Consider the following 121,896-nt stretch of genomic DNA (forward strand, 5'->3'; position numbering starts at 1 on the left):
TATAACTCTCCCTAAGAAGGATTTTTTTTTTTTTTTGAGACAGGGTCTCACTCTGTTCTTCACAACACCCTTGGCTGGGTTCTAAGAGCCAGGGGGGAGAGAGAGAGAGACAGAGAGAGAGAAATGAGAGAGAGACACAGAAATGAGAGAGAGAGAGAATGAGAAAATGAGAGTGCACCAGCTGGAAGCCATATCGCCTGTTATGACCTAGCCTCTGAAGTCGTGCTGAATCATTTCTGCTGCTTTCTACTTGAAGCAAGCCCACATTCAAGGGTGAGGGAATTAGACTCCACCTTTTGATGGGTGAAATGTCGAAGACCTTGCAGGTATGTTTTAAAATCCCACAGCCTTAAAGAGAAATGTTGATCATAATGGAAAGTTTTCCTGATGGGCAGTAATGAGAGGAAAATCATACTGTACAATCTAGAGAAAGCTTCTCTAAAATCCTCATTACCCACTTTTCTCCCAAAGGACTTCAGGGCAGCCTAGGCACCCCACTCTCCTCTCTGCACCCTTTCTCCCTCACATTCCTTTCTGTTCTAGTTCGTGCCCTCCCAGGTTTATAAAGTGAAATTGAGACTCATAGGTTTTTTCTTTTCTCCATGGTCCATGTCCACTGATTCCCTCAAATGAACCAACAAGGCCTTTCCTCCTTAGGAAGCTGGGAGAAGGTAGGTTGCCATGCTAACGTTTTTCATGGTGTGTGTGTGTGTGTATGTGTGTGTACACACATAAACACATCTATGTATTTGAAAATAAACCCAATCATTTTAACTTAGTAATTATATTTGCAAATTAACCCCATAATTTGAATAGACTAGATATTTTTATATGCACATAACCCATGAATATAAAGACATGTGCCTAAATGTACAGGAAACACGGCACCCTTAAGAGAGACCTTAATGAGTCCATTTACAGAGGTGCAGGCAGAGTTAAGAGAAGTAGCAGGGATGTGGAGGTGGCCAGGGACTAGCAACAGCAGGAAGCCATCACCTTCCTTAAATCTGAAGGGGGGTGGATATGGCATACCCCAGGTGGTGGTAGCCAGACCCCAGGAGCCTGACCCCTGCTAGAAGCTGCGGTCAGAAAAGAAACCAAGAACAACCGAGAAGTTAAAAAGTTGTAGATTAAAGTTACTTTGACCTCTCTTTTCTCCTGCCTTTTTATCCCCTGCTGATTCTTCCCTTTGGTCAAACCCAACCAGAATCCAGAGGGCAGGTGGTGTTATTGTCCTCCAGGGCTCAGCCTCCAGCCCAGAGCACAGTGAGAAGAACAGACAATGGACGGGGAGGAAGAGGGGCAGATGGAGAGTACCCAGCACAACTCGTTTAAAAATGAATAAGATCATCTTTTGATGGAAACTCTTTCTTCTTTTTTTTTGAGACGGAGTTTCACTCTCGTCGGCCAGGCTGGAATGCAATGGTGTGATCTCAGCTCACTGCAACATCCACCTCCCAGGTTCAAATGATTCTCCTGTCTCAGCCTCCTGAGTAGCTGGGATTACAGGTGCCGGCCACCTCGCCCAGCTAATTTTTGTATTTTTAGTAGAGACGAGGTTTCGCCATGTTGGTCAGGCTGGTCTCAAACTCCTGACCTCAGGTGATCCACCCGCCTCAGCCTCCCAAAGTGCTGGGATTACAGGCGTGAACCCCTGCACCCAGCCAACTCTTTCAAACTGTTACATACACTGGGAGTAGAAGATGGTGGGGGGGCCACATGCCCAAACAATGAAGAAAAATAGTGACAGCAATTGGCATGACAGTCATTCTTAATTGCATGAGCTGATGAAGTGGAATTCCTGGCATGACTTACCCCAAAGTAATTTATATTTGGCTTGGAAAACAGAATGGTTTTTATAACAGATTTTTCTAATTATGTTTTGCTTATGTTAATATAAGGGTTTGACTCCCCAAGTAAATACCACCTGATCACAAAGTAGGATGGCTCAGAAGTACACTGAGCACCAGGTGGAAGCCAGGCTGGGATTTCACAATTTGCTGCAGATGATGCAAAAGTACCTGGAAGTTTTTGCTTTTGATGTGTGGGGGCTGCTGTCTCCAACTTATCTGTAAAAGAATTAAGGGCAGCTACTGTATCTCATGCTTCCTCTCGATTCCTCAAAGATAATAATACTCAAACTTTGCTATGCATAAAAATCACCTGGGGAACTTGTTAAAATGCAGATTCCTGGGCCCTGTCAGGATGATTGATTCTGTTGGTCTGGGTGATGCCTAGGAATCTGAATTTCAGCAAGCACTCCAGGTCCTTCTCATGCTGGTGTTCGGGCCATTACATTTGGAGAAACACCACTGAAAGCATTAGACACATGGATTCATACTCAAAGGAGGCAAAGTGCTGTAACAGATGAAGTGGGGGAATGATTAAGAGCCAGAGCTGGGTTCCAATCCCAATTTTGCCATGAATTCATTGAGGCAGCTTACCTTCTCCGATAATCATTTGCAAGAAGGGTAATACAGACTTTGGAGTCATTAGGAAAATTGGAGGTAGCAAATGAAAAATAAAAATCGGGTGAAAACAGTGGCTTTCACTATTTGTACCCAGAAGTTTCTTGGGTGAGCCCTTCTCAAGGTAACTGGGCTCTGAGAATCCTACCTTCGAAGACCCATGAGGATGGCAACTGTAAGATCAGCTGGTCTGGTACCATCTTAGCACTGTTTCCTTGCAGTCACTGAGTGCCATCCTGAGATACTGCATTTCATAGATTTCATGTTTTTCAGGCTCACTCTTTCCTTGTTTCCACTTGTGAAATTATTATTCATCCTGCAGCATATGGACAACAGGTTTTTTACCCATTCTCTCTTGCCGTTGGCATAATACCATTCAACAATATGGTGTTAACAAAAAATATTAAAACTAGCTGTCTTAAATTTTTGGTTCTGGTTCATAATGTTGCATAATGAAAAGGAAAATCTTTCCCACAGTCCCAGTGGTGCGGAAACACTTAGAAATGACTCTAAATATAGACTCTCAAATGACAGAGAGGTTGTTTTATGTCATTCTGCGATTTCTTTTTCACAGCATGTTCTGTGTGCTGGAATAAAAATTTTTAATGAAGTCAGAATGCTAAATTTAATGGAACCTTTGCTCTTTGTTCATTGCAAAATACATCATGTTTCCATTTAATTTGCTGTGCATCTTGGCATCAGGTCCCACACAACAAAACAAAACTCAGACCTCATAATTCAATAGTTTTGATTATGCCCAGATTCTAAAGACCACTGCATGTCTTTCCTAATTTTTTACTCACTTGGTTTTCAGTTAATAAATATAAAAAGAGTCTCTAATTGTTCCTCTTAAATCACCCTAATTGAACATAAGAGTGATAATGTATTACTGGAGGAATATTTCACATAATGTAAGTACTAATCCTAGGTGGCATATAATTAGCTTGCAATTTTTTTTTTTTTTTTGTCAATAAGTAGCATAAAAACACTGATTGAGGCTGTGGCTCACACCTGTAATCCCAGCAGTTTGGGAGGCCGAGGTGGGTGGATCACTTGAGGTCAGGAGTTTGAGATCAGCCTGGCCAACATGGTGAAACCCCGTCTCTACTAAAAATACAAAAATTAGCTCGGCATGGTTGCACATGCCTGAAGTCCCAGCTACTCAGGAGGCTGAGGAAGGAGAATTGCTTGAACCCAGGAGACGGAGGTTGCAGTGAGACAAGATGGCACCACTGCACTCCAGCCTGGGTGCCAGAGCGAGACTCCGTCCCAGAAAAAAAAAGAATACTGATTGTTACGGAGAATAAATTTTAACTGCAAGCTGTTCCAAGCAGGCTATTCAGAACATGTACTTATAACTTAGGGGTGTAAAATCTATAGTAACCTGTTAGTGACTGCAAAATCTAATCTAGTTACCAGACCTTTGCTTCTCAAACTTAGGTGTACATAAGAATTAGTGAGGAACCTGTTTTAAAAATCTAGGTCCTTGGCCAGGTGCAGTGATTCACGCCTGTAATTTAGAAGGCTGAGATGGGAGGATTGCTTGAGCCCAGGAGTTCAAGGCCAGCCTGGGCAACATAGTGGGACCCTGTCTCTATAAATAAAATTTTAAAAAGTGCATGTCTTGGGACCATTCATAAAGAATCTGATTCAGTAGCTGGGGGACAGACGAGCTAGGGGAGTTGCAAAACCTAGGAACATGCATTTTAAACACTCCCCCCGCAACCCCCCGCCCCAGGTCATGCTGATGTAGCTAATTGAGCACTGGCTAGCCCATTCTCCCTACAGAGGCTCTTTCTTCCTTATTTGTACCCATCCATTCTCTCACCTGTGAGCAGACACAGCTGTGCACCCAAGATTATGAAATTTTGTTGAGCTCTTGGACTTCACTTGGGCTAAGGCCACATGACAATCTACTCAGGAATAAGGTAAATCCACTCTAATCAAGCAAGTTACCTATCCCAGGAATTGCTAGTACTGGCTGAAGAGATGGATGCCTTTGGGTTAAGATAAAATGCACTATCTCATGGGTTCTCTACTTGATCCTCACTGCTCTGTAGGGTGGGGCCTATGTGTATTTTATAGAGGAAGAAACTGAGGTTCAGGGAGGTCAGGGCACTGGCAAAGGTCATATAAGAAAGGTAAAGGCCAGGCCTGGTGGCTCAAGCCTGTCATCCCAGCACTTTGGGAGGCTAAAGTAGGTGGATCACCCAAGGTCAGAAGTTCGAAACCAGCCTGGCCAACATGGTGAAACCCTGTCTCCACTAAAAATACAAAAGTTAGCCAGGCGTGGTGGTGTGTGCCTGTAGTCTCAGCTAGTCGGGAGGCTAAGGCAGGAGAATCGCTTGAACCCAGGAGGCAGAGGTCGCAGTGAGCCAAGATTGTGCAACTGCTGGGGGATAGAGAGAGACTCTGTCTCAAAAAAAAAAAAAAAGAAGAAAGAAAGAAAGAAAGGTAGGGAACCAAGTCCAAATTGTGTCTCCAATCTCTAAGCTTGTTCTTTTCAACTCTTTGTCAAGAGTTTGGTTGTATTGCCAGAATATGCAGAGACGGGTTAAGCATTTTACATTAAAAAAACAACAACACATTACCTCTTGGTATTAATTTTCTATACAAGAGGAGATGATCTCAGTGTTCGCAGAACAGCAGCTACACAGGCAATGGTTAAAATTCTAAGAAAAATCTCCCTCAGTCTGTCTTCAGACAATGCTTCCATCTTATGGTTAGGTATGAAAGTAGAAAAGTAATTTGGGGCCTGGTTCTCACACCCTCTGTCGCTGGCCTCCCTGGAGCTGGGTGGTGGCATTGCAAGGACTATTTACCAACAGGATTAGAAAAGTGATCTTCGCAAACCTCACTCTAGAATTTTCGAAACTGCTTTTTGTGCTTTTGGTAATGTATGAGTCTATTCAGCCTGCCACAACAAAAAGCCACAGAGTGGGTGGCTTAAAAAACAGAAATTTATTTCTCACATTTCTGGAGGCTGAAATCCAAGATCAAGGTACCAGCAAGTTCAGTTTCTGATAAGGCCTCCCTTCCAGGCTGATAAACGCCTGTCTTCTCACTGTGTCCTCACACGGCAGAGATAGCAGGAAAGAAATTTCTGCTTTCTCTTTCCTTTTCTTCCCCCCTTTTTTTTTTTTTGAGATGGAGTCTTGTTCCCATCACCCGAGCTGGAGTGCAATGGCACGATCTCGGCTCACTACAACCTCTGCCTCCTGGGTTCAAGTGATTCTCCTTCCTCAGCCTCCCGGGTAGCTGGGATTACAGACGTGTGCCACCACACCCGGCTAATTTTTGTATTTTTAGTAGTGTTGGGGTTTCGTCATGTTGGCCAGGCTGGTCTCGAACTCCTGACCTCAGGTAATCCACACACCTCGGCCTCCCAAAGTGCTAGGATTACAGGCGTGAGCCACCGTGCCCAGCCACCTTTCTTCCTCTTCTTATAAATCCACCCACCTTTATGGCTTCATTTAACCTTAATTATCTCCTAGAAGCCCGATCTCCAAATACCATCATAATGGGAGCTGGGGCTACAAAATATTAATTTGGTGGGGACCCAAAATTCAATCCATAGCAGATGAACCCACTTATTTTCCAGGAAAGCAGCTTTGGACAGAGGCAAATAGGCATCTTTTCTTAACTAAAGACAGAAAGTTCTATCTGAGAAGATGCCCTTCCAACCCTTTTCTCTTTTGTGGAGAAATGGATGCTTTATCAGGAAGTTAACATGTGTGATTACTAACCACAGGTGGGGGCCCAGGAGATACCACGCTGCTGAACCCGGTTCCACAGCGCTCAGGCAGAGTTGTGCCCAAGGTTGTATGTACGTGCACACTGCCTGGGGAGACACGCTGTAGCCACAATGGTTTCCCTGCTGTTTGGGGGACATGCCAGGCAAGCTCTGGCCTTAGGACTGACTTAGACTGGGTTCCCTGGAAGCAGAGCCTGAGCCTGGGGTTTTTGTGCAAAGATTCTCTTGGAAGAAGTCTAGTCCCAGCCTGATCCCAGGGGGAGGTCTGGAACATACATTACTCCTCCTAGAGATGGTCCCTCTCAGGGGAAAGGGGATTGGACACTTGTCCCTGCCCCCATCAGTCAGGCATTGGTCCCCTCCCAGGCATGTCCAGGACAGGAAGCAGGTCAGGTCAGCCAAGGGCTATCCTCTGAAGAGGGGGACAGGTGTGAGGCTTTAGCAGACAACACCCCCCTCAACAACAGAGGGAGGGGGCCAGCGCTGCTACAGAGGAGCTGGAGGGGCCCAGTTGCACCTACTATGGAGGAGCTGTTGCTCTAGCTGATCCCTCTGCCTGGGATGCTCTCCCCCAGATGACCTCATGGCCAAGTCCCTCACCTCAGAGCTTTGCTAAAATCTCACCTTCTTCCTTTTTTTTTAGACAGAGTCTCACTCTGTAACTCAGGTTGGTTGGAGTGCAGTGGCATGATCTCAACTCACTGCAACCTCCACCTCCCGGGTTCAAGTGATCCTCGTGCCTCAGTCTCCCGAGTAGCTGGGACTACAGGCACGTGCCACCACGCTCAGCTAAGTTTTGTATTTTTAGTAGAGACAGGGTTTCACCATGTTGGCCAGGCTGGTCTCAAACTCCTGACCTCAAGTGATCTGCCTGCCTTGACCTCCCAAAGTGCTGGGATTACAGGTGTGAGCCACCGCACCTGGCCTTAAAATCGCACCTTCTCAATGGGCCCATCTTGGCCACCTCGTTGATGCAGAAACTGCACTCCCACCCACTCCCTATTACCGTCACCCGGCTCTGCTTCTTTTTTCCATAGGACTCATCACCTTCTAATATAGACAATTTATTTCTTTCGTATTTTTTTTTGGGGGGGGGCATTGTTGTTGTTGTTTGTTTTGTTGAGACAGAGTCTCACTCTATCGCCAGGCTGGAGTGCAATAGTGCAATCTCGGCTCACTGCAACTTCCGCCTCCCAAGTTCAAGCGATTCTGTTGCCTCAGCCTCCTGAGTAGCTGGGATTACAGGCCCCCTCCACCACATCTGGCTAATTTTTGTATTTTTAGTAGAGATGGGGTTTCACCACGTTGGCCAGAATGGTATCATCTCTTGATCTCGTTATCTGCCTGCCTCAGCCTCCCAAAGTGCTGGGATTACAGGCATAAGCCACTGCAACTGGCCGGTGTTTTTTGTTTTTTTTTGTTTTTTTTTTTAATATCATCTGTTTCTTCCCCCTTACAATGAAAGCTCACTGAGGGCAGAGATACTGATATAGGCTTATCACCCAGAATAGTGCCTGAGATATCATAAGCACACCATGAATATTTGTTGAATTAAGTCTCAAAGGGGCCCTGACTCAAAGAAGGTAGTAGGTCAAGAGCTCAGAGAAATAGATTACATAAAAGGTTACTAGCCAAGCCATTAGGCATGACTTGGGGCCTGCAGGAGGGGCACCACTACCTCGAGGTATAATATAATTTTTGGACCAGTGAATGCAAGGGTGTCATTACACTGTGCTCGGTGTGGCTGTTCAGAAGCCGTCCTGCCCTGCACAGCTGCTCTACTTGAGGACTTACTAAGCTTTTCCTTGACCTTCTAAAATAATTCTGTCTTATTCTCCCACAGAAGTCTCAGCTTGGGCAAGTAGTGACCACCCACCCCTATGATAATACCTTAGTTAGCACAACTTTTCATCCAAAGACACGGAAATGCCAACATATGGAAACACTCAGATACCACAATGTTTCATAAGCACTAAGGGAGGAATTTTTATAACTTCCTATAAGAGGCTTCCTAACACTCAAAAGTTGAGTGACCCCATCCACACCTACCTCCTGTCTGCCTTACAAAGAATGTCTCTTAGACAAATCCTGAAAACTCGTACCAAAAATATTATATCTTGCTAGCTTTCCCCCCAAATAACTCACAGGTAATTTTTTATTCTTTGCCTATACAAAATGGGCAAAGTATTTAGACAGACATTACCCCAAGAGAAAAAAACAGAAAATAACAAATATGTGGGAAAATCCACAATTTTACCCATAAAATGCAAATTCAAACAACAGTCAGATACTATCACAATCTATGAAACCAACAAGAATTTCTTGTTGTTGTAATACCAAAACTGGTAAAGCTGTGGTTAGGGTGCACATTCTGCACTGTGGGTGGAAATGTGAAGTGGTAAACCTTTGTGGAAAGCTACAAGGCTAGATCCTTAGAGGCTTTTATATCTTCATCATCTTTGACCTTTCTTCTAGACTCCCTGCTAGGACCTTATCCTACCAAAAAATCTGAAATGCAGGGGGAAAAAGTCTTTGAACCCAGCCATAGAGATTTCACGCAGGACTCACATGGCAGGAAGAGGGAGAGGGAGAGGTTACTTAGGTAAGCTAGCAACAGATTCTCTCAAAGTTTTTCTTTGGTTTAACGTCTTTTTTTTTTTTTTTTGAGATGGAATTTTGCTCTTTTTGCTCTTGTTGCCCAGGCTGGAGTGCAATGGCGCGATCTAGGCTCACTGCAACCTCCACCTCCTGGGTTCAAGCAATTCTCCCGCCTCAGCCTCTCAAGTAGCTGGGATTACAGGCATGCGCCACCATGCCCAGCTAATTTTTGTATTTTCAGTAGAGACGGGGTTTCACCATGTTGGTCAGGCTGGTCTTGAACTCCTGACCTCATGTGATCCACCCGTCTCGGCCTCCCAAAGTGCTGGGTTTACAAGTGTGAGCCACAGCTCCTGGCCTGGTTTAACTTTTTCTCACAAGGATAACTCTTGTCACATACACTCTATGGCCCAACAAACAGAATACTGGCATTTAGTTTCATAATTGGAATTGCTGATTTGTTGTGTTTTGACAGTTGAATCATGTTTCTAAAACTCCTATTTTCATGTTCCAAAAACTTCCCCTGTGCCTGGGGTTGCAGGGTCATCATTACTCCTTGCTGGATTCTTTAGCTGTTAACATAAAGCCATAGTAACAGCTATCTTATCTCCCAAATTCAAAAACTCAACTTTCAAAACAATCGTTTTCAAAATTCTCTGAATTCTCTTGTTACTTTTCCTCCTTGAACTTCACTCACTAAAAATCAACACAAAGTACAGTGTTTTTTTCTATCTCAACTAGAGATATTTATGAATATTTTCATAAATTTTCATAAATTTTCATAAATATTCCATATTTATGAATATTTTTCAGGTAAGGTATTCACTCATTAAAAAAAAAAAAAAACTGGCCGAGTGCAGTGGCTCACGCGCTCATGCCTGTAATCCCAGCACTTTGAGAGGCCGAGGTGGGCAGATCACCTGAGGTCAGGAGTTCGAGACCAGCCTGACCAACATGGTGAAACCCCATCTCTACTAAAAATACACAAAAAAAATTAGCCAGGAGTGGTGGTGTGCGCCTGTAATCCCAGCTACTCGGAAGGCTGAGGCATGAGAATTGCCTGAACCCAGGAGGTGGGGTTTGCAGTGAGCCAAGATGGCACCACTGCATTCCAGCCTGGGCAACAGAGCGAGACTCTGTCTCATAAATAGATAAATAAATAAAAATTAAAAATTAAAAAAAAACTTCTACCAGTAAAACAAGGGCTAACCTCAAATGGGATTTAGGTTTTACCTCTTTAATTTTTAGCAGGAAAGCTGCTTAGAAGGTTGCTGGTAGCTTTCCGTTTCTGGAGGTGGCCTCTTTGGAACTGACTTTATTTACTCTGGGAAAGTTAACAGAAACGGGCTTTCTAGTTACCCAAAGGTAAAGCAAATTCCCACCCATCAACCTTGGAGAAGCTGTGAAATCACGTCCCATGGGGAGGCAAGATTGTTGGGAGGAATGGAGGAGATTCCATCCAGGCCTGGACGCAGGAGACCTGCCCTCTCAGCTGTGGCATGAGAGGCCACCGCCGGGGGTGGCAGAGAGGGTGGGCGGATCCCCCACACTGCAGTGTCATCCACCAGGGCCCGAGAAGGGCTCAGCAAGGCCACGCTCCTCCTGCTAGGGGCCCTTCTCCCACTCCCACCTAGGACTCGGGAGCAGCTCTTGGGCCTCTTCCCAGGACGCACAGGAGTTCATGTCCTCAGATCTTGGTAAAGGCAGCAGGAGAGGGTGGAAATGTCCTGCTTTTGCATCTTTGCCATAAAATGATGTCTAAGGGATCTTCCTGCTCTAAAATTCTAAATTTCCATTTCAGTCAAGGCTTTCTGCTTATGGGGAAGAGAAACTAGCTCAAAACGGAGACTACGTAACCTAACCCTAAGGAAAGCTCAGCCAGGCAGAGTGGCTCACGCTGTAATCCCAGCATTTTGAGAGGCTGAGGCGGGTGGATCACTTGAGGCCGGGAGTTCGAGAACAGCCTGGCCAACATGGTGAAACCCTGTCTCTACTAAAAATACAAAAATTAGCCAGGTGTGGTGGCACATGCCTGTAATCCCAGCTACTCAGGAGGCCAAGGCAGGAGAATCACTTGAACCTGGGAGGTGGAGGTTGCAGTGAGCCAAGATCGTGCCATTGCACTCCAGCCTGGGTGACAGAGCAAGACTGTCTCAAAAGAAAAAAAAAGGAGAGCTGATGAAGAGTCTAGCTAGCCAGGCCTCAGCCACATGGAGCCGGGAACAAGGTTGTCAGGCAGCGGGTGGCTCTTCTCTGGGCCCTGGTCCTCTCTGGACGTTTCCTTCTGCCAACCTGTTTCTTGCTCTGCCCAGTGTCCTCTGCCTATTCCTGGTTCTCCCTGGCTTTGTCTTGCCATGGTGCTGACTCAGCCCTTGACTGCTCCAGACCTGGAGGCCCGGCTCCTCACTCTCCCCTAAGAGAGGATTTGGGCCCAGTTAGGTGTCCATGGCTGGTTCAAAAAGCTCTTGGCCAGAAAGCTTCAGTCATAGGATAGAAACACAGCCACCCAGGCATATGACATGATTAGAGGGAAAGAGAAGTGGACCTGGGAAGAGTCAGGACCCCCAAAATGTCAACAGCAGTGTTGGTGGCAGCTCCTTTCATTCCCACTTTCTTCTATTACTTGGGTTCCATCCAAACCTCTCTGGTTCTCAAAGAAGTACGTTCTAGGGCAGGGTTAGACATGAGAGATTTATTGAAGGAGGTGCCTGTGCAGGAAGATGGGGAGATTACAGGAGGAGGCTGGGAGAGCTGTCAGGCCATGATGCAGGTCTGACCCTGGTGAAGGAGAGAGGGAAGGAAGGTGAGGTAGGAAGACTCTCAGCCTGCCGCACATTCTAACAAAGTTTGGGCAGGGTTGATAGGCATCTAAGTCAGTTCAGTCTACTATAATAAGATACCATATACTGGGTGGCTTATAAACAACAGAAATGTATTTCCCACAGTTCTGGAGGCTGGGAAGTCCAAGGTCAAGGTGCTGGCAGATCCAGTATCTGGTGAGAACCCTCTTCCTGGTTTGCAGACAGTAGACTTCTCACTGTGTCCTCACATGGTAGGAGGAGCAAGGCAGCTCTCTGGGGCCTCTTTTATAAGGTCCTGACCTCATGAATGGGTGCTGATCCCATACATGGGGCTCTTCCCTCGTGACCTAAGCACCTCCCAAAGGTCCCACTTCCAAATACCATCACACTGGGGATTATGGCTTCAAGATATGAATTTGGGGCAGGGGCACAAACCTTCTGTCCATAGCATCATCCTTGAGGCAAAGTTCATCAGAGGAGTCCCACGTGTCAGAGGAGTCATTCTGCCTTAGCAGCCCTGCTGTGCTTCGTCCACACGGGGACAAAGTGGTGTGGACTTCGTGTGGACTTGGTTGGGAGCAGTGGTAAGAAATGTGGACACAGCTTGAATGTGGTGGTGGATTCAGAGCACAGCATCAAGGGCTGTCAGGTGATTGTATTTCCCCCAGCAGGAGATCTGAGAGATACAAGTTCAAGGTCAACACACAGGCTCTTTTTTATGAAGCAGGAGAAGGAAGGCACAGATTGGTAAGCTTGCAGGCTATGGAGTCCACAGGCTGGGTTGGAATCTGCCTACCTCTTACCCATCATGTGCCCCTGGACGAGTTACTTGTCTCTCTGAGCCTCACTTTCTTCCTCTGAAATAATAATAATGGCCATACCTATAAAGCACTTACTGTGTGCAAGACACTGTTGTCAGTATTAATTCATTTAATACTGGGGCACACAGTTTAAGCAACTTGTCTAAGACATCAGAGGTGATAAGTGGGTTCAGAATTTGAACCCAGAACCCAGGCTACATTGTCCTTGTGAAGTAGAGCCAGCAATAGCACCAACACAATTATGCTTTGTGAAAACTGAGAAGAGAACAATTGTAAAGCATTTAGCCTCACACATTGTATACATCCAATAAATGTTACCTTCTGTTAAAGGCATTACTAATTATTATTATAGAAGGTACAGACTGAGTTTTTCTTTAGTGGTTTCGAAGATACACACTTTTCATCCCAATGGTCTCTTTTGACAATAACTAGTTTCCTTCACATGGTGGGAAAAATGGATCCCACGGTGACAATGTAAAGTGATCCCACCTGCAGACATTCACCCTTGCTTTGGCTCTACGCTCATCAGATGTCTTCTGAGGATAACGTGGTGTTCTGTGCACACTCCCAATAGGGTAAAGGGGACACACCATTGATCGCCTACCCAGCAGCCATTTCCTGCTTCTTCCTTCCTGAGAAAGACCCAGTTTCCTTCAGATATTATTCTAGTTATCTATTGTTGCATCACAAACCATCCCCAAAACTGAAAACAACAATTCATTATCCTGTCTCACAATTCCGTGGCTGACTGGGCTCAGCAGGATGGTTCTTGCTTGGGGTTTCTCATGTGGTTGCAGTCAGATGGCAGCTGGGGCTGGGGTCATTGGAAGCCTCCACTGAGCTGGACATCCCAGGTGGCCTCTTCATTCATGAGTCCAGAACAGTGGAAACTGGCTGAGTATCTCAATATCTCGGTATCTCTCTCTCTCCCCCTCCCCCCACTGTGTGTGTGTGTGTGCGCACGTGTGTGTCTTTCTCTCTCTTCTTGCTCTCTCTCTCTTTCACTCACTTGCTGGCTCTCCACACAGCCTCTCCACATGACTATCTTGGGCTTCTTCACAGCATGGTGGTCTCCCTGCAGTCGAGCTCTGTAGATGCTGGCTGGTTTATCACAGAGCAAGCATTCCAAGAGACTGAGAAGGAGCTTCAAGGCTTCTTATAACCCAGCCTTAAACCTTGTGCAAAGACGCTTCCTCCGCATTTTTTTAGTTACATAGGAGCAGCCCAGACTCAGTCCAGGGATCACTAGGAGGCATGGTGTGGCAGACTGGGAGTGAGGGGAGCTTTGGAGAGGAGCTACCATGGATACCCCTTTCCCACTGAGCCACAGGCCTCTAGGGCAGCCAGCCTCACCCTCCAGCCTGAGGATGAACAAGATGGGTCTAAAGGTGATGCCCCACCCCTTGCCAAGAATGAGCATGTGACCCTGTTTTGGTCAATGAGATATAAGGGGGATGTCTGCTGTGCTTCTGGGGAAAGTTTTCACATTCCTAAGAGAGAGTCTTCTTCCTCAGGTCATGCTCGGATTTGAATAAGTTTTCTGGAGCTGCCGCGGGCATTTTCCATCAGCCTGAGGATGACACCATCCCTAAGAAGGGCAGAGCAGACAGGTAGAAAGACCCAGGGCCCTGGATGGCACAGTGTAGCCCATCCACAGCCAACCCTGAAGCCCACCCTACTTTGGGACTCTCCGTTATCTGAAATAATAAGCCGAGACTATGTGTCTCTTTCTCTCTGTGTGTGTGTGTGTGTGTGTGTGTGTATACATATATACACATACATACATACATATATATGTATGTATATATATGAGTGATACATATGTGTGTGTATGTGTATATATATATATATATATGTATATATATATATATACACATCACTCAGGCTGGAGTGCAGTGGTGTTATCACAACTCACTGTAGCCTCAAGCTCCTGGGCTCAAATGATCCCACCTCAGCCACCCCTTAGCTCTCCTATGCACAGAGGGCTGTACAACAGATGGCTGTCTGAATTTGGCCTGCGGGCCATATTTTGCTGATCCCTGGTTTAAAATGTCAGGGAGTAAATACTGCTGACGCAAGAATGCTGACTTAAGGCTGCTTGTCCCTCTAATCCCCACTGTAAATTATCATAATTATCCACTGATGCTCAGGTTCGCAAATCTGCAGATTGTAACTTACTTTAATTCTTGCTTGAGTGAGAGGATGAGTTTACCTTAAGCTTAAAAGATGGTAACTTTTAAGATTAAGGTAATGGGTGTGAGGTGGGTGCTGGGCTTCTGTAAGAGAAGTCAAGACTTGCAAGGAGGAAAATAGTCTTACAGCTTAATAAGGCAAAGGAGAGTCACTAGCAAGAATCAAAGTGCTTATTGTCTTTCAGATACTTCCCCAGTACCCCACTTCCTGACCAAACCGTAAAGGTCACTTCCTCTTGCCTCCAATACACACACCCTTAACTGAGAAACCTTAATCGGGGTGGGGATCACGGACACCAAGGAGATGGGGCCTTGAAGGAAGAGAGATAAAAAGAAGTAAAGAAGGCTGGGCATGGTAGCTCACACCTGTAATCCCAGCACTTTGGGAGACGGAGGCAGGCAGATCACCTGAGGTCAGGAGTTCGAGACCAGCCTGACCAAAGTGGAGAAACCCTGTCTCTACTAAAAATACAAAATTAGCCGGGTGTGGTGGCGCATGCCTGTAATCCCAGCTACTTGGGAGGCTGAGTTAGGAGACTCACTTGAACCCAGGAGGCAGAGGTTGCAGTGAACTGAGATCATGCCATTGCACTCCAGCCTTGGCAACAAGAGCAAAATTCTGCCACAAAAAAAAAAAAAAAAAAAAGAAGTAAAGAAGGCTGGGCATGGTGGCTCACGCCTGTAATCCCAGCACTTTGGGAGGCCAAGGCAAGTAGATCACTTGAGGCCAGGAGTTCAAGACTACCCCGGTCAACATGGCGAAACCCTGTGTCTACTACAAATTAAAAAAAAAACATCCGGGCGTGGTGGCACACGCCTGTAATCCCAGCTACTCAGGAGGCTGAGGCATAAGAATTGCTTGAACCTGGAAGGTGGAGGTTGCAGTGAGCCAAGATCATGCCACTGCACTCCAGCCTGGGTGACAGAACGAAACTATCTCAAAAAAAAAGAAGAAAAGAAAATAAAACGTGGGGAGGGAGAGACTGTGTAAGGGAGAGCGTGTGGCCTACTCCACCCACCAGGGTATGATTAAGGAATGTACCTCCATGGTCTGGGCAGACCCAGGCCCTAGGGAAAGCTCAGGGGTAAGTTGAAAAGACCATGGAAGCCACTCCTGAATCTCCACCTCAGTGTGGACTCTGTAAGGGCTGGGCCAGATCTCTTAAGCCTGAAGCAAAGGACAACTGAACATTTTCCAAGGTCCTTCCTGTGCTTCACAGGCTAGACGGTTCTGCCCTGGACTGGACTGTCCCACACTTCCAGGAGAACGAGGAGAACCCCATGCGCTGGGGTTTCCCTGGTGTTTGGAGAAGCCATTTATCCACGCAGACTATTTGACAAAATGAAGGGAGATATGCAAGGATTTCTAAGGAAATTTTAGCTGTGGGGAAGCTTCATAAGAAACTGAGGTCCAGTGTGCACTTTGGGATGGAAGTATTTCCTTATTGAAAAGAAGAGGCTCGGAGACAAAAAGCTGGAGTGCGTGGGACGTCACACGCCATGCAGAGGGGCCAGTCCTGGAGCTCCATCTCTGCAGGAAGCTGTGTCCCTGGGCGACTCCTCCTGATTTGGGGATGAGTCTCTCAAAGGCAAAGTGCCTGGGCGTTCAGATTTGCAGAGCAAGTTAGAAAGTTAGATAAATCGCTGTTCCCATTTTTGGCCCTTATAAAGACAAAATGTCAACTTGATACTAAAGCAAAGACCCATATCTCATGGCATATGATATTTATTTATTGATTGAATCAAAATCAGATTCCACTGCTGCATACTGTCTGGTTCTGCTGTACGAGAATGCAGTAGTGGTTAGATATGCTGCAGAGCTATTCATATTTCGTGAGTCACCGGAACGGTGCGTTTTGAAATGGTGTCCCTTCACTTTCTGTTTAGGGGGAAAAGAGGAAATAGTTGTATGACAGCAGCAGTATTTTCTAATATTCTAGGTTTATTCTAATATTTCTTTTTTTTTTTTTGAGACAGTCTTGCTCTGTCACCCAGGTTGGAGTGCAGTAGTGCAATATTGGCTCACTGCAACCTCCGCCTCCTGGGTTCAAGCAATTCTCCTGCCTCAGCCTCCCAAGTAGCTGAGATTACAGGAGCCCGCCACTATGCCCGGCTAATTTTTGTATTTTTAGTAGAGACAGGGTTTCACCATATTGGCCAGGCTGATCTCGAACTCCTGACCTTGTGATCTGCCCACCTTGGCCTCCCAAAATGCTGGGATTACAAGCATGAGCCAGCATGCCCGGCCTATTCTAATATTTCTAACTGTAATTTTGGAGTTATGATTTTTTTGGGGGGTTATGATTTTTTGGGAGTTGTGATTTTTTTAATTCGAAATTTCTCCCACCTGCAGATACTATTATTTAGAGCAGAGCTTAACTTACTCAGAAGTTCATGAGATCTCAGATCCAGATCCAGAAACTTTTCCCAAGAAGCTTGGACATGGATTGCTGGTAAACACAAAAACCGCATGGAGGGCAGAGCAGTCGGTTGACTCCCCCTTGTCAATATCTTAAAGTGGAAAAGCTTGACTTAGTGACTGTCATTTTGTCTGCGCAGCCCTGGTCTTTTCTTGGGCTTTCCTGCCTGCATTAGTCTTGGGTGGCGAGTGAAGATAATAGCGCAGTGTAAACTAGCTTAAGTGACCTGCGGGACTGTGTTGGCTCAAGTCCTGGTGGGGAGAATAGGGCTGGGCTAGTTGCAGGAGTGGCTGGAACCAGGGACTCTAACTTCATCAGGGCTCCTGGCTTCTCATCTCTACTTCTCTCTGTAGGATTGCTCCATTGTTTTCAGATTGGCCTTTTCATGAGACAGGGGACACAGCCACTAGCAGATCTAGTTCTAGATCCTTAGACTTCACGACCAAAGAAGAAAATGGACCCTCTCCCCTGGATCCACTTTAAAAATTCCCGTGGAGGCTGCTGACTGAGAAGTGTTCCTATGCCTACCCCTGGGGCCAATTTGCTGCAGGAAAGGGTGGAGAAATACCATTAACTAGCAGGAGGGTAAAATTTGTTACCAAAAGAAAGGTGGAAGGCGAGGCCCGGCGGCTCATGCCTGTAATCCTAGCACTTTAGGAGGCCAAGGCAGGTGGGTCACTTTAGGTTAGGAGTTTGAAACCAGTCTGGCCAACATGGTGAAACCTTATCTCCACTAAAAATACCAAAATTAGCCAGTTTTGGTGGCACACATGCCTGTAATTCCAGCTACTCGGAAGGCTGAGGCACAAGAATCCCTTGAACCCAGGAGGTGGAGGCTGCAGTGAGCCAAGATCTCACCACTGCATTGGGCGACAGCCTGGGCAACAGAGTGAGACTCCGTCTCAAAAAAAAAAAGAAAGAAAGAGAGAGAAGGAAGGAAGGAAGGAGGGAGTGAGGGAGGGGGGAAGAAGGAGGGGGGAGGGAGAGGGAGAGTGAGAGAAAGAAAGAAGAAGAAAGAAAGAAAGAAAGAAAGAAAGAAAGAAAGAAAGAAAAGAGATAAAGAAAAGAAGAAAGGAAGGAAGGAAAAGAAAAAGGAAAGAAAGAAAGGAAAGAAAGAAAAGGAAAGAAAGAAAGGAAAGAAAGAAAGAAAGAAAGAAAGAGAGAGAAAGAGAAGAAGGAAGGAAGGAAAAGAAAGAAAGGAAAGAAAGAGAAAGAAAGAAAGAAAGAGAGAAAGAAAGAAAGAAAGAGCGAGCTAGCCAGGCCAAACAGAAGATGTGTTCTACCTGTCCCTTCTGGGAGCTGCCCCTTCCCCTCCATCCAAAGGAAGCCGTCCGGGAAGACTGGCCTGCCCCTTTGCCACAAGGATTATTAGATATGGGCACCTGCTGGTCCATCAGTGTCTTCTCCCAGGAATTGAGAACTGGAGCTCAGACGCGCCAGCTCTGTTTGGCTGCTTGTGTGTACTAAGGAGCTGTCAGAGGAGCTATTTCTTTACCTCGAGGATGGGAGAACCGCAAAACACAAATGGCTGGGCCACAAGAAGAGAGGAGAAGGAAGCAGCGACCTACAGAGAAGCGGATGCAAAGGGCTGAGCACGCTGGCTGATCTGCATCCTGGTTGCAGTGATTCCTGGGATCCAGCCACAGCTCTGCTGCCAGTCTCTGCAGCACCCTGAATCCAGACAATAACCCCCCTTTTTCCCTTAACGGTAGCTCATATTGCACTTCTATTACTTGCTATCAAAAACATTCTAACTGATACACAGTCTCAACCTAAAACAGACAGTCTCAGCCCTCATAGCCTGACACACAGCCAGTAGCATGGTGAAGCAGGTGAGTTCTGGCACCAGGCTTCCTTGACTGTATCTCAGTTCTGCTTCTTCCTAACTTGTGACACCAGGCAAGTTACCTTTTTTTTTTTAAACGGCGTTTCACTCTTGTCTCCCAGGCTAAAGTGCAATGACACAATCTTGACTCACTGCAAACTCTGCCTCCTGGGTTCAAGCGATTCTCCTGCCTCAGCCTCCCGAGTAGCTGGGATTACAGGAGTCTGCTATCACACACCGCTAATTTTTTTGTATTTTTAGTAGAGATGGGGTTTCACCATGTTGGCCAGGCTGGTCTTGAACTCCTGACCTCAGGTGATCCTCCTGCCTCACCCTCCCAAAATGCTGGGATTACAGGCATGAGCCACCATGCCTGGCCAAGTTATTTGAGTTCTATATGTCTATTTCTTCATCTCCAAAAGGAAATATTAATAGTGCCTACATTATCGTGTTGTGAGAATTAAATAAGTTGATTCACGTAACACAGTGCCTGACATGTAAAAATCACTCCATAACGTTAACTATTATTTGTAGTGGGAGATCGCAGTAGTGCCCAGGAGAAATTTTATCATCTCTTTAAAGATCAAAGAAACAAACCAAGGAAGATAGCCTCCCCACCTCCACCACAGATCACATTCCCAGCTTGCTGGAGGTGTCATGATGAATCCTCTGGCCAGCATTCCAGACACTGGCTGCCAATATGCAGAGGAGATAAAGATCTCCAAGAAAGTTGAAATGTTACTAAAATGCTTGTACTGTAGTATAATGATAATAACACTTCCTCAGACGTCATTTTAAAAGTATGAAATTTGGCCAGGCATGGTGGCTCACACCTGTAATCCCAGCACTTCGGGAGGCCGAGGCAGGTGGATCACTTGAGGCTAGGAGTTCTGGACCAGCCTGGCCAACATGGTCAAACCCCGTTTCTACTAAAAATATAAAAATTAGCCAGGCCTGGTGGCAGGCACCTGTAGTCCCAGCTACTCAGGAGGCTGAGGCAGGAGAATTGCTTGAACCTGGGAGGCAGAGGGTTGCAGTGAGCTGAGATCGAGTCACTGCACTCCAGTCTGGGCAACAGACTAAGACTCCATCTCAAAAAAAAAAAATAATAATAAATAAATAAATGAAATGAAATCTGCCAGGCAAGGTGGCTCATGCCTGTAATCCTAGCACTTTGGGAAGCTGTGGCAGGAGGATTACTTGAGCCCAGGAGTTTGAGGCCAGCCTCGGCAACTTAGTAAGATCCAGTCTCTACAAAAGAAAAAAAAACAGGCCGGGCGCGGTGGCTCACGTTTGTAATCCCAGCACTTTGGGAGGCCGAGGCGAGCAGACCACGAGGTCAGGAGATCGAGACCATGGTGAAAACCCCGTCTCTACTAAAAATACAAAAAATTAGCCGGGCGTGGTGGCAGGCACCTGTAGTCCCAGCTACTCGGAGAGGCTGAGGCAGGAGAATGGTATGAACCTGGGAGGCAGAGCTTGCAGTGAGCCGAGATCGCGCCACTGCACTCCAGCTTGGGTGACAGAGCGAGACTCCATCTCAAAAAAAAAAAAAAAAAAAATTGGGCTGAGGTGGGAGGATCGCTTAAGCCTGAGAGTTTGAGGCTGCAGTGAGCCGTGATCGCGCCACTGCACTCCAGCCTGGGTGATAGATCAAGACCCTGTCTCAAGAAATGAAATAAAACAACATGAAATCTGAGTGTCAACATATATATGGAGTGAAGGACATGACCTGCATGTGGTTTAATCTATGTACACAGAAATTCTTTATAATGAAAATTTCCTGCCGTGTGCATATATATATATATATATACACAAAAGCAACGACCCTAAAAAAAAAAACAAAGAAAAACAAGGGGCAAAAGAGCCAAGTAACATATGCCTGTAAGGGAGCATTGCTATTATCATATTAAGAAATGAGGTTTGGACCCGGCACAGTGGTTCATGCCTGTAATCCCAGCACTTTGGGAGGCCAAGATGGGCGGGTCACTTGAGGTCAGGAGTTTGAGACCAGCCTGGCCAACATAGTGAAACCCTGTCTCTACTGAAAATACAAAAAATTAGCTGGGCGTGGTGACAGATGCCTGTAATCCCGGCTACTTGGGAAGCTGAGGCAGGAGAATTGCTTGAACCCAGGAGACGAAGGTTGCAGTGAGCCGACATCATGCCACTGCACTCCAGCCTGGGTGACAGAGTGAGACCCTGTCTCAAAAAATAAAAATAAATAAATAAATAAGGTTTGGAAGGCTCAGCGCTGTGGCTGGAAACCTGTGTTACCTGGTTTCTTGACTATCCTTTGGTTTACTCTAGCAGCTGTCGGGTTTATACAATAGACAGTTAACACAGTAACACAGTTAACTTAGTTTATTTTCACTTTGAGTAATATAATTTTGGGAAGAGCTGAAAAGGAGTGGAAATGAAGAAAGACTAAGATAATTTTTTAAAAGAATAATACGAAATGAGATTTTTAAGAATAAAAGCTAGAGAAAAACCAACAGAAGAGAACTGAATCCCTTTGGTACTGCCATCAGGCCGGCTCTTTGTACTTTATATTCCTTGCATCCATAAATGACACATGTTCCAATCTCCCTTCCTAGAGTGAGCTCTTTGAAGTTAGGATGCCCATCCCTGTGCCCAACCCACACTGGAATTGCACTGTTTTTTTAACCTGCTGAGTGGAAGGTAAAGGAAATCAGGAAGACCCAAAGGGCAGAGAAAAGAGTAAATCGGACAGTAGTTTGAAGGTTGGCCCTTGAATTCCTCTGAATTGGAGCATAAGTAGAGGATTTCACAGATGAGATGTGTAGGCATCAATGATGGAGGTGAGAATCTCTTGGAAGTTTTTAGCAATGGAAATGCTGCCACAGAAGTGCTGTTATGTTGAAGCTGGTGGTACTTTGTTTCAGTGAAACTAGACTTTCCACAAAAAAAAGTCCTTTGATAAGTGATGCCTTTTCTACTTCCTGTGAGCAAATTCGTGAGGCTTAACATATTGCTACAAGAATCTTGGGATATTTTACATTTATCTTACATCCATTATAGGCAGTCAGACTCCATTTCACGGATGCTGCTTCCCAGCAAAGCATGCTGAATCCTTTGGACAATCACTATTTACCAGAACAAATATAAAAACTCTCAAGATCTGTTATTTGTCACCAGAGTATTCAGACAACCTATTTCCTCCTCCTTCCTATTACTCATCCCCTGTATTACGCACCCTCCATCCAGTCATTCCCCTCAGGGCCTGTGAACACACCTGAAGCCTCCCCATCACTGACTTTGCTTTTCATCAGGTTGCCCTCCCTATTGGCTAATTTAGGAGTGAGTCATATATTACTTAAAAATTATTCTGTTTCATGTATTCTAATCCAGTAGACTGCAGTGACAGCCAGAACAGAGACTGGATGATGGAGTGCAGTGGTTAAAGGCACAGATGCTAGAATTAAATTGCCTGTATTTGAAGCCAAGTCTTGCCACTTTACTAGCCAGGTGTCCTCACGCAAGTTACTTAACCTCCCTGTGCCTCAGATTCCTCGTCTGTAAATAAAGATGAAGATGCTACTGAGCAGGATTATTGTGAGGAGGAAATGAGTTATAATATGTGAACTACTACTCAGAAGAATGCACAGCCCATAGCACTGTAGAAGTGTTCCTGTTTATTCCTGATCTCCCAGAGTCTACCATGCTTTGAAATAAATGGTTTTATCAATAAATATGTGTTTATTTCTATAACTTTTTTTTTTTTGAGACAGAGTCTCACTCTGTCGCCCAGGCTGGAGTGCAATGGCACAATCTCGGCTCACTGCAACCTCCACCACCCGGGTTCAAGTGATTCTCCTGCCTCAGCCTCCCAAGTAGCTGAGATTACAGGCCCTGACACCACGTCCAGCTAATTTTTTGTATTTTTAGTGGAGATGGGGTTTTGCCATGTTAGGCAGGATGGTCATGAACTCCTGACCTCAGGTGATCCACCTGCCTCAGCCTCCCAAAGTGCTGGGATTACAGGTGTGAGCCACTCCCGCCCGGCCCAACTTTTTCATGCATACATAGTATATATATATATATGTCTACCAATTAGAAAATGCATATAAAATACACATACAAGAAAAAAACACCAGCAATACCACTGCCTACAGATAATACTATTATTAGTATTTTCACATATTCCATTTATTAATTAAATAACATTTACTGAGCACCTAATACATAAAGGGGCTTCATACTCTTGCTGGAGATATAATGATGTGCAAAAACAGACACAGCTCTTGTCTCATGGAGTTTACAGTCTACTGGGGGAGACAGACCTTAATCAAGTAATGATACAAATACATGTGAAGCTATAACTGGGATCAATGCTATAAAGGAGAGGTACACGTGTAACAGGGAGATAAGATCTGGTTGTGAAGGTCTCTTATCCTACTGTTGCAAGGAAGTGACTACTGCAATGAGAATGAACACACAGAAATTAATTTGGAGAAGTCAGAAGGGAAGGTGTGCCCAACAAAGTAAATCCAAAGGCCCTGCAGCAAGAGGGAGCACGGTAAGCAGAAGGAAGTAAGAGGCTTCAGTGTGGCTGCGGTTGTGTGCTAGATAAAGCTGGTGAGTTAGGAGGAGGGCAGGACTGGCAGGGTTTCATATCGTTTCTTTAGAAATTATTCTTCATGTGTTCAACAAATATTTATCTACAAGGAGCTAGGGACACACTCATTTTATATAAATTGATTTATGACATATACTGCTGTTACTATCAACAATTTCCAGCAATAAATGTACAGTAATTTAACCAATCTCTTATTGTTGGAAATGTAGATTTTTTTCTCCAACTTCTCACCATTATTATAAACTGCAATTAGTTTTACACCAACCTAAAAACAATGCTGCAACAGAGATTTTTGTATGTGGACATGTGTCCAAGTATTTCTTGGCATAAATTCCTGCAAGTGGAATTGCTGGTTAGGCAAACTGCAAATTTGTAAATATCTTTATATAGAGAGAGAGTGAGTCACGGTCTCGCTCTGTTGACCAGGCTGCTGGAACGCAGTGGTGCAATCACAGCTCACTGCAGCCTTGACCTCCTAGGCTCCAGCAATCCTCCCACCTCAGCCCCATCCCAGTAGCTAGGATTACAGGCACATGCCACCACACTCAACTAATTTTTTGTATTTTTGTAGAGACAGAATTGCATTATGTTGCCCAGGCTGGTCGGTCTCAAATTCCTGAGCTCAAGTGATCCTGTCACCTTGGCCTCCCAAAGTGCTGGGATTACAGGTGTGAGCCACCATGCCCAGCCTTGGAAACATATTTTAATCATAAATGTTGAAAATTAACATGCTCAACTGTCAAGATTTGGTGTAATGGTCTTTTAAGGGTGGTGCCACTGCTGCATTTGAAGGCATTCTCGGTCACTTTCAGAATTTTTTCATTTTCTTCAGTGCGTGAGGAAGTCACTTCTATTTCTGATCCCATTGGATCCTTCCAACGACTTCAAGTCCACTCAATACTGACTACCAGTGAAACATCTTTAACAACAGTGCTAGAAGCCTGACCTCCTCTCCTCAGCCTAAGTTCTTCTTATCTGTCTCTGAAGTACCTTCCTCTGGACTTGAGACACACTGGAAGAGAAGGTAGTTTCTGATATTCCTTTCCTCTCTTTTGGCCACCTACTTTGTCTAGTTCCATTTTCATGCAGTAAATTTACTAATTGTTAAAGGCAGATGGAGCTCCAGCAACTCTATTACAGAACTGGGTTTTCCATTCTACTGAGCTTGTTCACAGACACAACTTTCTCAGGAGCCAGTGTGTCTTCATCTCCCCCTTTCAACATCTACAGCCTTAGATTACCTTCTAAGGCTCCATTTATTGTCAGGCCACAATTTCTAGGATTCTAACGATGAAGACAAACTCTGATACATGATTCACATCTTTCTTAGCTCCTGTTTCCAGTCCTCTTCTCCACTGCAAACAAAAACAAAAAACCCAAACAAACCACAAAACCTGTTTCCAAGTTCAGTGGGACACTCTTGCCAAAGCACACTGACTTTGGGTATGTAAGAGTTAAGAAACAAGAAACATGAAAAGCAGCTTAACAAAGACAGGTTTATTTTGGAGAATACACCCGAGAGGGGCTTCTTGTCGATTTTTTTTTTTTGGTCAGGAGCGTTTTCTCTTACACACTAAGGGTGTTTAAGGGTTCACGAAGCGGTGAGCTTATTGCAGGTTCGTAATGTTTCTATATGAGGGAAAGTTTATTGTGGGGTTGGAAAGTCTCTGGTCAGAGGGGAGGCTATCTCCGGGTGGGCATGTTTCTGGTTGGAAGTGGGTTTATCTTAGAGTTGGAATGTTTCTGGTTATGCTGACAGCCATTAGGCTGATGTTTTGGGGTTGGATTTGGACGGTTTTTTAATCAAGGGGAACTTATAATGGTGGCAGTTGGCCAAGATGGCAATGCTCCTGCTGTCAGGTTAGGCCTTGGGAAGACACCAGGTGTCTTTGTAAACTTAGGTTTCCCCTGTACCAAGCACAGTGCTGACTGCATTACATAGGTTTTTCTTTTTACTATTCGTGACAACCTTCTGAGGTAGGTATCATTACTGTCCCCATTTTACAGATTAGACAACTGAGGCCTAGGGAGCTTGTCACTCATCCACAGCCACAGAGCTACTATGGAGAGAACCCCATTTGTTCCTAAACTGCGATTAAAAAAAAAAAAGTGGGGGGGACAGGCCAAGAAAGAAAACACGAAAAGGGTTGAAAAGCAGCCAAAGAAAAGTAAGCAGTCAGGCGGAAGAGGCCCCTTTCCTGCCTCCTTCCCGCCGCGAGCTGGGCCTTGCGCAGGGCCCGCACGCCCTCAAGCGGCCGCCTCTCTGCCGCTGACGCTTCCGGCTACAGGCTGGCGTCACTAGCGAGCGCCCTGCGTAGGCACCGGCCCCTGAGCCCATGCGGCGTAATACGCTGGGTGAGGGGGAGGGTCTTCCGGCCCTCTTGAAAACCATTTCCGGCAGGAGCCGGAAGACCGTCCCGGATGGCCTAGGGGACGGCCAGTGTGTGGAGGTGAGCTCCGGGGTTGCCGGCATTCCCGCGTCTGCTGGTTGCCTCATGCTGCAGGCTGCGGCCGCCAGCCCCCACTCTCATCGGTGGCGCTGAGGTGCCGGGGCAGCAAGCGACATGTCGTCGGGCCTCCGCGCCGCTGACTTCCCCCGCTGGAAGCGCCACATCTCGGAGCAACTGAGGCGCCGGGACCGGCTGCAGAGACAGGCGTTCGAAGAGATCATCTTGCAGTGTGAGCGGCGCCGGTGCGGGCTGGGAGCGGGGCGGGCGGGCCCCGTGGAGGCATGCGGGGCGCCAGCGGGAACCTGAGGCCGAGTCCCCAGCGCCGCCCGCACGCATGGCGGCCGCCCCGGGTGCCCCGCTCTTCGGACGCCGCACGCCTTTTAAATGTTTTTTCTAACCTGCGTTTTATCTTTGGAGGATTTTCCCTACTAAATTGTACGATCTTTGTGGGGAGGCACAGTTCGTGATTGTATTTGTAAATCCTAGCAGCTCATACAATGCTTATGCACTTAAATAAGTCCCAGAAACCTCCCGTCTATGGGGTCATGTTAATGAAACGGTCGTTGACTTTAAGTCGCCGAATTAACATTGCCTTCTCAGTGCACTGGAACGGGTGGCCTTTGATTCCTCAAACTTACTTCCCTTACTCCACCTTGGTGGGTTTTTTTGCGGGGAAAGGGGGATAGGGGGTCAGGGTCTCGCTGTGTCGCCGAGGCTGGAGTGCAGTGGCGGAGATCACGGCTCACTGCAGCCTCAAACTCCCAGGCTCAAGTGATCCTCCCATCTAAGCCTCCCCAGTAGCTGGGATTACAGACGCGCGCCCAGACGCTCGGCTAATTAAAAAAAAAAAAAAAGAAAATTTTGGAACGAGGTCTCACTGTTTCCCAGGCTGGTCTCCAACTCCTGGGCTCAAGCGATCTTCCCACCTCGGCCTCCCAAAGTGCTGGGATTATAGGCGTGAGCCACCGAGCCTGGCCCCACCTTGGTGTTAATATCTTAATATCTTTTAGGCGGGACAGAACCTTTACTGTTACTGAAATCTTCAGTGTGAAAGAGGTGGTTTTCTTTCCCCTTACTGCTTGCAGCTTAAGGGTACAAAAATGTCTGCACCTTTACCTAAATTGTAATGGTCCTAAGGTGGTTCCGGCTGCCCCTGAAAGTAAACCTGACAACTTTCTCAAGTTATGCTGATGATGAGATTCAAAATAATAATTGCTGCCTTTTATTGCATTCTGATTGTGCAAAATCAGTAGTTCTCAAACTTAGCTGCATATTAGAATCACCTATGGATTTTTTAAAAAATTACAAATCCCAAGCCACACCCCAGACCAACTAAATCACAATATATGAAGTTAGGACACAAGTATCAGTGTGTGTGTGTGTGTGTGTGTGTGTGATTAAGCCTAGAACTGCATGCCAAGTTATCAGTGTTTTTTGATGCTTCCCAAATGACTCTTCTGTGCAGACAAATTTTAGTACTGAGCTAAGTATTGTCATGTCTTATTTCATTTTATCTTTCCCAAAATTCTGTGTATGAAGCAGGAACTGTTATTGCCATTTTCACACATGGGACTGAGGCCAAGAGAGATTAGGTAACTTCTGAGGTTGCACAGCAGGTTAATGGTGGGACTGGGATTTTCTTTTTTTTTTTGGAGACAGAATCTTGCTCTGTCACCCAGGCTGTAGTGCAGTGGCATGATGTCAGCTCACTGCAGCCTCCACCTCCCAGGTTCAAGAGATCCTCCTGCCTCAGCCTCCCTAGTAGCTGGAACTATAGGCAAGCACCACCATGCCCGGCTAATTTTTGTATTTTTAGTAGAGACAGGGTTTCACCATGTTGGCCAGGCTGGTCTTTGAACTCCTGACCTCAGGTGATGTACCTGCCTCGGCCTCCCAAAGTGCTAGGATTATGGGCATGAGTCACCGTGCCCAGCCAGGACTGGGATTTGAACTCAGGGTTGTTGACTAACTTTTGCATTTGCTTTTCTCACTGGCTCCCCTAGCAAATGGTTCTTTGCTTTCACTGCACCCATTGTTTTAGCAAAACTAAGAAAGGGGATGCTTTGCTGTTCTAGGAGGCCTTGAAGAACAGTGCTGTTTCAGAAAGCCAGAAGCACGAGAAGTCCCTCTTACTCAAAACATGATTCCCTGACAGATGACATAAATCAGTTCATTAGGTGCTTATGCTTTAAAAGCTAATATCCTTTGAAAGTCAAATTGGGTTGGAGGCTTGACTCACCCCTCACTGAACCTTTTCACTTACTTTCTGAGTCTGTTTTGCCTCATCTATAAAATGGGGATGAAGCTTGCCCTGCCCACTTCATAAAAACAGTGCTGTGCATATAAGTGCTTTCAAAGCCATCTGTATAATAGCTTGTAATTGTAAAGCGTTATCTCTTTGACATAAATGGAATGTTTTCCTGCACTTTGAAAATGGCATCTTGATGGGGCAGGAGCACGTAGAACAGTCAGAATAAGAGGTCAGTTGTGGAGAGAAGATAGCTTTAAAGGGTGCTAGAGTAGCGAGTAATGCCTGCCTGAGGGACCAGGAGAGGAGACCGGAATGAGAAGCTAACAAGGGGCAGGAGAGTGAGACAGGCTTTGCACGTTAAGATCTTCTGTTTAGGTGGAGGGATTGACATTTAGGGAGATCATTTCTATTATAGTTTGTGAAAAACCTTCATTCCACTCATTCCAGCCTTCCCAGGCCAGTCAAGTTCTGATCCTCCACCAACCTGGAGTCTATTCCCTGTTCAGTCCGTGCATTGGAGTCTGAAGAGAAAGGCGAAAAGAAGCCGTAGGGGGAGGGGAAAGGCTTCCCTCCATCTCCAGCCTTCTCTTCGGGGAGGAACCTTTAGGGAGGACTCCTTTTGAATGCCTGTGTTTTTTTAAAGAACCTAAAATTATCACAGGGCACTAAGCTTTGGTTTAACATCTGAAGGTCTTACTAGAGCCCTTTGACACTGGTGGATTTTAAACCTTTCTCTTGATCATGATTTGCCAGGTTGAAACCAATGTCCAGTTTGGCTGAGCTAATTCGTTTGACTAATAATAGATGAGAGTGTTTCTACCCAGGAATTCTCTTTTCAGGTATCAAGAAGTGGGACTCAAAACTCTTTAAAAGGAGAAACAAGCTCTTTTAACGGGAATAGTCACTAGCATAAACCCTGCCTTGTTCTGCTTGGTACCTGCAGAACAGGTACCCACCTCTGATCTTAACTGGTGCCTGTGTGCCTATTACTCTTATTTTTCATTTCATTTCATTTATTTATTTATTTAGAGACAGAGTCTCGCTCTGTCGTCCAGGCTGGAGTGCAGTGGCGTGATCTCGGCTCACTGCAACCTCTGCCTCCCGGGTTCAAGCGATTCTTGTGCCTCAGTCTCCCTAGTAGCTGGGACTATGGGCAAGTGCCACCATGCCTGGCCAATGTTTGTATTTTTAGTAGTTTTGCCATGTTGGCCAGGCTGTTCTCGAACTCCTGACCTCAGGTAATTTGCCTTCCTCGGCCTTCCAAAGTGCTAGGATTACAGGCGTGAGCCACAGTAATAGGCCTGTGTGCCTATTACTTTTAACTACATATTCTTTCTTTTTTTTGTTGTTGTTTTTTTTTGTTTTTTTTTTTTTTTTTAAGACGGAGTCTCGCTCTGTCGCCCAGGCTGGAGTGCAGTGGCGCGATCTCGGCTCACTGCAAGCTCCGCCTCCCGGGTTCACGCCATTCTCCTGCCTCAGCCTCTCCGAGTAGCTGGGACTACAGGCGCCTGCCACCTCGCCCGGCTAATTTTTTTTTTTTTTTGTATTTTTAGTAGAGACGGGGTTTCACCGTGTTAGCCAGGATGGTCTCGATCTCCTGACCTCGTGATCCGCCCGCCTCGGCCTCCCAAAGTGCTGGGATTACAGGCGTGAGCCACCGCGCCCGGCAACTACATATTCTTTCTAATCCTGTCTTTTGAATTTCTGTACTCTGTCTCCTGTCAAATTTATTACGTTTGGAAAGAGAACTCATTTCCTGTCTGAGCTCTCCCCTCCTGTGTTCTCTCACACGTTAGCATCCTCCGCCCAGTTGCCTGAGCGAGGAGCCTCAGAATAATCTTTGACTTTTTACCAATACGAATCTGTTAGTGTAACGGCCTGCTTTTATAATCTCTTATTTCATCATTGCCAGTAAGAAGAAGTCTAAATTTCTGATCCTGCTTTTTCCTGTGTTGGCTTCAACCTTTATTTCCAGCCACTTACCAAAAGACTCTGTTATTCCTCCTGCATGGCCCATCATCTTTTTAAGACTTAACTCATGTATCACCACCTGTGACACCATTCATAAAAATGAGTACAGAGTGTATTCTCTGTACCTTTTTATACTTGACTGAATTAAATGTTAACTCCATGTTGGGGACTGTCATTTGTATTTCTAGTTCCCTGACCTAAAAAGTAATTAGATATATCAATTTATGGTAAAGTTCTCCTGTGTTACTTAAAGGTACATAGCATTTCACTTTGCCATTGTGTTTAGTGTGTTTCTTTTTCTTTTTTCCTCGTAAGGTAGAAACAAATAACTTCGGGGGTGGAAAGCATTTTCAGCTCCCTTTAATAGGGAAGACATTCTTGCAGGTGATTCTGTAGGTTACTATAGCTGAGAAATGTATGTTCCTGTATTTTATCCTTCAATACATGACAAGGTAGGTACCTAGCAAGTGTACATACGTTATAATAAATAACTTAATTTCTGACTTTTTTATTTTAATAGATAACAAATTGCTGGAAAAGTCAGATCTTCATTCAGTATTGGCCCAGAAACTACAGGCTGAAAAGCATGACGTACCAAACAGGCATGAGATAAGGTATTTTGAAACGAACTTGTATTATTTATGTCTCCTCTAATGAAATTTATCTGAGTTCAGTTGTCACTTCTCTAATTTAAAAGCAAATCAAGTACTATTTCTGTGTTCCGGTTTTTGTCAGCTCCTTTCAAATAAGAACTAAAACCATGTAATTAAAATTGTTTTTTAAAAGGTATGTATATACCTAGAAAGGTTATTATCAGTACAGTGCTCTCAGCTTGAGAAATTTCTTAAGGCAGGTTCATGTGGTAACCCTAGGTCAGTTTCTCATCTAACCTGCCAAGATTCATGTTTTTTTGTTTCTTTGTTTGTTTTTAAATAATCACAGACAAGTTAAGTATTTCTGAGCAGGTTTATGTAGATCCTGTTAATACAGGATTGATTGGCACATACACAAAAATTGCTTTTGTGCAGTGTGGATCTATTTGATCCTTTTTAGGTTGGTGTTTTTTTCAACATACAAATGGTCCCCAACTTGCAGTGGTTCGACTTATAATTTTTCTTTTTCCTTTTTTTTTTTCTTTTTTGAGACAGAGTCTTGCTCTGTCACCCAGGCCGGAGTGCAGTGGCATGATCTCAGCTCACTGCATCCTGCAACCTCCACCTCCCAGGTTCAAGCAGTTCTCCTGCCTTAGCCTCCCAAATAGCTGGGACTACAGGCATCCACCACCATACCTGGCTAATTTTTGTATTTTTAGTAGAGGCAGGGTTTCACCATGTTGCTGGTCTCGAACTCTTGACCTCAAATGATCCACCTACTTTGGCTTCCGAAAGTGTTGGGATTACAGGCATGACCGGCCAGCTTACAATTTTTAACCTTTATAATGGGGCAGAAGCGATACACTTTCAGTAGAACTGTACTTTGAGTATCCATCCAACCGTTCTGTTTTTCCCCTTCAGTTTAGTATTCAATAAATTGCATGAGATATTCAACAACTTATTGTAAAATAGGCTTTGTGTTAGATGATTTTGCCCAACTGTAGGCTAATGTAAGTGTAACCTATGATACTCAGTAGGTGAGATGTATTGAATGTATTTTCAACCTACTATATATTTTCAACTTCTGATGGGTTTAAAGAGACATAGCCTCAGTAAGTAGAGGAACATCAGTCTTAGTAGACTGTGAAATCAAATTAGCAGATTGCAATAAGCTCTTATTTTTCTTTAAGAACTAGATTAGAAAAATATCAATGTTTGCTGGGCACAGTGGCTCACGCCTGTAATCCCAGCACTTTGGGAGGCCGAGGCAGGTGGATCACGAGGTCAGGAGTTCAAGACCAGCCTAGCCGAGATGGTGAATCCCCATCTCTACTAAAAATACAAAAATTAGCCAGGCGTGGTGGTGGGCACCTGTAATCCCAGCTACCCGGGAGGCTGAGGCAGAGAATTACTTGAACCTAGGAGGCGGAGGTTGCAGTGAGCCAAGATTACACCACTGCACTCCAGCCTGGGCAACAGAGCAAGACTCTATCTAAAAAAAAAATATATATATATATATAGATATATAGATATCTATATATCTATATAGATATCTATATATCTCAATCAGAGTGTATTAATAGAATATTTCATGAAATACGTATGTGTTCATGGTACGGTATTTGTTCACTGGGTCATTTGCATTTATGTATATTTGAAGTCTTATTGTCCTCTTCCATAATATTCATTGTGTTTGCATGTTAAATTTTGTATGGGAACAGTAGCCATTATTGCTCTGAAATCTCCACACATTTATCAATTGTAAAAACAAGGTTGGTGATTTATGGTATCTAGAAATGGTAGCTGTAGCCTGATGTATTTACTCCTGGAGCTGTAGCTGCTCTCATGTCTCCTCATCTGGCAGGATGGTCTCCTGGTAGAGGATGGAGTGGGAAAGATACCAGAAAACAGATGGCTTGGCAGGGCCTAGCTTCCATCCTTGCTTTGTAACAGTTCAGGAGATCCTGCCTGGCTGTGGCCCTGGGAGGCCTTCTGTAGTACTTAAGATACTAGTTTTAGTATTTTGGTTAATTTTAGGTGTAGATAATGCTGTTTCACCATTTTCATCTAAATTCATCCAATTGAAAACTAAAAACATTTCTATGTGATTAAACCCTTGGTGACTATATTCTTGTATTCTTTATCTGTTAGCCAAACTTATGTGCTTGGAATATGCAGCTGTTCTTTTGGCTGAATTTCACTAGGATAGTCTTTTTTGAGGCAGGGTCTCTCTCTGTCGCCCAGGCTGGAGTGCAGTGGCATGATCATGGCTTACTGCGGCCTCAACTTCCAGGTCTCAAGCAATCCTCCTGCCTTAGCTTCTGAGTAGCTGGGAGACTACCGGTGTGCACCACCATGCCAGTCTAATTTTTTAATTTTTTGTAGAGATAGGGGTCTCACTGTGTTACCCAGCTGGTCTTTACTCCTGGGCTTAAGCGATCCTCCCTCCTCAACCTTCCATTAGTGTTGGGTTTACAGGCATGAGCCACAACACCCAGTGGGATGGTCATTTAGTTGGAGGTCTTGTTATAAACCAGGTTCGTTCAGCCCACACACAGCAAGTTAATCACTGAGATGATGGGTTTTGTGAGAGTTTATTCATAATGTGGCCAAGCAAGGAGGCAGGAGAACAGGTCTCAAATCCACCTCCTTGAAAATAGGGATTGGGGGTACTTATGTGATAGAAAGCAGGGTGGTCTAAAGTGTGGGAAGAGGTAGGTGATTGGTGGGTAGGAAAGATGAGATAATTGGGGCTTCCATGCAAGCATAATCTAGCTATGTGGTTCCTCACAGGACACATGCAGAAAATTGTGGCGTTAGCGCCATCTGAGGGAGGAGTGTTTTGGCCCTCTGATGTCAAAAGATCACCTCTTGGGCATTCACACAGGCCCAGTTGAAGGGTTGGGGGTCTCAACTGACTTTAATGAGCAAGAGCTGCCTCCTAGTTCCTGGAGAAAAACTTTAAGCACCAGTTATTGTAGTGAGCCACAGTCAGTTATTGTTGATAAGGAAGCTAGTGGGAGTTTAGTTATGTATTGTTTGGCAACTCGACTTGCTAGTGGGTGTTTGGAAGTAGACAAAAGTGATGAAAAGCAGGCAAGGCGGGTTGAACGGTGGGCTTCATCAGGTTACCCCTTGTTCAGTCTTTCCATTTCCACAAACATTATCCATAATAAGTCTGCCCTTCTGACTTCGTTTCCATTCACGGTATCGTTGTTTTCCACGAGTCATCCATGGTTCCTTCTTCCCTCTAGATCTTCCCCTCCCCATATTCCTTTATTCCTCATATTCTCCATATTCACCAAGCCCATTGGTTACCCACCCCCTAGCCTCTTGCATCCTTTGGTTTGCATTTACTTTGCCACCTCCTTTGTTTATTTATCTTCTTATTCCCAGACTGTGGTGAGAGCCTCATTCACTCAATAGACTCCTGTGACCGCAGTATGGGCTGGGCATTAGGGGTGTAGAGATGAGTGAGCCAGAGTCCCTGGTCTGAGGAGGAGTAGAGTCTAGTGGGGGAGACCAACTCAAAGGGACATATGCTAGAGAATGTAAAGGTGTTCACAGAAGCTGGGCACTTTGTTGGTTTCCTTTCTCCTCCTTCCTGTCCCTCCAAAGTTCCTGCCTATCTCATCCTAATTAACCGTAAAACACTGCACACTGTTTAAATAGTGATCTGCATCAGTTATCAGTCTTTCTCAAGTATTTTCATCACTTTGCCTACAGTTTAAAATAAAACTCTTCAGCCTTGAAATTGTTTATTCTAAGCATGGTTCCTGGACTAGTGACATCTTCTGGGAAATTGTTAGAAACGAAGATTCTTGGGCCCCACCTCAGACCTACACTATTAGAAACTCTGGGGGTGGGGCCTGATAATCTGTGTTTTCAGAAATGCTTTAGCTGATAGTAGTGACCTCTAAAGTTTGAGCACTACCACCTTTACTACTACTCAGACTTCCTGGAACCAGCAACATTCCCATCACCAGAGCGCAGAAAGTGAGAAATTGCTGGGCCTTGCTAGGAAACCAGGTCACCTGTTAGTGGGCTCTAGGAATCTGTGCTTGAAACATGCCCTCCAAGTGATTGTTTTTTCTACTTGCCGAAGCACCTTAGTGGGCTGATATTCATTGTAAGTAAAATAAGAAGTCCTTGGAGGCTTTCGGTCATGGAGAGAGCTGTATCCTGCTTGCCTTAGTCTCTCCTAGCATTTCTGTTGAGTTCTGTGTCTTGGTAGACTTTGAAGTTTAAGCATCTAATCCTGAGGTTCCTCTGCCTGATGATCTTGCCTCCATTTTACCCTTCCTAGGAGATTCCTACTTTAGTTCCTCTTTGGAAACCCCTCCCAAAATGAAACCATCCTTGTCTGGGGAAATCTTTGCCTCTGAACATGATTAACACTTTCTGTTGTCACTCTTTGATACACTTTTGTTTTTCTTTATGTTGTTTTTGTTTTGTTTTGTTTTGTTTTTTTGAGACGGAGTCTCGCTCTGTCGCCCAGGCTGGAGGGCAGTGGCGCAGTCTCAGCTTACTGCAACCTCCGCCTTCCGGGTTCACGCCATTCTCCTGCCTCAGCCTCCCGGGTAGCTGGGACTACAGGTGCCCGCCACCACGCCCCACTAATTTTTTGTATTTTTAGTAGAGATGGTGTTTCACCTTGTTAGCCAGGATGATCTCGATCTCCTGACCTCATGATCCGCCCACCTCGGCCTCCCAAAGTGCTGGGATTGCAGGCGTGAGCCACTGCGCCCGGCCAACTGAACTCCTTAGGCCTCCCCCAAAACCTGCTCCTCCCACAGTCTTGCCCATTTCGGTGGGTGACACCTACCTTCTACCAGTTGCTCAGGCCAAAAGCCTTGAGTCATCCTTGACTCCTATCTGTCTTCACACCCCATAGCCAATTCACAGTCAAGTCCTGTTAGCGCTATCTTTGGAATGGATCTAGAATCAGACCGTATCTCACCTCACTGCTCCCACCCTGGTCTGAGCTGCACTGTCCCATGTTTGCACTTCACAGTAGCCTGCTGGCTGGTCTTCCTATTTCGGCCCTTACCCCACTGCAATCTGCTCTCCTTTTAAAACCTAAGTCATTCAGCTGCTCAGAGCCCTACAGCAGCTTCCCTTCACGCCTAGTAAACCTCACAGCCCTCAGAGGGGCCCACGAGGCTCTGCATCATTTCCCCACCTTGTCCTTGACCACACTCCTCTGTCCCCCTGTGCTGGGGCTTCAGTCACCCTTCCTCCAAATACACCACCTGCTGTACGCCTTTCCAGGCCCTGCTGCTGCTGCTCCCTCTGCCCAGAGGGCCCTTCCCTCAAGGGTCCACATGGCTTATTCCTCACTTCCTTACAGTCTCTAGTCATGGGTCACGTTGGAGAAACCCTCCTCAATTACGTTAAAATAGGACGCCCTCCCTCTGTTCCCCTTCTTCTGCTTGAGTTTTCTGCAAGCACATGTGACTCCTGACCTCACACATGCTCTCAGTTGACTGTCAGCTGTGTGAAAGCAGAGCCCTGCAGTCACTGCTGCATCCTTGGCACTCAGGTCCTTGCTGAGCCAGTGGGCCTCGTTGGCACCTGTTACTGGGACTTCATTCAGGAACTTTCCACCCTTTATTCCTGACGTGCCTGGTGGTCACAGTTGCTTTGCTTTTTTCATGTGTTTCACGTCTCCTCCTTTCCACTCACAGTGCCTGTAACCGCAGTTGCAGGAGACACCCGAATGGTTTATTGGCTTTGTGAACATGTTTCTGGAGTTATGGTTTCATTGCCTAATTGGAAAGGTTTGGAGTCTCATTTTTCCCCCTCCCTTTTTTGCACATTCTCTTCATCTGCCTGGTTTGCCAATTTAGTCCCGGACATGATGGCACATGGAATGACAGTCAGCTACAAGAAATGGCCCAACTGAGGATTAAGCACCAAGAAGAACTGACTGAATTACACAAGAAACGTGGGGAGGTAAAGCTAGCCCTTTTCCTCATCTGTCTTCTGCCCTCTATGAGAGTCCTGTGGGGAGCGGGGGAGCTCAGTCACTTCTCACCAGAATTGGCAGCAGCCTTAGCCATATGTGGCATCAAAAGTCCCCTCTATAGGAATAAAAGGGTGAGGAAAACAGAATGAAAAGACCAGGCAGATTGAGGCCCATCGCCAGAAGGGCAGTCCTCTGAGAGTGCTGCCAGTTACCATGCTCCAAAATCAGCATGAGAGGCAAGAGTGGAGAGGCTTTGAAGAACAGAAAAGCCTGCTACCTTGCCCGCTGAAGGCCTCACTGATGGTTTCATAAAGCTTTTCAGTACAAACCCTGAAATTTCAGAGATGTTCATGAGAAAGAATCAAGTCCTAGGCTGTGTTCGCCTGGATGGTGGTCTTACAGCAAAGCTCCAGTTGGGAAAATACAGTTCACCATCAGTGCAGCTGAATTGATTATCTTTTCAGCAGAAATGAGTCTCCAAAAAGGTAGCTGAGGTTGAGGAGAAGACAGCTGTCCTCAGCAAGCCCCTGCAGGCACCTGGAACACTCTCATTCCAGCCAAGCTGTCCTTCAACAGGGAGTGGCAGGGACAGTTCCCCTTTGTGTCCCCATAGGCGCCTCGGCTCCTTGCTGTCACCCAGCTCATTTATTCTTTCTTAAAAATAAATCCCCACCCACTGTGTAGTTTCCAAATGAGGTCCTAAAATTTTTATTTATGAAAGTATTCTTCTTTATCTCCCAGTTAGCTCAATTGGTGATTGACCTGAATAACCAAATGCAGCGGAAGGACAGGGAGATGCAGATGAATGAAGCAAAGTGAGTAGAGATCCCGCCTCCTTGGAGCCTGGTCATTGGGTCCCATGTCCTTTGTTCTGCTGACCTCTTGTGAGCAGGGCCAGTGGCAGTGAGTGGCCACAGTGCACTTAGCAAGAGTTTGATTTTCAGTGCATGCACGCTCTGGGATCCTTTTCTACCAGCTCTGAGAAGGAAAAAGCAAGGACAGTGCCCGCAGGCTTCTAGCATCCTCCTAGGGAAGTCACCTTGGCTCTTGCAAGTGTCCCAGAGACACTAGCAGCTCTCCTGTGGCCGCTGTGTGTGGGAGCTAGTATGTTCCTGTGGTGGAGGTGGTAGGGCCAGGATAGCTGAGCGCATGGCCCTTGGGAAAAGGGGAATGAGTTTGTGAGCAAAACTGTTGCTGATCAGGGAGAAGCCTGGCAGACAAGATAAATGGGGACTCTGAATCCTGAGACCTTGGAGCTGGGGTGGCGGGTGCTTGGGTTTCCTTAATATGTGGAAAGGGGTCTAGAGGCTTGGAAAGGCGGGGCACTTGCTCAGGCTTTCTTGCTCGGGAAATGTCAGAGCTGGTGAAATATATAGGGTTTCCAGCCTCCTTTTAAATCCCCTTTACCAATCTAAGCATTGAAAGTTTCTCTTCCTTCACATCGTGTTTTTCCTAGTCATTAATAGGATGAATTTCACCTTAGGTGTTTCCTCTCCTAATAGATTATCCTGTAAACCATGGGGATGGGCCTGGCTAAAAGATGTAACAGACACAAAGTGTTAAGCACTCAGCCAGGTGCGTCTGGCTGTGGCACAGGGCTCTGGCACAGGGCTCTAGAGAGGTACTATTCGTCCTCTGATGTCATGCTTCCAGAATTGCAGAATGTTTGCAGACTATCTCTGACCTGGAGACGGAGTGCCTAGACCTGCGCACTAAGCTTTGTGACCTTGAAAGAGCCAACCAGACCCTGAAGGATGAATATGATGCCCTGCAGATCACCTTTACTGCCTTGGAGGGAAAACTGAGGAAAACTACGGAAGAGAACCAGGAGCTGGTCACCAGATGGATGGCTGAGAAAGCCCAGGAAGCCAATCGGCTTAACGCAGAGAATGAAAAAGACTCCAGGTGGGCTATCAATCCACAGTTAGTGGTTTCCATCCTTAGTAGAGTAGAACCTAGGTCTTTGAAAAGAAAGAGAGAAACCTGGCAGTTACTACAGGAGGTTTGCCATTCTTTCAGTGTTTCAAGGAGAAAAGCTAATTCTGGACAATATAAATCAAACCAGAGTTAGAAAAGGGAAATAAACCACAATTAGAATTTTTCCCCATAATTTTGTGAAGCTTTTTGTATCCATATAAAAATTCTGATCTTGCTAATGCACAAAAGACTATAATCCAACCTCATATGAATATAGATGTGAAATTCCTAAATCAGACTCATTGATAGATTTTTATTTATTTATTTTTTGAGACAGAGTCTCCCTCTGTTGCCCAGCCTGGAGTGCAGTGGCGTGATGTTGGCTCACTGCAACCTCCACCTCCCAGGTTCAAGTGATTCTCCTGCCTCAGCCTCTTGAGTAGCTGGGATTACAGGCATACACCACCACGCCTGGCTAATTTTTGTATTTTTAGTAGAGGTTGAGTTTCACCACGTTGGCCAGGCTGATATCAAACTCCTGACCTCAGGGGATCCACCCACCTCGGCCTCCCAAAGTGCTGGGATTACAGGTGTGAGCCCCCGCGCCTGGCCATTGATAGATTTTTAAAGAATTCCCTGCAATCCTACTAAGTCTATTTAAGATAAATCTGAAACCTACTGAGACATGGCAATTAAAAGATGGATTATCAAGAAATCAATTACATTAGGAATTCGAATCTCTGTTGTGGAAAATGTGTGTGTTTCAAAGCTGCCCCAGAGAGTCCAGTCATCCCCTGGTCAAGGTCCACTGATGAACCATCTGTATACACTCTTACTAAAACCTGCAAGAGAACAAGGAGAGGTTCACTCTCACAACTCATAGAGAACACCGATCTGGATGTTCTGGCCAACCAACCATTGAAAAGAAGGAGTGATCATCCACCTAGAAACCTAAGAAAATGAGCTGAAAAGCTGTTAATACAAGTTCAACAGATGCCAGGTGCAGTAAGTAACTCATGCCTGTAATCCCAGCACTTTGGGAGGCGGAGGTGGGAGGATTGCTTGAAACCAGGAGTTTCAAGAGCAGCCTGAGCAACATAGTGAGACTCCACCTGTACAAAAAAACAAAAAAACTGAGCATGGTGGCATGTGCTTGTGGCCTCAGCTACTCAGGAGGCTGATGCGGGAGAGTTGCTTGAGCCCAGTAGGTTAAAGCAACAGTGAGCCAAAGTTGTGCCACTGCATTCCAGCCTGAGTGACAGAGCGAGACCCCATCCAGAAACAAACAGAAAAACTCTACAGATTAGAACATACATATTTTTAAATCCCCATATCAGTAGTTTGGAGTTTGAAGTGATTATTCCAGTTAATTTAAAAGTGAATTAATGACAATAGGAAAGAGTCTTTTAAAGGGAATGAATGACGATAGGAAAGTCTTTTAAAGAGTGATGATGGAAAAACAAGTTGGCATATCAAAGAGATAATCTGCACTACCATCATGTGTGTGGCAGCACCATTCACAATAGCCAAGATACAGATCAATCTACATATTCATCATTGGCTTGATGGATAAAGAAAACGTGCTGTATGCACACACAATGGAATATTATTTGCTATAAAAATGAATTAAATCATGTCATTTGTAACCACTTGGATGGAACTGGAGGACAGTATATTAAGTGAAATAAGCCAGGTACAGGAAGGCAGATACTGCATGCTTCTACATGTGGGGCTAAAAGAAAAATGTTCTCTGAGAGATACAGAGTATAACTGTGGTTGCCAGAGCATGGGAAAAGTAGTGGGGAAGGAGGTTAAAGAGAGATTACTTAATGGATACAAAAATACTGTAAATGGATATAAAAATACTGTTAGAAGGTGTAAGATTGGCCTGGTGTGGTGGCTCACACTAATCCTAGCACGTTGGGAGGCCAAGGAAGGTGAATCACTTGAGGTTAGGAATTCGAGACCAGCCTGGCTAACATGGTGAAACCCCGTCTCTACTAAAAATACAAAAATTAGCCGGGCATGGTAGCGGGTGCCTGTAATCCCAGCTACTCAGGAGGCTGAGGCAGAATCGCTTGAACCCGGGAGGTGGAAGTTGCAGTGAGCCAATATCATGCCACTAGGCTCTAGCCTGGGCAACAGAGCAAGACTCTGCCTCAAAAGCAAAACAAAAAGAATACTTAGTGCTGTGGAAAATGCCTAAAATTAATATAACCGAAAATAGGACACAAAATGTTTTCATACAGATGATCCCAATTTTGTATACTTTAAAAAATGACTGGAAGGAATTATATGTACTGTTACCGGTGTTTATTTTTGGGGGTGGTGAGATTATGGTTTTTGATTTCTCATTTTATACTTACCTGTATTTTCTAATTTTCTGGTTTTTATTAAGAAAAAATAAGCTGCCCTTTTTGTATTGTTTCTGTCTCACATTTACTTTAAGCAGAATTCTTTGGCTTATGCCGTGGAGCTTGTCAGTAGTGTGAGGGTGTTGGGGGCCCCAGGTGAGCTGGATGCTGCTAGGTTGCATGTTCACGTCAGCTGAGAGGCTGCTGGAGGGCCAAGTTGGGGAAATGTGTGGTGATGCCAAGGACGAGCCCCTGAGCAGTGCAGTGGACGGGGGTAATGCACATTTCCTAGTGCAAATGCTGTCCTCATTCCCTAGCCCACCCTTTGAAGCCTCTTCCTAGGGATACACACTTGGAGGTATCATGTGATTGCAGATGTGGGGCCTGAGGAGTCTTCATTACTTTGCTTCATTACTTCTCCTCCTAGAAGCCTTCCTACCTCATTACCCACTTCCTGCCTCCCCAGCTTAGATGTCCCTCATCTTCCTGCTTCAGGCAGCTGTGGTTTACCTGGGCCATATGTACTACTGTTTTGAGATAGCTCTTCACACTCTGCCTCCTTCCCTTATGCTGCCACGTGTCCCTGCGGTCAGGCACAGTGGCTGCTTCATAAGATGCACTCAGGGCCGGGCACGGTGGCTGCCACCTGTAATCCCAGCACTTTGGGAGGCCGAGGTGGGTGGATCACCTGAGGTCAGGAGTTCAAGATCAGCCTGGCCAACATGGCAAAACCCCGTCTCTACTAAAAACACAAAAATTAGCTGGACGTAGTGGCGGGTGGCTGTAATCCCAGCTACTCAGGCTGAGACAGGAGAATCGCTTGAACACAGGAAGCAGAGATTGCAGTGAGCCAAGATGATGTCACTGCCCTCCAGCCTGGGTGACAGAGAGAGACTCTGTTTGAGCTATTAAAGACCTTTCCTTTCAGCTATAGTGATGAATCCCTAATAACAGGTGGTGTTTTCCTCTCCCTGTGACCCTAGGTCAGGTTTTTATCTCCATCTTGCAGAACTGGGACGTAAAGTTATAGAAAGTAGATTTCGGACAGTCAACAAGTGCTTTAATCATAGAGTAATGGTACTCACACACCTCATACTGAGATTCTGGTTTTTCCTCAAAGAGAGTTAGTTCACAGTTGTCTCTACCAGCTAAGACAATTGGGATAAATTGTATTTTTGGTAATTTGCCCTGTAAAACTTATTTTTCATCTTCCAGGTATAAAATCAAGAGTGTAATGCACTTTTTAAGCTATACCCACATCCCTTCCCAAGATTCTGCTATACTGCCTAGATGACTTTCCTTCATTTTGAGAATTATCACTATGGTAAAAGCTTAAGAGAAATTTCAGCAGAATTCTTGATTGCAGCTCATAGCATTGCTAGAGTTCTAAGTTAGGGGTCCTCCACCTAGCAGGTATAGCCATAGTTAGAAGTGAAATTTATCAAAGAAGAGAGAGTAAGGTCAGGGTTAGAAGTTAGGGAGTTTCTGAATTTAGAACTTGAATGAGAGACAAAAATGATTCTGAGAAGGGGAGTTAGTGGATGAGACTTTGACCATCTTAAAAATTTGTCACAGCCAAGACTTCTGTGTCAAGCTTTAGTAAATTAAAGTTACTAACGTTACGTAAACTTTGACAGTTGAAGAATCTCACTATACCTCAGTTTCCTCATTTATAAATGGCAATAATGATATTTACCTCAAAAGGTTGTTATAAGGCTTAAATGAGTTAAAGTCTGTAAAGTATTTAACAGTGTCAGGTACGAGGAAGTCCTAAGTAAATCTTCACTATTAGTAATCATGCTGTGGGTGTGTTAATGCAGGTTGAGCATCCCGTATCCCAAACTCCACAATGCTCCAGAATCTGAAACTTCTTGAGTGCCAACATGACACTCAAAGGAAGTACTCATTGGAGCATTTCAGATTTCCAATTTACCATCAATTCAACTGAATTTCATGTTTAGACCTGGATCCCGTCCTCAAGATTTATATCATGTTTATGCAAAACTTCAAAATCTGAGAAAATTCGAAATCTGAAACACTTGTAGTCCCAAACATTTCAAGTAATGGATGCTCAACCCGTGTAAGACTATTTGCTGCAGAAAACTTAAGTCACAGCCATGACTAACCCTCAGTGAGCCTGAGGCACGTGTCTATTCTAAGAGACCCTGGGTCCCAGAAGGCAGGCCTCCTCCTTTGCCAGTTCACTGCTTTCTCTAATAACGTGGCCTATCTCCCCTCTAGGCTTTACTCTGAAACCCTTTAAAAGGGGAGCCTTACTGATGTTATGAGTTTGGGCTTGTGACTTTGAGTATTTTGCTCAGTGTAGTTGTTATTTTACATGCACTGAATGTGTTATTAGAACTGGTAGCTTCTAGAGAGCCCAAACCCCATGCTTTCTTAAGCAGACATAAATGGTGGGCGTTTTTTTTTTGTTTTTTTTTTTAACAGGAGGCGGCAAGCCCGGCTGCAGAAAGAACTTGCAGAAGCAGCAAAGGAACCTCTACCAGTCGAACAGTAAGTAAAGATAAATGAATCAAAACTGTACTCCTGAGAATTTGGCTCTCTTGAAAGTTTTGTTTTGTTTTGTTTTGTTGTTTTGAGACAGGGTCTTGCTCTGTTGCCCATGCTAGAGTGCAGTGGTGTGATCATAGCTTCTAATGTTTTTATTTCTGTAAAATCATCTTACAGATTTTAGAAAGAAAAATGTTAAAGGAAGAAAATGAAAACATACAATTCTTCCACCACTCAGAACTAACATCCATATGTCATTTTAATTGTATTTTGCTGGCTTCTGATTTCTCACAAATAATGTACTGATATGGCCTTTGACCCTATTTCTGATTACTTACTTGAGATAGATTATTGAAAATAAAATTTGATGGGTCAAAGCTTTTGGAACATATCACCAAATAACCTTCCAAAACGTTTGTGTTCATCAGCTGTGAATGTGAATTCTAACTTCTTGCACTCAGTACACGTTACTGCCTCACTGTTTCCTGTTGACACTTTGAACGATCAGTTCTCTGGCTCTTAATTGTGCTTGCCATGTAATGCTGCGGTGGGGTTTTTGTTTTTGTTGTTGTTTTGTTTGTTTTTTCCCTCCTTGCTCCTTTGGTTTGTAACTTAAATTGGAAACATAAGTGAAAACTAAGATCTCTTGGAACAAAAGGAATCGAACTAGTTCTGGAGCTTTTCCTAATCTGCCTACAAGTTAAGGTGGGGGTATCTTCTCTGAGGTTTGAAGCTTTGATAGTGGCAGAAAAGAGTTTCCTTTGCTCTAGGATGTTTCTTTTCTATTGAAATGTGTTTTGGAATATAGTTTTAGAGTTTTGATCCACTGTTTTTTAAAATGTTGGTTGCTTCCTTATAAGTGGAGGGGTTTAAATTCAACTAGGAGTCATTCACCAACTAACGTCTTAATTTATAAAGAAACAAAGGTTCCCATATCATGCTTTTGCTTTAGATGTGTCTGCACTCTCAGATGTGGAAGATTAATCTCAGTTGTATTTTCCCAAGCCACAAAGTAAATAAATAGTTGACCTGGAAATGAGATTTGGTTTCTTCAAAATAACAGCTTATGAAAGTGTCATTTGCATAACCGGGTTGACTGTGATCATTTAGACAGGTTGAGCATCCTGCCCAAGATCATACAGGAAGGGGCTGAGGTAGGATGCAAACACAGGGCTGTAAAGGCCTGTTATTTTATTTTATATTTTATGTTATGTTATGTTATGTTATGTTATGTTATGTTATGTTATGTTATGTTATTTTGAGATGGAGTTTCACTCTTGTTGCCCAGGCTGGAGTGCAATGGTACGATCTCAGCTCACCGCAACCTCCGCCTCCCGGGTTTAAACGACTCTGCTGCCTCAGCCTCCCAAGTAGCTGGGATTACAGGCATGCGCCACCACGCCCAGCTAATTTTGTATTTTTAGTAGAGACAGGGTTTCTCCGTGTTGGTCAGGCTGTTCTCGAACTCCTGACTTCAGGTGATCCACCCGCCTTGGCCTCCCAAAGTGCTGAAATTACAGGCATGAGCCACTGCGCCCGGCCTAAGGCCTGTTCTTAAATTCTATGCTTCCCTAAGGAGTTTCTGGGTCAGAGGATATACATCTTTGAAAGGTTTTGATAACTTAGCAAATGCTAGTGTTTTCTTGTGGTCCCGGGCCTAAGCACAGTTGCAAGTACTCACAACCATAAAATTCTATTTTCATCAGGACATTGTCAAAGGCTCAGCTCATATTTGCAGTTCCTGTCTTTGCAGTTCTCCTCTCATCGTTGTGTGGGCGCAGGTGACTCTCACAAACCTAGATCTCCGGGAAAGCCAATCAAGAAAATAAAGCACAGCCTTGTCCTCTTTCTTTTGCCCTGCCTTTATTCCCTTCTACATCCTGGCCAAGAATGTGGTGCAATAATTACACATAGTCCTGGAAAAAATAGCTAAGGAAAATAAATTTACTTTGACCTGGTTTAACTTGCTTAGTAACAGGTTCTTAAGTATATATTTACCTAATCCAGATAATTATTTATTGAAAAGGAAAAATCTTTCTGTCAAGTTCTTATGAATCCAAACAGTAGGTAATGAAATCTTGGGTTATTATATTTAATTATCTTACTTCTCCATGAAGGTTGCATCTCAGTAGGAGGTCTTTAAGACCAAAATAATTACTTGCCCTCCTCCAAGTAGGAAAGACATGGCCCATAAAAATGAGGAAGGGGGATTCCAGAGGTACTTTGCATCCGCTGGGATAAACAGCAGCAAAGGGAGCATGTCCTATGACTTGATTATGTCATTTGAAGTGTGATGGGCTCTCCTAATGACAGAGACACTACTTATTTAAGCATAAAATGTACAGAGTCAAAAATGCATAGTGTTTAAATTTTGCTTTTCTATTTTTTAATTAAAGCAATATTTGAAACTGGGTTAAGTTAGCTGTTGAGTTCATGGCCTATTTAGCCATCCCTTCTTTCCCTGAATTCTCCCTACACTGTTGTTTTCTTATATTCCATAGCTGCTGCCCCTAACTACCTACCCTAGGTACCCCTCAGCCCTTGTGTCATGGGCACTGTGCTTGGTGAGTACTACAGCCCTTCAACAGTGATGCTGACTGCTGATGGAATCCCTACTTTGACACTGGTTATGTGGTTATAGACTCAACAGATCATATTTTATTGCTTCAAGTGGGAACTGTGTTTATACCTAAAAGGATCAAAAGCTCACTTTTAAATTTATTCTCAGTTGAAATTCTGGATTTGATTTGAACAGGTTAAATGTTTATTGTAGTGTTGTTCAGAACATGGCAGCTCTTCCTTTTTCTCCAAAGAATCTTTAACGCATTGCTGTCATAGCCAAGTGATTTAGGATCTAACTAGAAAATGACATTAGCATTTGCAGAACAGATTAATCACAGAGCTCCTGTTCAGGAGAATCAAAGAATCTCTTGCCTTTCTTTCCAGGGATGATGACATTGAGGTCATTGTGGATGAAACCTCTGATCACACAGAAGAGACCTCTCCTGTGCGAGCCATCAGCAGAGCAGCCACGTAAGTAGGCAGGTTTGGGCCAGGGAAAAGACAGCTTGAGGAGCAATATGAAGGCACATGTGTGGACAAGACAAAGAATGCAGTCAGATGCACCCAACCCCTTACCCCTTTTCTGGGACACCCAGCGTCGAACACACCACGGAGGTGTCCAGTCTTTCTCAGTTCACCTCTGCTTAATGGGAGGGAAGCAGAACATGGGTGGCTTCAAATGCTTCTAAATACAAAAAAATATAGTGGCTTACTAAAATATGGACAGTGAAACCTTATTAAGCAGAATGATTGTTTAGGTTTAGATCATCCTGTTTCATTCTTACTAGGGCTTCCCCCCGTCCCTACCGCCCTTCAAGAGTGGGGATTGGTTACTAACAGTCAGAAATTGTGAAGTTAGTTAGCCAGGAATTGTGAGGTTAGTTGTCTAATGCTTTATTTCCAGGGAAATTAATTTAATACTAGGGAACCTTGTTTCTTTTGAAACTTCTAGGCTGGGTTTTCCCTTTTCCTTCCCACTATTTTCTGGCAGTTTGGTACTGTGTTGGGTTTCTCTTGGCTGGGGTTTGGGAACTAAATGGGAAACATATTCCCAGGTACCTGTTTTTGTGGGCTGTTTATTGATTGATTATTTGGGCAAAATGTTTCTAAGGTTTAAACCTATCCTCCCCTCCTCTTTAGTAAGCGACTCTCGCAGCCTGCTGGAGGCCTTCTGGATTCTATCACTAATATCTTTGGGTAGGTTAGAAGACCTTTCCTTTTTAAAATGTGTATAAGTATACCTAAGTATATGTACATGACTTATTTTTATTTTTTAAATGTACACCAGGTTTCGGTGGTGCAGAGTATACATGTGCCTTAATATCAGCTTTCATTTAGCTTCTTCCTTTTTTCCTCAACTTCCTTTCCTCTTAATCTCGCTGCGTGCTGATCTCTGGCCTTTCCCTTTAGTCTGTCCGAGTCTCCCCTTTTGGGACATCATTCTTCTTCTGATGCTGCCAGGTGAAACTATTATCCTCTCTTAGTCCAGCATGTGAGTGTGGGTCCTTAACAATTATGCTGATCACCGCTTCACTGCCCTCAGTCATCAGATGTTCACGTGCTAACCAGGATGCTTTGCATGTTCCTAGGAATGCCGGGAGCCCTCAGAGCAGGGCTGCCAGGTTGAACACTTTGTACAGTACTCATGCTCTTGTTGCTTTCTTTTGGCATGCGTTAGACTCCACATTGATCACAAGTGATGAGGTTGATTCTAACTAGGCATAGGAATAAAATAGTTTTGCAAAAAAAATACCAAAGATACCTCTGAGCTAGCTGCTACATTAAGTTGAGAAAGTTTCCCAACAGCTTATTGACTGGGTAAGCAGTTGTTCAGGATTGCTTTTCATTGTTGGGTTTTGGAGTCCACAGGTTAGTGTGCAGGAGAGTAAGGCATGTATGTGCTGGCTCTCTTTCTCATTTGAGTGAGGGTGCTTTTGATTTTTTTGTGAATTGTTCTGTAGTTTGAAGAATCTAGAAGGGACAGACTGTCAACAGAGGCAGTCTGCTTAAGCAAGGTCATCTTGGAGTCCTTTCTAACAATTTGATGAGCAGTAAACCTCTGCAGTCCTGTCTAATATTTATCTTTATGTTATTTCTTAGGAGACGCTCTGTCTCTTCCTTCCCAGTCCCCCAGGACAATGTGGATACTCATGCTGGTTCTGGTAAAGAAGTGAGGGTACCAACTACTGCCTTGTGTGTCTTCGTAAGTATGCTTTAGCTCCACACCCCACCGCGCTTGATATGGTAACAGAGCCTGGCAATTAAAGGGTCCTTTCTATGCCTGCAGCTAAGCGTTCCATTGTTTTACTTATATCAAGCCTTTATACCTGTTGGCTCTGTCAGCTGTGAGAAATTGATATATTTTGCTTAGTTTCAGAGGACAGAATTTGTTACAACCATCCTCTGTAATGGCAGAGCTGACTGAGAAAGGATTGCTAGCATGAGGGATGGGGCAAAAGAAAAGTAATTAGGGATGGTGAAAAATGGGAGAGTGATTTATATAATTATTGTCACCAATTGGCTACAGTTTAGAGTTGCCAGTCAGTGGTCTATTATGGAAGTTCAGTAGGACAGCTGTTGGTTTCATGAATTATACCCCTATCTGTGTGACTCCCAACCATTAGGGGTCTATGATTGGAAACAGTCCTGGGCAGAAGCCACTGTGACGGATACCGGGGCTGTCACCCAGAGTTCAGAGCTGGGTCCTAGTACTAGCAGGTAGTTTGCGCCCCAGCTGGGGTAATTGAGCAGAAATGGAACCAGCCTGGGGAAACATTCAGTACCTGGCTCGAAACTGTCAAAGCATGAGGAGGGTAGGAAACAGAGCACAAAGAACAGAACCTGGAGAGTTGGACTGACTCCAATACTGGCGTAATAACTGGCAGCGGGTGAGTGAAAGGAGCCAGCTTTCAAAGCAGGGAAGATTTTGCCATAAAAATGGGATGGAATTTATATGGTGGGAGCTTTGGGTTCCAGGTATAAGGAGGGACTTTGCTAGTTACACAGTGGACTGGCTGAGTGATGAACTGCCTTGACTGTTGTAAAGAGAGTTCCGCTTTGGAGGAGGAGTTGGGATGGGGCGCATCAGCGCCCCTTCTCAGTCCCACTCCACTCCTGTGATTCCGTGATGCACCAGGCACCTGCAGAGGTCGATGATGATTGGTAAAAGGTCTGATTGCACTGAATGTCACAGTCCCTTTTTTGCCCTCAACTCCCAGCAGCCCATTTTTTCCCTCCCATCACATTTAAGTCATGTGTATGGGATCATGGAGCAGCTGATAATTTGGGATTCTGTCAGTGTGTGTTTCTGAGAGTGATCGGTTCACAACTGATGAGGATCCAACAAAACCAGTTATACAGGAGACTGACGAGTGGCAGTCATGGGTGTGATGGTGCATGATCTCAAGTTTTCAATCTGAGACCTCCTAAGGAGAAAGAAACCGTAAAAAAGAAAAGGAAATTTCATGGGGGTAAAAGGTTTGGTCACCTGTCATACTTTTCAGCCAGTGGGTCACAAGAGGGAGGCAAAGTGGAAAATGAAATTACCAAAGTGATGCCTGTTGCCCAGCCTGTTAATAGTCACTCTCTCCGTGATACTTCAAGCATCTTATTTTTTTAGTCCCAAGCAAATGTAAATATCACATATTCTCTTCCCCAAGTGACCTTTTAGACAAGTGATTATCTACTTAACAATCTCATATTGATAGTCTATGTTTTCTAGTCTTTCTTTTCCTTCTCTATTATAGAAATTTCCGAACATATGCAGTATCTCTCCCCCCCACACACACACTTATGCTGGAGCAATTTAAAGCCAATTCTAGACATTATATTTCATCCAAAAATATTTCACTGCCCATAATCTTCTTAAGAGAGTATAGTGAATTTTTCTATTATTCCCTTTTCCCATGCTAGAATGGGATGCTGAGTCTCACTCTGTTATCCAGGCTGGAGTACAGTAGCACAGTCTCAGCTCACTGCAGCCTCAACCTTGGGCTGAAGCAATCCTCCCACCTCAGCCTCTCGAGTAGCTGGAACAATAGTATGTGCTACCACACCTGGCTAATTTTTGTTTTTTAGTTTTTAAGAGACGAGGTTTCGCCACGTTGCCCAGGCTGATCTTGAACTCCTGAGCTCATGCAATCCGCCCACCTCGGTCTCCCGAAGTGCTGGGATCACAGATGTGTGCCACCGCACCCAGCCAGGATGCTTTTTTACTTGGTTTTCTTTCTCATCCTGAACATAAGTACCATCTTTTGCCGGTGTTTATGCCAGTATCAGAAATTTCCCTGTGAAGAATAAAAATTCTCCTAAAATAACGACTGTCATTTTTATCTAAGGCTTACTCATTAACAGGCACCATTCTGGGTTGCAAAAACCTTTCTGGAGCTGAGCAAACTGAGATTTCAGAAACTTGGCAGAGGTCACACTGCCAGTACACACTAGTCCCATAATGTTTCCAGAAAGAACTACATAGAATTCCATTATAACACAGATTGATGTTTTTGCCATCTACTTATATTAGGACTCGTTGTGAAAGCTGTATTATGAGAGGCCATGTGCTATACATTATTTAAATATGTAGTATTTAATATTATTAGTAAATCAGTAATTACTAGTAGATCAATAAGTAGTATTAACTCAGTCTGGACCAAAATTCTAGGTTTACTTTTAAACTATTAAGATAAATATAGGCCATTATTGTTAGAACAAATGAAATTAATGCAAGGACCAACTTAAAGCAGTCTACACAGATTTTGAGTACTTTTTGAGAAGGTTGCACTGTACGCTAATGCAAGTGTAACTAGAAGAATAAAATGATAATAGAATCTTAGTTGACCTGGGCTAGGAGTCCAGTTTAGTTTCTGATTGGCTCCACCTGTCTTTAAGGATGAGTGTTTCCCCATGAATTAGGCATTTGGAGTGTTCGTGCATGTTGAGCTCTTGGGATGAGAATGACTGGGTTTGACACAGGGTGCTTGTCTTGCAGGATGCACATGATGGGGAGGTCAACGCTGTGCAGTTCAGTCCAGGTTCCCGGTTACTGGCCACCGGAGGCATGGACCGCAGGGTGAAGCTTTGGGAAGTATTTGGAGGTGAGAGCCTGCTGCATGATCTCAGACTGAAAACTTGAGATGACGCACCCTGGCACCACAGAAAGAAGCCGTGTTGCTGGCATCTGGTTGGCCTTGCTTTCAGGCACTGTGAATTGTTCATCTTCTCAAAACATACATTTTATGTAAGGGATCATTTGACCAAGGCTTTGTTGTACATCTCAGTTATTCTTTACATCCGAGTGGATGTTTGCTCTCATTTTCTAAGTAGTGACCAGAAAATACTGTTAAGTTATGGATATGTTTATGTTAGTAAGGTTTCTGTAATTTTTCTCAAGTATATACCAATCAGAACATCTTGCAAAATAGTACCGTTTTTATGAGGAAAATAAGTCTTATGATCATGGATTCTACAATTAAACGATACATTAAGCTGTGGTTGATGCATTTAATGATAATGGCAGTAGCCTAGGGAAAAAATGACTGGAGTCATGTCTAAGCTTGAGAAAACAGAGGCGTATTGCCTAGAAAAGATGTATTTAACAGTGTATCAGACAAGGGCCCTTAGATCAAGACTCAGTCTCTTTGGACTTTTAGGATGCTCAGAGATGGATGGCATTAAAACAGAAAATGGAAGTTGATGAAACCATCTCTTAGAAATCTGAAACTGGGCATTTCCCAGTTTCGACATTTTCAAGATTCAGTTAAATCCGCTTGTGTTTTGACTAAAGTAAGGCCAAAGAAGAAGGCTTAAGGCTTTTAATAGGAACCACTTTGTCAAGTGTCCATAGTTGCAACACGTTCATTATCCCTGTCCAGCAATAAATAGCTCCAAAGTGGTTTTGTCTGTTAACAGCCCTGTGTGGTTAGAATGGTAGAGATTGTGCCATTTCACAGACAGAGGGAATAAAACTCAGACGCTACGTGATTTACATGGCTAGTGAATGATTTCTATGGTGAGGGAGTGGTGGAACTAGGACTAATGCAGGTCAGAAGACTTGAAATTCCATGCTCTTCTTACTGTAGCCTTCTCTAGCAACTGAAAAATCTTAGGGGTACTGCTTTTAAGGTTTATTAGAGCAGGAGCAACTTATTAGAATAGGTTATTAGTAAAGCACCCCTCCTATCTGCCCCGGCCTTTGATTTTCAGGAAAGGGACTCAGCAGTTACAGCCCATTGAAGCATACTAAAATTTGCTGTTTTGCCCAGAAACATTTAGCTTGTGAATGATAATGGCTGAAGCTATTAGAAAACAATAATAAAAACAAATTATAAGAAATTTTCACTTTGTGAGGCTGGGGCAAGAGGATTGCTTGAGGCCAGGAGTTAAAGACCAGCCTGGGCAACAAAGTGAGACCCTGTCTCTACAAAAAAAATATTAAAAAGTAGCTGGGTGCGGTGGCATGCACTTGCAGTCCCAGCTTCCTGGGAAGCTGAAGTGGGAAGATCAATTGAGCCCAGGAGTGAGAGGCTGCTGTGAGCTGTGATCACATCACTGTACCTCAAGCCTGGGCAGCAGAGCAAGACCCTGTGTCTTTTTTAAAAAGGAAATTTTAGGGAATTTGATTTGTAAAATCAAAGTAAACAGGCTGTTTTGATTATGCCATTGAGAATTAAATAAAAATAACACTAGAAATATTTTTGTTTTACTCCTTGGTCAGTAAAAACACCTATAAGAAAATTAGAGGTACCAACCTTTAATTCTAGTAACCTTTTTGCTGCTGAAAAGGAAACGAACATCAGTTGAAGTTAATACTGACATAGTATGTGCCAGCACATAATTTGTATTAATAAAATCAAGTTTCTACCTAATCTACAGAAATAGCAGAATGTGTGGCAGCATTTCTTACAGTTTTGTGTAGGGCCTTTCTTCTACAAACAGCTTTTTCAGTCTACAAGATTTTTCCTCTTGGCTAATATTTATTTACTGAATCTTGGAAGAGGCCAAGTTCAAGAGACCTTTTCTGAAATAGTTTGGGGGTCCTGTTTTTCATCCTTTTAGAATATCAGAAGAATCACACTTTCTACCCAGTGGGAACATCTGTTTTTGCTCATTCTCTCCAAAGCAGAAGTTCCACTGGGAATTATACAAATGCTGTTGACATAGCACCCCCCGCCCCCAACCCCGTACCTTGTAGATAATTAAGAGTTTTAATACGGTCTTTGTTCTTTTGAGATCAATCTCTCATATTGAATAGCATTAATTTTTTGGTCACTTCTTACATTTCGGCACTGTGTTAAGTGCCAAGCAAATAGACCAGTATTTTAAGTATAAGCCAAAGAGATATTTCTTAGAATTTGCAGTAATATTTTTATCTGAAGATTTCATCTAAAGGAAAATCTTAGCAAATATTAGCCTTTTTCAACCCTTTTGAAAATCTTAAGAAAGCTAGGATCCAGAAAAGGCCATCAAATATGCTATATTTTGCAAGTGAGTTCAGAGGAGAGGTTCATCAACCAGGTTAACAGTCTGTGGCCTGAATGTACATGACAGCTTCAAACCAGTATTCGTGTCACCTTGATATCTGGCTCCAATCATTATTTTTACTACTTAGAAGTACGGAATAAGATAAAAATGTGTTGAAATGTTTTCTGTTCTGTGTTCCTCTTTTACAAATATGATTACAATGGTTCCTTAATTCCTAGCTTATCTGTGTGGATCATCCTTAAGTTACCCTTTTAAAAGGAATTTAATCAAATCATTGAGATGTTTGCTTTTCCCAGTTTGGGATTGCCCGTTACTGAAATTTCCATGTGGGTGGCCAGGCTGTCTGGAAGCAGAGTAGATAAAGTGGACAGTGGCTCTGTTGGTGAGGGAGAGCTGTGTAGAGGGACGGGAGGTGCTGGCACTTAGTTCGCTTGCCAGGATCTTAGGTTCATGGAGATAAAGTATGAGGGCAAATTCCAGAAACTCCAAACTAGCTTGACTGGTATTCTAATGACTAGTCATTTAAATGTAACTAACACAATTTCTTTTCACACCTTAATGAAAATTGCCACACCATGGATCCGGAAATTGACTGCCAGTTTCTACAAAAGTGATAGTTAAGTTGGCACAAATACTGATCGACCCAAAGATTTATGTACATAAGTTTTTAAAATTTACTGAGAAATAATGGAACTGAATAAACCCAGTCTCTAGTTTGATTGACATGGTTTATAAATTCCTACACTTGGTTTTTCTAAAGAGAATGAATAACTACATTTCTTAAAGAACAGAACACACATGCAAGATACTGGGGTCAGTGTCCACTTAGACTTGCATTCCTCTTAGAAACTAGCAGTATCCTTTATCTCTCATATTCTGTTTGTCCTGCTATTTTGTTTGATTCTATAAAGATACAGGATAGCTATTGTTTCAGCAGTGTAATTGGCTTCCATTGTATTTCAGTGCCCTGTTGTAATGTATTTATTGGCTTTATTTAACTTCCTGTCATCCTAATTTTTTCTTTTTATACAGAAAAATGTGAGTTCAAGGGTTCCCTATCTGGCAGTAATGCAGGAATTACAAGCATTGAATTTGATAGCGCTGTAAGTATCGAATAGCTATGATTTTAGAGGTTTTTAGAAATAATTTAAGACATTTGATTCTTGAAATTATAAAATAACTTACCCGATTTCTCTGCCATTCTCTGTATCTTAAGTCAAATCTATGTTAAAGAAAGATGGAAGTAGATTATAGGGTGGGTTAATTGTTGTATCAACTCTGATAAACCCTTGGGTTGTGCTTCATGCATTAGGCTTGTGATGTTACTCAGTACTCTGTATAATTTCCTTTAATAGTTGTATTTTGAGTGTATAGATGCTGCACTCCAGGGGCCAGCGTGGTCTCTACCCTCAGAGATTGGCCATCTAAATGAGAGTGATGGGAAAGCATTCAACTGCAAAGCGTTGTGCTGAGGTTATCGTTGAGATGTGTGTGGATTAGAAAGGAAATACTGATGAGAGAGTAGCTCATTCTGGGGCAAGGGTTAGGGGCCATAGTAAGGCATTTAAAGCAGATCTAAAGATAATCAAAGGTCAGAGGCAAAAAGCCAGGGACAGACACCGCAGGCAGAGGGAGCAGAGGAGGTTGGGCTGGGCGGGTGCTGAAGCTTGGGTGGAGGTGATGACTGGGTGAGGCCAACGCAGCGTCCTCATCTACCAAGAGTCCTTATCTTAATTGTCATCTCTGGGGAGCCTTTTTCACATTCCTGGGTGGGCTGAGTGTCTGTGTTCCCAGCATCTTGTGCAAACCTATTCTATGGCATGGTGGTGATCTATATCTGCTTCTTTTACTAAGCTGAGAGCTGACTACCTGAGGACAAGTGTCTGGGCGTTAATCATCTTTGTACCCCCAGCACCTGGCACAGTGCCTATTAGGTTCTAAATAACTGCTCTTTGAATTTAATTGGGGAATGATAAGGAAATAAGGTTGGAAAATGAGGGTATGTTGTATTGAAAGGTTTAGACTTCTGTAAAGCCATGTGGAGACTTGAGAGATTTTTAGAAATGGGTGTGGTGTTAAATTGTGGTATAACTGTGACTGTGTTGAAGACTGGATTGGAGGAAGCAGGTCTCAGCAGCCCGTGCGTTCAGTGCTTCTGCAGAGATGCAGAAGGCCCAGGTGGGGTCTGAGGCAATAGGGGAGAGAGGAGAGGACCAGGCTCGACACATTGAAGATGAACAGTTCTCAGAGTGAGAGTTGGGAGATTAGGCAAGGAGAGAGTCAAGGGTGCCTCTGAGGTTTCTGACTTGTTAATATTTGCTGCTAGTGAAGGTTGCCAAGGGAAAAGTGAGTAGGGAAGGCTGAGTTCCATTTTGAGCTTGAGGTGTCTGCAATATTCAGGTGAAATTGAGCAAGCTCAAAAAAAAAAGGTCTGAACTCGAAGGAGACTGGCGAGTTGAAGCACACTCATGACAATAGCTGGTATTCAGACTGGGTGTATAGTTTGAAGCATCTAAACCTTCTTGCACTTGATTATTGGGGAATTTATATCGTGTGAACTTAATTCCTCTGATTTGGCTAAAAATTGGTTTTCCTCTTCTTTATTCCCACAGGGATCTTACCTCTTAGCAGCTTCAAATGATTTTGCAAGCCGAATCTGGACTGTGGATGATTATCGGTTACGGGTAAGACCCGTAAGAAAGTTAGTGAAATCTCCAAACTTCATGTGTTGTTATCAAGGCACAAACTGGCAGGTGCTTAATTAGGGGACTTTGTTTTCCCGAAAATCATGCTTGATTGACCCTGCCCTTCCTTTCCTCCTTGGGGAAATCTGTGTTTCCACTTTATACTCTTTGTCAAAGACTCAGTTTCAAAATGTTTGCAATAGGACCCTCACATTTGCATGAAAACCTTGGAATACTCTTCATAAGGACTAGATACTTTGGTAGATAGCAATTGTGGCTTAATGGCACAGAATTTAGCAACAGCATGTGAATTGTGATTCCTGTGGGCTCTAAAACCTAATTACCTCACAGAGTAAAGTGGGATATAGAAGTACAAATGGATGTATCATAGAGATAAGACAATTCTGAAACAAAAACTCCAAGCTGAGAAAGAGGGGACAGGTGTCAGAGTAGGGAGAAATGATTGGATGTTGAGGAAAGCTGCATCTGAACCAAAACTTGCTGAGAATTCTCTTGGCATCCGAGATAGAGACCAAAACTTGGTTGTATCATTTTTGATTGGGGCAGGGGGCGGAGGGTGAAGCATGTAACTTAATTTGCAGACATTTTTTTTCCCCGTAAGCCTGAAGGAATCATCACATAAGCTTATTAAATACAAGCTATTGAAAGATATAATGGAGGATGAATTTGGCATTAGTAGGCATTTTACTAAAAAAAAAAAAAATTAAAAAAAAAAGTTAACACAAGCCGTTTGTGTGTATCAACCCACACCAAAAACAGGAAGTAATGTTAAGATGAATTATTTATTTATTTATTTTTGTTTTGAGATGAAGTTTTGCTCTTGTGTGGGGTACAGTGGTGTGATCTCAGCTCACTGCAACCTCCGCCTTCTGGGTTCAAGCAATTCTCCTGCCTTAGCCTCCTGAGTAGCTAGGATTACAGGCATGGCTAATTTTTATATTTTTAGTAGAGATGGGGTTTTACCATGTTGGCCAGGCTGGTCTCAAACTTCTGACCTCAAGGGATCTGACCACCTCGGCCTCCCAAACTGCTGGGATTACAGGCATGAGCCACTGCGCCCAGCAGGATACATTTCTTTTTTTTTTTTGAGGCAGAGTCTTGCTCTGTCATCCAGGCTAGAGTGCAGTGGCGCAATCTTGGCTCACTGCAAACTCTGCCTCCTGGGTTCAAGCAATTCTCCTGCCTCAGCCTCCCAAGTAGCTGGGATCACAGGCGCCCGCCACCACGCCCAGCTAATTTTTGTATTTTTTTAGTAGAGATGGGGTTTCACCATCTTGGCCAGGCTGGTCTTGAACTCCTGACCTCATGATCCACCCACCTCGGCCTCCCAAAGTGCTAGGATTACAGGCATGAGCCCGGCCTAAATTTCTTTTTTTTTTTTTCTGAGATGGAGCCTGTCACCCAGGCTGGAGTGCAATGACGTGATCTCGGCTCAGTGCAACCTCTGCCTCCCAGGTTCAAGTGATTCCCCTTCCTCAGCCTCCCAAGCAGCTGGGATTACATGCATCCTCCACCACGCCCGGCTAATTTTGTTTTGTTTTTTTAATTTATTTATTATTTTGAGATGGAGTCTCACTCTGTCGTCCAGGCTAGAGGGCAGTGACGTGATCTCGGTTCACTGCAAGCTCCACCTGCCAGGTTCACGGCAGTCTCCTGCCTCAGCCTCCTCAGTAGCTGGGACTACAGGCACATGCCACCACACCTGGCTAATTTTTTTGTATTTTTAGTGGAGATGGGGTTTCACCATGTTAGCCAGGATGGTCTCGATATCCTGACCTCGTGATCCACCCTCCTTGGCCTCCCAAAGTGCTGGGGTTGCAGGCGTGAGCCACTGCGCCTGGCCTAACTTTTGTATTTTTTTTTAGTAGAGGCAGGGTTTCCCCATGTTGGCCAGGCTGGTCTCGAACTCCTGACCTCAAGTGATCCATCTGCCTCGGCCTCCCAAAGTGCTGGGATTTCAGGCGTGCACCACCACGCCTGGCCCAGGTGAATTTCTTAAATCTACAAGGGAGGTGAAGGAGCTGTAGTAGAATGGTATATTAGGTGGGTTTCTGGTGATTTTCTTGAGAGGGTTGTATAGATTATTAGTATTAGATGCTAGCCAATACCTCAGGGTTAGTCATTCTTAATTCGCAATTGAAAGAAGATCCAGGTCCAAACATTCAAAATAACGAGCCCTGACGATGACAAGGACGTGTTGTGAGAGCTGAGGAGCCTATGTTCTTGTCTTAAGGACGGACTAGGGAAGTGCGCTGCTAGAGAGCCTGCCACGGGGCACATCGATTCAGATGCTTGAACAGGTTCAGTTGAAGCCCTGTAGTTCTGTACTGTGCACATGGAAAAGATGGCCTAGCCAGTACTCATGGCTATGTTCTAATCCATCCTGTGGTGTACTGTGATTTATCTAATCCTTGATCTTTTATTCTAGACTGAGATACAGTAAAACTGACCAATTATTCAAGAGAGGCCTACAGCCTTGTTTTATGATAGTCCCTTAGAGGAGAGGAGGAAGAAGTTGAGTCAACCAGTCGTGTAGGATGATATTTTTTAACTGGTAAAAGAGGAGTCCTATACAGGTGGGCATCAGCCTTTGGGTCAGAAATAACAAGAAGGGGACCTAGAGCAGGAGCTAGCCTGACAGACGAAGGTCATAATATTGAGCTGGCACACGTCTCACTGGGGAAATGCTCTCAGCGTGCTGGAGCCCGGCGCAGGCTGCTGGGCTGCTGCTTCCCATGATGCCGTGCTGGGGCGGGAGCCTCCTGTGCTGGACTAGTTGGCTTTTGAGTTTCTGGCCTGCTCATAACCTTGTCCTGTTCCTTGGTAAATGTGTGAAGATTGGGAGGCATTTTTCAGCAGATTCCCTGTACCCAGAGAACTCTCCTGAAAACCTTACCAGGTTCCAGAAAGTAAAATAGCCTCCTTATTCTAGGGAGTGCTGGCTTTTTTTAAGACCCCAGTTAAACAGATGGTACTGGAGGACAGGAATCCATTCATCTATGTTGTGAAACTCACAGACATCCATGCCCTGTTCAGTATCTCCTTTGCTTTTACGACAAGGGAATGATGTTGGGAGAGACTGGCAAACAAGAAGCAGCTGGTTGAGTGCTTGCTTTAACATCCTTTTTGTAAACGCACCCTAGAAACAACCTGACATTGAAAGGAGTCCTCTGTGATGGCTCCGTTAAAAATCTAAAGTCTACAAAACTGCCCGGCTGCTCGGTAAGGTTTGACTTGAGGAACTTGCTTGAGAACCGCCCTGCCCACTTCTCTCGTGGTGTGGTGAAGTGGCCACAGTGAGGATTGGCTATGGCTGCTAGGTGATGATTTCTGTTTGGAATGTTCCTCTTTGAGTTCTGCATTCTTCTGGAATCAGTTGTCTTTGGTTGGTGTTATGTTAGCTGCATGATTAAGTTGTTACCTGAATGAGCAATTTTGTGTTTAGAAATAGGGGTTGGCACTTGTTATCTGCCATGAGGCACAGAGAGAGTCTGTGCAGAGCCCAGTGGAGCAGAGAAATCTTGAAGCCTCCCCACTTTGAGGCTCCGGCCTTGACGACATCTAAACCCGCTGCCCCTCTATTGTTAATCCCTGTTTAAAAGTAGAAGATGAAACCTAAAAGTGGTGTTAATCATAAAAATAAATTTCAGAAACACCTAACGGATATACGAATTTTAAATCTGATCCATTTCAAAGGACTCTATAAATGATAGAGGTGAATGAATGCCTGTAGGAGGCCCAGCTCTATACCACTGGAAGCACCGAGACAGTGAGTCAGCTTCAGGCAGCTCCAGCTTATTCTCACTGAGAATAAGGTGAGCAGAAGCCCAAACATTGTAAAGAGCAAGCTGACAATACGTACGAGGAGCCAAGAAACAAAACGTCCCTTTCCCTTATTCCATTAGTTCAGCAGTTTCATTCCTGGAAATAAGTCAAGAGAAGAAAGCTCTGTGCTCATAGATGTTCACTGCAACAGCATTCGTGACAGACTCTTAAAGAAAGGGAGGTGCAACAAGGAAGAGATTTGATCCCATTCATCTTGTTGAGTCCATACTAAGATAGCACAAGGATGTTTCCCATTCACAGATGTTACAGAGACCCAGGGTGTTCAAATCAGTGGAACCCCAAAGCCCATGAATTTTCAGCTATCATATGAAAAAATGCTTATGCTATAAGCTTAAAAGAGCAATAGATAAATTTTTAGGAAGAGTATAATTGTGTAAAGATTAACATGTTCCTGTAAAGTATGTAAAAATGAATATACAGATGGTCCCCAACGTAGGGTATTTCCATCTTACAATGTGTTTGTCAGGACTGGCCCCATCATAAGTTGAGGATCGTCTGTACTTGCCATATCCCACTTATGAACAATGTCCTTTTCTTCCCTGTTTGTGAAATGTGATTTTACTCTTAACATTAAGAAAGAAACAGATAGTGAATATAAATACAAATTTGAATTTTTGATAAAATAGTTATTAAGAATTTAATGTAAGGCCGGGCACGGTGGCTCATGCCTGTAATCCTAGCACTTTGGGAGGCTGAGGCAGGCGGATCACTTGAGGTCAGGAGTTCAAGACCAGCCTGGCCAACATGGTAAACCCCGTCTCTACTAAAAATACAAAAATTAGCTGGGCATGGTGGCGCACGCCTACAGTCCCAGCTACTCAGGAGGCTGAGGCAGGAGAATCACTTTAAACCTGGGAGGCGGAGGTTGCAGTGAACTGAGATCACGCCACTGCACTCCAGCTTGGGTGACAAGAGCGAAACTCCATCTCGAAAAAGAAAAAGAATTTAAGAAGTAGCCTACCCAAGTTTTGTCTCTCCCCATGCTTTGTGCAGAGTGGATGTTTTCTATTGAATGCAATCATTATTCATGGACTGTATCTAGTGTAGGCTTTGTTACTGGAGCTTTCTTGATCTTATGGAAGGATCAGTGGGAGGTTTTCACACAACTGCAGCACAGCCGGCACCCGACTGGCAGCAGTTGTAAGATGCTGTCCCAGTTTCAGAGGTTTGAATGTGGGATAAGGCAGTCTGAGAACTCATGCAAGCTTCCCTCATTGAAGAGGAGAGGGGAGTATATGTGTGGCCCTAAGTTTTTTGTTTCTGTGCTAAATTGGAGTTAACCCCACTGAAAATAGAGGAAAGATTGGTTTCAAAAATGTTAACACAAAAAATCTAACCCTGAACCATGAGGTCTTGTCTTTGGGAGCTAAGGTTGGGAGTGCAGTGGCATGATCTGGGCTCCCTGCAGCCTCGACCTTCTGGGCTCAAGCAGTCCTCTCACCTCAGCCTCCCCTGTAGCTGAGACTATAAGTACATACCACCACACCCAGCTAATTTGAATTTTTTTCTAGAGATGAGAGTCTCACTATTTTGCCCAGGCTGGTTTTGAACTCCTGGGCTCAACCAATCCTCCCACCTTGGCCTCCCAAAGTGCTAGGATTACCAGTATGAGCCACTTTGCCCACCCTTGCATTTTCTAATTGGAAAGAAAACATCAGTGAATACCTTCTGAACCTCTAGTGTTTTACACATAGAAAAATGTTGATCATGCACTGCATAGAGGTCAATGATGAATGGTAAAAGGTCTGAGTCCTCAGATCCCCTCCCAACATCCCAGTTATCCCCAGCTGCCTCTCCTCCATTGTGCTTCAGAAGTGCTGTGATGGGCAGGAGGGCAGCTTACACTCCGTGATGTCCCTCATTCTGTGTTCCTCCGTGAGCTCAGGGAAGACACTGGTTGGCATCCAACAGCTTAGTCACAAAGGGATTTGATTGTTGGGAGTGCTGATATCTGTGTCTGTGATCTGACTTGTTCAAGCTGAGACCTCTGATTGAAAATCCCCCAGGGGTTTTAATTGTTCACATAAGGAGTCCTGATGTTTCCTTTTGTAAATTACGCCTGTGGTGACCTTGTCTAGTCTGACTTTAAATATGGACTGACTTTCAGCAGCATGGGGCAAAATCGAGGCTTTAAACATTTTTTAATTTGATATAATTCAGACATAGAAAAATTATAAAAACAGTACAGCAGGTATCTGTGGTACAGCTGAATTTGACATCAGCTATGTCAAATTCAAGATTGAGGATGGGGAGCACGTGAAGCTTGGCCCTAGTGATGTTGAATTTTTGTTTTTAATGTTATTTTTAGTGGGAGTTTTAACCTTTTGGTCTTGATACCTCACCTTTGGCCAACACTCAAAGATAGGCCTCCTATGAAATACACGGCCTCCGGATAAGACTCAGTGAATGAAATTGTTGCTTCGTATCCTGTTTGGGGTGTGTGTGTGTGTGTGTTTGTCAGGATCTTGCTGTCACTCAGGTGGAGTACAGTGGCACTATCATAGTTCACTGCAACCTCAACCTCCCAGGCTCAAGCAATCCTCTTGCCTCAGCTTCCCAAGTAGCTGGGACCCCAGGCGCATGTCACCACTCCCTGCGAATTTTTAAAAAAATTTTTGTAGAGATGGGGGTTTCACTGTGTTGCCCAGGCTGGTCTTGAACTCCTGGGCTCAAGCAGTCCTCACACCTTGTTCTCCCAGTGTGCTGGGATTGCAGGCGTGAGTCACTGTGCCTGACCTGTTTCTTTTTCCTTTGCTATCTTATCGCTTTGAGTGTTTCTGGCCGGATCTCAGGGTGGTCTGACACTCTGACTCTGGAGGTAAGGATGCTGTGGATACTTTGCCAGCATAGGCAGGGCCTGGCGCCCTGAGGCTCACCCTGGCTGTGTTCTCTCTCCTAGCACACACTCACGGGACACAGTGGGAAAGTGCTGTCTGCTAAGTTCCTGCTGGACAATGCGCGGATTGTCTCAGGAAGTCATGACCGGACTCTCAAACTCTGGGATCTACGCAGCAAAGTCTGTGAGGAAATTCAATCTCTCTGTCTGTGTATATGCTTAGATGTTAGCGTGGAGGTGTGTGTTTGCACGTCAGAGACTGCACTTATGTAATATAGTTTGAATTTCAGGTCTGGCTTCATGTTTAGAGGGGCACTGAGGGGAGTGATAGTTTTTCTTGTTTAAAGCTTCATTTAAGTGAGTAACTCTGACAAGTCAGTGGTTAGAGGGTAGCAGCATTATGTAAACAGCCACGTTGGTGCCTCTGCTTGATTAATGATGTTTGCATTTCTTTCAGGCATAAAGACAGTGTTTGCAGGATCCAGTTGCAATGATATTGTCTGCACAGAGCAATGTGTAATGAGTGGACATTTTGACAAGAAAATTCGTTTCTGGGACATTCGGTATGATACCCAAGCACCTGACAGGAGCCACATAAGAGTCTCCACAGTGATGGTTCTGTACATGGGTTGTGCTTTTAAGATCTCAGGACATGGCAGAAATGAGCTTCGGTACATGTATAGTGTTAGCTTATCAACACTTGGCTATTCTTTCCCATAAAGTAGACTGTGGAGCTTAGCAGTCATTTATTGAGCGTGCAGTGAGTGCTAGGCCCTTCACCAGCTGGCGGGTAAGAAAAGGCAAACAGGATACTCTTTCTACCTTTAGGTAATTTAAACTGTAGTAGGGAAGGCAGACACAAAAGTCAGTGACTAGTGTGTTGAAGTAGAGGCAGGTACCTTTGTCCAAGTGTGTTAAAGAATGCCTCTCCAGATTTCTCCAGAGACGTGAGTAGGATTCACACGGCAGGAAAGCCACTCAAACTTTTGAGTGTGTGTCTGGTGGCTGATACATGACAAGTGAGCAGGAAACAGGGCAGAAGCCAGTGAGGTGGCTATGATGGGTTGAAATCAGGTTGCCACAGGCTTGATAAGCCATTTTTAAATCACTTGATCTTGTAAGTCGTTGGGTGTTTAGCAAGGAAATGGTTGCTTTGCAGGAATTTAGTAGATGACTTTGGTGGCATTTTGAGAGCGCATATTGGGGAACAGGAAACCAATAGAGTTGATAAGGACCTAAGTTCAAGTCAGCAGAGGAACATGTGGAGGAGGGAATCTGTTTGAAGGAGAATTTGGACAGGGCTTATTGACAGGTTGGAGGAAGGGGAAGACAGGATGGAGAGTAAATGAGGACAGCTTCCCAGCAGGGTTGTAGAGAGGGCGGGGGTACCGGGCCCATGGTGATAGATGATGCTTTGAAACACAGCATGGCACCAGAAAGTCCTGACAATGCTCATGGTTCCTGGACACCACTTCACATTTTATTCATAATCTTTAGTTTGCTTTTAAAACCTGAAATTGGAACTTGAAACATGGAATTTGAGAGTTAAGTTGGATGTTCGCAGTCTCTTAGTCCATCCCGTAATTTGACAGGTGAAGACCCTGAGTCCCAAGGAAGTGGAGTAGCTTGCTTCAAGCTACATATTTAGCAACAATAAGATAAATTCTTGCTTAGTTAAGGTGGGAGGTAGAAAAAGGTTTCATTGAAAGCCTACCACAAAATCATCACAGAACAGGTCAGCACCCCCTTTGGCTATGAATGTCACCAATAGGGCCCTGCCTGGGGTGGCTGTTAGCCGACCTGGACATGGGCCAGAGCATGGAGAAGAAGAGGGAGGTGCGTAGGGCCGTGGCTCTGCCCTGGCTTTCCTGGCCCCATATCTAGAGGTGGAGGGCCACAGAGCCACACTGAATAGGGCAGGAAACCTCAAGAGGCTAGAGTTACACTTACAAGGTAGCCCAGGCCCACTAATGCAGGTTTCTTTGCCAACTTTATCCAAAAGTTGAAATCACATCACTGAAAATAATGCTAATTGGGTAGTAGCCCTAGTTAGCTCATGCTGATCGGAAACTGATTGGCGATTGTTGTCGTTCCAAAAATGGATGAGGAAATTCTTACCAACTTCAGAGTTCTAGTCTGGGAACGACTCTCTTAGGGTCTATTGATGGGAAAGTAAGAAAAGCAGTCACAGGTTATTAGAAAACTGGGAACACATTGACTGCGCTGGCAGAGCGTTGCATGCTAGTTGAATTGCAGTGCCTTTTTTTTCCTCCACGGCATGATGTGTAATAGTTCTGGCCTATGTTACATTTCTCAAATCTGTTCTCCCTCTTAGATCAGAGAGCATAGTTCGAGAGATGGAGCTGTTGGGAAAGATTACTGCCCTGGACTTAAACCCAGAAAGGACTGAGCTCCTGAGCTGCTCCCGGGATGACTTGCTAAAAGTTATCGATCTCCGAACAAATGCTGTCAAGCAGACATTCAGGTAACTGAAGATGTGTTGGTTGCATGAAGACCAGAGGCCCAGCCCTGCTCTCTTACATGCTGCATGGCCTGAGCTCCCTCAGTGACAGTGCCCTGTTGTTTGTTTCAGTGCACCTGGGTTCAAGTGCGGCTCTGACTGGACCAGAGTTGTCTTCAGGTTAGTAGTGACCCACCCCCCGCCAATTTGGTTCATCACAAAGAGTCCTGCATGGGCATTTTCCCACTGGGGATAAGAGCTAAATTTTCTTCAGTGCCCAACCTATGTTTCCAGGAGTGTGCCTGTAAGTTCATAATTGCAGGCCACCATTATTGTCTCTTCCTTTCCAGTGTTCCTTTTGTGATTACATGAACCTAACGTGTTGTACCAAAAAATAACAGTTGGCTGGTTGCTTTGTTCTGGGTGAGCCCATTAGGTTCACTTCTCATCACTCATTCACGCAAGAGCTGTTGGAGAGCCTTTAGGAAAGGGCAGGAGTGGCTGTGGGCCTGGGGCGGGACTGAAAAGGCTTTTTGGAGATGGGTGTGCAGGTGGTCTGCAGTTTTCTGCTCCTTGTTCCCTTCTTCCATGTATCGTGCTTCTTCCAAATACCTTTCCAGGCTCAGTTGCTGAGATGCTTCTTTTCTTTCCTCCTCTCTTTGACGCATGTAACAAGGCAGTCCATGGGCTGAAACCCTTAGCTATGTGGAGTTTGGCTTTGATCTCCCTATATGTTGTTTTGTTGAAGTCTGTAGATGGTTAAGGACTTGGAGCCCCAAGAAGTAATGTGATGCCACTCTTCATTAGCCGGATGGGGCTGAAATACTGGGGAAAAGCAGATTTGGCTGGAAGGGCCATGACTAGCACACATTCTGAGATCTGGGTACACAAGAGTGGTCATCAGTGAAGAACAAACATTCCTTCTTGGGAAAAAGGCCACAGAGATGCTGAATTGGGGGTGGGGAATTGACAACCTTTCTTTTCTTACTGTCTTCTGTAGCCCTGATGGCAGTTACGTGGCGGCAGGCTCTGCTGAGGGCTCTCTCTATGTCTGGAGTGTGCTCACAGGGAAAGTGGAAAAGGTTCTTTCAAAGCAGCACAGGTAAGATGAACCCTGTCTCAGCCCCCTGTTGCGTTGTGAGCAAGGCCTTTGACTTCATCTCAGGGGTCATCCAGTTTAGACCTCAGTTGGCGCTGTGAGGGCACTGTCCACCCACCTGCTTAGCTGGCTGAGCTAGGTCAGTGGAGAGAAGCTGGGGCCACTCACAGCACAGCAGGCCACAGTCTACAGAGTACGCCAGGTAGAGCGGTTAGAGTGGCAGCCGCTGGAGAAAGGGTTATAGAAACACATCCCTGTCTCTTTGGTTATGTCCCACGTCCTCTGTGTCTCCTTCCCCTTCTCTACTCTCCTTCCTTTCTGCCTCCCTCTCTCCCTTGGAAGTCCCTGTTGTCAGTGCATTTCAGTGCATCGACGTGTCCTAAACACTGGTCTCCACACACCTTCTTTTATCTTCCACCTGATAGGCAGGCCCCAGACCCCCTTTTTTCCTAGCTTTGTTCTGCCCACACAAGCCCACCTGCTAGTTGGAACCCAGATACCATTTTCCTTCAGACCTTCTCCCCCTGCCCTTGGGCAGCAGCAACGGCTCCCAGACCTAACCAGTGCTGACCGCCACTGCCTGGCTCTTCAGAGGCATGTGTACTGTCTTTCCAGCCCACTCAGAGCTCCTCTCTTAGGGAGAGTGTGATAAGGCCTGACTGCCAAAGGGGCCAAACTCCCTTCATCCCAGCATGACTTAATGAAGTACACCACTGGATTTTTTCCGAGGTCTTTTGCATGTTAGTGAGCTCCTGCCTTGCCGCGGGCACAGTGCCAGAGAGTAAAATGGAAGTTGGAAAAATTAGGACTCCCTGAATGCACAGGCTTCTGGTGTTTGGTTTACTAAGATCTCATCCCAAATGTTCTGAAACTCGGTGCTTTTCTGATCTCTCCTTTGAAGCTCATCCATCAATGCGGTGGCGTGGTCGCCCGCTGGCTCGCACGTTGTTAGTGTGGACAAAGGATGCAAAGCTGTGCTGTGGGCACAGTATTGACGGGGCTCTCAGGGCTGGGAGGACCCCAGCGCCCTCCTCAGAAGAAGCATGTGGGCTCCTGCAGCCCTGTCCTGGCAGATGATGTGCTGGGTATAGCATGGACCTCCCAGAGAAGCTCAAGCTATGTGGCGCTGTAGCTTTGCCGTGAATGGGATTTCTGAAGATTTGACTGAGGCCTCTCTTGGCCTGGAAGAATAACACTGAAAAAGCCTGACGCTGCGGTCACTTAGCAGAGGCTCAGGTTCTTGCCTTGGGAAACACTACTAGCTCTGACCTTCCATACCTCACTTGGGGGAGCACAGGGCCCCGCTGGGCCTCCTCACCAACGGCAGTGCCAAAAACAGCCCCCACATCAAGGTGGTGTTCTCTGTGCTTTCTCTCGTCCTTCCAAAGTCGGTTCTGGCCTAATGCATGTCCCAAAACCTTGGGGTCGTTTGCCCGGTGAACTCACTTTAAGCATTGGATTAACGGAAACTCCGAGACTACAGACCCCTGCCTGGTGGGTTGCATGAATGTGTCTCATTACTGCTGAAATGTCCTCACATCTCTTCCACTGTTCTTCAGAGCTTTCTGGCTCTCTTTCCCCCACAAAATTCGACATATTTAAAAATCTCTGTGTGGCTTTAAAAAATGGTTTTTTGTTTTTTTGAGGTGGGAGAGGATGTGTGAAAATCTTTTCCAGGGAAATGGGTTTGCTGCAGAAGTAAGGATGTATTCTTGTATCAATCTGCAGACACCCAGAAGGTGGGTGCACACTGCATGCTTGGGGTTGCCAAGGGATTCGAGACCTCCAACGTATTTGTCTGAAGCTGGTGATTCTGGCCATGGCCCCTCTGCCAAGCCTGTGTGGGATGCCCTTGGTGCTTTAGTGCAAGAAGCCTAGGCTCAGAAGCACAGCAGCGCCGTCTTTCCGTTTCAGGGGTTGTGATGAAGGCCAAGGAAAAGCATTTATCTTTACCATTTTACCTGTGTATAAAGTTTTAGTTCATTGGGTGTGCGAAACACCCTTTATCACTTTTAAATTTGCACTTTATTTTTTTTCTTCCATGCTTGTTCTCTGGACATTTGGGGATGTGAGTGCTAGAGCCGGTGAGAGAGGAGTCAGGCGGCCTTCCCACCGATGGTCCTGGCCTCCACCTGCCCTCTCTTCCCTGCCTGATCACCGCTTTCCAATTTGCCCTTCAGAGAACTTAAGTCAAGGAGAGTTGAAATTCACAGGCCAGGGCACATCTTTTATTTATTTCATTATGTTGGCCAACAGAACTTGATTGTAAATAATAATAAAGAAATCTGTTATATACTTTTCAAACTCCATGCCTCTTGGTGATTATTTTATTCTCCCTTATCCTTAGAAAGGGGAAAGAAAGTGATTTCTTTGTTTACCTGGTAGTTATTTGTAAACAATGGCTAGTACTTTTTAACGGTCTTTTCTCGTTCATCATGTAAGCTCCATTCCACAAAGTTATCATTCTCTGTAAACACCAGTGTTCCAGTTTCATGTCGCGCAAATCTTAACAGACACTGGAAAGATGTTTCTTCAGAACATTACCGGCTGCAGTAGAAGAGCCCAGCACGGATTCCTCTTCGGCCTCCACACGGAGTCTTTCTTCAGTGAATCGCCGCACTGGAGAGGCATTCACTTGTGGTGGCTCAGATTTCTGACGCACAGCCTGAGCTGTAACAAATGATGACCACCCTTGTCAGGAAACTCAGCCAGTCGCCCACTTAGCCTAGCACCTGGAGTCAAGGTGCCATCAGGGTCTGAAGTCTGAGGCGGCCAACACTTGCACAAAAAGCTGGATGAAAGCGAGATGTGTTGGCTCACACCTGTAATCCCAACACTTTGGAAGGCTGAGGCAGAAGGATCACTTGAGGCCAGGAGTTGGAGGCTACAGTGATCTATGATGGCACTCCAGCCTGGGTGATAGAGTAAGACCCTGTCTCTTTAAAAAAAAAAAAAAAGTTGGACGAGCCCTTTGCAATCACCTTCAAGAAGGTGATTCTCCAAATAGGCCCCAAATAAGTGTTTGAATAGTCTCAAATCATTCTGTTTTTGCATTTGGAGGGAAGCATGGCTGTTCTCTGTGCTCAGCCTGAGCTCCATTCCAGTCCCTTGACTGCCAATGCTGAGCTAAAGGTAAGGGGGTCTCACAGCACCAGGAAATGTGACTTCTGTTTAACTCTCTGCCTAGCGCATGAACTAGGGCCTTTCCAGCTGCTAGTTTTGTTGGTCAGAGCAGGAGGCATGCATAGGTGTATGTATGTATGTATGTATGTATTTATTTGAGACAGGGTCTTGCTCTGCTGCCCAGGCTGGAGTACAGTGGTGTGATCACTGCTCACTGCAGCCTCGACCTCCCAGGCCCAATGATCTACTCCCTAAACCTGAGCACACCACCATGCCTGGTTAATTTTATTTTTAATAGAGATGGGATCTCAATATGTTGCAGGCCGGTCTCCAACAGCAGTGCCAAAAGCAGTCCTCCTGCCTCAGCCTCTCAAAGTGCGAGGAGTACAGGAGTGGAGCCACTTTTGTTTGGCCTTATTTTTTTCATTTTTTTATTTTTATTTTTTGAAACAAGGTCTCTGTCACCCAGGCTGGAGTGGAGTGGCACGGTCTTGGCTCACTGCAGCCTCTGCCTCCCAGGCACAAGTGATCCCCCGACCTCCGTCTCCCGAGTAGCTGGGACAATAGGTTCGTGCCACCACAGCCAGCTAATTTTTTATATTTTGTAGAGACGGTTTCACCATGTTGCCCAAAGCCTTATTGTTAAAGCACATACTGTTCATATGCTGCCTCTTATCATAGATGTCCCAAAGCCCCTCCTGCTTTCACAGCATGGCACAGGACGTTTTGTGTGGACACGCATAAATGGATGAAGAAGCTGCCCTTAGGCTCCAGGAGCAAGTTGGCTGGAAGTCCCAGGTTGCTGAGTGTACCAAATCCTGCAGAACTACCTGAGTGTCTGTAGCACAACAGCAATTTTAATTGATTAGAACTTTTTCTTCTTTTTTTTTGAGGCAGGGTCTCATTCCGGTTGCCCAAGTGGAGTGCAGTGGCGCAGTCTCAGTTCACTGCCACTTTGACCTCCTGGGCTTGGGTGATCCTCCCACCTCAGCCTCCTGAGTAACTGGGACTGCAGCCACGTGTCACCATGCTCGGCACATTTCTTTGTATTTTTAGTAGAGATGGGGTTTTGCCATATTGGCCAGGGTTGTCGCCAGCTCTGGACTCAAACAATCCACCCGCCTGCCTTCTCAAAGTGCTGGGATCATAGGCGTGAGCCACTGCACCTGGCCTGATGAGATGTTTTGAAACGTGGACTTTCCACTCATACCTATTTCCAGCACCAGGAGACAAGAATGACAGTGATAACACTGGCTTGTACCAAGCCTGGTTACTTTGATACAGAAACCACAAGCATTTTTGTTTTTATAAGATGGCTTGGGTAGTAATCAAATAAGTCTGTGGCTCTCAAATTCTGTAATCTGGATTGTACCCCATTTTGCAAATGGGGAAACGTTTAACAGCTCAGCAAGCAGTTCTCCTCATCCTAGAGTCCTGGGCCCACCTGCTTCAGCACTGCCTGCCACACCAGGCCCACAGGGGCAGGCATGATGCTAAGGTGTGCCTTCAGAAGTGAATGGGCTGTGCTCCTCCGCATGGCCTTTCCTCTTGTGTCCTGCTTTAGCAAGTCCCGCTTATGTTAGAAATTCCTATTTTTCATCCAAAAAACTTTGGAAATCCCAGCACTTTGGGAGGCTGAGGCGGGCGGATCACAAGGTCAGGAGATTGAGACCATCCTGGCTAACATGGTGAAACCCGATCTCTACTAAAAATACAAAAAATTAGCCAGGCGTGGTAGTGCACTCCTGTAGTCCCAGCTAGTCAGGAGGTTGAGGCAGGGGAATCACTTGAACCCGGGAGGCAGAGGTTGCAGTGAGCCGAGGTCGCGCCATTGCACTCCAGCCTGGGCAACAGAGCAAGACTGTCTCAAAAAAAAAAACCTTTGGAAATCTTGAGTAAAATGAGGTATGCCTGTATCTGCATAGATTCTGTAAAAGTGCATGAGGTATGTGGTGCCTGGCCTAGTGGGAACGGATGGTGGAGGTGGCTTTGTTCACACATCTGCTGGGGGTACAGCTGGCACAGCAAGCAAGCAAGCAAACATCCGTGTGTAAGCAAGCCCTTGTCACTCTGCTTGGGTCACTTTTTTTTTTTTTTTTTTTTTTTTGAGACGGAGTCTTGCTCTTTCGCCCAGGCTGGAGTGCAGTGGTGCCATCTCTGCTCACCGCAAGCTCCGCCTCCCAGGTTCACGCCATTCTCCTGCCTCAGCCTCCCGAGTAGCAGGGACTACAGGCGCCCGCCACCATGCCCGGCTAATTTTTTTGTATTTTTAGTAGAGACGGGGTTTCACCATGTTAGCCAGGATGGTCTCGATCTCCTGACCCCATGATCCACTCGCCTCAGCCTCCCAAAGTGCTGGGGTTACAGGCGTGAGCCACTGTGCCCGGCCTTGGGTCACCTTTTTAACGTTCCATCGTCTAACGTGGATGGCACAGGCAGCCCACTGCAGTGAGAGCACAGCAAGGGGAACGGGGCGGCCATCTGGGCAGCTGGCTGCAGCAGGGTCTACATGCTGTTCCCCCATCACCTGAGTATTTATTCTAGAACAGTAATTCTTACAGAGCTTTTTTTTGAATGCCCCACACTGGATGTGGCTGACTTCTCCGCAAGCATACATTTATGTCTCAAGTAGGGACATTAGTCTTGCACATGACTGTGGGCCCAGCCCCCACTGTGGATTGCTCTGACCCCAGGCACAGGAAGATGACGGCAGGCAAATTCTGGCTTTGGGCTTCATTTTTGTCAGAGAACTACAGTGAGGAGAGGATAGGTAGGCATGCTTGTGAGCCAGGCAGTAAGAGGGTCAACTGTAAACAGCCTGGCTTCTAGTTAGGAAGCCGTAAGTCCTGTTGCCCCCAGGAGTACACCCGGATGGTCATGAGAGACTAAGGAGATCTCAGGGCCATCATATGCTTTACACCCGATAGAGTGCTTAGCACATGGTGGGTCTATAGTAGTAGAATTAGTGGAAAACAAACCAAAACAGCCCCAAGATTGTCCCAAAGTATAACTAGCTGAAAGGAAGAGAGAATCGTTTAAAAATGTAATAGTAGGCCAGGCGTGGTGGCTCTCGCCTGTAATCCCAACACTTCGGGAGGCTGAGGTGGGCGGATCACTTGAGGCCAGGAGTTCGAGACATGCCTGGGTAACATGATGAAACCCTGTGTCTATTAAAAATGCAAAAATTAGCCGGGTGTGGTGGCACATGTAATCCCAGCTACTCAAGAGGCTGAGGCAGGAGGATCACCTGAGCCCCAAAGGTCAAGGCTGCAGTGAGCCGTGATGGTGCCACTGCCCTCCAGCCTGGGCAACAGAGCAAGACCGTGTCTCAAAAGAAAAAAAAAAAAAATTGAGATTCACATAACATAAACCATTTTAAAGTAAACAATTCAGTGGCATTTAATAAATTCACAGTGTTGTGCAACCACCCCTTCTAATTCCAACAAGAAAGAGGATCAGTGCTTTTCAGACTTTTTTGATCAGTAGCAGTGGATCTATCTGAAGAAAACTTGCAAGCCCTCTCCCCAGAAAAAGGCATATCTACATAATTCTGCATGCAACTTAGGTTCACAGATCCTGAAGCCCATCCAGGGATCCCAGGGTAAGCCCTCGGTTTGTGGTTGGCTCTCAACCCTTCTGTAGAAGCAACCTCATCGTCATCAGAACCCCCTTTAGTGTTGGGGCCCAGGTGGCATGACCAGAGGGTGAAGAAGCACACAAGATAGACGTCAGCCTCACTGCTGGAGAGGACAAGAGAAAATCTTGATCAGGATCCTCCTGCACAAGACTTGACCTTCTTAAGGCCATCTGCACATTCCATGAATCTTTCCACCTTGCAAGACAAGGCAGGCTGGGGGGGTCCCCCCTCAGACAGACGGATAAAGGAAATAGGCCAGGCTACTCCCTCAAGGTCACAATGGATTCAGCAGTAGGCCAAGAACCCAGGACTCCATCTGGGGCTGTTTGTACATCATGCTCCTATTACATGGGAACCTGCAACATTAAGTACCATTTTCAGCAGGATGCCTCCCAACAGACATTGGAAATCTGTCTAGGGGTGGGACCCCCAGGGTGGTGAGAGGGTTTCAGTGCCTACAAGGCTAATCATGGAAGGATTCACATGTGGAAGAGAGATTAACTTGGAGCAATGGAGAGAAGCAGAAGGGAAGCCAATTCCATCCTAACATAATCTTTCACTCTTTATACTAATAATTTAGTGTTAGTAAATCATAATTTACTAATTCTAATAATTAGTAAATAATACTAGTAAATAATAGTAAATACTAATAATTAGTAAATAATAGTTTTTTCACTCTTTATGCTATTTGAAAAAAAGATGGATATACAACAAAGTAGTGATTTCCCCATCCTTGGAAGCATTCAGTAACTTACTGGAGAACTTAACAGAGGAGATCAAAGTAAGGGATGGAATGGGAACAAAAGTGATTTTTTTTAAAGGTCTCTGATTACCTTGTGAACCCACAGGATTGCGTTTATGATTTCAGATATTATTAGCCAGCCCAACCCAAAACAGCCCTGTATTGTTTAAACTGATTAAGTCTAGGAGATACATGTTGGAAATAAGGTGACTTTTAAAAGCTCCGATTCCCTGGCATTCTATAGATACCTCAAACCGCCCAGGTGTTCTCTGCTTCAGTAAAACCATAGCAATGAAGACACAAGATTTTCATTTTGTAGCTGATGTTTAGCAGAGTGTACCCATTTTCCTCGTGCATGTGCCCCAGTAAACCCTTAAGACGACAACCCCACCCCAAAGCCCATAAGCCTCTTAGCTGGATGTCTCCACCCCACCCCCACCTCCCCTGCCCGGCAAGCCGGCTGCTATGTTTAGTGTTTGGAGATGAAACACAGGGTTCTAGTATTGTCTCACCGGAAGCCAACCCCAGAGAAACAAGCATGCTATAGCCACCGGTTCCCAGACTTTGAGAATTCATAGACCAGTAATTCTCAAAAAATAAATCTAGGGGAAGATTGCCAGCTTTTAATTTTTGCCAAGTAGGGACTTTTTTCTAAACTACCATATACTCTTGATTATTATTTCACAAAAAGAAAGGACATTTTTGTCCTTATGCTTAGGAGCTGCATTTTGAAATATGGGTGAAGTGTCATGATGTCTGCATGTATGTTCAGATGGTTAAAAAGGAAAAAAACAGAGATAGACATACAGGATTGCAGGCAGCAAAATGTTAAGTGTCAAGTCTTGAGGTTGACTGTGTGGGTGTCTATTGTATTGTTCTCACTTTTCTGTGCTTTAAAATTTCATAACAAAATTGTAGAAAATGCAGAGCTAATGACAGAAGGCAGATCTGTGATTGCCTGGGGCAGGAGGATGGATGGAGGAGTTGATGGAAATGGGTACAGGGAACTTTGGGGAGTGGTGGAATTGATCACAGTGATGGTTACACAATGTATATGACGACCAAAACTCATCAAGCTGTACACTCAAAATGGGTGAATTTTGTTGGTTATTAAATAGATATATTTTATCTCTCTATATGTATCTGCCTGCACTCATCTATGTCTATCTCTATTTCAAAATTCACCTGTTTCATATATATATCTCAATAAAGATAGAGGGCAAGAAGAAGAAGAATGACTTTTTTTTTTTTTTTGAGATAGAGTATCACTCTGTCACCCAGGCTGGAATGCAGTCTTGGCTCACTGCAACCTCCACCTCCCAGGTTCAAGTGATTCTTTGCCTCAGCCTCCCAAGTAGCTGGGATTACAGGCACCTACCACCACACCCGGCTAATTTTTGTATTTTTCATAGAGAAGGGGTTTCACCATGTTGGCCAGGCTGGTCTCGAACTCCTTACCTCAAGTGATCTGCCCGCCTCAGCCTCCCAAAGTGCTGGGATTACAGGCATGAGCCACCATGCCTGGCTGAAGAAGGATATTTTAATACCAAAAAATTAAAAAGCTCATAATCTCTAAAGGACAGTCCTTTATATTGAATAAGTTTGGCTCCCAGAAAAACTCACAAGAGTGTCCTTATTTTTCTCATTTCTCCACCAAGAAGAGAAAAAATCACAGACCAAGAGTTGGGAATAACATTTCCAAAAAGAGTGATATCTGTCATCCAGTCCACCCAGATTTCCCCACCTACATGGCATTGGCAGGGCAGTGACTAAGATCTGCCGATCTGTGCCTTCCAGCAGCCGGGAATGATGAAGCAGCAGGAGAATGGGGGAAATCTGGAAGCACTCACAGCTGCAAACTGGGCCTGGGTCCTGCAGCCTCAGCTCAGGGCAGCCCTCTGATGGGGACACTGAAAGGAGCACCCTAGTCATTTTTTCCCCTTTGTTTTTTTTTTTTGGTTTTTTTTTTTTTTTGAGATGGAGTCTGGCTCTGTTGCCTAGGCTGGAGTGCAGTGGTGCGATCTTGGCTCACTTCAACCTCCATCTCCTGGGTTCAAGTGATTCTTCTGCCTCAACCTTCCAAGTAGCTGGGATTACACACATCACCATGACCAGCTTTTTTTTTTTTTTTTTTTTTTTTGTATTTTTATTAGAGACAGGGTTTCACCATGTTGGCCTGGCCTCAAGCTCCTGACCTCAGGTGATCCGCCCACCTCGGCCTCCCAAAGTGCTGGAATTACAGGTGTGAGCCACTGTGCCTGGCCACAGCAAATTTTTTTTGAGACAGGGTCTCGTTCTGTTGCCCACACTGGAATACAGTGACATGCTCACAGTTCACTATAACCTCAACATCCCAGGCCCAAACAATCCTCTGGCATAAGCCTCCCAAGTAGCTGGGACCACAGGCACACACCACCAGACCTGGCTAATTTTGTTTACTTTTTATAGAGATAGGGTCTCACTATGTTGCCCAGGCTGTTCTCAAACTCCTGTGCTCAAGCGATCCACCTGCCTCGGCCTCTCAAAGTGCTCAGATTACAGGAGTGTGCTACTGTGCCTGGCCCTATTTATGGTTTTGTTTTGTTTTGTTTTGTTTTGTTTTTTTGAGACAAGGACTCGCTCTGTTGCCCAGGCTGGAATACAGTGGTGTGATCATGGCTCACTACAGCCTCAACCTCCCAGGCTCAAGCCATCCTCCAGCCTCGGCCTTCCAGAGTGCTGGGATTACAGGCGTGAGCCACCACACCTCACTTATAATATATAATACAGTTTTGTATTTTAACCTTTCTATTATAGCAGCAGTAAATGATCATAGGAGAAAATGTGAAAAATTACAGACAAGAAAATTGACACAAAGCCTACCATCTCCACTACACAGAGACTACCAGTGTTAGCTTAAGGTATATTCTTGCAAAGTATGTATAAGTATATCATGCATACGAACATGCATGTATGTGTGTAAATATGCTTGTGTGTATATGCCTGTGTGTGTAAATGTACATATATGTATGTATACACAAATACATAGTCTCTGTGTGTTTTCAAAACGTGGACATGCTATGCACACCATTCCACAGTCTTGTTGATTCTGTCACAATCTCTCACCTTTCTACTTCAGGCATTTTACCATAGTCAGATTTTCCCAATGAACCTAAAATGTCCTACACATCGTTTTTGACCAGTTGTGTATTCAGTCTGGAGCTGCACATGACATCTGGGTCTCAAGTGCCTTAGCGTCTTTTAATCTAGTAAACCCCATTTCTTTTCTTTTCTTTTTTTTTTTTTTTTTTTTTTTTGAGACGGAGTCTCGCTCTGTCACCTAGGCTAGAGTGCAGTGGCACGATCTTGGCTCACTGCAACCTCCCCTCCCAGGTTCAAGCAATTCTTCTGCCTCAGCCTCCCAAGTAGCTGGAACTACAGGTGCCCACCACCACACCTGGCTAATTTTTGTATTTTTAGTAGAGACGGAGTTTCACTATGTTGGCCAGGCTGGTCTCAAACTCCTACCTCGTGATCCATCCGCTTCAGCCTCCCAAAGTGCTAGGATTACAGGCGTGAGCCACTGCACCCAGCCTACCCATTTCTATGGCACTGTTTGTTGGATTTGTCTGGCAGCTCACTTGTGTCATGTAGCTCGTTCCTTGTATTTCCGATAAACTAGAAATGATGTCTGAAGGCTCCTGGATTCAAGTTAACCCAAGGGGACACATCCCATGTGGCTGACACCACCGGCAATGCTAAGATTGACCATGGCATCTGCCGTGCACCTTGGGATGACACCATGATCCATGTGGCATCGCTTCAGTCCTACAGTCATTTTCCCACCAACTCTTCACCTAATGGTTTTAGCACCAATGAATAATCTTTGTGTTTTAAAATAGGGGGTTTGCAGTTCAGGTATGGTGAGGCCAACCATAGAGTATGCTAAGGATAGGGTGACATTGAAGTAAAGACTCAAAGCAATTGAAGGAGTGAGCCATGTGGCTGGCTGTGGGAAGAGTGTTCCAGGAGAAGAAATAGCAAGTGGAAAGGCCTAGACAGAGGTTTAAAGAAAAGCAGGCCAGTGGTGGTGGCTCATGTCTGTAACCCCAACACTTTAGAAGGTTGAGATGAGAGGATCAGTTGAGGTCGGGAGTTCGAGACCAGCCTGAGCAACATAGCAAGACCCCATCTCTAGAAAAAAGTTAAAGAATTAGCTGGGTGCGGTGGCACGTGCCTGTAGTCCTAGCTACTCGGGAGGCTTAAGCAGGAGGAGCGCTTGAGCCCAGGAGTTCAAAGCTGTAGTAAGCTATGATGGCACCGCTGCACTCCAGCCTGGGTGACAGAGCCAGACCCTGTCTCTAAAAGAAAAGAAAACAGGCTCAGTACTCTGGAGCGAAGTGGGCAAGGGAGAGAGTGGTGAGAAATAAAGTCAGAGGTAAAGGGGGGCCAGAGCATGCCAGACCTGGCAAGCATTGTCCAGACTTAGATGGGAAGCCGTTGGAATGTTTGGGTGGATGCTGATACCCCAATCGTCAGAACAGGCTTTCTGCATATACTTGTTTCATTCCCAAGTCAATCCCCCATGTAAGTGTGTTAGTGGTCACAGAGTCCCCTCCATCCATTCCCTGAGTGTTCTTGGGAGCAGGCATTATTCTGGTGAAGGCACTGTGAAGACAAAAGTGAAGGAAATGAAATGGCCTAGGCCCTGCCTTCATGGAGCCTGGACTCCAGTGAGGGAAGAGAGACTGTAGAATAATTCCCAAGCAAGAGTGAAATGTGGCCAGGCACGGTAGCTCATGCCTATAATCCCAGCACTTCAGGAGGCCAGGAGTTCGAGACCAACCTGGCCAACATGACGAAACCCCATCTGTATTAAAAATACAAAAATTAGCTGGGCGTGCTGGTGCACAACTATAATCCCAGCTACTCGGGAGGCTGAGACAGGAGAATCGCTTGAACCCAGGAGGCGGAGGCTGCAGTGAGCCGAGATCACGCCACTGCACTCCAGCCCAGGCAACAGAGTGAGACTCTATCTCAAAAGGAAAAAAAAAAAGAGTAAAATGCAAGCGTGCCTCCAATCTGGTCCTGGAGGTTGGGGATAGCTCCCCTGAGGAAGTGACTCCTGGTCAAAAATTTGAAAGGCCAAGAAGAGTCAACAAAGTGGAGAGAGAAGAGGCTTGTTCCAGGCAGAAAGAATAGTGGGAAGGAGGAAGCGTGGCAGACGGCGTGGAAGGAAAAGCAGGTGGAGGTTCCAGAGGCTGCAAGCTTTTTGCCTGCATTCTAAGAGCAATGGGTGATTGTAAGAGAGGGGTGACAGGTCCAGGCTCAGAAGGTCTCTCTGCCTCTGTGTGGAAAAGGGCTTGGAGGGTAGAAATAAATGTAGTCGGCTGGGTGTGGTGACTCACGCCTGTAATCCCAGCACTTTGGGAGGCCGAGGCAGGTGGATCATCTGAGGTCAGGAGTTCGAGACCAGCCTGGCCAACATAGTGAAACCCTGTCTCTACTAAGAATACAAAATTAGCTGAGTGTGGTGGCAGGCGCCTGTATTCCCAGCTACTCTGGAGGCTGAGGCAGGAGAATCACTTGAACCTGGGAGGCAGAAGTTTCAGTGAGCTGAGACTGTACCACTGCACTCCAACCTGGGAGACAGAGCAAGACTCCATCTCAAAACAAAAAACAAAACAAAACAACAAAAAGAAAAGAAATAGATGTAGTCAGACAGTGGGGAATCACTCCGGTCCTGGGAAGTAAAGGCGGTGCTGGGGATGGGAGGACGCAGACAGGTTCCAGAGACATTGAGGGGATCAACAGGACTCCTGAAGCCATCAATCAGGACCGGGTGGAGGAGAGAGACAGATCCAGCTTGGCTTGCATAACGCCAGGTTCATCTTGAGGTTGACATTTCTCCTTGACCTTTTTGTTTAGTCCTCACCCCCAAGGTCGCATTAGATGCCTGCTGAGTTTAATCAAATCTCTTCCTGTCCTGGCAATGCCCGGGAATGAAGGGATAATCAGTCTATTTCCAGAATCCAAAGAGGTTTAGAAGAAAAAGTAGCTTTCATTTAGCTGTTGGCCCTCCCACCAACCTTCCCCAAGTCAGCCGGGTGACTCATACATCTGTGAAACCCTCCATATGGAGACCGGGCCGGGGGGTGTTGCTTAATGCTTAGAACTGCTGAAACTACCAGTTCACTGTCTCGGCACTAATCCAACTCTGCTCCTTAAGTGGGATTTGGCTTTTAGACATTGAGACCTGGATGCTGGGCATCCTCGATAGATCCCCTACAAATTCCCAACATACGTAGGCCAGGAGCCTCAGCGGTTCCTCTGCAGGCTCATCTGGTGAGACGGTACCAGCTTGCTCAGAACAGGGGCTGGCTATTCATCGTCTCAGAGCATAGAGACCCTCTCCTTGCCACCCGGCCCTTCCTACCTGGTTGGTGACGAATCACAAGGTATGTGACCACCACAGGCCAAAACCTTCTCAGAAACCTGGGGCAGGTGTGGGGAAGAGCAAGGATGGGCGTTTTCATGCGGACAGTATGTCCTGCCTTCACCTTTTCTGTGTGGTTTCCATAAGACTTGGTTGCTATTTAAGGAGACTTGGAGTGAGCAGGTGCAGTGGCTCATGCCTGTAGTCCCAGTGACTCAGGAGGCTGAGGCTGGAGGATCACTTGAAGCCAGGAATTCGAGACCAACTTGAGCAATACAGTCAGACCCAGTCTCTACATAAAAAAAACAAAAACAAAAATAAATTAGCTAGGCATGGTGTCACACACCTGTAGTCCTAGCTGCTCAGCAGGCTGAGGCAGGAGGATCATGAGCCCAGGAGTTCGAGGCTGTGGTGAGCTATGATTGTGGCACTGCCCTCCAGCCTGGGCAACAGAACGAGATCCTATATCCTAAAAAAAAAAAAAACCTCGAGTATGTTTAATTCCAGACCACTAATATGGCCTCTTAATTGTAAAACAGAGTGGCTATCTCTTAGTAGGAATTGCTGAATAGAACTTTTGGGATTTTAATATATTCTTTTTTAAAAAAAAAAAAGTGATAGGATCTTGCTATGTCGCCCAGGCCAGTCTCCAACTCCTGGCTTCAAATGATCCTCTCGCTTGAGCCTCCCAAAATGTTGAGATTACAGGTGTGAGCCACAGTACCTGGCCATTAGTATCTTCTTGAAAACAGTCTTTGTGAAGTGGTTATACTGTGTTTTTCAGGAACTTTTCTGATTTATTTGCCATTAGACACAGTCACGATAGAACTTTAAATTCAACCTGGCTAAGTGGGATAACACCAGAAAGTAAAACCTCGTTGGAAGCTAGCTAGACTCCCTGGTGAGGTGTACTGAGAAATGTTTGAAGCGTACCAAGAAAAATAAAATATTGAAAACACCCCAAAGCATGCCGCAGTAAAATACAAACTAAGCAAAGACTCATCGATGAAACTCGGACGTTGAAGCTGGTAGAAGGGCATGGTGAGGATGCACAGGATCTCATGAGTCGGTTTCATAACCAGGATGTTCTTGACTTGATATTTAGGATTGTCTTACCTTTCTCCAGCCCTCCAACACCTGACCAACACCCTGAGGTGGTAGAAGTTGCCAGGGACAGATAACATGGCAGCCAGCGGGAAGACCAGCAAGTCCGAACCGAACCATGTTATCTTCAAGAAGATCTCCCGGGACAAATCGGTGAGTGGTGCACAAGTGAGTGATTTGATAGAAATTATTGTTTTTAAAAAAATGGAGCTTTTTCAAGTATAGTGTAATCATGATCAACATCAAAACTCTTTGAGGGCCAGGGCGCGGTGGCTCATGCCTGTAATCCCAGCACTTTGGGAGGCTGAGGTGGGATAACTTGAGGCCAGGAGTTCGAGACTAGCCTGGCCAACATGGCAAAACCCATCTCTACTAAAAATACAAAAATTAGCTGGGTATGGTGGCAGGCACCTGTAATCCCAGACTTGGGAGGCTGAGGTACAAGAATCACTTGAACCCAGGAGGTACAGGTTGCAGTGAGCCCAGATCGTGCCACTGCACTCTAGCCTGGGTAACAGAGGGAGATTCTGTCTCAAATAAAAAACAAACAAACCCTGTGAGGGCCAGGGAAGCTTTGTGTCTGTTTTCGTCTCTGTCTAAGATGGATGATCACTGAGATATAAATGAGTGAATGAACTGCAGAAATAGAGCTTCTCTTCAATCTCATCAAGACTTTAGTCCTATGACCCTCAGTTTTCTCCCAATCTCTCAATCCCCATACTGTCACCCCCCACCTCTACTTTTCCTAGCCGGCCTTGAACCCTTGACTTACTATTTAAACACTGTTTTGTCAGTACTTGTGGTGCCCTTGGCCTTTTGTCTATCTATTGTGTCACCTGCCTGGGTAAAACCCAGACAATGATCAATGTGACTCCTTCTACTCCGTGCACCTACCCCACCCGGGGACTCTCAAGCCTCAGCTGGGCCTGCAGGGCCACTGGATAAGGGAACATGCCCCAGTCTGCCCCCTTTCCACCACTCTCCAGGGACACATTAGATGCTCCAGATGTGCCCATGAACTTCCTGGCATGGGAGAGGGTCCACTGTCCATCCTCTGTGGATAGCTCCACTCGGCAGCTTCTTATGGGCCAAAAATCTAGCTCAGCACCATCCAGTGCAAGCCACATATGTAATTCTAAATTTTCTAGTAGCCACATTTAAAAAGTAAGAAGAAACAGGTGAAATTCATTTTGATGCTATATTTTATTTTAGCCCATTATATCCAAAAAACTATCAGTTCAACTCATAAATAATAATAGAAGAATTATTGAAATCTGATGTGTATTTTGTGTTTACAGAACATGTCAATTTGGAATGGCCATATTTCAGGTGTCCGGGAGCCACCTTAAGCAGTGGCTACCCTACTGGACAGGGTAGCTCGCCATCGTTCTGGCTTTTTTTTTTTTTTTTTCGAGACAAAGTCTCACTCTGTCACCCAGGCTGGAGTGCAGTGGCGTGATCTCGGCTCACTGCAACCTCCGCCTCCCGGGTTCAAGCAATTCTGCCTCAGCCTCCCTAGTAGCTGGGACTACAGGCATGCGCCACCACGCCCAGCTAATTTTTGTATTTTTAGTAGAGACAGGGTTTCACCATGTTGGCCAGGCTGGTCTCGAACTCCTGACCTCAGGTGATCTGCCCATCTTGGCCTCCCCAAGTGCTGAGATTACAAGTGTGAGCCACCATGTCTGGCCCATTGTGGCTGACTTCTGAACCCCGTATGAGGTCCAAAGAACCTACCCATCCTTACCGTGCCACCCAGGAGGTCCGGCTTTGCCTGTGTGCTTTCTGCCTTCTCCTCTCCTAGTTAAGGAACTCGGTCATTTTAATCAAGTACCCTGATTCTTTCGTTCTCCAAGCTCTTTCCCAGGTTGTAACTTTCCAGTTCATTTTATCTCAACTTCTGGCTGAAGAGGAAACCACTCGTGTGGGTTTCCCACGTTGTTTTCCCCTCGCTCCTAGATAGACATCCTTTCCACCAAGAAATGTAGATGGTTTTTGCAGATAAGTCCTCACAGGGGGGAAAAGAGAATTCAATTCCTGTCTCATGTATTCAGATCATTTTGCCAGCGACGTCTGTGTGGCCCCAGGCATGGTGTGCCAGTGTTCTGAGCCCATTTCTCTGTGATTCTCCCGATTCTGCCCTCTTCTTTGACCTTCATCCTCCAGCAGGTGGCTAAATGACTGCCCCCGCTCCTGGCGTCTCACCCACACTTGACAACATCCAGAAGAAAGAGGCTGTGGTTTCCTGGGGTCTCTTGTAAGCGTCAGGAAATCTTTCCCAAGCCTCTTCTCTCATATCTCATTGGCCAAAACTGGGTCACATGCCCACTGTAAACCAATCCCAAGCCAGAAGAATTAGATGATCATAGTGAATCAGGCCAATCAAGAATCGTTCCCTAGGCCGGGCGCGGTGGCTCACGCTTGTAATCCCAGCACTTTGGGAGGCCGAGGCGGGCGGATCACGAGGTCAAGAGATCGAGACCACGGTGAAACCCCGTCTCTACTAGAAATACAAAAAATTAGCCGGGCGTGGTGGCCGGCGCCTGTAGTCCCAGCTACTCGGAGAGGCTGAGGCAGGAGAATGGCGTGAACCCGGGAGGCGGAGCTTGCAGTGAGCCGAGATTGCGCCACTGCACTCCAGCCTGGGTGACAGAGCGAGACTCCGTCTCAAAAAAAAAAAAAAAAAAAATCGTTCCCTGGAGCTGGCCTCCTCTGAGCACACAGCCTGGTGGAAGATGGTGGTCCCTGAACACAGTTGGCGGCTTTTATCCAGGAAGAAGTGGTGTGTGGCTGTTGGATGGGCCCCCGAAGGCTGGCTACAGTCTCACATCACCCACTTCTCTACCTGCCCCTGTCCTTCCTGTTGCAGTGGAAGGGGTAGTTTGCTCCCATCTGAGGTTCACCACCTCTTACCCTCTGGGTTTCATGGTTGGGCACCTCCTCAGGGGCCTCAGCCATTGGTCTGGCTGTGTCTGCAGCCTCTCCTCTCTGCTAGTACTTTGTCTGAGCATAAAAATAAGTACCAGCCGGGTGCGGTGGTTTATGCCTGTAATCCCAGCACTTTGGGAGGCCAAGGCAAGCGGATCACCTGAGGTCAAGAGTTCGAGACCAGCCTGGCCAACATGGAGAAACCCCATCTCTACTAAAAATACAAAAATTAGCCGGGTGTGGTGGCGCACGACTGTCATCCCAGCTTCTCAGGGGCTGAGGCAGGAGAATCGCTTGAACCTGGGAGGCGGAGGTTGCAGTGAGCTGAGATCGCGCCATTGCACTCCAGCCTGGGCAACAAGAGCGAAACTCTGTCTCAATAAATAAATAAATAAATAAGTACCGACCTCGTGCACCTTAAGAACAACCACCAGCTACCCTCGACCCTATATCCTTTCTAGTTCTTCTTCCCTTGCAGCCAAACCTTTTGGAAGAGAAGAAACATGCCCTCTCTTCACCTACCCTCATCTCTCCCATCCACTCTGCAGTCCCCCTCATCTGCACCACAGTCAGGCTGCCTAACTGGTTCTCCCCTTGCCGATCCATTCTCCACTTTGCTGCTGGTATGAGCTAAATCTCAGCGCTCCCTTCTATAAAATGGGCTCCATTCCCATCTCATTGAGTTACTGTGAGGATTAAGTGAAACCATGTGGTCAAAGTGCTTAGCTTGGCCCCTGATACATGATAAGCACTCTAAATGCTATTTAATTCTTCCAAAAGCTATTTCTCTATTTAGCTTTTCTAAATACTGTTTAATTCAAGTCTTTCATCCTGCTTAAAACGCTTCAACATCTTCTGAGGTTCTTTAGGGCCACGTCCTATGAGACCATTTCAGCAGCAGTAGCCTGCATCCCCATTCGGTGGCACGGTGAAGCCATTGGCAGTTCCGGAAGCGTTCTCGGGGCCCCGGGCTTTGTATACATTTTGCTTAGAGAGCATGCCCTCAACCATCCCCTGTCCCCTGGCTATGCCATTTGTCCACCAGGTAGAGCCTCCTCTGAAAGCAAGAGCCTTCCCTCTCTCCTTCCCTCCTCACTGCCCTTCCCTAGGGCTTCCTCCCCACCAGCCTTTGCCCTGGCATTTATTCCAGGGGCACAATTGCCAGTTCACTTGCTGGGCTCCCAACCAAAGAGCAGGAACCTTGGGGACCAAGGGGATGTCTTCTTCGGTTTTTATTTTCAGTAGCCAGCAGCTGCTGGGGCCTCCGTAACCATGTGTGGGATGGATGGAAGCAGTATTTGCCTAATTGACAGGCGAAGTCTAGCAAAGGAGACAGGCCCCTGCAAGAGCACCCAGAACACAGTGTGCTGCACGCTGAGGTGGGGTCGCGAGCCACATGCTCCCAGGGCACCAAAAGCCAGGGTGGCTGGGCAAAGGGAGAGACGGGGACCCTGAGGTGTCCCCTGAAGCGTGGGTAGGATTGCCCCCAGGTGAAAGTGCAGCAGAAGGGCCTTCCTTACCGTGGAAACAATAGGAACAGAGGCACAAATCTGTGGTGTTTGGGGGAACTGTGGCAGAGTCGCTGTGGCCAGAGCCCAGGGAAGAGCGGAGCTGTTAGAGAGGATGCTCTCAGGGTGGCCACGCACAAGGCACTGGAGTTTATTCCACAGAGAAGGAGTGAGCAGCCGGTAGACACTGAGCAGCAGAATAGCAATGTCATAGTTACCATTCCTGCAAGGCAGCCTCCAAATTGGTTGATTTGAGGAGAATTTTTTTTTTTTTTTTGAGACAGGGTCTTACTCTGGAGACCAGTGAAGATCTCTTTGCCCCCTTTGTGGGAGAGCAGGGTTGGAGTACAATGGCACGATCATAGCTCACTGCAGCCTCAACCTCCTAGGCTCAAGTGATCCTCCTTCCTCAGCCTCCCAAGTAGTTGGGACTACAAGCAGGCACCACCTTGCCAGGCTAATCTTTTTTTTTTTTTTTTTTGGAGAGATGGCAGGGAGTAGAGGAGGGGGTATCACTTTGTTGCCCAGGCTTGAACTCCTGACTTCAGGCGATCCTTCCCACCTTGGTCTTTCAGTGCTGGGATTACAGGCATAAGCCACTGTACCTGACCAGAGGAGAGTTTTTAAAGGGGGCTGTTTGCTAAGGTGTAGGCAGATGTGAAAGAAATCACAAGAAATAGCCAGGTACAGTGGTGGCTCATGCCTGTAATCCCAGCACTTTGGAAGGCTGAGGTGGGTGGATTGCTCGAGCCCAGGAGTTTGAGACCAGCCTGGGCAACATGGCAAGACCCTGTCTCTAAAAAAAATATAAAAAATTAGCTGGGCTTGGTGGTATGCATCTGTAGTCCCAGCTACCTGGGAGGCTGAGGTGAGAGGATCACTTGATCCTGGGAAGCAGAGGTTGCAGTGAGCTGAGATAGTGCTGCTGCACTCCAGCCTGAGACGCACTGCAGGAACCAGCAGGTAGCAGTGTGTTTCCCGGTCAGCCCGCTCCTCTCAGATGCCAGGCTTCCACGCCACCCAGGCTAGTGAGGCCTCCCAAACATGCTTAGTGCTCGAGTATAAGGTTTCCTACGGAATCTTCTCTGTAAACCAGGGTTCCAGCGGTATTCGCTTGAAGTCACTTCAGCATCATTTATGCGAGTAACCTAGAGGGCACAGGGCTATGCTTCAGGACATCTGATATGAGTGAAAGGGGAGCATATAGGAGAGGACTTAATGCCAACAAAAATGATTTAGGCCATTCCTGGAATTCAAAATATTTATTCGAAGAAGGGGGACAGCCAAGGGGGCCACGCTCAGTGAAAGAGTGTGCTCTCATTCATTGGTGCACTTGGCAAACACTGAATCCCTGTGTGTACTAGACTCTGCAGTAGATGCTTAAAGATGTGCAGAGACTCCGGGTTACTACCACCAAGGCACAGTCCTATGGGTTAAAGTGCTGAGGGCTGGGGAACCCAACCCTGCTCTCCCATAAGTGGATAGAGACTTTTGCTGCCAGGAAAGGACAGGGCCAGGGCCTGTGGGCCCAGATAGTGGCCATCCCCTCCCCACCCAGCTCCCTCAGGGCATGGCTTTAGGTCTACCTGTGCAGTAGTTCACCTGGTGGGATTTCAGGGGCTTCTCCAGAACTCCCACCTCTTTGTTCTGTCCAGAAATTCTTTTTTTTTTTTTTTTTTTGAGACAGAGTCTTGCTCTGTCACCCAGGCTGGAGTGCAGTGGCACGATTTCTGCTCACTGCAACCTCCACCTCCCAGGCTCAAGCAATTCTCCTACCTCAGTCTCTCTAGTAGCTGGGATTACAAGCATATACCATCATGCCTGGCTAATTTTTGTGTTTTTAGTAGAGACAGGGTTTCGTCATGTTGGCCAGGCTGGTCTCAAACTCCTGACCTCAGGTGATCCGCCCGCCTCAGCCTCCGAAACTGCTGGGATTACAGGGGTGAGCCACCACACTCGGCCTGTCCAGAAGTTCTTGTAACAAAGAGGGGCTACCTTTCATTCCACAGCTGAAAATAAAAGATTTAACATGCAAATGGATGGCAAAAGTCTCATTTACATAATTTTCTTTTTTTTTTTTCTTTTTTGAGATGGAGTCTCACTCTGTTGCCCAGGCTGGAGTGCAGTGGCATGCTCTTGGCTCACTGCAACCTCCACCTCCCAGGTTTAAGTGATTCTCCTGCCTCAGCCTCCTGAGTAGCTGGGACTACAGGCATGCGCCACCATGCCCAGCTAATTTTTGTATTTTTTTTTTAGTAGAGATGGGGTTTCACCATATTGGCCAGGCTCAAACCCCTGACCTCATGATCCGCCCGCCTTGGCCTCCCAAAGTGCTGAGATTACAGGCGTGAGCCACCGCGCCCAGGCTGCTGCTGGTTTTTATCATGGATGCCTTAGCTTAGCATTCTTTGGCCCTTAGACCCACACCTGTTCTTCTTGCAGGTGACCATCTACCTGGGGAAGAGAGACTACATAGACCATGTCAGCCAAGTCCAGCCTGTGGGTAAGTTGCTTGGAGAAAATTGTAATGCTGGTTTTCCTTTAAGTCGCAGATAACTGCTTACTTTGTATTTTTAAAAATCGGCCTTGCTAATAATCTAAATAAAGAAATGCAAATTAAAACATCAGTGAGGTGCCACTGGCTGATTGGAAACAATTTTATTTATTTTTATTTTTATTTTTTTGAGATGGAGTTCCGCCCTTGTTGCCCAGGCTGGAGTGCAGTGGCATAATCTCGGCTCACTGCAACCTCTGCCTCCCGGGTTCAAGTGATTCTCCTGCCTCAGCCTCCCAAGTAGCTGGGATTACAGGCATGCATCACCACACCCAGCTAATTTCGTATTTGTAGTAGAGACGGAGTTTCACCATGTTGGTCAGGCTGGTCTCAAACTCCTGACCTCAGGTGATCCACCCGCCTCGGCCTCCCAAAGTGCTGGGATTACAGGCATGAGCCACCGTGTCCAGCTGGAAAGAATTTTAAAGAGTGTGAGGAGACAAAGCACTCATGTCTGGAATGTATGAAGAACGCTCAGAACTCAGCAGTACAAAAAGCAAGATCCCATGAGAAAACGGGGGAAAGGCAGGAAGAGACATTTCATCAAAGAAGATACACGAAGACAAGCAAGCACGTGAAAACATCTTTGGTATCATTAGCCACTAGAGAAATACAGATTAAAGTTGCAGTGAGAGCTTATTATACACCTACCAAAATGGCTAAAATATTTTAGGTTGGTGCAAAAGTAATTGCAGTTTTTTGCCATTACTTTCAATATAGTGGCGAGATCTTGGCTCACTGCAACCTCCGCCTCCTGGGCTCAAGCGATCCTCCGACCTCAGCCTCCCTAGTAGCTGAGACTACAGGCATGTGCCACCACACCTGGCTAATTTTTGTATTTTTTGCAGAGATGGAGTTTTGCCATGTTACCCAGGCTGGTCTCGAACTCCTGAGCTCAAGTGATCTGCCTGCCTTACCCTCCCAAAGTGCTGAGATTACAGGCATGAGCCACTGTACCCAGCAGCAGCTTCTTAAAACATGAAACATATACTTACCATATGACCCAACAGTTGCATCCCGGGCACTTATCTCAGAGAAATGAAAACTTGTGTCCTTATAAAAACCTATACGTGATTGTTCACAGCAGCTTTATTTGTGGTAGCTCCAAACCGGAAAGAACCAAAATGTTTCTCAGAATGTCCCACGTCAGCTTCCTAGTTTTGATATTGTACTGTAATTATGGCAGATGGAACCATTGGGAGAAACTGGATGAAGGATACTAGGGACGTCTCTGTACTATCTTTGCAACTTCCTGTGAATCTATAATCATTTCAACACAAAACGTTTTTTAAAGAGTGTAGGAAAACTGGCAGTTTCAGACACTGGATATGCAAATGTGCCTTGGCAAAACACTTTCTGGAAGGTTATTTGGCAGCATGTTATCAAAAGCCAAATCCAATTTTATAATTTATTTTTAAAAAGTCATAGAGAGATATAAAGATGTATGTATAAGGATGTTCATCACAATATTACTGACAATGGGAAAAACTGGAAACAACCTAGATGCCTTAACAATAGGAAGTGATTAAATAATTTATGGTACATCCATTCAATGGAGTAATATGTAGCTATTAAAATGATTAGCGCATGTTTTCTCTATGTGTGTGTGTGTGTGTGTATATATATATATATATATATACGTGTGTGTATAGATGTATGCCTGTGAGTATAAACAGATGTTTGCAATGTATAATTGAGTGAGGAAAGCAGTTAGCTGAACAGTATATACAATAGGATCTTTTTTTTACTTAGTAAAAGCATTCATATAATTAAGTTATATATGTCTGGAAAAAAATTTTTTTTGGCGGGGGTGTGGGACAGTGTCTCTGTCACCCAGGCTGGAGTGCAGTGGCACAGTCACAGCTCACTGCAGCCTCAACCTCCCAGATTCAAGAAATCCCCCTACCTCAGCCTCTCACATAGCTGGGACCACAGGCATTCACCACCATACCTGGCCCATGCCCTGCTAACTTTTTTTCTTTTTTCTTTTTTGTATGTTTTGAGAAAAGGTCTGGCTCTATTGCCCAGGCTGGAGTGCAGTGGCATGATCATGGCTCACTGCAGCCTTGACTTCCCGGGCTCAAGGGATCCTCCTGCCTCAGCCTCCTGAGTAGTTGGGGCTACAGGCATGCACCACCACACCCAGCTAATTTTTTCTTGTTTTTTGTAGAGACAGGCTCTCATTTTGTTACCCAGGCTGCTGGCTAATTTTTTTAAAATCTTTTTGTAGAGACAAGGATCTCACTGTGTTGCTCAGGCTGCTCTCGAACTCCTAGACTCGAGCAGTCCTCCTGCCTTGGCCTCCCAAAGTGCTGGGATTACAGGCATGAGCCACCACACCTGGCCTGGAAAAATAAAATAAAAATCTGCACCAAGATCTTCACAATAGATATTCTCAGGCAGTAGGAATTTGGATGACTTTTTTCCCTTTGCTTAACTTTTCTTTCTTTCTTATAATAAACATGGATTACATGTGCAATTAAAAACATACATAGTTTTTTTAAGTAGGTGTCTGGTTTCTTTGATCTTCTCCACCCCCAATGCTCTCTCCCTCTTTTGCCTTAGATGGTGTCGTGTTGGTTGATCCTGATCTTGTGAAAGGAAAGAAAGGTGAGATGAAGCCCCTTGTCTCAGGCTGGTTTCTGGGCAGAGTGGACTGCTCTCTGGGCGGCTCTGGGAAGGGGCATTTACGTGGAAGGAGAGACGGGAAGGCAGAGGCAGCGCTCTTGCACATGGAACCAGTGCCAGGCCCACTGACCCTGTACCTAATTCATGTGACATAGGTCCTGTTGACACCAGAGCTCACTTGCTCAGCACAGTCGTTGTCCAGGGTGGCAGATAAGTAGACGGTAGATGGAGCCCAGGTCTGTGGCCTCCATCCCTGTGTGCTTGCCCCTGTATCATGTACTTCTGTGCTAGGGGCAAACTCAGGAGGGTGCCTGGGGTGCCTAGGACTCAGGAGGACACCAGACCTTGAATGAATGAGGGGCGAGTGAGTGGGCAGTGTTTCTTCTGAGTCAGTGGCGAAGGGCAGTTACCGTTGGGGCTGACGGGCAAAATTCTCAACCAACACCAAAAAGGGGGAAATGATGCCTGCTGGGAGGCAGGGGGAGTAAGACCCAGAATTTACTATGGTGCTTACTTCGATGGTTCTGAACCAGTGTCACGGTGCCCTTGAAGATTTCTGGCAGTTTTGATGTGTGTGGTAAGTAATTTGTTACTAATAACAGTTGCGTAAACCAAATTAGAACAGATTCCAGCTATCCTTGTGATAATGTCACTGACTCAGTTCCATTCTAAATATGCCTTTTTGAGTGTTGCTACTGGCAACATCAAGGAATTGTTCAGAACCCTGGATGTGCCACTGGAATATGTCAGCTGTGGCGCCATCAGCATCGAGAGGGGCATGGCTGAAATGGGGCCCCAAACGGCCCCCTCTGTCCTCTCCACGTTCCTTCTGGGTGCCCTGCTCCTCTCTGGACCAGGAGACATCTGGTTTGAGCCCCAAAAGCCCATGTCCTTGACCAGAGAAGGGTGCCTGTTCTCAGGGAAAGCCCCTGCACAGGACAGCTGTCAAACCACGTGGTCTCTGAGCACCTTCTTAGTCCTGACCTTGAGTGAGGGGCGAGTGAGTGGCCACTGTTTCTTCTGAGTCAGCAGCAAGGGGCAGTTACCTTTGGGGCTTACAGGCAAAATTCTCAACCAACAGCTACCACGCACTTGGAGGGGCCCCCTCTGATGTGCTTTATATTTGAGAAATAGGTGATTCGTGTCTTTTTTAGAAAGTGTAGTGAACTTCATACAATTCTTTTGGTCTACTGGGCGCGCACTTTAAGTCTGTTCAACAAGTGGAATTTTCAGAAGTGGGGGTTTGGAGAATGCTCAGTATGTTTCAGAGCAGCGTGAAAAGGAGGCTGGAACTTGAGCCTTCTCAAGTTGGATTTCACCTCCCCATGTGGCCTGTGAGCCTTCCGGCTCCTCGCTCAGCCCACGATTGACCCTGGCCCACATCTGCTTTGCTGCCCAGCGCTGTTTCCCTCTGCATCTTACCTTCTTCCTTCATTCGTCCAGACATCCTGCCCTCTAGAACCTGAGCAGCCAGCACTGTCTCAAAGCCTCTGAGGCCACAGAGCTAGGGAATGAAGGGGGCGGGCAGGATGGAGGGGACTGGGTCCTCTGTCTTCAGATTCTTACCATTCTGGCAACATGATACAATTGGGAGGAAGATGCCAGGATCTCCCTTTAGAGCGGTGAACCCTCATGAAGGGGCTGATTCTCCAGAGCGGTGTAGAGTAGCTGGGTGGCAGGGTTCTCTCCCTATCCCAGCCCCTATCCCCTCCAGATGCTAAAGGTTGAAAACCCATGTTCGCTGCCCACTCCATCAGTGGTGGTAGGCGCCAGGCCAAGGGCCAAGTCCGACCTTGCCTTCATCTCCTTTGCAGTGTATGTCACTCTGACCTGCGCCTTCCGCTATGGCCAAGAGGACATTGACGTGATTGGCTTGACCTTCCGCAGGGACCTGTACTTCTCCCGGGTCCAGGTGTATCCTCCTGTGGGGGCCGCGAGCACCCCCACAAAACTGCAAGAGAGCCTGCTCAAAAAGCTGGGGAGCAACACGTACCCCTTTCTCCTGACGGTGGGTGACTCCTCCGGCCAGCCCTGCTTCCTTCACCCGCAGCACCTTATCATGTGGATGGGGGCAAAAGAAAGGGGACAGAGGAAGAACTTCACATCTGCAGGCCTGGAAATTGCACCCTTGAAAGAAATTCTAGATTGCATGGTCTGTGATTGTCTTTTTTTAAGTCATTGAAAATAGCCTCTTAGCCTTTGAAGACACCCTTTCAACCTACCGTTTACATATTTCCCTTGACCCGACCCCCTAATTACATGAGCACGTGTTATTCCTTTGCTTGCTAAGCTCGAAAAAGAAAGCTCACAGAAGTGCCCCTTGGCCCTGGGGAGTTCTAAGCAGGAAGGGGTTCCCTACAGGACAGGAGAGCTTGGTGAAGTAAGATGTCACCTTTTCCTTGCCCACAGCTTGGGGGATCACAGGAGATATCTTCATCTCTCTAGGGGCCCGTCTGTCATCCATTGAGACCTGGCTACCAACAGTGCCAGCGTGCAAACTCTCTGAAGTCTTGGGCGTGAGCTCAACTGGGGGAAGCTACCATCTGCTTTACGAGCGTGTGTATTTGTCTTAAGAGCATATACACTTCCAAAGTTACATGGTTCAGCCTTAAAAAGGAATGAAATTATGTTCTGTGCTACGCCATGGATGAATCTTGAATACATTATACTAAATGAAAGGACCCAGACACAAAAAGACAAATACTACATGGTTTCACTTACAGGAGATACCTGGAGTAATCAGACTCATACAGACAGAGACAGAATAGAGTTTCCCACAGGCTGGGGGGTTGCAGGATGGGGAGTGGGGGTTTAATGGGAACAGAGCTTCAGACTGGGATGATGAAGAATGTTCTGGTGTTAGATAGTGGTGATGACTGCAGAATAGTGTGAATGTACTTCATGCCAATGAACCGTACAGTTAAAAGAGCTTAAATGGTAAATTTGATGTTATTCTATGTTTATCACAATTGTTTTACAAAATCACGTTTACAAAAAAGTTATAAGGTCCTGGGTGCTCCCATGTACCTGTGCTGGGAGTTTGAAGTGACATAACCTTTTAGAGACAATATGTCAACATGTATTGAAAGCCTTAAAAAATGTGCTTCTCCGAGGTCAGGAGATTGAGACCATCCTGGCTAACATGGTGAAACCCTGTCTCTACTAAAAATACAGAAAAAAAAAAAAAAAAAAGTTAGCCAGGCGTGGTGGTGGGCACCTGTAGTTCCAGCTACTCAGGAGGCTGAGGCAGGAGAATGGTGTGAACCCGGAAGGCAGAGCTTGCAGTGAGCCGAGATCGTGCCACTGCACTCCAGCCTGGGCGACAGAGCGAGAGTATCTCTCCGAAAAAAAAAAAAAAAAAAAAAAAGTGCTTTTTCTAGCAGTTCAGCTTATGGAATTAATTGGCTAAAACTGATTTATTACAGCATTGTTTATATTTATTACAGCATTGTTTATAAAAAAGAGTAAAGACCACTTCAGTAGCCAGCAAAGGGGACTGGCTACGTCAAATGTATATTATAGAGCCCTAAAAAGGAGGATTCAGAACTGTATTTTATGATGTGGGAAAATGGTCACAATGCTTTCTGAAAAGGGCTAGAATTAATGAAGTGAGTAAACAGACTACAGAACATGATCACTTTGTCCCATTTCTGTAAAACGTCTTCTCACATATACATTTTTAGGCGTGGCCAGGTGCAGTGGCTCACACCTATAATCCCAGCACTTTGAGAGGCCAAGGTGGGTGGATTACTTAAGATCAGGAGTTTGAGACCAGCCTGGGCAACATGGTGAAACCCCATCTCTAGCAAAAATACAAAAATTAGCTGGGCGTGGTGGTGTGTGCCTGTAATCCCAGCTACTCCACTGCACTCCAGCCTGGGCGACAGAGCAAGACTCCATCTCAAAACAAAACATACATATTTATGTGTACAGGCAGGAAATTTTGGGAAGGTTATGTTAGCAACATGTATTTGGGTGTCAGGAGTATAGGTGAATGTGTTTTTTCTTTTTTCTTGCTTATCGTCTTTATTTTCTAATTTTTACATGGTTATATATTACCTATGGAACAGCCCCTTCTGAAATAAATGAATTTTTATTTGTTTCTTTCCACAGTTTCCTGACTACTTGCCCTGTTCAGTGATGTTGCAGCCAGCTCCGCAAGATTCAGGGAAGGTTAGTTCAAGAAGGAATGCCATGGTTTTATGGATTTGTTCATTCCTTCAATAGACTTTTTTCTTTTTTGAAACGGTTTTACTCTGTCACTCATGCTGGGGTGCAGTGGCACGATCTTGGCTCACTGCAACCTCTGCTTTCTGCGCTCAAGCGATTCTCTAGCCTCAGCATCCTGAGTAGCTGGGACTACAGGTGTGTGCCACCATGCCCAGCTAATTTTTGTATTTTGTGTGGAGGCGGGGTTTCACCACGTTGTCCAGGCTGGTCTTAAACTCCTGAGCTCAAGTGATCTGCCTGCCTTGGCCTCCCAAAGCGCTGGGATTACAGGTGTGAGCCACCGCACTGGCTCCTTCAATAGACTTTTTTGTTTTGTTTTGTTTTTTTTAGATGGAGTTTCACTCTTGTTGCCCAGGCTGGAGTGCAATGGCACGATCTCGGCTCACCACAACTTCTGCCTCACGGGTTCAAGCGATTCTTCTGCCTCAGCCTCCCAAGTAGCTGGGATTACAAGCATGGGTCACCATGCCTGGCTAATTTTATATTTTTAGTAGAGACGGGTTTTCTCCATGTTGGTCAGGCTGGTCTCGAGCTCCCGACCTCAGGTGATCTGCCTGCTTTGGCCTCCCAAAGTCCTGGGATTACAGGCGTGAGCCACCGCGTCTGGCCCATTAGACTTTTAAAGATAGCTTTTTATCATGGAAAATTTCAAACATACCCAAAATTAGAGAGACCAGTATAAAGATCCTCCATGAACCCATCACTCATCTTCAGCAGTTATTAACCATGAACATCCTTGTGAACAAAATCACAGAGTCCCGACTCCCATGAGTCTCACACATTAACCAAGAGAACCAGGTAAACCCAAATAACAGGGAACTGCACGGCATGCCAGGTGGCCACAGATGCTGTGGAGGACAGGAGGCTTGTGAGAGACAAGGGGAGTATCTGGTGGGATGTGTGTTGAGGGTGTTTAAAGCCAGCCTCTAATGAGGCAAAGGAGAAAGCCACACTCTCCCAGGGGAGAGCCTTCCAGGTAGAGGGCGCACCTCACCTGGTGTGTTCCGGGGGCAGCGAGGAGGCTGCCTGCTGAGTGAGAGGAGCAAGGGATGAAAGGGAGGCCAAGTGCAGTGGCTCAGGCCTGTCATCCCAGCACTTTGGGAGGCTGAGGTGGGCGGATCAACCCAGGAGTTCAAGACTAGCCTGGGCAACGTGGCGAGACCCCATCTCTACAAAAAATACAAATATTAGCCAGGATTGGTGGCACATGCCTGTAGTCCCAGCTACTTGGGAGGCTGAGGTAGGAGGATCACTTAAGCCCTGGAAGCAGAGGCTGCAGTGAGCTGTGATCATGCCACTGCGCTGCGCTCTAGCCTGGGTGATAGAGTAAGACCCTGTCTCAAAAACAAACAAACAAAAGTGGGAAGCTGAGGTTAGAGTGGAAGGGTTGGTGTGGCCAGATAATGAAGGACCTTGTCGATGTTGTAGAGACTTGCGTTTTTGCCTGAATGAGATGGGAGCCATTGGCAGGCTGTGAATGACAGGCGCTGACTTTCCAAACGGTCACTATGGCCACAGAGTTGAGAACGGAGTTGAATTGGCCAAGCATGTGCTGTGGGGACTGAGGGTGTGTGAGAGAGGAGTGAGCCAGGTGGACGGGGCCCCAGCATGGAAGGAGGCGGTGGGGACAGGAGGAGAGGGAGGTGCCAGGACCCATGGGTTCAGGCCCCATAAGCCACTGGATCTGGGATTCACAGAGTGGCAGGTTCTGTAACTGGATTCTGGGATGGGCAGTGATAGGTGATGACAAGGGCAGTGTTTTTGTTGTGGGGCATCTGACCCGTTAGTGGTTTGTGAAATCAATGTAGTGGATCCAAAATGGCATTTTTAAAAAACAGAATGGAATGGAACGGAATGGAATAGAATAGAACAGGCTGGGCGTGGTGGCTTACACCTGTAATCCCAGCGCTTTGGGAGGCCGAGGCGGGCAGATCACCTGTGGTCAGGAGTTTGAGACCAGCCTGGCCAACATGGCGAAAACCCATCTCTACTAAAAATACAAAAATTAGCCAGGCATAGTGGCGGGTGCCTGTAATCCCAGACAATTGCTTGAACCTGGGAAGCAGAGGTTGCAGTGAGCCGAGATTGTGCCACTGCATTCCAGCCTGGGCATCAGAGCAAGGCTCTGTCTCAAAAAAAAAAAAAAAAAAAAAAATTAGCTAGGCATGGTGGTGCGCTACTCGGGAGGCTGAGGTGGGAGAATCACTCAAACTCGGGAGGCGGAGGTTGCAGTGAGCTGAGATTGCACCACTACACTCCAGCCTGAGCAACAGAGCAAGACTCCATCTAAAAAAAAAAAAAAAAAGAATAGAATAGAACAAAATGGAATGGATTGGAAAACCTCAGAGTATGTCACACATGGCGAAGCTGAATATGGTGTCAGGAGAGTTGTTGCACATGTTTGTGTCTGTTTACCGGGCTGTGTTACAAATCCAGTTTTCAGAACAACTCGAAGCTACTGGTCCAGGAAAACAGGGTAGGGTGTGCGCAGCCAAGATGGGGGAAGATGAGGTGATTACAGAAGAAGGGGGCACAGAACAATGGGGAATGTAATTGGTTGTGTTAGATCTTATAGTGCTCTATAAGAGAGACCCCAAATTCAGATTTTTAAGTGACCTTTCCTGATTTTTACAACACTGTACAGGCCCAACAAAGCACCACCTCTTTCCTGTTCTAGGAGGGGAGCAGGTCTTAGCACAGCTGCAGGGCTTCAGGAAAGGGGATGCACCCTGAGCCCAGGGAGCTTGAGAGAAGTGCCTGAATGCCTGGGGGCCTGGGGCCTTGACAGCTGAGGAGCCGAGGTGGGCGAGCAGAACAGGCGTTGGTGTGGCTGAACAATGGCCGGCTGATGGCAGGGAAGGATGCATGTTTATTTTCCACCTAGAGTTTAGTACTGCTGTGATTCCCTGGTTGCAGAACCGATAAATCCGTGCCTCATATGTCACCATGGACAGAGCTGGCTTCCTGTAATTTTTGCCAGCTCTACTTTCCCCTCCAGGCAGTGGTGGAGGGCAGGCCGGTGCCCTCCTCTGGCTCCCCAATGCCTGTGAACATGCAGAGATGAGGGAGATTACAAAGGGCTTGCACTGGGGGCCAGGGGCTTCACACACTGGGAATTGGGTGAAGGTCACTGGCAGATGCGTTCATTCAACCCACACAATGCTTGAAAGTCTTTTTATTTAATTTAAAAACTAGGAGATTTCACTCCAAATTCCATGTGGAGTTTCTTTTTTAAAAATCGAGCTGGCTGGGAGCGATGGCTCACGCCTATAATCCCAGCACTTTGGGAGGCCAAGGCAGGTGGATCACGAGGTCAGGAGTTTAAGACCAGCCTGGCCAACATAGTGAAACCCCAACTCTACTAAAAATACAAAAATCAGCCGGGTGTGGTGGTGCACGCCTCTAATCCCAGCTACTCAGGAGGCTGAGGCAAGAGAATCGCTTGAACCCGGGAGGCGGAAGTTGTGGTGAGCCAAGATCATGCCACTGCACTCCAGCCTGGGCAACGGAGTGAGACTCTGTCTCCAAAAAAAAAAAAAAAATCGAGCTGCCAGCACTGGGTGCCTTGCTGCCTGGCCACATGAGGCTGCCGCTGAACAGCAGGTGACCATGGGGGTCAGGGTTTCCATACCCTATCAGGGCATTCCTGGACCCCAGCACTGGTCCCGTGAGTGCCTGTACCTCTGGCCCCTGCTGTAGGCAGTGGAAGTCAGTAACATGCATGGGATCACAGTTGGGGACACATAAGTGTGCAAGGTGGTGGGAGGCAAGGACAGCCAGGATGCGAGTGACTCTCCACAGCAGCAGGAGGGCTCATGGGGCAGGCGGATCCCCTCCCTCTGGGGGCTTTGGGCCTATGGCACACTCCTCGCGCTACTGTCATTGTTTTACTGTTAGTATGCTTCCAAATCCCTAAATGGTGCAATCCCGAATAGGACATGGCCAAGACAAAAAGAGATAGTGCCACATCATGTGCCCTGTGTGAGGTGTGGCCCTCTGGCCTGGCACCCAGGGAGGGAGTCACTGATCGCTGCCTGTCTGCTCTCTCTCCCCAACAGTCCTGTGGGGTTGACTTTGAGGTCAAAGCATTCGCCACAGACAGCACTGATGCCGAAGAGGACAAAATCCCCAAGAAGTAAGAGTGTGGTTGCGGAATAGGTGAGGGGTCTGTGGTGTGGGTGGAGAGAAGAGACAGCCTCCACCTTGTCTCTGTGGGACAGACCTCTTCCCATAGGGCTGGCATGGCTGGGGTACCATCTGCATGTGGGATGGAGGTCAAAGGTTGATCATTTTTTGGGAAAAAAAAAAAAAAAAAAAACAAGAAAATGACAGGGCCGTTAGCAACCTCCAGGGCTCACATAAGCCCCGAAAAGCTCCCGGGTTTCCCCTTTGTTTAGGTTTTGTTGTTGTTGTTGTTTGTTTGTTTGTTTTTTGTGGTAAAATGTACACAACATGAAGTTTGCCATTTTAACCACTTTTTTTTCTTTTTTTCTTTTTTTTCTTTTTTTTTTTTTTGAGACGGGAGTCTTGCTCTGTCCCCCAGGCTGGAGTGCAGTGGCGCGATCTCGGCTCACTGCAACCTCCACCTCCCGGGTTCACGCCATTCTCCTGCCTCAGCCTCCCGAGTAGCTGGGACTACAGGCTCCCGCCAACTCACGCAGCTACTTTTTTTTTTTGTATTTTTAGTAGAGACGGGGTTTCACCGTGTTAGCCAGGATGGTCTCGATCTCCTGACCTCATGATCCACCCGCCTCGGCCTCCCAAAGTGCTGGGATTACAGGCTTGAGCCACCGCGCCCGGCCTTTTTTTCTTTTATTTTTTGAAGTGGAGCCTTGCTCTGTTGCCCAGGCTGGAGTGTAATGTGACCTCGGCTCACTGCAACCTCCGCCTCCCAGGTTCAAGCATTTCTCCTGCCTCAGCCTCCTGAGTAGCTGGGATTACAGGCATGTGCCACCATGCCTGGCTAATTTTTTTTGTATTTTTAGTAGAGACGGGGTTTCATCATGTTGTCCAGGCTGGTCTCGAACTCCTGACCTCAAGTGATCCGCCCGCCTTGGCCTCCCAAAGTGCTGGGATTACAGGCGTGAGCCACTGTGCCCGGCCCATTTTAACCACTTTCAAATGTACCATTCAATGGCTTAAGTACATTCTGAATGTTGTGTAGCCGTCACCGCTGTCTATACCCAAAACTTTCCCATTGCCTGAGCAGGAACTCTACAACCATTAGGCCTACTGCTCCATCCCTCCCATTCTCCCACCCCCTGTGCTGTTTTCTTTTTTTACCTAAACAAGATTCCCGCCTGGCCCGTCGCACTGTCTCCTGATGCCCCATGTACACATCCCTGGAGGCGCAGGATAGTGAGCTGCAGTGATGGAGCTAGCATGTATATGGCAGCTATTCCATGAGGCCCTTGATGCCCTCACACCTCAGCCTCGCTGAGAGGAGGCAGATCTGGGAATCCATGGAGCCTAAGGGGCTAAGCTTGGCCCTCGGGATATTGCCTGGCCCCGCAGCTTCCCCCACAGGGAAGGGACCAGAAACCAGACCCCCAGGCTCTTCCACTGTCAGGGCTACCTCAGGCTCTGACCAGTGTCCTTGCCCTCTTCCCATCCACCCTGTCTCCGTGGGGAGCGTTCCTGGAGAATCTCCGTGTGACGGTGGGGAGAGAACAGAGGCCCCCTTGAAGTGGCCTGGGTGCCAATCCCTGGCTTGTCTGTGGCTGTTCCCCGCAGGAGCTCTGTGCGATTACTGATCCGCAAAGTACAGCATGCGCCACTTGAGATGGGTCCCCAGCCCCGAGCTGAGGCGGCCTGGCAGTTCTTCATGTCTGACAAGCCCCTGCACCTTGCGGTCTCTCTCAACAAAGAGGTAACCACCTACCATCACTACTACCCACAGGGCAGCAGGCCTAGGGGCAGGCCCCACAGCCCTCTCTTCACCAGCCTTGCAAGGTGCCTTGCAAGGAAGCTTGTTTCTAGGATAAAGCACCAACATGCGTAAGTGACTGGCCTGTTTTCACAGCCTGGAGCTGGTCAGCATGGTCCTTAGAGGAGGATGGAACTGGCTTGCGTTCCACCCACTGGCTGTCCTGAGGGACTGGGGAAGGAAGGGGCGCTGCTTTTCACATACCTGCCCCCGAGCTGTCCTTGCCCTCTCCACCTCCATGGGCCTTGTTCACCCATGGAGCATCAATAGCTGGTATCCCAAATTCTTCACTTCCTGGGAAATTTAAGTTTCGCAGAAACCATGTGGGATGGCGGTGTCACCTGTGATGTCATCTCTTAGGGGTGTCATGGTGGGAAAAGGTGAGAGCTGCTGGCCGAGGCTGGCTCTGGTTCCTCTGGTCAGCAGTCAGCCGTGTGTGCACCGTGTGTGTGTACACGTGTGTGGGTGTGCCCAGGGGCTGGGCTACACAGGCTCTGCTGGGCGGGATGCCAGCACTTGGCTTTCCCAGTGGTTTCCTTTCACTTCACTCATCCTGCCCCCATAACCTCCTGACCCCCGGCCTCCTCCATTCCCCTCCCCAGCTTCCCACAGATGGGTGGAATGTGTTTCAGGCCCTTCCTTAGAAGAAACGTATTGCTATCACTTCATCTTCCTTAAATTCTGCTGCTTTTATTCCAGTGAAAGGGATTGAGATGAATCTAGAAAGCTGTGAGATTAAAGACACCACCACATCTGTTCTCTTCTTCTGACCTATCTGCTGACTTTTCTAGATCTATTTCCATGGGGAGCCCATCCCTGTGACCGTGACTGTCACCAATAACACAGAGAAGACCGTGAAGAAGATTAAAGCATTCGGTAGGACTTTCTTCTCAAAAGTAGAGGGCAGAGTCTTCTAGAATTTCTGATCCTGTTTCCTGAGGGGTCACTTCTCTGGTCTGATAAGGCCCTTCTGGGTCCTTGGAACTGGCTACTTGTCTGTGCTGTCATAGGCAGCAGGACTGTGGAGGGAGAAAGGCCTTACAGCTCATCTCATTCAACTTCCTGCCCACTTACGGCTGGCTTTTGTCTTGGAACAAAATTCCTGACAACTGATCTCTTTCCATGGTTATGCCTTCCTGGAGGGGCCCCACAGTGCTCATCGTTGTTGACAGGTGCAGCACATTGTCATGGGTGAGGCCTAGTTTGTGGACTCAGGCTGTGGGCTCTGTGATCCCAGCTGGCATCCGCAGCAGGGGCTCCTTGTCTACCTTCCCAGGCTTTGTGTGGCTCTAAGGAGAGGTCCCACGTGGAAGCACTTTGTAAATGGTGAAGTGTGACTGTCTCGGCTCAAATGGTCATCATGTCATGGCTGACCTTCCCATATCCTACAGGGGAGGCACCTTCTGCCTGCTGTTCCCACACATTAACTAAGCTCAAAGGGCATCAAAGCACAGGGGGTCTTATATGATGGTCTTATGTGGCACTTTCATGAGAAAGACATTATGGAATGACCTGTGAAGGTAACCTCTAAGTTCAGTTTTTAACTCAAACATTCGATGACCAAGACAAAGTTAGACTTATACATCTTGGGGTGACTGTCCCAGGGCCCAGGACTGCGGATGTGGAACTTCCAGTCCTAAAATGGGCTATTCTGGGCAAGCCAGGGTGAGCAGTGGCCCTAGGTGTCATATACCACTTTTCCCTGTGAGTCATCACAGATGAGGGTCAGGAATCCTGATGCATGCAGACTAAGAAATTCTAGACTTTTCTTTCCTTCCTTCCTTCCTTCCTTCCTTCCTTCCTTCCTTCCTTCCTTCCTTTCACAGAGTCTCCCTCTGTCACCCAGTCTGGAGTGCAGTGGTGTGATCTCGGCTCACTGCAACCTCCACCTCCTGGGTTCAAACCATTCTCCTGCCTCAGCCTCCCAAGTAGCTGGGATTACAGGCGTGCACCAATTTTGCCTGGCTAATTTTGTATTTTTGGTAGAGACGGGGGTTTCGTCATGTTGGCCAGGCTGGTCTCAAACCCCTGACCTCAGGTGATCCATCCGCCTCAGCCTCCCAAAGTGCTGGGATTACCAGCGTGAGCCACTGCACCCAGATAGCTGTTAACGCTTTTAAAACAAAATATTAATTGCTTTCTATAGGCTGGGCACTGTGCTGCATGCCTTGCACAAATTGTTTCTTTATCCTCAAACTTTGGCCGGGTGCAGTGGCTCACGCCTGTAATCCCAGCACTTTGGGAGGCCGAGGTGGGAGGATCCCTTGAGCCCAGGAGTTCAAGCCCAGCCTGGGCAATATATGGAGACCCTGCCTTTATTTTTAAAAAAATCCTCAAACTTAATTTTAAAGGTGATTAAAAGTCATCTTTTTAATCATCACAATGTCCCTATGAGTTAGATGCAATTATTACCCCTATTTTACTGATGGGGAAACTGAAGCTTAGAATAGCTAAATAATTCACCCCACAGTTAGTGGCTCAGCCAAGACTGACACCCAAACAGCCTGGCTCCAGGTCCACCTTCCTATGCACCATGTTCCACCCACCAGCCAGTCCTGTGCTGCCTCTAGCTAGTCTCTTGGAGGCCAGGAAGGACAATGTTCATGAAGTAAGATGGAGGATGTTAGATGGGGCTGAGCATGGGAAAGGAGGGATCTCCCAGGAGGTGCAGCTTTAGGGCACTGGGCCGTGGGTGGGAGTTGATACAGAGCAGGTTATGGGTGACCAGAAATGGCCTGGAGACAGGACTTCAAAACCTTGAAGCTGAGGGCTGAGAAAGCCTAGCCTGGGAAGTGGAGGGAAACCATCATCAGAGAGGAGAGACCAGTGTGTACTCTGGGAGGCCGCAGGGAACGTGCATGTGTGGGGGGACCAGTGCTGACCACCTGACTCCCGTCTTACCCTTGCAGTGGAACAGGTGGCCAATGTGGTTCTCTACTCGAGTGATTATTACGTCAAGCCTGTGGCTATGGAGGAAGCGCAGTGAGTAGCTGGTGGGGTTTCCGTTTCCCGGGCGTCTCAGCCTTCTGTGTCAAGTTTCTCGCCGTTTATTGCTGAAGAAGGAACTAGAATGTTCAGCTAGCTCGCCAGCCTTCCACTTCCTTCCTCTTTCTCCTTTCGCGGGCTGTACAGAAAGGTAGCATCTTAGCTCTGCATCTACCACGCCCCTCTGTGCCCATCTTACAGGAGTTCTGAGGATTAATCCAAGCCAAAGAATGATGCAGAGGAGAGAAATAAAGACAGAAATGTTACCACAGGATCAGCTGGCTTTTTCTATTTATCCTTGGAATGAATTGTTAGGAATTTGATACTATTTCCGCCTCCCAGAAGATGGTCAAATGAACTGTCAGCCCAGGCTAGGATTCTCTATCTTTTGATCTCAAATTGAAATCTTTTATCAGTGACAACTGGATTAGAATATATCCATTCTTAGCCGGTTGTTGTGAATGACTTTTCCTCTTTGTTAGAATCAAAAACAAATGAGAATCCTGCCATGATTCCTTTATGCTGGCCTGAGAGACCTGCCCAGCTTTGCTGTGTGCCACAAAGTCAAATAGATTCATTTAATACATGGCTTGGGGTGGGGGGTGCTGATCCCCCACCTCCAGCCCCTGAGAGGATAGCTCGACCAGGTCGTAACTCTTTGCCTTGATGGCATGTTCTAAGCACCGTTGTATGTAAAAAATTTTAGCAGGGTTAGAGGAAGGTTAGGGTAGGGGAGTGATGAAAGACAAACTGATTCCTTAAGATAATATAAGGTAATAGATATATTTTTTTGAGATGGAGTCTCATTCTGTTGCCCAGGCTGGAGTGCAGTGGTGAGATCTTGGCTCACTACAACCTCCACCTCCCAGGTTCAAGCCATTCTCCTGACTCAGTCTCCCAAGTAGCTGGGATTATAGGTGCCCACCACCACACCCGGCTGATTTTGTATTTTTTTTTTTTTTTTTGAGACAGTTTTGCTCTTGTTACCCAAGCTGGAGTGCAATGGCACGATCTTGGCTCACTGCAACCTCTGCCTCCCGGGTTCAAGTTATTCTCCTGCCTCAGCCTCCTGAGTAGCTGGGATTACAGGCGCACGTCACCACCCCTGGCTAATTTTTTGTATTTTTAGTAGAAATGGGGTTTCACCATGTTAGCCAGGCTGGTCTCGAACTCCTGATCTCAGGTGATCTGCCCACCTCGGCCTCCCAAAGTGCTGGGATTACAGGCGTGAGCCACCGTGCCTGGCTGATTTTGTATTTTTAGTAGAGACAGGGTTTCACCTGTTGGCCAGGCTGGTCTCAAACTCCTGACCTCAGGTGACCTGCCCGCCTCAGCCTCCCAAAGTGCTGGAATTACAGGCGTGAGCCACCACACCTGGCCTATACAGGAATATTTAAAAGGCAACTTTAGGAGAAACTTACTGTTACTCAAAACAGATTCAACCTTTAGGTCTACAAGGGAGGGAGACAGGAAAGAACTGCTACTCATTGCCTTCTTTCTGCCAAGCCTGGACTCTGTTCTGCCTTTAGGGGATCCTCGCACATCCCTGTGCCCTGGGGGGTCTTGGCCCTGGTTCACCTTTCCGCATGTGCTCAGCAGCATCGGAGCAAAGGGTCCTGGCTGAGTTTTCCCCTAATATGTATTCCATCACCTGGTCCACTTTCAAAGTGTTGGGTGCATTTTGGGTCAAAGATTCCCAGGAAACTGGAAAGCATCCCGAAGTCCCCCAAAAGCTGGAGGAGCCTGGGAACTGGACTGGACCATGCTGACAAGTCTCAGGCTAGAGGCCACTCAGAAAGCTGCAGAGCGGGAGCCATCGTCCCAGAGCCCTGTGGCTTATGGGGCTTTGGTGGGCAGGCTTCCACGGAACCATTTCAGACCTGACTCCTAAGCTGCTCCCCACCATCCAAACCCACATCCTGAAGCTCTGGGGAGTGGCCCCAGGGCCTTGGCATAGTCCTTTGGCAAGCTCTGCACAAACACGAAAAGTCCATCCTCTGAGCCCAACCCCAAGGGCCCTCTTCCTATTCCAGCCATCTTTACAATACTGTTTCTGCTTTTTTCAATGCCCAAATTATGCTCATTAAGAGAGGTTCCACCAGGACCCAGATGGTAGGATGTGGGCCACCTTGGGCTCTGGCAGATTTCTGTAAAGAGCTTCCTGTAGACACTGGAGGCAGGATAGGGGACAGCTGCTTTTACCTATCCAGGGAAACTTGATTAGGGAAAGGAAGTCCTTTCCCAGAGGGGCAGTTCAGACTTCCAGCTGTCTCAGGACAGCCTTAGAATGGTCCTGATGCTGGCCACACCCCACCTTGTCCTGGCTAGGCACAGGATGGAAGGTGTGCTGCCGGCATGAATGGGCTCTGCCGTCAGATAGTGTGCAGCCACGTGACTGTGGGCACACTTCCCATCTGGAAAATGGGGATCTTGGGAGCACCCTTGGTATGGGGTTGATGAGGGTAAGGTGAGAGTTTTGAGGACAGGCCTTAGCACTAGGCCTGGCACACAGCATGCACATGAGTGGAGGAGCCAACTCTCCAGCCGCAGAGGCTGCTTCGTGATCCTGGCCATGCTGCCATGTGTCTGCCTGGAGAAACACACATTGCTGTGTCCCCAGCTTGATCCCAGACCCGCCTGTTGGCACAGGGTCCCTGCCATCTGTCAGATGTTGAGAAATCTATACCCCGACTGATGATGAAGAAGATCCAGTAGAGAAAGAGCATGTGCTGCTTTGGACCTAAGCTAGTCGGTCTGTGTGATCCACAAATTGTGGGTCCCTGCGTTGCCCCTCTAGACAACTTACTACACAGTCACACTGTGACCCCCTTATAGTGACAGTTTTTGGTGACAAGAGCCTTTCTGGTCTGGACTTGCTGACACCAACCAGAAGGTTCTGCAGGCCACCGTGTGGTTCACAAAGTCTCAGGAGGAGACTGTGGTCTCTGACTCTTGAGCCAGTTGGTCTCATTAACTCCATAGAACATTCTAGAAATTCAGCAATTCAGAATAGGCTGAGTTGCTTGAAGAAATATCCTCCTGTTGCTGCCAGCCCACCCTGAGATTCACAAGCACTGTTCTGCTTCTCGTAAGGCAAGTTCCTAGGCACCTGAACCCCTCTTCCCAGGAGGTCCATCAGGGGATGTGGATCCTGGAAAATGCCTAATGTCAAACAGGGCTCATGGGGTCCCTGGCAGCTTTGATGATTATAAATCTCCTCTGTTCTTCTTCCTCTAGAGAAAAAGTGCTGCCAAACAGCACTTTGACCAAGACGCTGACGCTGCTGCCCTTGCTGGCTAACAATCGAGAAAGGAGAGGCATTGCCCTGGATGGGAAAATCAAGCATGAGGACACGAACCTTGCCTCTAGCACCATGTGAGTCCTGGAGGCTCAGGGAATAAGCCCTGGCAGGGAGGGCTGAAGCTGGTCTGCTCCCCTTCACATCACCCCGCTGGGCTCGCAGGTGCGCATGTGCAGCATGGCGGCCTAGCCTGTGTAGTGTGGAGTGCGTACCTAGGGGCCCACACAAGGATCCCACTCTCACCCCTGGTGAGGTGGGGGTTACACCCGTGGGTCCTGGAGACAGCTGTGCGCTAACCTCAGCTCTGCTGCTGACCCTGGGAAAATGCCTTGAGTTCTCTGAGAACCTCAGTTTTCCTGTCTGTAAAGTGGGGGCGATAATAGTTCAAGTCTCATAGAGTGGTTATAAGGATTCAGTGAGACAATCCATGTAAAGCGTGGGGACTGACACACTGAGAGTGCTCCAGGAATGTCAGCTACTGTTTTTAGAAGCATCACTAGCTAGTGTAGTTCCCTAAGCATGTAAACTGAGTAATGCTCTTGGCTGTATTCATTCATTCATTCATTCATTCGTCCATTTCCATCAGGAATTGTGAAGAACAGGAAGTCCTAATGACTTTAGATATCCATTAAACTTCAATGAAATTAAGTACTGATCTGCTGCCCCTGACTCAGAGGATGACGGGCTGAATTTGGGCAGCAGATCTAGCGAAGACTGTACAGTGAAGTTCCCAAGTCAGTGTCCACTGTCCTTCCAAGCCATGCTTTTGTGCTTCCCTTCCCAGGAGCGTGTCTGTTGGTGAACTCTGAGAGTTTTGGGTTGGAGCCAAAACCCAGGCTCAAGGCCCACTCACTGCCACCTCCCCATGTGATGTGCTGGGGGTTCCCTCTGTGGCCCCAGTAGACCACCTCTGAGGTGATGCCAACTGGATTGTTTGACCCCATGACCCCGATGCTCAGTAGCTCACACTCTCTGAGACCAAGAGTGGGGAACAGTGAACAACTGGCAGAAAGCAGGTAGAAGTCAAAGGATTTTCTGAGGATAACTGGCCAAGTTACTGTGTTAGATTCTAAAGCACATTCGTGAAGCTCCGGGAGAGAGAATATCAGGGAAACCGAGAGCCTAGATCAACGTATTCAAGGGCGTAGGAATCATAAGATGAATGATGATGGCTCACCGCACTGTGGGAATGTTTCATGGTGTGTGGACTAGTTTCTGAACATGTACGACTCGGCTGGGCACGGTAGTTCACACCTGTAATCCCAGCACTTTGGGAGGCTGAGGTGGGTGGATCACTGAGGTGGGCGGATCAGGAGTTGGAGACCATCCTGGCCAACACGGTGAAACCCCATCTCTACTAAAAATACAAAAATTAGCCAGGCGTGGTGGCGGGTGCGTAATCCCAGCTACTCGAGAGACTGAGACAGGAGAATCGCTTGAACCCGGGAGGTGGAGGTTGTGGTGAGCCAAGATCGTGCCATGGCACTCCAGCCTGGTGACAGAGCAAGACTCCATCTCAGGAAACAACAACAATGAAAAAACATTTATGACTCTCCACACCTCCATGAGGAAGGTATATTTATATGCATTTTATGGATAAGGAAATTGAGGTTGAGCTAGAATGAAAGACTTATCCAAGGTCACTGAATCAGTTAATAGCAGAGCAAAGTCCACTCCACAGCAAATCTCCCAGCCCAGGAAGATGCCAGGGGCTCTCGCTTGCAGGGTGTTCTCAAGCATGTGGCAGAGCGTGTTCTGTTCAGCAGCTGCTCGGCCCCATTCAGCACAAGTAGAGTTAATCCCAGCTGGGAGCAGTAGCTCACACCTGTAATCCCAGCACTTTAGAAGGCCAGGGTGGGCGAATTGCTTGAGCCCAGGAGTTTGAGACCAGCCTGGGCAACATGGTGAAAACCCATATCCACAAAAAATTAAAACATTAGCTGGGCATGGTGGCACGTGCCTGTAGTCCCAGCTATTTGAGAGGCTGAGGCGAGAGGATTGCTTGAGCCCAGGAGGTCGAGGCTACAGTGACCTATGATCATGCCATTGCACTCCAGCCTGGGTGATAAAATGAGACCCTGTCTCAAAAAAGAAAAAAAAAAGTCAATCCCAGCAAAGCGGGGGATCTCAAGCTCATACCCCCTTTTCTCCCTTTGGAGGCATCCTCTCTTCACCAGGTACTTGGCCGTACTCCACAAGTTCAGATAAAGATATTCTGCCCTCTTTTTAAAAATTATTTTTATTTTTTTGAGACAAGGTCTCACTCTGTCACCCAGGCTGGAGTGCATAGCACAATCTTGGCTCACTGCAATCTCCGCCTTCCGGGTTCAAGGGATTCTCCTGGCTCAGCCTCCTGAGTAGCTGGGATTAGAGGCTTCCACCACTACACCTGGCTAATTTTGTACTTTCAATAGAGATGGGGTTTTACTATGTTGTCCAGGCTGGTCTTGAACTTCCTGAACTCAAGCGATCTGCCCGCCTCGGTCTCCCAAAGTGCTGAGATTAAAGGTGTGAGCCACCGCGTCCGTCTATTCTGTCCTCTTTTAAAGGAGCTCCAGACACCAGTGAGCCGAAGGAGCTCCCTGGGGAGCACTGTGGTCCTGGAACCACGTGCCTGAGACACCTCCCCTCAGAGGCTCCCGAGCTGACGTCTTCTTCCAGGCCCAGTACCAGCTGGCTGCTGCCCCAACTCTTTCCAGAGCTGCTGCATCCTCCACTGCCTTCTGCCTGTAGCCTTCAGGTTTCTTGGTCTTTTTTTCTATCATTATTTACATGATTTTTGTTAGCATTTCATGATTTTTTTCACACCTTAATTCTTGTTCTTAGACATCCTGCAGTACTCATGTCTTCCGCGTTGGATCTCACGCGATAAGCATCCGTGACAAAATGCCCAGCACGGTGCCTGCCAGATAGTAGGACTTCAGTACATATTAGTGGGATCTGGAATGACATTCCTGTCAAGGAATGTCACATTACACTGTCTTTGGGGACACATCTGAGGGTCTCGCCCATCCTGCTCATTCACTTAAACATTGACAGCTCTCACTTGGTGCCAGGTCTGATGCTGGGTGCTGGGGACACACAGCTGGCTATCTTGGAAGGCAGGAGAGAAGGAGGGGGCATTCTGGTGTAGGGTTGTGTTGGCAAGGCTGGCGCGGGGGGCGCTGGGACACAGCTGGGGGTGAAGTACCAAAGGCAGGCCAGGGCAGCGCATGGGCCGCTTCTGAGGCTGAACCTGCAAGTGGCCACAGAGCTCAGAGAAGGGGCCTGGCACGTGGGAGATGAGTTGCTGAGATAATCCAGGCAGGCAAAGCTTGCTGGAGGACTCGGGGACTTGCAGTTTTGGCAAGTGGTAGGAGGGAGTTGCCGAGGAGGATGACCGGGGGATGTGCATCTATAGAGGTCCAGCACGGAGAAGGGGTTGCACGCTCTGCCCTCTGGGAACTTCTAGAGGAGAAGACACAGGAATTCCTCCAGTGCATGCAAGGAGTCCCCACACCCACTCCCCAAGTACACGAACTTCTAGGACTTTGGAAGCTCAGTGAGTTCACCAGTCCCTGGAGAACCTCCATGACGGCGTGCCTGCCTGGAACAGAAAGGCTGCCCATCCGCTCTTCACCCTCCTCTGCTCTCCATCATCCTTCTCCTTTTCCTTTCTGTTTGGGCAGCATTAAGGAGGGCATAGACCGGACCGTCCTGGGGATCCTGGTGTCTTACCAGATCAAGGTGAAGCTCACAGTGTCAGGGTAAGTGTCCCGGCACTAACCCTTGGGCTGCTCTGTCCTGGTCTTAGATGGTCTGAACTTTTCCTTTCCTGAATGACTGGGAGACAGAAAGCAAGGAAAGGCCCACAGCTTCTACCAAAAATTACCAAGTAGAGCTTGGGAGAGATTCTGTTTGTCTAGTACCATGCTTCTGTCTGATAAAATGTCAGGTGGGAAAGGGTGGAGAAGCAGACTCTGAAATGTGTGCACTGTTAGCGCCACTTTGCAAAAATACGTGTGCATATGTGCATATGGTGGAAGTCGATGTGCAAGAATGAGGATTAGTCAAATGTTATCCTTCAGAAAAGAATAACTATTGTGAAATAACTCTCAGTAAATCTTCGTGTATTTGCATCTTAGGAGGTATCCATCCATAAAGTGGGGACTTTCCCCTCCCCTCTCACACATGTAATCACAGGGCACAGGAGTCTTCTTTTCATACAAGAGTGCCGGCCGGGCGCGGTGGCTCACGCTTGTAATCCCAGCACTTTGGGAGGCCGAGGCGGGCGGATCACGAGGTCAGGAGATTGAGACCACGGTGAAACCCCGTCTCTACTAAAAATACAAAAAAATTAGCCGGGCGTGGTGGCGGGCGCCTGTAGTCCCAGCTAGTCGGAGAGGCTGAGGCAGGAGATTGGCATGAACCCGGGAGGCGGAGCTTGCAGTGAGCCGAGATTGCGCCACTGCACTCCAGCCTGGGTGACAGAGCGAGACTCCGTCTCAAAAAAAAAAAAAAAAAAAGAGTGCCAATAGCTCAGAGTTTGAAGGGAACAGGTTTCCACTTTCATTTTCATGTGAAGCCAGTTTCTTCCATTTGTTTAATCTTACCAAAAGGGAAAAACTTGAATTCTCATTTTCGTTTCAAGTTCCATTGCCAAAGGCTCTGGCCTTTTACCTGGATGAGCCTTGGGTAATTCTGCCATCAAAGGCAAGTCTGTGCCTAGGTTTCATACTTCTAAGTAGTAAAGAATTGCCTTGAGTAAAATAAGGGTTTAAAAAAAGAGTTTCCCAAATTTCTAACAAAGTAGAACATAGGTCTATTTTGCATTTTTCGTTAGCATAGTGTTTTTTTTTTTTTTTTTTTTTTTCCACAGTGGATAGTGCATAAAAGGATCTAAAAACAGGGTGGAGTTTCTTTTAGCAGTCCAGGAAAGCAACCAGCAGGTATTTCACAATGACCCCTGTGACTTATCTTGAATGTTAGGGCTTGACTTTTTTTTTTTTTTTTTGAGACGTAATCTCACTCTGGAGTGCAGTGGCATGACCTTGGCTCACTGTAATCTCCACCTCCCAGGTTCAAGTGATTCTCCTGCCTCAGCCTCCTGAGTAACTGGGATTACAGGTGCCCACCACCATGCCCGGCTAATTTTTGTATTTTTAGTAGAGACGGGGTTTCACCATGTTAGCCAGGCTGATCTCGAACTTCTGACCTCAAGTGATCTGCCCGCCTCAGCCTCCCAAAGTGCTGGATTACAGGTGTGAGCCACCATGCCCAGTCAACTTTTTTTCTTTGAGACAGAGTCTTATTGTGTCACCCAGGCTGGAGTACAGTGGCATGATCTCAGCTCACTGCAACCTCCACCTCCCAGGTTCAAGCAATTCCCCTGCCTCAGCCTCCTGAGTAGCTAAGATTACAGGTGCCTGCCACCATGCCTGGCTAATTTTTGTATTTTTAGTAGAGATGGGGTTTTATCACATTGGCCAGGCTGGTCTCAAACTCCTGACCTCAAGTGATCTGCCCACCTCTGCCTCCCAAAGTGCTAGGATTACAGGCATGATCCACCATGCCCGGCCTTTTTAAACTAATCATGTTGAGAAAGAGATGAAGTCACAGGTAACGAAGTTGAACATTAAGGGATGGGAAGACCCTGGACATTGTGAGTTCAGGCGCAAGGGCCATGACAGCTGGACTCTGTCCTGCCTCTGAATCATGGGAAAGGGTCGTGTTACCACTGTGACAGTTAACTGCAGGCATTTGTTTGTGTTTTCTAGCTTTCTGGGAGAGCTCACCTCCAGGTAAGCCTGTTCACCTTCCTTGTTTGCTTGTTTCTTGAGATATCAAAGGCAGTAAACCTGGGGCTCCAAAACGGTTTCTGGTGAAAGCTGCTTTCTGGGCAGTTGTGCTCAGAGATGTTAGGAATGATGGTTTGCCTTTGGATGCATCACAGAATCGTGGCTCACAGGGTTTCTTTGGGACCAGATTTCTTTGGGACCACAGCTAGACCTATGCCTGGGTAAGGACACACACATACACACCCAGAGAACTGGCACACTCCACACAGCCAGCGTGTGTGTGTGTGTGTGTGTGGTAAAATACACATAACATAAATTTTACCATTATATTTATTTATTTTTTATTTTTTGAGACGTAGTCTCACTCTGTTGCCCAGGCTGGAATGCACTGATGTGATCTCGGCTCACTGCAACCTCCACTTCCTGGGTTCAAGCAATCTTCCCACCTCAGCCTCCTGAGTAGCTGGGATTACAAGCATGTGCCATGACACCTGGCTAATTTTTGTATTTTTAGTAGAGACGGGGTTTCACCATGTTGGCCAGGCTGGTCTCGAACTCCTGACCTCCAGTGATCATCCTGCCTTGGCCTCCCAAAGTGCTGGGATTACAGATATGAGCCACCACACCTGGCATAAATTTTACCATTTTAACCATTTTATTTTATTTATTTTTTTGAGACGGAGTCTTGCTCTGTTGCCCAGGCTTGAGTGCAGTGGCATCTTGACTCAGTGCAACCTCTGCCTCCTTGGTTCAAGCGATTCTTCTGCCTCAGCATCCTGAGTAGCTGGGATTACAGGGGCACGCCACTATGCCCGACTAAGAGCTGGGATGATGGAGTACATAACCTCAATGCCTGTCTCAAACATTTCTTAGCTTGCTGCTTCTTCGTGCATAATTTAAAAGGCAGCCGTCACTATTTGCAATACCAAAAGGTAGAAACAACCCAACTGTCCACCAACAGATGAATGGGATAAACAAAATGTGGTATATCCATGCAATGGAATATTACTGAGCCATAAAAAGGAATGGAGTACTAGCTACAACATGGATAAACCTTATGCTAATAACACTGTGCTAAGTGAAAGAAACCAATAACAAAAGGCCACGTATCGTATGAATCCATTTACACACAATATCCAGAACAGGCAAATCTATAGAGATAGAGAACAGACTAGTGGTTATGCCAGGGACTATAGGGAGGGAAAATGAGAGTGACTGGTTAATGGGGATGAGATTTTCTTTTTGGGTGATAAAAATGTTCTAGAACTAGATAGTGGTGATGGTTGCATAACAGTGTAAACATATTTAATGCCACCGAATTCTGCACTTTAAAATGGTAAAGGCTGGGCAGGGTGGCTCACGCCTATAATCCTAGTACTTTGAGAGGCAGAGGCAGGTGGATCACTTGAGGTCAGGAGTTCAAGACCAGCCTGGGCAACATGGTGAAACCCCATCTCTACTTTTTAAAAATACAAAAATTAGCCAGGTATGGTGGCATGCATTTGTAGTCCCAGCCACTTGGGAGGCTGAGACAGGAGAATTGCTTGAACCCAGGAGGTGGAGGTTGCAGTGAGCTGAGATTGCACCACTGCACTCCAGCATGGGTGACAGAGCGAGACTCCATCTCAAAAAAAAAAAAAAAAAAAAAAATCCCACTGCATTGTCTTTCAGCTTGGGCCTGGGGATCTTTTGTGAATCTCCGCAGCCATAGGTCTTTGCTATATTACTTGTAATTGTGTGCGTGTGTGTTCACACCAATCTTCATTCTTTGTTTCTAGTGAAGTCGCCACTGAGGTCCCATTCCGCCTCATGCACCCTCAGCCTGAGGACCCAGGTCAGTTATGTCCTTTTTTGGCTTTCTTTAATTATTTACTACTTGCAGATTTATTGTTGATGTATTTCTAGTCTTTCTTGACCACACCTCAGAGCATGGGAGTGGCCAGGTGGAAGAGATTCCATGTCATCTACAAGGCGAATAGTCTCGGGGGAAGGGAGGGCCCATCTGTTCAGCGCTGAGCTGGGTAGATTATCCACCTTCAGCTGGAGTCTGCAGGACGTAGCATCCTTGCTCTTGGACAGGGACAATCTCGTGAGGTTTTATCAAGAATGATTTAACAGCAGAAGCTCTGCTGTCAACAGACCTGGATTTAGAATTAAAGATGATTTAAGTAAAAACTTAATTTGAGAGCACGAGGATTTTGCATTTCATTTGGAAACAAAAGGCCTCATGTTGCATTTGAAAGCATTAACAGACATTTAAAAGAAGATAATTTTTTGTTTTTTTGAGACGGAGTCTCACTCTGTCACCCAGTCTGGAGTGCAGTGGTGTGATCAAGCTTACTACAGCCTCGACCTCCTGGGCTCAAGCCATCCTCCTACCTCAGCCTCTGAAGTAGCTGGAACTACAGGCATACCACCACCCTCAGCTAATGTTTTTGATTTTTAGTAGAGATGAGGTCTTGCCATGTTGCTCAGGCTAGTCTTGAACTCCAGAGCTCAAGTGATCTTTCTGCCTCATCCTCCCAAAGTGCTGGGATTACCGGCATGAGCCACTGCACCTGGCTGAAGATAACTGTTTTTTTTGGGTTTTGTTTTGTTTTGTTTTCTGAGGTGGAGTCTCACTCTGTCACCCAGCTGGAGTGCAGTGGCACAACCTCGGCTCACTGCAACCTTTGCCTCCCGGGTTCAAGTGATTCTCGTGCCTCAGCCTCCTGAATACCTGGGATTACAGGCGCCTACCACCCCACCGGGCTAATTTTTGTATTTTTAGTAGAGACGGGGTTTCGCCATGTCGGCCAGGCTAGTTTTGAACTCCTGACCTCAGGTGATCCACCCGCCTCAGCCTCCTAAAGTCCTGGGATTACATGCGTGAGTCACGGCGCCCGGCCTGAAGATAACTATTTTTGACAGTGGCAGTTATGGTAAGAATACAGAAAATACTAGAAAAGAGGGTCAGGCTGGGTTCCTGACACCTCAGCTCATTTGAATTGTAAATCTACTGGCTCTTGTATGGATGCGAAATGATGCAATAGTTGTATGACTCTGAAAACATATAAAAACCACTAGACAGTCCACTGTGAAAAGGTAAATTATATGGTATAGGAATTTGATCTCGATCATTCTCTTTCTAAAAAGGTAAATGAAGCAGCAAAAATAATATAGGTGAAATCTCAGAAATTCTGAAGAAACATTCTCTTCGCGTTGAGGCAGCTTAGTTGACGGGAAAGAAAAACAGATCTGTCTAAATAAGAACTCTCCATAGGTATAGGGATAAGGGATATTTTAAGTAAAAGTGATATAAACAAGCAGGGTTTATTTTTCTCATACTTTACAAATAGCTTTTCTATATTGATAGTGAAATGCCGTTTAAACAATAGAATGAGCCCCCCGCTATTCATTTTAGGTTTTGTCTCAACAGTACTTTGTTTCAAAGTAGCTCTTCCAAATATTTTGGATTCAGACCCTCAATGAACTTTTCCAAAACTGTCCCTTGGAGAAAAATGTAGTCTAGCTATATGTTTTCAATTCATTTATGCTTGTGTCATTAAAATATTACTTTTTAATGCTGTGAGATTAAGATGCTTTCTGGTTCCTTTCAAGGACATTAAAAAGATAGTCGCTTGAGGAGATGTCATAGTTTATGTTGGGTTGTTTTCTGGAACTTTGAGTAGACTTTATGCCTTAATTTTTTTTTTTTTTTTTTTTTTTGAGACATAGTCTCATTCTGTCACCCAGGCCAGAGTGCAGGGGCACAATCTCAGTTCACTGCAACCTCTGCCTCCCGAGTTCAAGTGATTCTCCTGTCTCAACCTCCCGAGTAGCTGGGATTACTGGCACGCGCCAGCATGCCTGGCTACTTTTTGTATTTTTAGTAGAGATGGGTTTTCACCATGTTGGCCAGGCTGGTCTCAAACTCCTGGCCTCAGGTGATCTGCCGCCTTAGCCCTCCAAAGTGCTGGGATTACAGGCGTGAGCCACCGTGCCCGGCCTAACTTAATTTTTAAAAATTCTTTCTCCATATACAACTTTCACGTTCCAGTCATTATGGCCTTAACAGTGAACATATCACAATGTCAGGATGAAACAATGATCTTTTGTACTGTGAGATTTCTGGGAGCAAAGGTTAAGACAAATCACCCCATGGTTACAAAATGCTGATTTCTAGAGATATGAGATAGATGAGATTTCTAGAGATAAATGTCATCTCTCCTGTCTTCTCTGCCTAGTTCTCGGCTCCCTGAGTCTAGGCTGGTAAGATTCTAAGCAGAGAAAGCATAAGCTATATGTAGTTAAGCCCTGCTGGAGCCTGGTGACCAAGTAATTTGTGTGTAATAAGTGCTGTGACATGCTACCAAGTTTTTATCGTCCCCTGTCAAGGGCATCTGTACTGAATCCGAAGATGCTGATTTGATTCTTCCTTGTTGTCGACCTCTGCAAGGCTGATGGTCCCACTTAGTGTCATTTCTTCGCTTCGCACTGTGGGCCGCAGGGTATTTCTTGCCCAGGGGATGTTTTGACAAGCTAGCCTCTCTAGGGTCCCTGTACGTAGAGATCCTCATAGACACTCCCTCCCAGTGCTGGCTTCCAGGTGGGCACCAGAGATGAGAGCAGGGGCTCACCATCGAATCGCTGCTGTGCTCCCCAAAACTAGGTGGGCAGAAAGCTAAAAAAGTACAAGAACCATTCAAATTAATAGCAGTTAATCTGGGGATACAACACATGTGAAAACATAACCCAACAACAACAAAATCAATATGTTAACAGAAATTGAAAACTTTGTGGCTGGGGGTTGGTCCTCAAGCTTTAATGCATACTCTAACCCTGGGGTGCTGGTGAACGTCAAGTCCCAGGTCTCAGCCCTCTGAAGCCTGACAGATGGAGGTGCCAGGGCGCACATGCTCACGGCACCCTGGCGACCCTGACCTCAATGGGGTCCAGAGGACATGGAAGGAGAAATACTTTGAAAGGCGAAGCAACTGGCTGGGCAGGGAGGCCAAGGCAGGCGGATCACTTGAGGTTAGGAGTTCGAGACCAGCCTGGCCAACACGGTGAAACCCCGTCTCTACTAAAAATACAAAAATTAGCCAGGCATGGTGGTGAGCGCCTGTAATCCCAGCTACTTGGGAGGTTAAGACAGGAGAATCACTTGAACCTGGGAGACGGAGGTCGCAGTGAGCTGAGATTGTGCCACTTCACTCCAGCCTGGGCAACAGAGCAAGATGCCATCTCAAATAAATAAATAAATAAGAAAGGAGAAGCGACATCAGAGGGGGCAAGGCTGATCAGGGAAAGCATCCTAGAAGTGAGACTGGGGGGGTTTCATTTGAGGAGGTGAAGGTTGTGGCACATTGTAAAGGAAGCAGTGATTTAAAATGCAAGGAGAGGCTGGGAGCGGTGGCTCGCACCTGTAATCCCAGCACTTGGGAGGCCGAGGCGGGCAGATCACTTGAGGTCAGGAGTTTGAGACCAGCCTGGCCAACATAGTTGAAACCCCTTCTCTACTAAAGATACAAAAATTAGCCAGGCATAATGGCGAATGTAATCCCAGCTACTCGGGAGGCTGAGGCATGAGAATCTCTTGAAACCAGGAGGCAAAGGTTGCAGTGAGCAGAGATTGTGCCACTGCATTCCAGCCTGGGTGACAGAGAGAGACTCAGTCTCAAATAAAATAAAATAAAATGCAAGGAGAAAATCTGTTCAAGTGGGAAAGGCAGGGAGGCAGGAATTACACACAGTGATCATGAATTACATGTATCTAGGCCTTATCTCTCAAATTGTAAAGTCACCTAAATGGTAGACATTTTCTAGGTCCAGCTATGATATAGAATTTATACTAACAAATGTCTCTCTCTCCCTCTTCCCTGCCTCCCTTTTATTCCATGCTTACAGCTAAGGAAAGGTGAGTGAGCCTCTTGAATGTGGCCCTGATTTGCCCTGTGCCCTGGGACCTTCTCCTCCAGCACAAACCCCTCTTTGAGTCTCTGCACATATCCCAAGCTCAGGAGGCACATCGGCTACTTCCTGTCTGCTCCCTAGTGCTTAGGGCACGCATGCACCATTACCCTGGGCGTGCTTGCTCACTCTGCGCGTGCCTTTGTTTTCTCCCATTGGTGCTAGTTAAAGGAATTTTAAACGAAGCCTTGAGGAAAATGGCGTGCCCCCATGTTCTATCATGGGGAAAACCTTAATCAGTTCCTTTGTTGCAAAAAATCAAGGATCTTGTTTCAGTTTCAGCTTCAAAGGGCGTGCAATGATCAAAATATTATTTGTTTTATTTTAGTTATCAGGATGCAAATTTAGTTTTTGAGGAGTTTGCTCGCCATAATCTGAAAGATGCAGGAGAAGCTGAGGAGGGGAAGAGAGACAAGAATGACGTTGATGAGTGAAGATGTTGGCTCAGGATGCCGGAAAATGACCTGTAGTTACCAGTGCAACGAGCAAAGCCTCACAGTTTAGTCCTTTGGAGTTATGCTACGTATGAAAGGATGAGTCTTCTTCCGAGAAATAAAGCTTGTTTGTTCTCCCCTGGGTCATGAGTTGGTTGATTTGTTGGGGAGGCTGAGTTGACGACATGACACAAGCTGCCACCTTTAGGGTCCCTGGAGTGGGAGGGTTGGGGAGAGGGAGGCCAGCCTCCCACAGAAGGGCTCACTGCTCCCATGAGGGAGAGAAGGCGTCTGGAAATCAATGTGCTCACCAGGTGGGGCCCTTGGTGTGTCCAGGGGCTTTCCTAGGAGTCCCAGTCTGAGCTGTTTCTCTGGAAACAGTGCCTTCCCGTCCGTCCGTCCTTCCTTCCTTCCTTCCTTCCTTCCTTCCTTCCTTCCTTCCTCCCTCCCTCCCTCCCTCTCTCCCTCCCTCCTTTCCTTCCTTCCTTCGTTTCGCTCTTGTTGCCCAGGCTGGAGTGCAGTGGCGTGATCTCAGCTCACTGCAACCTCTGCCTCCCGGGTTCAAGCGATTCTCCTGTCTCAGCCTCTTGAGTAGCCGGGATTACAGGCATGTGCCACCACGCCCGCCTAATTTTTTGTATTTTTATTAGAGACAGGGTTTCACCATGTTAGCCAGGCTGGTCTCAAACTGCTGACCTCAGGTGATCCACCCACCTCAGCCTCCCAAAGTGCTGGGATTACAGGTGTGAGCCACTGTGCCTGGCCTGGTGTGCATGTTTCTAATTACCTGACCAGTCCCAACTTCCAGGCCCCTAAAGAGCCTCCTAAGTTAAACAGGGCAGAGAACACCTGCGGACAAAAATACTCTTGGTTACTGATTCAACTTTTGGGTCCAGGTGCCTGTTTGGGCTTTGGGTTGTTGGTAAAGTTCTATTCAATGCAAGAAACAAAATCAGATTTGGTTAAATTAAGGAGGTGGGGAGAAAGAAGGTAGTGGGAGGACCCTGGTGTGATCAGAGAACTGAAGGACGAACCTGAGCTGCTGCACCTGGGGTAAGCAGGAGTCAGAGAAGCTCTGGGGGTCAGGGACCCACTCTCCAGGGCAGCTCTTCATGCAACTCAGCACCACACGCTCCCAGCTCTGCTACATCTCTTGGTCCCAGTGGGCAGTTATTGGGAAGGAGAATCCAACTGGCTCAGCTTTGGCTGGGAGGATCAACACCCCGTGGTCAGCGATGGCAGAGCCCAGCCCTGGAGATGGAGAGTCCCAGAAGAAGGGGTTGATTGTGAGTCACATGGGCTTACTTAGAGCGTGCTTCACTGAGATTGGGCATGAAAGGCATAGGGGAGAGCACTCTGAGTGTCAGGGAGGAAGGTGAACTGCAGGTGGAGGAGGGATAATAGAGGTGATACCAGGGCCTTTCCTTTGTGGGGTCCCTTCCTGCCCTGAGGTACCCACTGGGCCTGCTGCTGATGGCACAGATACTGAACAGGCTCATGGCAGCCAAGGAGGGGATGGGGATGCGTAGGCTCTGGTCCATCTCTGGTCCATGCTTTAAGGGAGCAGGGTAAATGGGGGTTGGAGATTACTCCACAGTTCAACCTACTCACAGAAGGCAGAGGGTGAGTGGGAGGGATTCTAGATGGGGAGTACACATGGATCAGCCTTCTGGGATGGAACGTGGTGACAGAGGGCTGGCCAGGGCATGGGTTCCATTCACATGAAGGTTCCCAACATCTGGGGTTGTTCAGCAGGATTCCAGCTGTTTGGGTCCTGGAGATTGGGATTTAGATGAGGAGGCTCCACTGGGGAAGCTTAGATGGGATCCCAGACAAAGCGAGGTGTGGACCCGTGTGTTGACTCAGGCATCCTGGCATTGGGAGGAGGATTTATAATACACTAGACTACAGGTGGAAGATTGGTCCTTCAGGCTGTGGGTTAGCAGGATCAGACACAGTCCCTCATTCTTTTTCTCTCTATGCTAAGGGAATGGTGCATGACCGTTTCAACCCATGCTTCCCTCAGGGCACGCAGACAAGGGACGGCCAGGGTGGCACACTCCTCTGAGGATTCCCAAAGCTGTTCCCCATTGCACTGAGCCCTTCCCCTGTCCTCTGCCACAGCACACAGGCTGCTGTGTTTAGCTCCTGCTAGAGCTCTTGGGCTAGC

General features: G+C 46.4%; 2 protein-coding genes and 2 non-coding genes across 12 annotated transcripts; all 4 read left to right on the forward strand.

Annotated features, from left to right (window-relative positions):
* Window positions 1-25,844: 25,844 nt before the first annotated feature.
* Window positions 25,845-68,786, forward strand: ATG16L1 (autophagy related 16 like 1). Of its 5 annotated transcripts, XM_055291034.2 has the most exons (19): window positions 25,874-26,158; window positions 30,672-30,765; window positions 36,594-36,699; window positions 37,454-37,527; window positions 38,366-38,617; window positions 43,432-43,497; window positions 46,441-46,527; window positions 47,197-47,253; window positions 47,467-47,517; window positions 48,157-48,259; window positions 51,044-51,149; window positions 54,568-54,638; window positions 56,148-56,219; window positions 62,986-63,106; window positions 63,380-63,485; window positions 65,258-65,407; window positions 65,516-65,563; window positions 66,384-66,485; window positions 67,384-68,786. In XM_055291034.2, exons 1-19 carry the CDS (start codon window positions 26,044-26,046, stop codon window positions 67,475-67,477), a joined length of 1,875 nt encoding a protein of 624 aa, XP_055147009.1. In that variant the 5' UTR covers window positions 25,874-26,043; the 3' UTR covers window positions 67,478-68,786. The 5 variants fall into 5 exon arrangements, with proteins under 5 accessions (XP_055147011.1, XP_055147012.1, XP_055147010.1 ...); XM_055291035.2 differs by lacking the exon at window positions 47,467-47,517 and having other exon boundaries at window positions 25,870-26,158; XM_063645297.1 differs by having other exon boundaries at window positions 25,872-26,158; window positions 56,148-56,288; window positions 66,384-68,786.
* On the forward strand, window positions 49,204-49,479 carry LOC129489040 (small Cajal body-specific RNA 6). The gene has a single exon (XR_008659864.1). It is a non-coding gene; the product is annotated as a small Cajal body-specific RNA 6 (non-coding RNA).
* On the forward strand, window positions 61,808-62,072 carry LOC129489039 (small Cajal body-specific RNA 6). Its single transcript, XR_008659863.1, has one exon. It is a non-coding gene; the product is annotated as a small Cajal body-specific RNA 6 (non-coding RNA).
* SAG (S-antigen visual arrestin) lies at window positions 66,395-119,869 on the forward strand. Of its 5 annotated transcripts, XM_063645299.1 has the most exons (16): window positions 66,395-66,485; window positions 81,526-81,656; window positions 88,382-88,442; window positions 91,059-91,103; window positions 92,936-93,129; window positions 95,235-95,294; window positions 99,410-99,486; window positions 101,085-101,220; window positions 102,069-102,153; window positions 104,187-104,259; window positions 107,500-107,637; window positions 111,232-111,309; window positions 113,320-113,343; window positions 115,119-115,174; window positions 119,230-119,239; window positions 119,621-119,869. In XM_063645299.1, the coding sequence occupies exons 2-16, from the start codon at window positions 81,582-81,584 to the stop codon at window positions 119,724-119,726; spliced, it is 1,218 nt and encodes a 405-aa protein (XP_063501369.1). In that variant the 5' UTR covers window positions 66,395-66,485; window positions 81,526-81,581; the 3' UTR covers window positions 119,727-119,869. The 5 variants fall into 5 exon arrangements, 4 of the variants coding, with proteins under 4 accessions (XP_063501369.1, XP_055147021.1, XP_055147020.1 ...); XR_010122245.1 differs by lacking the exons at window positions 66,395-66,485; window positions 119,230-119,239; window positions 119,621-119,869 and adding exons at window positions 76,795-76,884; window positions 112,422-112,491; XM_055291046.2 differs by lacking the exons at window positions 66,395-66,485; window positions 119,230-119,239 and adding an exon at window positions 76,795-76,884.
* Window positions 119,870-121,896: the final 2,027 nt, after the last annotated feature.

The sequence above is a fragment of the Symphalangus syndactylus genome, chromosome 8 (genome assembly GCF_028878055.3).
Source record: "Symphalangus syndactylus isolate Jambi chromosome 8, NHGRI_mSymSyn1-v2.1_pri, whole genome shotgun sequence".
Taxonomy (NCBI): Eukaryota; Metazoa; Chordata; class Mammalia; order Primates; family Hylobatidae; genus Symphalangus; species Symphalangus syndactylus.

Coding starts and splice junctions, on each gene's coding strand:
- ATG16L1 (XM_055291034.2), top strand. CDS start 26,044: ATGTCGTCGGGCCTCCGCGCCGCTGACTTCCCCCGCTGGAAGCGCCAC. Junction 36,700..37,453: donor TACACAAGAAACGTGGGGAG/GTAAAGCTAGCC, acceptor TTTATCTCCCAG/TTAGCTCAATTGGTGATTGA. Junction 47,254..47,466: donor TCTATCACTAATATCTTTGG/GTAGGTTAGAAG, acceptor CTTTCCCTTTAG/TCTGTCCGAGTCTCCCCTTT.
- SAG (XM_063645299.1), top strand. CDS start 81,582: ATGGCAGCCAGCGGGAAGACCAGCAAGTCCGAACCGAACCATGTTATC. Junction 93,130..95,234: donor CGTACCCCTTTCTCCTGACG/GTGGGTGACTCC, acceptor TTCTTTCCACAG/TTTCCTGACTACTTGCCCTG. Junction 102,154..104,186: donor GAAGAAGATTAAAGCATTCG/GTAGGACTTTCT, acceptor TTACCCTTGCAG/TGGAACAGGTGGCCAATGTG.